This window comes from Polypterus senegalus, chromosome 10, assembly GCF_016835505.1.
Source record: "Polypterus senegalus isolate Bchr_013 chromosome 10, ASM1683550v1, whole genome shotgun sequence".
NCBI classification, from domain to species: Eukaryota; Metazoa; Chordata; class Cladistia; order Polypteriformes; family Polypteridae; genus Polypterus; species Polypterus senegalus.
Genome location: NC_053163.1, coordinates 22,030,516 through 22,174,694, shown reverse-complemented (window position 1 = coordinate 22,174,694; position 144,179 = coordinate 22,030,516). Strand labels below are relative to the sequence as shown.

The window sequence follows — 144,179 nt, the reverse complement described above, 5'->3', positions numbered from 1 at the left end:
ATCACAGACTTTATTTTAATGAGGTAGGGATGGAGAGCCTCATAACTTTATCATTTAAGTTAATGTTATTTAGAAACAGGAAGTTTTTATTGTGCATTTTCCATTCACACTCTTCATTGCAACTCATCAAATATAGTGAAGAAAACGGAGCAGAAACGGAAAAGAAAGCTTCTAGGTTGAGTTCACATATCCATCCATCCATCCATTATCCAACCCGCTATATCCTAACTACAGGGTCACGGGGGTCTGCTGGAGTCAATCCCAGCCAACATAGGGCACAAGGCAGGAAACAAGACCAGGGCAGGGCGCCAGCCCACCGCAGTAAGTTCACATATACAACAAGTAAATATTTGAAAACATTCGAGAATTAAAGCTTATAGTTTCTTTCATATTTAATAATACTATACTTAAACTATATAATCCATTATGGTGAAACTAATGTCATTTAATAACTGCTCTTGTATCAGTTGATCACTGTTTATCTTGCACAATCAAAGCAACATGGTGCTGCAGACATGCAGCTATTACTCAACCTAAGCTAAGATCTTAACAAAATCTACTTTTGCTCTTCATAACACTTGTAAAACATTAGTAGACAGGTTATCTGTCATTGTGCAGTGTACTATATTATTTTGTTGATTTTAATTAATTAATATGAAGGATTCACTGTTCCTTTACTAAATATGTAATATCAATGGAAATGTCTCAGTTAAGCCACCTCTGACCACTCCAAAGTTAAGATTTGTTAGTAGGATACAGAGTCTACTGATGCTTTGTAAGTGTTAAGAAGACCCAAAGAAGTGTTTAAGGTCTTTACAGAATAGTAAGTGAGTAACAGATATGTTTTTGCAGTATGTAAGCTAAAATGTATGTGGTTTTAAAAAATACAATTTTGCATTTGTTGTTGACTAGCATTACTTGCAAGAATGCAACGTCTGTAATTGGGTGTCTGTCGCTTCTTTCACTCTTTCTCCTTTTTACCTCCACTATTATTACAACTAGAATTCTAATTCTTTGGATTTTTAGGCTGTTGGAGTGATTGATGGAACTCAGTGAAAAGTTGAATGGTGTCCAGTATTTGGTTGGCTCTGCAAATCCTAGACATAAGCCTGTTCTGTTTTACTTGTGTGTTAAAGATTATTACAGGATTTGTTTAGTACTATCTTATCTGTTTTTGTTCCTTTTGTTTCTCTGTTTACACAGCATGGGTGCAACAATTCCTCCAATGAAGAGCAGCAGTGCAGAGCCTGAATCTCCGAAGGTAACATTTCATTAATGGACCATTTTATTTCATTTGATTGTCATCTGATTTAGCCAGGCACATATGAGGGGAAGCCCAAAAATTCCTGGAACTGTTCAATAGCACAGGAGTGGGATGTAGTGGTTGAATATGCAGTTATGTTTTAGATGTCTACAAGTGCACTTAATCAGCCTACAAAGCAGTATCTTGTTGAGTTGATAGTGTATTTCTGCTGTTTATTCTTCAGTTGTGCAGGCGACTTCTGCATTTTTTTTTTCCTCCTCCAACTCGCCAGAGATAATGATGACTGACGTACTTGATCATCAAGAGTTTCTTCCCTGTGATCAGACTGTTAACCAGTGATATTGCACTGAAGTGCTGAGATGTCTAAAGGAAAGCATTAGGGACTGCATTTCTGCACCCTGACAACGCACCTACATTTACTGTGCTGTCAGTCGTAGAGTTTTTGATCAGAAGCAATGTGGTTGTTGCTTTGCACTACCCGTTTCACCTGATCTTGCTCCCTGTGACTTCTTGTTCTTTCTGAATTTTTAAAATTGAGAAGGAAGAGAAGATTTGCTATCATGGAAGAAATCGGAAATAAAACGATGTGGCTGCGGTAACAAGAGATGAGTACAAGAAATGTCCCAGCGCTTCTCCCATTCCTGTTAAAAAGTGTACTGCATCTCAAAGAATGTATTTTGAAGGTGGCTAAATGGGAATTTCTGAAAGTTTTATAAGAGAGTTGCGTGGTTTTCGCCTTGTACCTTGAGACTAGAGAATTCTTTACACCTTTGATTACATCCAGCCTTGAGAAGGATATATTATGTTTTTCTCTGCTATAGAAAGAGGCTCCATCACACCCAGTGCCTGAACCTGAGCATGAACATGAGCCTGAGCCTGAACCCAAAGTGGAACATGAAAGTGAGGAGAGTGAAGTAGGTGAGTTTCAAACTGGCTTTTTCTTTCAGTGTGAATATAGCTTTCAGCAGTGCACTTCTTTAAAGCAGTGTTTTATTTCCTCTGTTTTTTTTTTTCCCAGAAATTGACAATGAGGGTGTAATAGAGCCTGATTTAGATGATCCTCAAGAAATGGGTGATTTTGAAAATCTGGAGGTGAGACTATGAATAGGTTAAGTTCTTTATGCTGCCTCTGTATCCTCCCCTCATGTATCCTTTGTTAATAAAAAATATTTTGCTATGTTTTTTTTATTTATTTTCCCTCCACTGCTTGCTGTGAGGTGTAGTTTAACCTTTATACTGCGGTCTCCTTGTCACTCTGTTCATCTAACATCCACCTTCAAATTTATTTTAATTGTAGGTATCTGAGGAGATGATGGACCAAGCTAATGAGAAGAAGATGGAAGCAATCAATGCAATGAGTGAAGGTAAGTTTAAACATATGCTGTTTTCTAACCGCAGTCATTAGGAGATTGAGAATACGGTTTATTTCAGTATATTTTGGATTCTGTCAGAGGCTCGGGCCAGCTGTGAATTGTTCTGTATAAAATAATCTCTGTATATTCTTACCTAAAAGGTAATTGAAACTAGTTAGTAAAAAAAATGCCTCGGTTTACAAATGAATCTAGCAGTACGTCTTAGGGTCGCAGTATGTACACCTCTCTGGAATAATCAGATGTACACGAATGAGTTTTAATTGAAATTTAACAGGGGGTAATTTTGACTCCTATCTAATTTAATGGATTGTTATTATTATTATTAGGAGAATTGATATGCTTATGTAAACCACTGTAAACATTTGAAACTTTATTCTCAACAGGTGAACTTCAGAAAGCACTGGACCTTTTTAGTGAAGCTATCAAGTTAAACCCAAGGCTGGCCATACTTTATGCAAAGAGAGCCAGGTATAAAACCTTCAAATTCCGTTATGGCCATTCAGAATTAGGTCAATGGTTTTGCACTTGCCAGACTACTGCTTCAACTGTATGTCTCTCTATTATTAAAAAAAAAAAAATCTTGGAAGGAGACGAGACATGATTGTCTCAGAGACCCTTTCATGTCCCGCAAGATGACAAGAGCTTATGCAAAGAGATTTGGAAAAGTCCTGCATGGTTATGTCGGACACATTTTTCGTAGCGAGAAAGAAACAATACGATACGTACGGACAGTTATACATTGCGTTGTCACAATGTAATTCCAAACACGGAGTCAGAATTCAATACGATATTGATGAAAAGGTAAAAGCGAAAAGAGAGAATATATGGACATAGGTGATTATGACAGAAGTACGCTGTAGCAGCTGAGCGAGCAAAGAGGAGGTTAAAAAAAAAAAAAAATGTCGTTATTGAGAAATGCTCAAACTTGCTGGTGCCAGACTGAAGGGAGCCATCTTCTGGTGACAGTCAGAAACGTTGACTCCCTCTTTCAATAGGTATGTGATTGGTTACCAGGAGCCTCACAGTTGTAAAAATAGGGCACTTTGAAATCGTGTGAATCTTTTTGAATCGCCCTGTATTGTGAGCTTGCCATTTTTTTCTGACAGCCAAATGTGCTGCCTGACAGACCCAGTGCTGTGAATACTTTAAGGGTGTGCATGAGTTCAATAACAATCGCAGACTTTTCTATTCTGTTGTGGTACAAAAATAAGAGACATCAGATACATGAGCCTCTCTTCCGTGTGAGATCCAGAACACCAGCATTCCTTTTTCCTCATAGCTGCATTTGTATGTGTTGTGCTTTCGGCTGGGCATGTCAGACTACAGGACCAGAGGTTAACGGAGTGCACAAGCAACTATCCTACTCACTAAGATTATGTAAAAATGCCGTCTGCAACTAAAAATTGCTGGAGTAGTCATGTAATGTGATAGGGCCTTTGCATGTGTTTAAAAAAAATAAATAAATAATATTTTTTTATACTTTTTTTATTCAGATAAGATGAAGTCAATGTCTGTCTGTCCTATTGAAATATATTTTTCCTTGGGTGTTCTACAGTTTACTTAAGTGTAATATAGTTGAGCACTCCTGTTCCCATGCATGGCCAAATCATGTGATTCAAAACCTACTGTTATGTGTTTCCTAGAGTAAATACAATTGGTACTTCTTCACAGATTTTTATTTTTCTCGAAACATTAGTGTGTACATCAGAATGCAGAAACCTAATGCAGCTATTCGAGATTGTGACAGAGCCATCAGCATCAATCCTGACTCTGCTCAGCCATATAAATGGAGAGGCAAAGCACACAGGTGAGAGTTTTTAGTTGTCACTTATGTTTCAGTGACACACAAAACATTATATAGAAAAAAAATTGTTTGGCTGGAAAAAATGGTTATCTTGTAGTGTATGATGGGATTTGATTTGTTACACAGGCTGCTTGGCCACTGGGAAGAAGCTGCCAAAGACTTGGCCACAGCTTGTAAGCTGGACTATGATGACGATGCCAGTGCCTTGCTGAAGGAGGTCCAGCCCAGGGTGAGCAGGTTTCAATATTGAATACTTTCCTAGTAAGGTGCAAAACTAAAATTTAAGGTTTTTTTTGGGGTTTTTTTTTTTTTTTTGCTAAAAACTGGTCATTGGTTCTAAATTAAAAAGCACAATGTGTGCTTGGTTTTTTTTATAGTGATTTTTTTAATAAATAGACAAATGCAGAAATTATGCACAAATATTAGCAGCATTGTGACAGTGTGTGTGTGTACATGTATTATTGATTAATCCATTTTGGTTTTACATGAAAGAAACAACTATATTAAGTTAGATTGATAACACTTGTGGTTTCTATTGCTATCAATTTATTTAAAAATACGCATGAAAACTGTGTAGTGTCAGTGGGGAGTAGTAACTGTTTTATTGCGTGGAAGTGCTCATAAAACATACTTTACCCTCTAAGGTTCTTTTTATATTGGTGGATACTTTAGTACTGGAAATGCCTGCATTGTTTTCCTTGATTTACATGTACACCACACAATACTTACCTGTTTGAACATTCAGTCATCACTCATTCTCGTCACAGGTGGCAGGGGAGTGTAGTAGTTGTAGGTTCTAGGAGTTCTCGTCTGTCAAGACGACTCTAGTTATCAGTAAAATCATTCTCACTGAGCAGATGTTTGAATTTTAAGGCCCCCTGTATTGGATGCATTTGCTGTTCAATGGTAATGGTCTGCTCCTCAAATTAGGTAATTATGTGGCTGCAGCTCAATGTCTATAACATGCACGGTCAAGAGGCTGCCTCGTGTCAGGTGATTGCTGAAATTGGCACCAGCTGCCGCATGACCCTGCCCTGGATAAGCATGTTAGGCAGATAGCTGGGTAGTTCAGTTGTTATTTCACCCAACATTCCAGTGTTTCTCAACCTTTTTGGGATGCCACCTTCTCCCCCAGGGCAAGTCAAGAATGATTGTCAAAGCACCACCCCCATTGTGAATTAAGCGTGATTGTCAAACCTTTGGGGGGCCTGGTCAAAGGTTGTGAACTGAACACAATCATTAAGAGTTGGAGGGAGAACAATAACTCCTGAACCACCAGCAGTAGCCACAGTTGCTACTCTGTCTGTATTATGATTGTCTATGCCAGATGCATCTCGTAAATGCGGCGAGTGCAGCAAGCACCAGCTACCAGCAGCCTTGGATACGTCAGTCAGAAAGTGGATAATAGCCATGTTCATAAAAACTAAAGGATAGATGTGAACCTTTATCACAGCTTTAGGCTTCCTCATCTGATGGCTGATTGGTCACTTGAGTGTGGGATTTTTTTGGGTTTTTTTTTTCTCTTGGCTAATTCTACAAGTGAGAATCACAAAAAAAAGTTTGGCCTTGATTGCACCGTAGGATTTTTCTGTTTTGTTAAGTTAAAACGGGCAATAATATATAAAGAGTGCTTGAATTGAGTCATGGGATCTTGGGTATCCCATGTTTTCCTTTAACGTCCCTTATGGTTTAAGTCATGCTAGCTATTAAGCAAACCAGCACTAATATTTCACAGCTGATCACTAATCAAACACTGAAGTATTTGTGTGTGTGTGGGGGGGTTCTTTATCTTATTTCTCCACCCAGGTAGACAGTATGATGTTCTTTTTGCAATTTGCACCCAGTTGGTACACAAAACCTTCAACTCCAACTCTTCAATTTCTGGTACCACCAACTCTGACTCCTCTGTTTGTCATTAGACTTGTATACACTCATTGGCCACTTTATTGGGTACACCTTGCTAGTACCAGTTTGGACCCCCTCTTGCTTTCAGAACTGCCATAAATAGATAGATATACTTTATTAATCCCCAAGGGGAAATTCACATACTCCAGCAGCAGCATAGTGATAAAAAACAATATTAAATTAAAGCGTGATAAAAATGTAGATATAACAGACAGTAACTTTTGTATAATGTTAGCGTTTACCCAGGGGGTGGGATTGAAGAGTCGCATAGTGTGGGGTCTCCTTAGTCTGTCAGTGGAGCAGGACTGTGACAGCAGTCTCTCGCTGAAGCTGCTCCTCCGTCTGGAGATGATCCTGTTCAGTGGATGCAGTGGATTCTCCATGATTGACAGGAGCCTGCTCAGTGCCCATCGCTCTGCCACGGATGTCAAACTGTCCAGCTCCGTGCCTACAATAGAGCCTGCCTTCCTTCCTCACCAGTTTTTTCAGGTGTGAGGCATCCCTCTTCTTTATGCTGCCTCCCCAGCACACCACTACGTAGAAGAGGGCGCTCGCCACAATCGTCTGATAGAACATCTGCAGCATCTTATTGAAGGACGCCAGCCTTCTAAGGAAGTATAGTCGGCTCTGTCCTCTCTTCGTGGCGTAGATTTAACAAGGTGTTGGAAACATTCCTCTTGGAATTTGGTCCATATTGACAGAATAGCATCACGCAGTTGTAGCAGATTTGATGTGAAGATGTTCTATTAGATTGAATTCTGGTGACTTTGGAGGCCATTTAAGTTCAGTAAACTCATTGTTATTTTCAAGAAATCGGTTACAAATGATTTGAGCTTTGTGACATGGCGCTTTATCCTGCTGAAAGGAGCCATCAGAAGATGAGTACACTGTGGTCATAAAGGGATGGACATGGTCAGCAACAATACTCTGGTAGGTTGTGGCATTGAAATGATGATCAGTTTGTACTAAGGGGCCCAAAGTGTGCCAAGAAAATACCCCCCACTGCATTATGCCAGCACCAGCAGCCTGAACTGTTAGAATGCAGAATGGATCCCTGCTTTCATGTTGTTAACCCCAAATTCTGACACTATCCTCCAAATGTTGCAGCAGAAATCGAGACCCATCAGACAAGACATTTTTTCCAATATTCTTTTGACCAATCTTGGTGAGCTGGGATGAATTGTAGAATCAGATGCCTTTTCTTAGCTGACAGGAGTAGCGCCTGGTGTGGTAGCCCATCTGTTTCAAGGTTTGACGTGGTGTGTGTTCAGAGATGCTCAGAGTTACTGTTGTCTTCCTATCGGCTTGAATCAGTCTGGCCATTCTCCTCTGGTATCAACCAGGCATTTTTGCCCAGAGGACTACCGCTTACTGGATATTTTCCCTTTTTTGGACCATTCTCTGTAAATCCTAGAGATGGTTGTATGTGAAAATCCTAGTAGATCAGCAGTTTCTGAAATACTCGGACCAGCCTTTCTAGCACCAACAACCATGCCACATTCAAAGTCACTTCAATCACCTTTCTTTTCCATTCTGATGCTCGGTTTGAACTTCAAGTCATCTTGACATGGTTTACATGCTACAATGCATTGAGCTGCTGCCATGTGATTGGCTGATTTAAATATTTGTGTTAACAAGCATCTGAACAGGTGTACCTAATAAAGTGGCCGGTGAGTGTATTTATCACTGCCAGCGTAAATCATGAGGCTACTTTTTAGCACTCTTAACATGGTAAAGTTCAGGTTTAAAGGCGGTAGATATGCTGTGCCTTAAAAACCCTGAGTAACATTAAACGTAAGACTTAAATGAAAAAATAAGCTGTTTCTTTATCAAAAGTAGTTTAATCGGTAGAAATGAAATTGGAAATCTTAACTCATATTACAATTAACATCTAGTCCGAGTCTTAAGTCGGTACGTTTTTAACAGGTATGACTCCAGTAACCCAATAATTTCCGACTCCCACAGGTGTCTTACCTAATATTTCCAAAGATGTCATAGCTTTTTTTGTGTAACTCTGTGATCGAAGGAGCATTAGTGTCTCTGGTGAGAACTGTCAACTCTCCCCGCATTATGATTTATTAATAGTGTTAAGATTTTCATATTTAAAGGGGAGAACACAACCTATTGATGTGACTCTTTTATAAGATGTAAATTAAATGATGGATTAATTATAACCTAGCACCTTTGTAATTTGAAGGCTCATTCATTTTACGTGCTATTTCTTGTCTCAGGCTCAGAAAATAGTTGAACACCGAAGGAAGTACGAGAGGAAGCGGGAAGAAAAGGAAATCCGTGAGAGAATGGATCGTGTGAAAAAGGCACGAGAAGAGCACGAGAGAGCACAGAGGGTCTGTATCTCAAGTGGTGTTGGTCTGACTATGTTTGGAGGTCTCGCGTTCAGAGATCATGGTTTGAGAGTTGTCGCAGAAATTTGCTTTTTTTTTTTTTTTTAAACAGTTGAGATCACCATTCAAATATTTCCAAGATAACTGTCCTTTATTATAATAAGCTTGAAGTAGCTCCGCATGGATCTGTTCTCTATGCCAGAATGTCTAAGGTTGATAGAGCGCTTTCAATTAATAAATTGATCATTTGCATAACACAGTTAAATACATTAGCTTGCACTAATCAACATATAGATACATAGAGTGTGGGTAATGGATTATACTATCTTGGTAGATCTAAAGGTCCTACAATAGTTTGGTCAAAAGTCTTTGGCAAAAATTCTTGTTATTAAAACGGAGCTTCTTATGTATAATACCACAGTTTAAAGGTTTAAATGCCATATGATGATCTCATTTCCATGGTGAGCGTGCAGGAAGTGATTAGTACAAAGGAATCTTGGTTACACAGAATTGAATACTTGGAAAAACCGGTTTCTTCAACAGTTTTTTTAATTAAGGAGGAAGAGGAAAGACGGCAAGCAAGTGGTGCACATGGAGGAGGATTCCCAGGTAAAGTTCCATCCATGTCACTTACACATGAACATTTCATTATTTGGAGTTAGAACCATTAGTCAGTTGTGGATGCTCATGTTCTTGCTGTAGGTTGGATTAATTTTATTTCAGTTGTTGGTTTTGGACCCTAAGTGTATACAAAAGCTGCACAGTGAAGACCATGGAAACACATTTGTTATGTCTAGTTGATGGTAGAAAGATGCATCACTGGAGAGTGGCGATGAGCAAACTCCACTGAATTTGCTTTATGAAATGTTTGGGAACTCCACCAAATTTGACAAAGTGCATTGAAGTCGGTGGGAAAGGAAGTACTAGTTTTAAGTAGATCACAATGGACCAGTGGTCTTTTAAGCGTCCGTTAAGTTTAAGGACCTGTCTGACAACTGTGCTGGATTGATTGTGTCCAAATATGTGACCCGAGTTGTGAGGCAGCAGTGCAAACAACTATATGCCACCCTGAATCAAATAACAAAAGATGACGGACGGAACGAAACACACAAACACAATACAGCAAATGGCCACAGACTAGCAATACGTAAAATATGTATACTGTATATAAAATACCATTGCACTCCTTAGAATCTAATCTTCATATCACTGATTTGACCTGCCATGAATTGGGTAGTACGAACTAATCCTGAAGGCATAAGCAGAACGGAGTCAACACAAACCATAAACCTTGTGAAATAATAAGAGACTTGCAGTGCATCTGGAAAGTATTCACAGCGCATCACTTTCTCCATTGTATTTTGTGTTACAGCCTTATTCCAAAATGGATTAAATTCATTTTTTTCCTCAGAATTCTACACACAACACCCCATAATGACGTGAAAAAAGCTTACTTGAGGTTTTAGCAAATTTATTAAAAATAAAAAAACAGAGAAATCACATGTACATAAGTATTCACAGCCTTTGCTCAATACTTTGTCGGTGCACCTTTGGCAGCAATTACAGCCTCAAGTCTTTTTGAATATGATGCCACAAGCTTGGCACACCTATCCTTGGCCAGTTTCCCCCATTCCTCTTTGCAGGACCTCTCAAGCTCCATCAGGTTGGATGGGAAGCGCATGTGCACAGCCATTTTAAGATCTCTCCAGAGATGTTCAATTGGATTCAAGTCTGAGCTCTGGCTGGGCCACTCAAGGACATTCACAGAGTTGTCCTGAAGCCACTCCTTTGATATCTTGGCTGTGTGCTTAGGGTCGTTGTCCTGCTGAAAGATGAACCGTCGCCCCAGTCTGAGGTCAAGAGTGCTCTGGAGCAGGTTTTCATCCAGGATGCCTCTGTACATTGCTGCAGTCATCTTTCCCTTTATCCTGACTAGTCTCCCAGTTCCTGCCGCTGAAAAACATCCCCACAGCATGATGCTGCCACCACCATGCTTCACTGTAGGGATGGTATTGGCCTGGTGATGAGCGGTCCCTGGTTTCCCCCAAATGTGACACCTGGCATTCACACCAAAGAGATCAATCTTGGTCTCATCAGACCAGAGAATATTGTTTCTCATGGTCTGAGAGTCCTTCAGGTGCCTTTTGGCAAACTCCAGGCAGGCTGTCATGTGCCTTTTACTAAGGAGTGGCTTCCATCTGACCACTCTACCATACAGGCCTGATTGTTGGATTTCTGCAGAGATGGTTGTCCTTCTGGAAGTTTCTCTCTCCACAAAGGACCTCTGGGGCTCTGACAGAATGACCATCGAGTTCTTGGTCACCTCCCTGACTAAGGCCCTTCTCCCCCGATTGCTCAGTTTAGATGGCCGGGCAGCTCTAGGAAGAGTCCTGGTGGTTTCGAACTTCTTCCACTTACAGATGATGGAGGCCACTGTGCTCATTGGGACCTTCAAAGCAACAGAAATTTTTCTGTAACCTTCCCCAGATTTGTGCCTTGAGACCATCCTGTCTCTGAGGTCTACAGACAATTCCTTTGACTTCATGCTTGGTTTGTGCTCTGACATGAACCATCAACTGTGGGACCTTATATAGACAGGTGTGTGCCTTTCCAAATCATATCCAATCAATTGAATTTACCACAGGTGGACTCCAATTAAGCTGCAGAAACATCTCAAGGATGATCGGGGGGAAACGGGACACACCTGAGCTCAATTTTGAGCTTCATGGCAAAGGCTGTGCATGCGATTTCTCAGTTTTTTTATTTTTAATAAATCTGCAAAAACCTGCAAGTATTTAACTTTTTTCACGTTGTCATTATGGGATGTTGTGTGTATAATTCTGAGGAAAAAAATGAATTTAATCCATTTTGGAATAAGGCTGTAACATAATAAAATGTGGAAAAAGTGATGCACTGTATTACTATTTTACAAGGTGTTTTCATATTTTTGTTGGAAGAAAATGAGTGAAAAGCATCTGCACAGGTAAATCGGGTGCAGCTGGCATGTCTTTGGTTTCAGATTGCTTTGCACTTTTATTCTTCAATGAAAAAGATAGAAACGTCTTACGAGAACTAAGAAGTATCTTGTTGTTATTTTATAGGGTCTCATGCTTTCTGATGTTGAGGAGGTTGGGTTTGTTTTCAGTAGGGTGCCACATCACATGGCTAATTGTGTAATCATTTGGCCTGTACCCCCTTCCCTTATATGGGCTCAGTGTGTGGCTGCTGGGGCTCAAAGATTGATTTGTGCTGCTGTGTACCAGCACTGTTGAGTTTTAGAGTACTGGAGATAATCTATTCATACTAACACACCCAGAAAGCCTGTGACACAAGGGGTCAGCATTATATACTAAAGGGGCATGCATCTGTCATTCAGTACCCTGATGTATGTCATGTAACGAGGAGCATAACGTGCTAAATGCAGTAGTGAAGGCAGTATCCACTGCCATGCATACATAAAATGCGCCCAATAGACATTTACTTTAAGTGCAAGTTCTGCGCATGGCTGCTACAGCTCCGTCATGTCACACACCATCGTGGGGAGTCTGTAGAAGTTAGTCTAAACCAGCCTCGTGGCAAATTTCCAGGAGTATATTTGCCATGAAAAATACTGTAGTGAATTTTGCCAACTTAACATTACTGGGCAATATTGGGCGACTAATATTTGGAATTCATACAGCTGAAAATGAATTTTACTAGGATATGAGGAAAATGTAAGTTTGAGTAGAGGTTGTAACTTCTTGGGGTCCTGTTAAAAATGCTGTAATTATATTTTCTCCCCAGGTGGTGCGGGTTTTCCAGGGGCTTCTCCTTTCAACATGCCAGGTCTTAATGAAATCTTCAGTGATCCAGAAGTACTAATGGCTATGAAGGTAGGCTTTTTTTTTCTTCTTCAATGACTTTAGGGGAATGGGGTTTGATTGTGGCTTTTCATTCTGAGCAATAACAACAATGTTGGTTTTTTTTTTTAGGACCCTGAAGTAATGGCTGCCTTCCAGGATGTTGCACAGAACCCAGCAAATATTTCTAAATATCAAGGCAATCCCAAAATCATGAACCTCATGAACAAATTATCTGCCAAATTTGGGGGTGCACAACCTTAGGGCTATTTTTGGGGGATGTCAAGTAGGTAATATAATGAATAAAATTCCTATATTTTCTTTAATTCTGGATACAGTTCTTGGGCTAGGCCTTTTTTTTTTTTTTTAAACAGCAAGCATACACATGCATTTACTTCCTTCCCCTCCTCTAATTCAATTAGTCTTTTACATCAGATGGCCAAAGACTTGTGCTGCTTTTGAAGAAAGAATGAATGGGTGGCCAGAAGTGTGCAAGACAGCAGAGTGTAATGAGGGAATATTTACATTTATCAAGACTGAAACTCATGAAAGTATGATCTAAATACCCGTCCACTTTGTAAGATGAGTGGCAATGAATTTGACATTGATATTAAATTCTTATTCATAAAGTTGCTCAAAAATGCTGTTACTGGATAAACTGCTTTAACAAATAAATCATTTTCCCACTGACTTCTGCCTGTTTTTTTTTTTTTTTTTTTCTTCAGTTAGATCTAGGTTTATATACCATGGTGTGAAAATGTCACTTTATTTTTTTTAATTAAGTTTAGATTTTCACTGCTAACATCTTAGGTTACACTAACATGCTAGTTCTGTACTTAGCAAGTAGACATCCTGATTTAGTGTACAGCAGTTAATACTGTTTGGTGTTTTGAGTTAATACAACATTCTTTTGGACATACACAGGAACTTATGACAGCGTTCACCTTGTCATGACTTTTGGGGTCAAGTTTCAAAATCTGAAGTGTTAGTCATTAAGAGTACTTAAACACTTTGTCATTTTGAGATAACTGAAACAGCATTTTAGACAACCTTTTGAAGTATTCATGAATGGAGTGCCATATATAACTAATTCCTTGTTGGGCTTCCTTTATGCACTACAAGCCAGAATATTTTTTTGTTGGGGTTTGACGCTAGAATGAAATTTACCAAGTAACAGTCCAACTCTACTAGATCCAAATGATAAAATCTGAAGCATGTCTGCTTATTTAACTATTTAAAGTGATTGAAAAAATTTTAATCATGTTTCATGACAGCCCACTACAGACAAAGTAAATTATTCCATCTAGATTTATATATGAAAATGGTTTAAGGAGTAAGGGAATTCTTTATTAAAATAAAAAAAAAAGTTTTTTTTAAATCAAAACCAAACATTAACCACAATGGAATCAGTATCTAATTAAATGCAGTCTATAAGCAATAAGTAACATTCATAAATAGGCTCTTCACATCTAGTGTCCATACCTGGTGGAAAAGGAAAAAAAGCATGTGTCACTTCTACAAACAGTGGTATTAAACACTTAGGTAACAAATTAAGTTCATGCATTGTTCAACATAGTGAAGTAAGAGATTGATTAAAAAAAACTTCAGATTAGAGGACTTCATTTTTTTCCACTTTTAAAAATTATTTTTTTTTTGACTTACTTCTGAAATTCCCACTCCCGATTATCCAGAGGACAGACTTGTCGAGTCTTCAGCCAGCGGGAAATACAGTGAAAATGAAATGCATGCTAAACAGTAAGAAAAAAGCAAAGTAAAAATCAAAAGGATTCTGTATTTTTTTTTTTTTTTTCCTTTATTTCGCCTTATATAATTTCTTGTATTTAGGAATTTTTTAGTTTTCGCATACCCCTTGAGGTCAGAGAGCAGGGTCAGCTATTGTACAGCACCCCTGGAGCAATTGAAAGTTAAGGGCCTTGTTCAAGAACCCAGCAGAGTAGGATTTCTTTTGGCAGTGTTTCGAACCGGCAACCTTCAGGATACCGGCACAGATCCTTAGCCTCAGAGCCACAACTCCTCCCCCCTTATATTCTTTGGGAATATAACTGGATTTAAGCACTTACATTACATACTCCCCATGCAACTGTGCACTCCTCCGAGGTAGCAGAAGCTTGATTGGCTTGACACTCAATACCTGATGACAAATTGGCAAAACAAGGCTTTTAAAACAGCTAGCATTAAACGGTTTACATTTTGAGTAAAGAGTTTCTAAAAACGTAAAAGCATAAAGAAAAATCTCTTGCTTGATAATTTTACAAACATCCACGCCTCCCTAAAAAAGCAACCGAATAAAACATTTTCAGGAAATGGGTTAGGAGCATGCATGGATAGCGGCTGACATCTCAGTACCACACTTCAATTTATGGGATTCGAACCAGCAACCGTCAAACTGCCAACACAGATCCCTAACATTTCAGGAAATAGCTTTAAATTAAGTAAAATGCCTACATTTGCTTTAATAAAACAAACTCTTAAAAACTAACGCAAGTAGAATACAGAAATGTATATATTTTACAGAATTAGTTAATTGTCTATAACATTCCATACCTAATGTAAGTCATAACTTTAATAACCCTCTAATAATTTTATTTATATTGCGCTTTACATTTAACAATCATAAAAGTACTACAAAATAAGAATAAATTAACAAAATAATCTATAGAAATAATTTAACAAAATGCCTTTCTAAAAAGATAAGTTTTTAGGTTTCGTTTAAAAGCATCAGTTGACTGTGGCTAATATTTTAGCACTTGCTGTTGTCATTACAATGGAGAAATAAAGATGGAATGAAAAAGGTGGTCTGACCTGCTTCAAAAGACTGCATAACGTAATCTTTTTAGTTAGCCAATAAAAGGTGTCATTTTGCTTGACTTGTCATTGCATCCATATAATGGCTAACACAGTACAACACTCTACTACGATAAGTAAAGTTTTCAAACAGTGATAGAATTTATAAATAACAAAAATTTTACAACTGAACCACCATTAATATTTTCTGTTTAGAATTAAAAATGTAAATCAGCTCAAACTAGTTTTATAAAAATTCAGAAAAGCAGCCATGATTTAACAGTTGAAACAATAACATTATAAAGTATGTCTGCATTAAACTCTAGAACACACAAATACCCATGGCCTTCTCTCTTTCTACACTCTTAATAAATGTTTAAAATGGAACTGCTAAGTGCTCATCATAAATACAGAATAATACTTACAAAGATCCATTATATGATTCCTACAGATGGCACAATTGTCCACAACAATATCCCAAGCCCAAAGTGCTACAGCATTCCACTGCAACAAAAAAATTAAAAATAAGTGAAACAGAAGCTCCAGACAGCACAACATATATAAACAAATTACCTTTAAAATATATTAAATTCCTTTTATTGGCATTAGTAAGAATATACAATAAAATATTCTACACTGAACTTGACACCTTCCCTGCCTTTCTCCCTAGGTAACTGACGTTTTTAATTTCACAGACATTAGAAGGGATGAACACATCATTGTGGTTATAAAAAAAAAGTTAAGTGTGATTAAACAAATTTTAAAAATAAGTTAACACAAATACAGATAGCTTTAGTACATGAATGACACAAAAATTAAGAATTTTTGCTAGAATGTTCCACAACCAAAATGAAGAATGTGTTAATTCCACACGGACATCTTCAGGAATCGATTATTTAACCCAACCGAGATGGCTACCAGAGTGAGTGTGGCCAATAATTACATTCTGTGTCGAATTCTTGACTCAAGTCCAGTTTCAGGCCTACAATCCTTTACAGCCTTATGTTTTTGAGGGAACATATGCACTGCTAAATGAAGACTAATGCAGCAAAGGCAAGGATGCCTTAAGTGAATGCACTACAGAACTGAACCAGCACTGATCAGGACACTAAACTATTCAAGTTGATTGCAAAAAGAACAAATGCCGTTGACTTACCTCCGAGTAATCAGACACCATATATTTATGTTTATTCAGTTATTCACAGGGCAGCATGGTGCCGCAGTGGGTAGCGCTGCTGCCTCGCAGTTAGGAGACCCAGGTTCGCTTCCCGGGTCCTCCCTGCGTGGAGTTTGCATGTTCTCCCCGTGTCTGCGTGGGTTTCCTCCCACAGTCCAAAGACATGTAGGTTAGGTGCAGTGGCGATCCTAAATTGTCCATAGTGTGTTCTTGGTGGGTGTGTGTGCCCTGCCCTGCTCAGGTTTGTTCCTGCCTTGTGCCCGGTGTTGGCTGGGAATGGCTCCAGCAGACCTCCGTGACACTGTGTTAGGATATAGCGGGTTGGAGAATGACTGACAGTTATTCACAATATGAATATTCATTTAAAACAATGATCAGTATTATTCATTACTTTTTTTGAATTTCTTATTTAGTCTCTTGCCTTCAAGACACTATCCCTCCACTTGTTAAAATTGAATATATGAATACTTGAAGTGCTTTATTTATGTTTTATTACATGAATATTATTCTGAGGTGAAGCTGCTGAATAAGGGTGCCAGGAGTTTAAATAAAAAACACACACCAGGAAGCAGAATATGCCTCCCATTATGTGTTAAGGAATCCGCTCTGGTTACATTTCATTGTACAAGGGGGATTCAGGCTAAAGTTAGAAAATGGGACTTATTAGGAAATGGAATGAACCTTAACAAAACTGATCATGTCATTTCTCAGTGTAGTGTCCACCCTTCAATACACTTGTGCCACACCTGCCTGAAAGTACCAGGATTCCAGCAGAAGAAAAGGTTTTGTCTTGTCCTCACAACAACTAGTGCACCAGAGTTACTGTAGGACACTACATGCAGAGGGGTACTACAGTCACTAGTTCGTTATTGTGACTTGCTGGAGAACAAAGTGAAGCCTGCTATTCAATCCAAGAGGAGAGGACTGCTGTCTCAAGGGGTACTTTTGCTGCAGGACAATGCCCGCCCGCCAACACACTGCTAAGAACACCAAGGCTTGTCTTGACGTATTGCCACATTCTCTTTATTCACCAGATTTGGCACCGTGTGATTTCCACCTTTTTGGACCACTAAAAAAAAACCATCTGGGTGGTCGTCGATTCAAGACAGACAGTGAAGAAAGCCGTGCACAAAACCTTTTATTCTGCTGGGATCCGGGCACTTCCGGGCTGGTGTGGCACAAGTGCATTGAGAAGGGTGGAGACGACATTGAGAAATGACATGTTCAGTTTTGTGAAAGTTCGTTCCATTTTCTGATCTTAGCTCGGCACCCCCACCAATTTTAGCTTTACAAAAAAATGGCTCTGTTACAAGTAGTAATCGAAACAGTTAGCAATCAATAACAAACGCTCAACATTAAATATTTCTTCTAAATGGCACCAAAAAAAAAACCAACACTTACAGATTATTATTTCCCACGTTCATCTTATAGAACATACAAGTAATTTGGACGTTTGACACTCTGATGATTACAAAGTACCATTCTTAATAATCTGTCCCTAAGAAGGGGAAACCTTTGAATCAATGCAAGAATATTGAAGTATTCCTGTTATTAATATTTCTCAGTGTATTATTAAATGTTTTACTTGTTCAGCAAACACCTTTATCCAAGTCAACTTACAACATTTAAGATACAAATGATTACATTTATTTTGTTTTTCGAATTGGAGCAACAGGCAGGTGCAATGACTTCTAGCAGGATTTGAACCACAACCACAGGGTTTGAAGTCCAAAGCCTTGACCACTACACCGCACTGTACATAACTGATGCCATACTGTTATGCCACCTATAAACTAGAGTCATCTATCCAATAACCACGTTAACAAAATGAGTATTTCTTTTAAAGATAACCTGAATGCACTGGTCATCTTCTTGCCATAAGCCTGATTTTGCCTATACAGGTTTTCTTTACCACAATCTAACTAGAACATGGATGGAATGGTACAGAATGACTGAAAGGACCCACTTTCCTTGTATAAATCAGTTATAGCACCGTGCCTCATTTTTTAAAAAACTTTTGAAAACTATGAATAAGACATGAATGCGTCAAGGTTACAATCAGTGACGTTTCGTAGAAACCTCAACACCCACCCCGGCCTCCATTTTTGCTATTCAAATGATAACTTGGTCACACGTACACCTCATTTTTCCTCAGGTCTTAATTTTGATTGGATTAGACGAGATACGAAAATGATTGGGTCGTTAAGCAAACTGATCTCACATAAACTACAAACATACATTTTTAACAAGTCTAAAAAAATGATCTGGTCCCAAAGACCACCGAGCTATAGGGGGGAGTACCTGACAACGACTGCATTTGCTGGTTTAGTTTCTCGAGTCCAAGGATAACACATAATCAGAAATGACAACTCCAGGAACGTCTTAAAAAGCAATCGGAATTCCATTCCATCGATTAAGGAAAACATGAAAATGAGGGGACTAATTACCTGCATGAACAATCAAACGTTTTATTCTTTTTCCCCCAAATAATGTTAAGGGGCGGAGTTATCATTAACGTCAATAACCTGCGACCACTGTGTTTTCCGTATCCTCCTCCCCCCCATAAAAAAATGTAAAACATGCTGAAAAAAACATAAATATGTATAGAACCTTAAGTGATATTTATCGTAAAACAATTATTTAAAGAAAAAACGAACTATATAGGCAAACCCCTGACGCTGAACCTCGATTGTAAAGCTACGTAGAATAACGCATCTTATTAAAAATGCTGGACAAAAAACGTTTCACGTAGACGACATGAGGATCGTTTTCCTTCGACACACTCGCACTCGGACTCGCCTTTTTCACTTCAAAGCGTTTCTTGCTAGCGCTGCTGTTGGCGCCGCTCGGGGTATCCACGTCCATCGCGGCCGCCATCTTGTCGTGTGAAGCCCACTTTTAGCTGCGCGCGCATAACCCCTGGGCGCGACTGTCTTAAAGGGCGGGTGCTCGACACGCGCGGATTAAGGTCGGCTTAAGCGATGACGTCACTAGAAAGCACGGACATCTTGAGAGTTGAGACCGGCTGAAGACTACAGAATGCCGCAGGTCTCCTTGGGTTGAAACTGATGTAAAATTCGCAGTTGCACCAGGGAAGCTTGAATCACACGAGCGTGAAAAATTAAATATTGTTTTACAGTAAAGCCTACTGAACGTAATTCTTAATGTTGGTGGAAATCAGGGCACCCTTGCTTCCAAATTTATGTGAGATTCCAGCATTTTAAGATTGCGGTAAATGAAATGTGCAGTGTTGCCAACTTGGCGACTTTGTTGGTGTACCTAGCGATTTTACTTTTAAGGAGCCTAGCGATATTTTCAGCGACTTGACATAAGCGACTTTATTTATTTTTTTATTTTCTCAGGTTGCTGACAGCAGCTCATGTAAAAAGCTGATCTCTCTGCAGTTGGACAGATCGCAGTTGAAAATCCCCGCAGTGTACAATGAGCTGCATTTGCTCAAGTCAGAGAGACTAACGGCCACTCATTAAATGGCAAGTGTTGCTCTACCCGAGAAATAACCATTTTTTGTCCGTAACTTGAAATGATTGAGGTAATAACGACGCTAAATTTTTCAAAAAGCGAGCGGTTCACTTCTTTCCCATTTCAGTTTCAGCAAGTGGCATCTAATCAATAACGAAAATGTGTCATACACAGGCGGCCCGTTATTTACACACTATACGTAACCGACACGTTTAAAGAAAGGACGGAACTTGTCTGGCGTTGGTTGAAGATGATCCATTCAAAGTTATATTTGAAAAAGTATTAAACAAACAAAGGAGTCAAACATAGATTTCAAATGAAGGCTGAAGCCCTGCATCGATAATGCTCTGGGGCAGGTGTCTCCATTATAACACTTTTATTGATTAGTAATCAATTTTTGCTGCTCATCAGCTTCTTTCCCCTTCATTTAAATGAACTTGCCTTTTAAGACCCAGTCCTCTGAATTGCTTTATTCTTTCTTTAAATGGCACCCAAAAAGAAGTGAGATTTGAATGAGCCAACAGATGACCAGCTTAGTCTGGGCCTCCAACCAATTTCACTTAAACCCGTTTCTTCATTAAAAGCCGATTTTTGGTGTTAAATAAACCCGTCATTTAATACCATGGCTTGTTGGTGCTCTCATTCTGCCATAGCAGACATTTCCAAAACTATTGATTTTCTTTATTGTAAGAATCAGCCTGCGGTGGGTTGGCACTCTGCCCAGGATTGGTTCCTGCCTTGTGCCCGGTGTTGGCTGGGATTGGCTCCAGCAGGCCCCCATGACCCTGTGTTCGGATTGAGCGGGTTGGAAAATGTATGGATGGATGGATGTAAGAATCAGCAAGAGTGAAAGGGAAGGCCTACAGGACGGTACTGAGACCAGATATGTTAAATGGGTTGGAGACGGTGGCATTGACCAGAAAGCAGGAGACCGAGCTGGAGGGGGCAGAGTTAAAGATGCTAAGATTTGCATTGAGTGTGACGAGAATGGATAAGATTAGAAATGAGGACATTAGAGGGTCAGCTCAAGTTGGAGAGTTGGGAGACAAAGTCAGAGAGGCAAGACATTTGGACATGTGCAGAGGAGAAATGTTGGGTATACTCTCTCTCTGTACGTTTAGCATTTGCTTGCTGCTTCCTGAGAAGCTCTTCTTTTCTCCACCCTAGCGGGCCGCTTCTTTTCTTCTTTCGTTGACATCTTTTCGCATTAAAACTAATTAAGTCAGTGTTTGTGTTGCAATTAATTAGTACGTTTTCCTTCATTTTTCACTTACCCTGGCACTTAAGTTTTCAATCTGTCTTAAGAATGATTTAAGATATGAAGAGGTAGGGGAAGTGACGGCGAAGGTGGTAGGGATGAGAATGGCGTCTGTACACATGCGCAGCCCTGCCGGTCACTGCCAAGAGTTGATTCTACTCATTCTTCTTCTTCTTTCGGCTGCTCCCGTTAGGGGTCACCACAGTGGATCATCTTCTCCCTTATCTTCCTGTCCTCTGCATCTTGCTCTGTCACACACATCACCTGCATGTCCTCTCACCACATCCATAAACCTTTTCTTAGGCCTTCCTCTTTCCTGGCAGCACTATCCTTAACATATTTTCCCAATATACTCAACATCTCTCCTCTGCACATGTCCAAACCAACACAATCTGACATCTCTGAATTTGTCTCCCATCCTTCCAACCTGAGCTGCCCTTGATTCTACAAGAAAATAAAATAAAAATATAAAGAGGAATTATCTTGGAGCTTCACCCCAAAAGCGGATAGTAGACATCACGTAGTATATGTATACGAAATTTCAGGTCAACAGTTGAAACGGTTTGTGAGCTACAGGTGATGTAAAATCCTGGACAGACAAACAAACAGCCACTGTAGCGTATTATATAAGAAGAATACTGTATGATGGACACAGGTTGCTGCCATGTGTTGGCTTGTTTTGTATGTCATTTTGTTTGGCTGCTAATTACTGGGACCTTTACTGTTTTCACTTTACATGCTTCCACTGAGATCTCTCATTAGGAAACATAATGTTAATTTTTACTCATATGCAGATGACACCCAATTATATCTTTCATTTAGATCAAATGAAGTTTCTCAGATGTTGTCTTTAATTAGTTGTGTTAGTGAATTAAAGGAGTGGATGGATGAGAACTACTTGTCTTTAAACACAGATAAAACACAGATGTTAATTGTTGGAGGGAATGATGCTGATCACAACAATATTTTGTCATCATTTAACTCTGTTGGAATTACCATTAATTTTACTGAATCAGCCTGCAATCTCGGAGTTATCTTTGACTCTAGCATGTCATTTAAAGCGGATATTACAAAGTTATCAAAATCATTTTTCTTCCATCTTAAAAATGTTGGGAAATTAAGGCGCTTTCTAAATAAATAGGATTCTGAGAAATTAATTCATGCATTTATTTCTAGTAGGATTAACTACTGCAATGCGGTGTTCACTGGATGTTCAAACTATTCTTTATACAGCCTCCAGTTAATCCAAAATGCTGCTGTAAGAATTATTACAAGAACAACAAATACGAACACATAACTCCAGGTCTTAAATCCTAACATGGGCTCCCAGTTAAGTTTAGGGCAGATTTCAAAATCCTCCTTTTAATATATAAAACATTAAATGGCTGAGGTCCGGCTTACTTTTCTGAACCTATCATGACTTACAAACCAGAGAGCACATTAAGATCTCAAGATGCCGGTCTGCTTATGATTCCAAAGATTAATAAAATAACAGTGGGAGGTCGAGCTTTTAGTTACAGGGCCCCTAAATTGTGGAATGGTCTGCCTGCTACTATAAGAGATGCCCCTTCGGTCTCAGCTTTTAAATCCAGGCTGAAGATTCATCACTTCATTTTAGTACACCAGTACACCCTGACTAGAGCTGCTGATTATCTATACAGACTGCATCTTTGTTGTTAGTCATTAGCACTAAAACATACGTAACATGAGAGTTAGAATTTGATACCAACCCTCACCTATTCTGTTTCTCTTCTTGGTACTCTAGGCCAAAAAGTTCTATCTTGGTCTCATCAGACCAGAAAATCTTATTTCTCACCATCTCAGAGTCCTTCAGGTGTCTTTTAGCAAACTCCATGCGGGCTGTCATGTGTCTTGCCTCTCCTCAGTGTGTGGAGACAACCAGGCACTGCTCATCACTTGTTCAATACAGTCCCCACAGTGAAGCATGGCGGTGGCAGCATCGTGCTGTGGGGGTGTTTTTCAGCTGCAGGGACAGGACGACTGGTTGCGATCGAGGGAAAGATGAATGCGGCCAAGTACAGGGATATCCTGGACAAAAACCTTCTCCAGAGTGCTAAGGACCTCAGACTGGGCCGAAGGTTTACCTTCCAACAAGACAATGACCCTAAGCACACAGCTAAAATAACGAAGGAGTGGCTTCACAACAACTCTGTGACTGTTCTTGAATGGCCCAGCCAGAGCCCTGACTTAAACCCAATTGAGCATCTCTGAAGAGACCTAAAAATGGCTGTCCACCATCGTTTACCATCCAACCTGACAGACCTGGAGAGGATCTGCAAGGAGGAATGGCAGAGGATCCCCAAATCCAGGTGTAAAAAACTTGTTGCATCTTTCCCAAGAAGACTCATGGCTGTATTAGCTCAAAAGGGTGCTTCTACTAAATACTGAGCAAAGGGTCTGAATACTTAGGACCATGTGATATTTCAGTTTTTCTTTTTTAATAAATCTGCAGCAATTTCAAAAATTATTTTTTTGTCTTTCAATATGGGGTGCTGTGTGTACATTAATGAGGGAAAAAATTAATTTAAATGATTTTAGCAAATGGCTGCAATATAACAAAGAGTGAAAAATTGAAGGGGGTCTGAATACTTTCCGTACCCACTGTATGTGGAAGCCTTTCAGTGCACCACCTCTGGGCTGACTGGTGGGAGTCAGGTCTGCTTCACAAGCTATTTCTGATGGCCTCCCACCACCTTGGTTATATTAATCACAATATATACAACACGTAACAATGAATTTGCTTATGTTGTGATTATGATTATTCTTTATTATTTGTTTTTCTGGAGAGCCTTATTTTTCTATTTATTTTGTGTTCCATGTCATTTTTAATGATGTTAAAAGTTTGTTATTTTTGTGTTTATGTGACACCAACACACAGTCACATGACTGACCTGTTGTTTGAATGATGTAAACATTTGTTACATATAAACAAGCTGTCTTTTCACATGGAGTTATCCCTTGATTGGATAAAGAAAATTCATGCAATTTTCAGTAGCTTAATTTAAAAGCCATTTTGGCTTTTGAGTTTGGCTTTGTTTAAAGAAAAGCTCTTTTTGGTTCTCCCCTTGAAAGTGGTGTGTGGTTTAGTTTTATCACCATGACTTTCGACCTTTGCCAGTCTGACTTTGCAATTTGTTTTAAGCTGATCATCTTCCAGTCCCACTCGTTTACACATCAACCGCGGCGTCCCCCAGTGTGCACACACACAACAGCTGTGTTTTCCCCCAAGATGTTCTCAGACCCACCCACAGGCATGCAAAATGTTTTTTTTTTAGTTCCCAGGATGTGATTTCAATGAGAAAGCAAACTTTCTGGTGGCTTTGATTGTACCGGTATTGTACCTGTGCATGGCTGAATAGTGCACAGATGTCAGCAAATACTTACACTCATATACAGGATATGCTCAGTCAGCCAATGGTGTTCCTTTAAAGTCTGCAGAATCTCAACTCTAAAACAACCTGCTGTTGCAAGTATGCAAGTACCATCTGTGCTACCAGGTCACCCGGCCACAACGTTATCTGTCTGTAATCTGTCACAGCACACCATTTGGCAAATATGTGTAACACAGTTTTGCATCTGTTGGTCAATTCTGGGTTCTTGACAGTGCCATTAAAATACCCTCCCACAGTATTGTAATGCCACTCTTGGCATCCCAAAGTCATGAAGGACAAGATAGCAGTTGTAGAGACTAGCAAGCTATTTGGCATGTCTGTGGATGATGTGACACACTATACTTCATTTCAAAGTCAAAGCGAACTTTATTGTCATCTCAACCATATACGAGTATACACATAGACGAAATTGCGAAGCTCAGGGTCCACAGTGTAACAACATGAAGTGCAAAAAATAAATTAAAAATAGAATTAAAATGAAAATTTAAAATTAAAACACAAACAAGACATTGTGCAAAGACAAAACAAAAAAAAAGTAGCAGCAATATTGACGTGTAGTTAGCAATATGAACATTGATGCAATGTATGGTATTTGCAATCTGAATACATAAATATAGTCAACAGATATGTAATACAATAAATAAATAATAGATATAGATAATACAGAAATGATCAGTGTATGATAATAGTTGTTTAAGACGTGTAAACAATTACAGGTCAGAATGTTTTACAGCAGAAGGATATCAAGAATGTCAAAATACTTAAAGGTCAGTATGAGATTTTCAGTTCTTTTCTACATGCACACTCATCTTTGCAGAAAAATGGCTTGCATGTATAAAAATTCTGTTTTTAGAGGTGGAAGATCCCAGGTGGCAGCATGGCGTTAAGGAGTCTGACAGCTTTGGAGTAAAAACTCTCCTGCACCCTGGCAGACTTGGCTTTGATGCTGCAGCTTCTTCTCTTGGATGACAGAAGCGTGAAAAGTCCATGTGAGGGGTGTAAAGAGTCCTGCACAATATTGCAAGCCTTGTGGACATTGCGTTTGTAAAATATGTCCTTTAGTGAAGGAAGAGGCACCCCAATAATGTTCTCTGCTGTCTTCACTATCCTTTGCAGGCGCTTGCGGTCGAATATGTTGCAGTTGCCATAACAGACAGTGATGCAGCTGGTCAGGACACTCTCAATGGTGCCTCTGTAGAACATGGTGAGGATGGACGGGGGAAGACTTGCTCGCTTCAGCCGCCTCAGGAAGTGTAGTCTCTGCTGGGCTTTCCTGATTAGTGATGAGGTGTTATGCGTCCACGTAAGTTCTTTAGTTATGTGCACACCAAGGAACTTGGTACTCCTAACAGTCTCCACATCTAAACCGTTGAGGTTGAGTGGGATTTTCCACGATTATCTCTTTTGTCTTGTCAACATTGAGAGATAGATTGTTGCCTTCATTGTATAGATAGATAGATAGATAGATAGATAGATAGATAGATAGATAGATAGATAGATAGATAGATAGATAGATAGATAGATAGATAGATAGATAGATAGATAGATAGATAGATAGATACTTTATTAATCCCAAGGGGAAATTCACATACATTCATATATGTATCAAATATGTGCCAGCAGTGAAATAAAATGATCCATTTGCTAAGAAGCCAAGAGGTGAAGGACTTGGACTGTAGCTTTATTGCACTAATGAGTGAGCTTCTCTTCCTAAACCACAAAAAATTGCAGTGAGCGCTAAGACAACTTCTATCCCTCATTAAATTCCTCCTCTATATAGGCTACAGCAGCATTACCTGGCTGCCCTCTACACTGAATAAGTTATGCAGACTGCCAAAACAAAGTTGTTCAATACTTCATACATTTTGACAACATTAAATGCCAACCGTGCTTTTGTCAGCAATCAGTAATGACACTTGACAATAGGCATTGTAGATTTCTGCTTCCTGCACCTCAGACATCTGGGATATTTCTTAAACATTAGTTTGTATCAGTTTTCTTTTTATTACCTGCTTTATTTAACGCCAGTTCTATAGTACAATGATCTTTTAGGGGAGAAGGTGCAATTTCTTAATTCTTGACATATGGATAAAAACAATGTGAGATTAGCCACAAATTTACTCGGAATTTGAGAGTTTTATTAGCATTGAACCAAGTGAAGAATTTAGAATCCGGGTGAAAAATTCTGAAGGCATCGGATGAAGATAATGAATCACAAAGAGACTGAATACCTGTGTTTACATTTTGTATGCTGCTGTTTAGGAGGATGTCTGTCAAAATGTAAACAAGGAGCTTCATTTAAGTCTCCTATTATAAGTGAAGCAGAAGGATATCTAATTTTTTAATTTGTTATCATTCTTTCTGTATCTTGAGAGCAAGTTCCATTTAGGGAAGAAACATTACTCATCCATCTATTATCCAACCCGCCATATCCTAACTACAGGGTCACAGGGGTGTGCTGGAGCCAATCCCAGCCAACACAGGGTGCAAGGCAGGAAACAAACCCCGGGCAGGGCGCCAGCCCACCGCAGGGCACGCACACACACAAACACACACTAGGGACAATTTAGAATCGCCAATGCACCTAACCTGCATGTCTTTGGACTGTGGGAAGAAACCGGAGCACCCGGAGGAAACCCACGCAGACCCGCTCCTAACTGCAAGGCAGCAGCGCTACCCACTGCGCCACCATGCTGCCCAAGAAACATATTTCCAAAAATATACTGATATTCTCCCTATTTTAAAACAAATACTATCCATCTTCCTTCAGTACAATAGTGTTGTTCAAGCACAGTGCCATTCAATCTACAATCAAATAAGACAGCTATCCCAGCAGCATGGTTAGTGCCATGGCAGAATAATATTTTACCTCCCCACTGACTGCGTCAAAATTTTCATCCCTTATACAAGAGTGAATCTCTTGCAAAAAATAAATATTTTTTTCCTGGCTTTATAATGAAATATTAAAGCTTTCCTTTTAGTAGCATCGCAGATCGCTCAGATATTAAGAGAAAAAAGAGAAAGATTTAAAGATAACATGTGCACTTTAAATTACATAGCTAATATATTACCGTATACTTAAAGTACCTTGAATACAAATAGATAACTAAAATATTATACTCAAACCAAACATCCAATGTATTACTTAAATGGACAGCAATGAATACATTATACATTCAAAATGTCTTCAACAGGCTGTATGAACTCTAGTCCCATTGAGGCATTCTGATGAAAGGCACAAAACAACACGGGTCTCCTTCTAATTTATTTGTTTTAAGAAATCTTTTTTTCCTTCGATATAAGCAGAGCGGCTTCTAAATCCAACTCCACTTCATTTCCCTTATTTTCTCGCTTGCCCTATTATTGTCCACAACTTGTTCCTGCTTCTTCATCTGCTTGAGCAAAATCTTCAAAAATACGAATGTGATTTTCTTTGAAAAGTGAATAAAGTTTAGCGTCTTTCCAAATTTTGTCTCGGTGGGTGTGTAAAATAAACTGAACAAACACTCTCCGTGCCTTCTTGTCAGAGTTATTTGTGCCGAGACGGTGCACAGTGTCTGTCTAATTCACCGCATTTATGGCGTACCGAGTCATTGTCCGCTTTTAGCGAATCCACTTCTTTCTGTGATAATTCCACTGTTTTATTAATTCCCAAGAATTGTTTTCCTAAATATTCAACGTAGCAGGCGATATTCCGAACTGAATATCAGTTTATTTTAACAGGGGGTTCGACAGACTCTAATTTATTAATTTTAATAATATGGGCATTCTTTAAATCTCCAACTTCAGTTAGTAAGGATGCTAGGGAAACCTCCCCCGAAGCACATGAAGAAACATTTTTTTGTTTTTAAAACACAGGGTTTCCCTTCACTTCTCTGGTGAACTCACAACTTCTGTTTCTAAAGAATCTAAAGCAGGGGTGACCACACTTTTTCGGCTTGCGAGCTACTTTTAAAATGACCAGGTCGAAATGACCTACCTACATTAAAAATTACATATAGACTACCAGGTAACGCGTCAGGTTGGTCTGCAATTCGGCAGACATCCGCCACTGGCGTCCTCTCAGTTGCGAGAGGCAGATCATAGAATGTCACATAGTTAACTGTCAAATAATGCAAAGAGTACGCGACACGTGTTTCGCCATTTTTTGGGCTCATCAGGCTTACACACTCCACTGCACCCCTCATCGGGGACCGACCCTCGGGCGTCAGACAAAAGCACTTCGATTGTGACATTGTGGGAAAAAAAAATCCTCTTCTAATTCCACATCCAGCCCATACCCTCCTCAAAGAATTTTTTTTACATCCCTTCTTTAGTCGATATAAATTGGAAGGCTAACTAGATCACAGCCGGAGTTTTGCAGTAGCTCGCGCGTTTGATCGTGGGTGCGGGATGACCAGTGTGTTAGAAGAAAAGAGATCTCAGACTGGCCGCCCTGTATGTCAATCAAGTGGCAAATGTCATAGGGAGGATATATGAAAGACTAACGTCTAAAAACATTTTTTTGTTTAATGCAACGCGATCTACCTGCATCACCTTTGCGATCTACCGGTCATCGCGATCGACGCATTGGGCACCCCTGATCTAAAGAATATCACGTTTATTAATCTGTAACTGTATGAAACGTTTTCCGATAAGCACAAACGTCTAGATCGTATTTGGCTTGTAGCATGAATCTTCTTTTTGGGTACCAAAAAAGCTGAAGTTCTAACTCAAACAATGCCACTACACCCGTTACATCAACTCCACCAGTCGGATCTGTGAAGTGGGCTGAGAACAGGATACACGCGCAAGGTAGTGGTGACGTACTTCCGGTAAGATCTCAGCACGCTCAGCCATTTCCTTTCTCCATATTGCAGCCGTGATTTTTGTTTAGTGGCGATTGTGAGAATGTCCGCGAAAAAGAAGTTTAAGCTTCAGCGTGCAGAGAGCTCTACAGCTGAACACTGTTGTGTACCTTTTTGTTCAGCTTCCAGTAAATATAACAAAGTACTTAGTTTTCATACATTCCCCACCGATGCGGAAACCCGATTTAAATGGATCGTCGCTATCCGGAGAGAGAGCTTTACAATTGGTCAACATACCCGAGTTTGTAGCCGGCATTTTAAAAAAGAGGATGTTCGCGAGCCGCGGTCTGAGACCGGGCGGCGTCTGCTGAAGAAGGGAGCGGTCCCTACGTTGTTTGAGTGGAACAATTTCTCCGTTTCACTTTCAAGACCGGAGATTTTGGAGAAGAGAACGCGACCGACGGAGGATAACGCACCGGGCAATAAGAAGGGGGACAATAAAATCGTCGAGGACTACGCTTCGGCTCCGACTGTTACATTACACAGAGTAAGTACAGATAAAGATTAGAATGTTATTTCTATAAGCAATAAATTATTGGAAGTTTTATTATAAAATGGACTGAATGAGTACAGTGATAAAACCTGTAAATTTTTATATAACAAAAAATCTATAATGCATATGCACTAAGTATTGACTTGACACCAAAATTGTAGCAAACATTAATCTCACTTTACTCATTTAAAATATCAAGGATTACAGAACGTGTGAAAATGTTTCTATGAATCCCCATTACATTCACAGATTTTTACACTCTATGTATTTATGGGATATCATACGAAATACTTGTAGGCCTAGAGCTGTGTATATACAGTACAGGAGACAATTAGATCATAGTATTATCATGTGGTTGACAGAAACTTAATTTGACGAACAGGAACCTGTCTCATGTGCTCGCCTGCACTGAACCTGCAGAGTAAATTTTCCCTTACGCTCAAACTGAGACTTTTTTGCATTTCCTCATTGATCTGTACCACTCAGTCCCAACGGTAACGTCTCCTTTCTTGGAATCCTTGTTAGACAAAAAATGTTAGGAAAATTGTAACGATTGACACAGACTCAACCAGGGGTGCCCACACTTTTTCGGCTTGCGAGCTACTTTTAAAATGACCAGGTCGAAATGACCTACCAACATTAAAAATTATATATAGCATTCGAAGTCTGAATCACAATCTGATTGTATGGGTGGTACCAGGTAACGCGTGTGGTCGGTCTGCAAGTCGGCAGATATCCGCCACGGGTGCCCTCTCATTTACGAGAAGCATATCATAGAATGTTACATAGTTAACTGTCATATAATGCAAAGAGTACGCGACACGTGTTTCGCCGTTTTTTGGGCTCGTCAGGCGTACACACTCCAGTGCACCCCTCATCGGAGATCGAACCTCGGACGTCAGACAAACACACTTAGATTGTGAAATTGTGAGAAAAAAATCCACTTCCAATTCCACATCCAGCCCATACCCTCCCCAAACAATTTTTTAAAATCCCTTTTTAGTCGATATAAATTGGAAGGCTAACTCGCGCGTTTGATCGTGCGTGCGGGACGACCAGTGTGTTAGAAGAAAAGAGATCTCAGACTGGCCGCCCTGTATGTCAATCAAGTGGCAAATGCCATAGGGAGGATATATAATAGACTAACGTTTAATTTTTTTTTTAATGCAGCACGATCTACCTGCACTACCTTGGCGATGTACCGGTCGATCGCGATTGACGTATTGTGCACCCCTGGACTAAACATTACCAGTATCACTACGTTAGCCTTGGCTAACACACAAATATGTTGATACTTAATTTATAAATGTGGACGTGGCATGAAACTAATAGTTTGAAGCCCTTTTCCTTTTTAGCTCCTGACGTTTAGCGCAGTGTTTGAATAATGCGACTTACGTCACTCGCTGTAAGTCTGTGTCTGACTTGAAGCGATCGATGTCACTAATAGTTCATTTTTATATCAGCACCGGAAGTGACGCCGCTGGATGACGTAAGATCGGGACGAGAGTGTGTATATGAGCGCGCTTCACTGTGGTGCATAAAAAGAATTGCTGGAAAATTTTATTTAATAATAATTAGGGTTGCCCGACGTCCCTTATATGTTCCATATTTGATAATTGACCTTTCAGGGTATTTAGTTCATTTTCAAATTTCTTAATAACAATATGTATTTTTACTAACTTCTTACGGTACTTAGTTGTAACTTTATAAGTTGTTATACTTTTCTCAGATTATTTTGATGAAAATAACTCAAATGTCACGAGGAAACGAGTGTTTGCTGCCTGTTGGCAACTTGTTCAGTTGCTATGGTTGGCTGAGGACAGCGACACTCTTAACGTTTTGCTTTCCAGCCGCGCTGCTGTGCATTTCTGTATCAGCATTGCGACATACAGTCAGAGGCGGATTAAGGTGGTCATGGGCCCCCTATTGCAGAGGATATAGACAGCCCCACTTACTCATAATGCTTTACCAGAAAAAAAAAATTTAATGCCACGTGTAATAGCGTACTGGAAATATTACATAGCCGAAATGCCGCCACCCAGGGAGCACCAACATAAACAAACATCCGCAGGGAAACCTTGACAGCCTTTACTATAACTAGCAACTCCACAGATAAAAGGCATTAACAGTGGATCTGCAAGTTAATAACCGCCTTTAGCTTTCTAAACCAACAGGTACAATAATGGCAGTAGTATACAGGCCACGCTATATTACTGAGGCCAAATCACACATATCAAATAAAACAAGACCCATGAAAATACAATACAGTAACTCAAAGTAATAACACAACAGCATCACAATCACACAGCAAATACACATTTTCCTACCTCTAGGTTTTCTTCCTTGTTTTCCTGAAAGAGAAGTCCACGATGAGGCTGGTAAAATCCAGTTTGTGCAAAATATCACTTTCAATGGACATCAGAGACAGGTGATTCAGTCTGTTTTGGCCCATTGTGGATTTCAGTCTGTTTTTAACTAGTCCCAGTTTTGAAAATGAAAGTTCCATGTTAGCATTCATTACAGGCAAAGGCATAAATATCCATCCATCCATTATCCAACCCGCTATATCCTAACTACAGGGTTACGGGGGTGTGCTGGAGCCAATCCCAGCCAGCACAGGGCACAAGGTAGGAAACAAACCCCAGGCTGAGCGCCAGCCCACCACAGAGCGCATACACACACACACACACACCAGGGACAATTTAGGATCGCCAATGCACCTAACCTGCATGTCTTTGGACTGTGGGAGAAAACCCATGCAGACAAGGGGAGAACATGCAATCTCCACACAGGGAGGATCTGGGAAGCGAACTCAGGTCTCCTTGGTGCGAGGCAGCAGCGCTACCCACTGAGCCACCGTACCGCCCATCATAAATATCCAGAGTCCAGAGATGTCCTTGTTTTCTTTAATAGCTTCTCTGAAATATGCAATTTCGTCCATAAAATGTTCCTCCAGATCACCAGCTTATTTCTTCTGAAGTTAAGCTGCTCCAGTTCGAAGATCTTCTTCAGAGATGGAGGGAATGTTGTTCAAAAATCCAAAACGTCTGCTCGGTGCCTTTGTAGGAGTGATACCACCGATCAAGTTCGGCAACGAGTCGGTCTGTGACAGCGATAAAAACTGTTGTTTTGATTTTGTCTCTGCCTGATCACTCACAGTCAGATTCAGTGGATTCATCTGCTTGTGTTTTCCTTTTTCTGTGCCTCAGTGTGTCCACCTTGTAGTGTTGGAACACAGTTGGTGAGATGTTCTTTGCACCACTCTCAAAGTTGTCAAAATCCTCTCACAGGACGGCTACGTAATTCCTCAATAAGCTAATGAGATCAACAGCGTTATATAAATCCAAATCAACTGCCTGCAGAGCAGTGCTGGTCTTGTAAAAGCGTTGCAGTCTGCGGTGCCACATGTTACACAAAAAGAAAATCTCTTCGCATCAAGTGTCCTGGCTTTATCCCAAGCAGTAAGGGCCTGGTTTGGGTCATCAGCTAACTTTTGCTGTGACTGGCATAGTTCTGATGCAGTGCTTTTACAGTACTAGGCTGACCCGCCTTTTAAGGCGACCGACTTTTAAGTTGACCACTTCTTAAGGCAATTCAATATGTAGATCAATTTGATATTTTATACAAACTCATTGATTTGGTTATATTGCATTTGAGCGGTATTACTTTAATACTCGTAGTTTCTGTTATTTTTGTGATGAAATTTAAACTTTTTTTCTATATGGAAGTTGCCCTTTTGAACCCCCCTGATATTTACTACGTGGTGAGGCATTTGTACTCCATCAACATTAATTATTTCCAGAGACATAATTTTGTCTATTTTTCCAGCGCATTGTGCACAAAAGCCAGGGAACGATAGGAACACCAGAACTCCGCTCACATCATGTCGCTTCGTACCGCAAGCTGCAAGTAGTAAGTCTATGATAAGCGGAATACCGCTACACTTTCCACTCACGGGATGGAAGGACAATCCCGACCGCTTTTATATAGTAAGAAAGAAGAAGAAGATATCGCACAGTCTGGAGTAGAAAATCATCTTTTACCTGGAAAAACGAAACTACAAATCCCATCGTGCATTGCAAAATGGACGGGGCGTGTGTGAAACTCCGCGCCTGCGTAGCACTCATGGGACGGAAGGACAATCCCGACCGCTTTTATATGGAAGGATTGCTAGTGTGTGTGCCGACCGTCTAGTGTCTGAAAAGCCTTTCAAAGCCTCTGTCCTGTGGATCAGCATTTTGTTGCTGACTGGATGAAGATTCAACAACCTTGAAATATCCAGTCAATTTAGGGATTTTCTTTAGCAGTTCTTGGTTACATTGTCCTTTCAATCGTTTTGCTTTTCGTTTTTGTACTCCACTATTATATTTTCTTTCAGGCATTTTGCCGATGTGCTGTCCAGTTACCCAGAATAACACAGTGCTGTGGTATGAACTCAAAACAAAATTAACTTTAACCGGGTCACATCTACCCAGTCAGCTGTTTAAAATGTTTCTTATTGGCCAGTGGGCGTCAGGGAGGCGGTTTTCTTTTATTAAATTAAAAAAATAATTAAAAATAGTTTGGCCAATCCCAGGCCCCTAGGCTGCATCCTAGGTCAGTCTGTGCATTAATCCGCACCTGCATACAGTGACTGTCCACAAAGTGTGTTGTTACTACTTGCCATGGCCCACTTTTTTTTCTAACTACCCGTATTAAATAATAATGATATTTCTCTGTTGTCTGTATTAAATAAATATTTTCAAATGATTTCACTTTTACAGAATTTTTTTGAGCTTGTTTTAAATAATTTTCAAATGGTTTTACTTTTGTTTTCCTCATAACCCATTAAAATCATTGCTTTATGTTTTTAACTTGTGTCTCTATTTTTATATAATGTATTGGTTTGGGTGTGTAGGGGGCATGTATACATTTATATATATCTTTAGTAATTTAGAGATAGATTTTAAGAGTGTCCCGTATTTCTAATTTTCTTATCTGGCAACCCTAATAATAATGGTATGGAAAAAAATGCTGCACTCAAAAATGTGAGGTGTTCTTTACAGATTGGGGGGTGCTGAATCCAAATTTAGTAACATAATTGCTCTATCAAAGGGTTTCTTAAACGTACTAGTCTGAGAACCCAATTATTAAAATTAAGGCCATACTTGGACAAAAGTAAAGGATTATTGCCATCGTGACAGCAAAGCTACACTCCGACAAATGAAGCACTTTGAGCTTGGGGGAAAGCATGTGTCAAGCAATTCATTTATTTAATGATAATGGCCATGTAATATCAAATTAGAAAATATATGCATGAAGTAATATTAAGCTGCATTTCCTAAATGGGGAAAAAGAAGCCCAAATTATGTATACACAACATTCCAAGAAAAGTCAGAATCTCCAAAAGAAGACTTGATGGTGGAATGTGCACGTATTTAGGGCAACTCAGACCCATCTGTTCAGAACATTTCGGAGAAACTGGGAAATAACGAGACCCTTGATCAAGCAGGGAAATACAGCCAAACCAGCTAAAGGATAACTTACGCATATCGTAATTCATATCACTGAGCTATTATTATAATGCGTGTGTTGACGTGACAAGCATTACACCTCAAAGGGATGAATATGATGTACAGACTCTGTTTTAGGTCCCTTTTTAGAGAGTCAATCCTGCATATTTGCACCAAAGAACTTTTTTGGTTTCTCGTTAGTTTATATCCGCTACCTTTTGCATCTTTTCAGGGAATGGCCGAAAGGCTGGGAATATCTCGGCCAAGCTTCAGCTCCATCATGCCCGCTGTGCTGGAAAACAGGAACTGACCAATGAGGCATTTATGTATGGTCTGGGTGTCCATAACATGTGTGTGCAAGAATAAAAAGGCAATTTGCAGCAGTGTCTGGTTCTGCTGATGTAATTGGAACAATTTAATGCACCCGTATTGCAATAATGGCACCTAGCGAGAATGATGCTGCTTTTGTTAACTGTCACCTTTTATATTTCAATAACATTCTAGTCATCTGTGACGGCAAGATCAAAGTAGCAAAAGTTCTTGATGATGCTTCCTTTTTTTTTTTTGAAACAAAGTAGCTTTGGCAGACGTGATGGCTTGTTGGTAAGGTTATCTGGCTGAACCTTCAGTTTATCATATGACCATGTGCCAGGTGGTAGTGGGTATCTGCTCAGATGCTGCCACCTTACTCCTTTCCCCCACTCCTAGAGGAGCTACAATGCTGAGCATGTTCTGGTGTGCTCATTTACAGAGTGCAACACATGACTCGGTGCCTCAGAAGGGAGGCTGCTCTATCAGCTGTGATTGCATATGTATGAGTTTGATTAGCATGGTCCATATATGGTTGTTTTAGGGTGACAACCAGTCAGAGTTTGAGACGCATTCATGTACACACTTTTACAAGATGATTGTGAGTGATGAAGGTACTTTGTGTAGAAACGTGCATACGTAAAGTTAATAATAATAATTCTTTGCATTTATATAGTGCTTTTCTCACTACTCAGATCGCTCAGCAATTGCAAGTTAAGGGTCCAACAGAGCAGAGTCCTTTTTGGCATTTACAGGATTCGAACCGGCAACCTTCCGATTACCAGTGCAGATCCCTAGCCTCAGAGCCACCACTCCCCCAAAGTTTCATAAATTGGATTTTTGTTGTGTGCATTTTCCTGGTTTTTTTTTAATGCTTTCAAGCTCAAAGCCATGCAGAGTTTTATAAATGAGATCCCTGAACAAGACTCTGGCCCATCACAGGAACAAATCTCACACACATCATATTTACATACAGTGACAATTTTCAATTGGCAGTTAACACAACCAACCCTTCTTGTCTTCAGTATGTCTGTTGTAATTTTCATAGATGTCATCGTTTTTCATTTTCTTCCTGAGCTTTTTCAAGTATTTCTTTTATGGTCTTATTTAAACACTTGGAGCATAGGGCTTTCTTTGCGAATATTTCTCTCTATTATAATAAAAAAATCTTGGGAGACAATACTTTTTATCCTGCAACAAGACTTGATCTTTTGAAGAGAGACACTTTCACGTCCGGCGAGGCGAGACTTTGTGCCAAGAGATTTAACCACAACTGGGGCCGGAAATAAAAGACAAAGAGTAGATGACAAAGTAGAACGTCGTAAAGAATTAAAAAACGTTGGCGCGATACACATGCAGAACAGGTTAGAGATAATAGAAGTACGAAAATTCAAAAGTCTCAGAAAAAAACTATATTAAACATTGCATTAGCGCAAACAAATGGAAATTATTACTTGGTGAAATAACAGAACAGTGAAAAGAGATTGAATATATTGTTCGGATTGAATCCTTAAGTTGGAGACTTGTAGATCGTCTAATTCATGTTGCCATCAAGGAAGAGTAGTGTTTCTTTCCAATGAAGATGCGAATCCATGAGAATTAAAAGATTTGTTGTTTGGTGAAAGTGAAATCCACATAACGCTGTCACGCTTCAGTCACAGAGTTGCATGGATACACAGGAGATTTTAGAGACAGAAACATTAACACTTCAAACAAACATAAATCTATTTCAGGAGTGAATCGAGCTCCGTGTGTAGTCGGAGGGGACATTTCTGTCTCTTAATTAAAAGAATAGAAAATCTTACTTTTCATAGGGGTGCCCCTCGAGAGTGGGACTGCAAAGAGGAGGTGTAAAAAAAAAAAACGTATATTTGTTTCCCATTGTATCACCATTTAAGAGAGGGATTCAGAGGAGCGACCACGTCTCCTTGGGGTGCGTTCAGCCTCCCTCTTCACAACGCGAGTGGCAGAGATGCAAAGTTACTGGTACATAGTGCAGGCCAGGGGTTGGGGGGTTGGCGAGCCCCCTATTTTTTTCTTTTTATTTTTTAAAGAAGATTAAAGGTAGGATTCCTGGCAGGCAAACCCAAACAACAACAACAATTATTTCTATAACACCATTTTCATTCAAAGGATGTAGCCCAAAGTGCATATTCCATACAAAAGTAAAACATTAAATTTAGATAAAAATAATAAATAATATACAAAAGATAAATAATACATACTTACATAAGAAAGATATACTGTATAACTAACAGGAATAGAGTCTCTAAAATATAGGATTATTTTTTTTTTTGGTTCTAAGTGACAGTCCAATGGTAAATTTAAGCTGGAGGGAAAAAAACAAAATCTGCAGGGATTTCCAGGCTGAAAGACTGTCCAGCCCCCACTGGGCATTCTGCCTAACGTTAATGATCTTTTCAAAAGATTGCAACATGTTAGTTTTAATTGTAATATGCTTGTTTTTACATCATTGATCATTCACATAAATTTGCTGACCCCGTTCTGCCTTTTTCCGCTGAATCTGATCGTGTCAGATGAAGCCCATCCTGCATTAAAATAGCATCTACATTAAGAAGTTTAAGCCACTTCTCCAATTGAACATGTGATGACTCGGCCAAGACAGGTGACAATTCGTCCATCTTATTTGAAATCCATCAAGCATTCCACATTATTTGGAGGCAGACCAGTTCCCAAATTGTTTCCACCATTACTTTTATCCTCTCTTTTTATAGTTTTGTCATTGGATGAGCTGCTTTTCCTGTAAGGTGTAACTGAGCACCTTTTGGCGCTTTTCCACTGCATAGTACGGCACGACACGGTTCAGTTCAGCTCACTTTTGGGGGGTTTTCCACTGGGAACAGTACCTGGTACCTGGTCCTTTTTTTAGTACCACCTCAGCCGAGGTTCCAAGCGCGCCGAACCGTTACCAAAACGTGACGTGTAAACTCTGCTGGTCACTGATTGGCCGGAGAAAATCGTCATTACTGCGTCACTGAACTTGCGACACGAGACACAACAGACCCGCTAGATTTTTAGCACAACCAGCGAAGGTTCGGACGCACCATTTTGTTTTAACCAAAAATGGCTGTTTCGTGGTCTATTGAGGAAGTACAGACGTTCCTCTCGTTGGTAGCCGAGGAGCAGATCCAGCGAGAGCTGGATGAGGCTACGCAGAATGAAAAAGTTTTTCAGGAGGTCACTAAGCTCTTGGGCGCACACGGCTACCATCGGACTTACAAACAGTTAAAAACATCCACATGCCGAGAATGAAGAACACCATTCCGTCGATATGCTCCATTGTTGTGTGTTTGTTTGTGGCGCGTTTACGATGATGTCACGGCAGTAGAGGTGGCGCAACTATAACGACACGTGAATAATCCCGCCCACTCTAAAGTGGTACTAAACTGCAGTCGAAACGCAAACCGAGCCGAACTGAGCCGAACCAAGGTGAGCTGTACTGAACCGTGCTGTGCCGTACTATGCAGTGGAAAAGCGCCATTAGGCACTAGTGATTGCAGTGCTCAATGTTCACAAGGAGAATATTTAAAAAATGTGTTCTTTAGAATCCTTTACATTTTCAAATGTAGCAGATCTTCTTGACTTATCCTGCGACGACTTCTAAGTACACAGCTTATATAAAAGCAATTTAGACCAGCGGATGCTTAGGTTTGCAATGACAGCAGCATATCCTCAGTTTAAAATCCATTTATAAATTTCTAGTGACAAGCCATATGCCAGATCACATGTAATCTTAACATTAATAGATTTGTATAACAAATTATCCAAAACTAGTACAAAGTGAGAAAACATGGAAATTAACTAAAAAGCTAATCTATGCTATGCCAAGAAATTTGAAGAATATTTGAACTTAATAATTCTTGGGTTGAATTAAAGGTCTTCAATAAATGATCTATTTGAAGAAACATTCTCTTGCCCTTAGAGAGAGTTTCCAAATAAATAAAACAAAAGTTTTTTTTGAGAAACTGTGTGTGTTTCTGTCTTCAATCAAGTATTAAAGAAGCACACTTGTAGTTGTTTCATAGTGTAAAAGTGAAGCAGACAGAAACAGGAAGGAGAGTTGGGGTCCCTGATAGGAAACCATGTTTAATCAGCAAAGGAATGATCTGATCCTTCTGCCTGAAAGATGATAGCACAGTGATTCAGGTCAACACAGTTGAGCTTTATTTAGTGTTCTGTGCTGGACTTGATGACTGACTTCCTGTTTGGGACAGGTTGATATTCCCGCTCATTTTTTCAACCCGCAGATGGCCGTTTAAAACAAGTACCCGTAAAGCACTCCCCAAGTTTGCAATGTGTCACAACAGATTAAACACTGGGAAACTTTTTCTCCTGATAGCCTGAGTCAAGATCTTTTAGATCATTGCATCATACAGATTTCGCAACAGAGGTTGCCATATTGTTTTAAGGCCTTCACAGAAATTAGTATAATTTTTGTAAGAATTACTTATGCAACCTCCATTGCGGAGGTTTATGTCCTCCATCCAACCTTAGTCACGGAGTCAATGGAGGCTCTGATCGGAGCACTTGAGAGACTGAGCAAGGAGTCCGAGTGTCTGGGCTTGCGAGTGTCCCGATAAAAACCAAGAGCCAGGTCTTTAATGAGCCCTTGGGCACAGCCATCTGCAGTGTGTCTGTTTGCGGAGAGAGTGTCGACCTTGTCGAGAGGTTTACATACCTTGGCAGTGACATTCATGTCTCTGGTGACTCTTCCTATGAAGTCAGTAGACGGACTGGGAGACCATGGGGCGGTCATGAAGTCGTTGGAAAGAGCCCTGGTGCTTCCTGTCTAGCTATATGGTTGCGAGACATGGACGCTATCCAGTGACCAAAGATGAAGGCTGGACTCCTTTGGTACTGTGTCTCTCCGGAAGAATCTTGGGTACCATTGATTTGACTTTGTGTCGAATGAGCGGTTGCTCATGGAGTCCTGAATGTGGCACAATACCTGCATTGTGAGGGAGCGTCAGTTACGGCACTACGGCCATGTGGCACGTTTTCCCGTTGTTGGGGACCCAAGTGGCTGGACCAAGCCAATGGGTTGCCCATGTAACACCTGGCTGCCGCAGATAGAGGGTCATTTCCAGAGGGTGGGATTGGACCGCGTGTCTACCTTGGGGGTTGCCAACCGGGATCCCGAGTCGTTTCGTTGTATAGTGAGTGCGGCAACGCACTGTACCAGCGTATGCTCCCCAACTTGACTTGACTTGACTTATGCAGCTTTGAAATTGCTTTGGTTGTTTTTTTTTTTGTTTTTTTTTTTGGTTGTTGTTTTTTATCCCCCCAACGTCTCCTAACTTACCATTATGAGAAAGCCCTCATATATGATATACCATCTTGATGTCTAGTTATAAAAGACGTTGACCTTTCTGGGATTTATCTTCTATTTTCTAGACCTGAAAAGCACTAATTTTTAGGCTATTTTGGACCATGTGTTGTGCAGAAAATGACATCTGTAGCAAAAATGATCAGAAGAACAATAAGTTGTGCATTCTACATCAATCGACCTCATTGGTTCACCCCTGCATGGGATACCAGGGGTCAAAATGTCTTCTTTTTGCCAAAAAAAGGGGGATTGGTAATATAGGCAGGTGGAAGTGTTGTTTAATGCTATTTTGAAGTTGATTATCAGGTATATAAGAAAAATTCTGATATCTGATTCTTTATGGGTGTTTTACAACATCAACAACATTTATTTCTATAGCACATTTTCATACAGATAATGTAGCTCAAAGTGCTTTACATGATGAAGAAAAGAGAAAAAAAAAACAATGCAAGAATTAGAATAAGACAACACTAATTAATATAGAATAAAAGTAAGGTCTGATGGCCAGGGAAGACAGAAACAAACAATAAAAAAAAACCCCAGATGGCTGGAGAGAAAAAAATAAAATCTGCAGGGGTTTCAGGCCATGAGACCGCCCAGCCCCCTAGCATAAATGCAACAGTCCTCTTCGTATTTTGGGTTCTTATGGAAGGACTTGATGATGATGGTCGACGTAGACTTCTGGCTTTTAATCCATCAATGTTAGGAACATCATGGTGCTTTGATTAGGGGGTGGTGGCGCAGGTTTAGCCCGCAAAGAGCCACTTCCAGAAGGTTAAAAGTTACACATTTTAAACATAAGCATGTGAGGTATTGTTTTAGACTATTTCAAGATCAGTGATAATGAATATAATGTTAGATTTGATTTTTAATCCTTTACTAGGAATCAAGCCCTCTATGGACCTCAGAGGGTGAATAATGACAAATTTCCATTACAGACGAGAACATTTAAACGTTTAAATCGAATCACACATTTTAATATTTCAGATATCTGACTCAACTGGTCTTATTTAATATGTCCTTCTACCTCAGGGAGTAAATCATTACGTTTCTTGTGAACACCCTGAGTTAAGGTGGCTTATACTAATTCAGATTTTTTTTTTTTTTTTTGCTAAATTCAATTCAGTTTAAGGTGGTGCAGTTTTTAGCACTGTGTGGACGCGGCCTGGACACAGAAAGGCAGACATGTTGTTAAACACCACCTCACGTTTACAATATTATCTACAAGTTTCAAAAGTGCACACACGAACCCCCACACAGTCCTGGCCACACAATGCCTTCTCTTCGGGCCGCCTCCACTCTCTCTTCTGCTTTGTCCTGCTATCACCCGACTCCAGCCCCGAATGAAGGGAGACGGCCCCTTTTATTTCACCCCGGATGGGCTTCAGGTGTTTTTCAGCACTCCTCCCTGAACAAGCCCCAGTGTGGCGGAAGTGCCGGCTGTTCTCCCGGAAGCTCTCCGGGTGTCCCTGCTCCTCTTCCCCCCAGCACTTCCTGGTGTGGCGGAAGTGCTGAGGTCCAGGGTCCACAAGGCATTGGGGTGCCCCCTGGCAGTGACCACGGGTCCCTACAGGGTTGGGCTTCCATGCCCTCTACCCGTGGCCCCCAAAGCAACCAGGATGGTGGCCCCCACGTGATCCAGGGTGGGCATGACCCTCTTCCGGTCCCTCAAGGCGTCCCGGCCGGGTCGTTGCCCCTGGCATCCCTGACAGGTGGTACAGTATTTAGCACTGTTACTTCATAATTTCAGATCATACATTTGGTTATGTCTGAGGGGATTCTGCATGCTCTCCCTGTGTGGGTTTTTCCTTTGGTTACCCCTGTTTTCTTTTCTCATTTTCCAAAACGCGTGTTAGTTAATTGTAAATTTCAAGTTGGCTTAAGTGGATGGGCGCATGAGTGTGCTCTGTGATGGAATGGCACCCTTTTCAGGGCTGTTTCCTGCATCGCTCCCTGTGCGGCAAGAAAAGCTGAGGCCCCACCATGACTGTGAATGGATCTGAATGCTTTGAGAAAGTTTTTTCATTTCTTATTTATTTTTGCTTAGCACTTTCCAGGAAGCACAGGCTCAAAATATTTGTACAGTGTACTGCTGTAATGCAGTAAGGGAAAGAATTAAATTATACTCATGTGAAGAAGTAAGTACACCCCATGGAAACTGTTGACTTTTTCAAAACATGTGAACAGGTCAACTTTAAATTTTCAGGCAAACAGTACCTACAGATAAAGGTGATATACTTGAACAAAAACACAAAGAAAATGTGACTTTTCAATCATTTATTCAACAAAACTATCAATAGGTCCAATAGTCTACTGTGGAAAAAGAGAACATCTTTGGCCTCTGAAGCTGGCATTATCCACTTTGGCAGAAGTGACCCCTTTTATATGAACATGACTGTATGCCATTTACATAACTGAACACACAAAAGGATAAACATTTGTGGAATATGACCCGGACACAGACAGGCAGGCACGTTTACATTACCCCACACACGTTTATTGAGGTCTTCCATCTCTTACAAATGCTCTCACAAACCCCAATACCCCACAGTCCAGGCCAATACCCAGTCCCTTCTCACTCTCTTCTTCAGACTGCCTCCTTCTCTCCTCCAGAGACCTTGTCCTTCTTCCACCCGACTCAAGTCATCCTCTGAAGAGAGGCGGCCCCTAAAGCATCCGGTTGTGCTCCAGGTGTGTTCCCGGCAATCTCCCACCGACACGCCCCAGTGTGGCAGAAGTGCCGACTGTATCCCCGGAAGCACTCTGGGTGTCCCTGCTTTTCTTCCCCCCAGCACTTCCAGGTGTGGCGGAAGTGCTGAGGCCCAGGGTCCTCCAGGTATTGGGGTGCCCCCCTGGCGGTAACCACCGGCCCCTACAGGGTCGAGCTTCCCAGCTCTGTACCCGTGGCCCCCAGGGCGGTCGCCCCCTCGAGGTCTGGAGGAGGCACAATCCCTCCTCCGGTCTTCTTGGTGGTCTCGGCTGGGTACCACCCCCATCCGGGTACCACACATTGCAAAACCTCAATTTCAGCTTCATCTGTATAAACAAACCATGTCCATTAACATAATTATAGTATGGAAACAAAAAAAGAGTAAAACAAAAAATACAAGTGACAATTCCTGAAGAAAATAAACCTCTGGGAGGCAAATTACAATAGACCAGGGGTCTCCAACACGTCGCTCGCAAGCCAACCCCTTTCCAAGTAGCTCGCCAAAAGGTTAATGAATCCTACATAAATTTAAAAACTTGATTAGTCAAATTAGGTGATGGCGATCTTTCCAAAAAAGATCACAATCCACAATCTGAATTGCAATCTATCTTTTCAATGTGGCATACACTTAAGAGAATATCCGGACTCAAATTCATCAAGGCCTAAGTAACACTTTATTTTAAATATCAAACAAGTTGAATTCAATTGTTCTCTCATTTGCTAGCTAAGTGGAGTTAAGGAACACGCCCTGAAGCTGGTGAGTGAGTGAGGAAGGCCCCGCCCCTCGGCCTGTGCATTGTTTCTTGGTTACGCACAAATTTATCGGTACTGCAAGAGAACTATGATACATAACGAAATGAGAGAAGCTGCAAAATCATCCGGAACGTTCAAGCAAATTATAGAAAAAAACCTGATCTAAGTAGTTCTCTCGTGAAAAGCAGACAGACATTAAGACATTGGATTTTATATATTAGTAAACCTTCAAAATAATGTGCAGTTAAAGTCCCAACAGCATTCTCAGCATTTCTGAAGCTTAGCAGAGCCAGATAAGTATACGAATCTTCACCAAGCAGCTCTGGAAATGTCTGCTTTGTTTGGGTCTCCATACCTCTGTGAGTCTGACATGAATGTCATGAGATCAAAGTTCAGAGCAAGACTGACAGACGAACATTCAAATGACTCCATAAGAGCGAACCTCAGTGGCTCCACTCCACCAGACACCTCAATGCCAGTCATCTGACTAACTAAAAAACACAAATTACATTCAACTGGACATGTGAATAAAGTGACACAGTGACATGTGACAGAATGACAAATGAATAAGTCACATCTGTGTATTTGGAATTGCATTGTTTTGTTTTGACAGCATCCATGTTTTAATTCAATAGTGTGAAATAGACTAGAAATGCATGCAGACATACAAAATGCACTTACAGGTGAACTAAATATTTTTTATGATGTTTTAATGCAAAATGTGAGTTGTGGACACTCAACATTTTGTAAATGTTCAGGCAAAACAAGCTTATTCAGTTTCTTTGGGTTGAAATAAGCTATGAGAAGAAACATTAGAAAACATGAGTAGCTCTCGGCCATTTTAATTTTATAAAAGTAGCTCTCAGGGGAAAAAAGGTTGGAGACGCCTGCAATAGACAAAGTAACATTACTTGCTCTAATGACTTCGGACCTAGTGTCCTGATATTACTGACTGAATGAAAGATTTTAGGTGTCCATCTCTGACTTTCATAAACCATTGTACTGCCCCCCGGGTGGACAAAACACAGTCTGCAGCTTTTTTATCTATGCTGTAGCCAATGACCACACACACCCCAAACTATGAGGAGTTGATGCTCATGGGTGCAAGTTTGAAGTTTTACTTTTGTTTCGGATTCACCGGGTTGGAAAATGGATGGATGGAGTATCGTTTTTCCTTTCAGCATTTGTATTCCTGTTTTACTTCAAATGTCCATCCATCCATCCATTTTCTAACCCGCTGAATCCAAATACAGGGTCACGGGAGTCTCCTCGAGCCAATCCCAGCCAACACAGGGCACAAGGCAGGAACCAATCCTGGGAACGGTGCCAACCCACCGCAGTACTTCAAATGTAATCTGTTGAAATGCAGTGAATGACTTAAAATAGTTGTAAGAGCTGTTTGCTAGTTATTAGGGCATAACCTAGGGGAGATTTGTGCAACCCCCATAAGTTGAATTGAATTGGTATATTCTAACTATTTCTAGCCTCTCTGACTATACATTATACTCGGTTAGTCACCTGCCTTGCCATGTGTAAAGCATGGGTGGGGGGGGCACATGGTTTTAAACTCATGGTTTTAAACTGAGTCTTACGTGTTCTATTGAACGTGCAGCACCGTATGTTTAAAGCGTACTGAAGAAGTAAAGCATCTTTAAGTATAAAACCAACTAAAGTTTGACAAGAAAAGTTAAGATTAGAGAAGATACATTTTTTCTAATTTTTTGCCATTTATTATTTGTGTGTAACGACCTTTTTTCTTTATTCTTGTGTGGACTATTTGCTTTGAATTTCCACTAAATCTTTTAAAATTAACTTTTGGGCTGAGAGATTTCTTTCTGCACGCGTTTTACCCGAGCTTGATCCTGCCATACACTCTTGCAGCTACAATGGTGAAAATGTAAGCAGTATAGATAGATAGATACATAGATCGATACTTTATTATTCCCAAGGGGAAATTCACATAATCCAGCAACAGCACACTGATACAAAAAACAATATTAAAGAATGATAAAAATGCAGGTAAAAACAGACAATAACTTTGAATAATGTTGTTATACTGCAGTCTAGAAGAAACTATTATGGACCCATGAATCAAGATTTGAAGTCCTTGGTTCATCACGAAAGTTGTTTGTATGCCATGGAGGTGGTAAAAGGATGATTTGTCAGTGTGTGACACCAACTGTCAAACATGGAGGAGGAAGTGTGTTGGTCTGGGGTTCTTTTTCTGGAGGCAGAGTTGGTGACTTTCACAGAGTGACTGGCTTTCAGAATAAAAGGTTTACCACAGTTTGGCTCTTATTTCAGCTAATGGTGGCCACTTTGGGTCATAAATTTGAATGAAATTATGTTCACTACATGGTTCCTTGTCTATTTTTATTTGCCATTATTTATTTGTTCTATGCCTTTATTTCATGAAACATTAAACAGTGTGCATTTCCACGCAAACTGAAAAAACGGAGGTGTTCTAAAACATTTGAACAGTAGTATAATTCTCAGAAACCTTCATACTGTATCATTAAAGAGTAAAATAGCAATTATACAGTCATATGAAAAAGTTTGGGAACCTCTCTTAATTCTTTGGATTTTTGTTTATCATTGGCTGAGCTTTCAAAGTAGCAACTTCCTTTTAATATCTGACATGCCTTATGGAGACAGTAGTATTTCAGCAGTGACATTAAGTTTATTAGATTAACAGAAAATATGCAATATGCATCATAACAAAATTAGACAGGTGCGTAAATTTGGGCACCCCAACAGAGATATGACATCAATACTTAGTTGAGCCTCCTTTTGCTCCTTTGAGCCTCTAGACACTGTCCTCCTGTAGCCTTTGATGAGTGTCTGGATTCTGGATGGAGGTATTTTTCACCATTCTTCATATAAAATCTCTCCAGTTCAGTTAAATTTGATGGCTGCCAAGCATGAACAGCCTGCTTCAAATCATCCCATAGATTTTCAATGATATTCAAGTCAGGGGGCTGTGATGGCCATTCCAGAACATTGTTCTTCTCCCTCTGCATCAATGCCTTTATAGATTTCGAACTGTGTTTTGGGTCATTGTCTTGTTGGAATATCCAACCCTTGCATAACTTCAACTTTGTGGCTGATGCTTGAACATTATCCTGAAGAATTTGTTGATATTGGGTTAAATTCATCCGACCCTCGACTTTAACGAGGGCCCCAGTCCCTGAACTAGCCACACAGCCCCAAATCAGCAAAATTACAAGGGGACCCAAATTTTTGCACAGCCAGTTTTTCTCATTTGATTTAATTTCATACAACTAAATACTGCTTCACTAAAAATCTTTGTTCAGAAAACACCGCAGTACTCTGACGTTCCTAGGAAATGATAGACATACCACTGTTATCTTTGTTTTTGAAAGTAAAAGTTATTATGCAGGCTGAGAGGGGTTCCCAAACTTTTTCATATGGCTGTACTTAAAAAATCCTTATGTTATACTAAGGATCATAAAGTTGGCTTGGGGCGGGCGCCATTTACAGCTTTGCCTAGGAAAACAACTCACACTGTTCCAGGGCGGTGCTGAGGTGACACACGTTGCACTGCTGCATTCGGGTCTCAAACCGGGTTTAGAAATTAACGCGACGCATGCGCGAGTTGCAGTACCAGCAAAAAATTCGGCGGGCGCAGTGTGCTAAAAGTTGGAACGTGACGCCAGAGTCTCCGTTTACTATATACAAGTGACAGAAAGCCGCTTTGAGGATTCTACAGAATCATTGTGCCTGCTTCGGTGTTTGATGAATGGTTCAATGTGGTGACGCAAAATGCCGACTACACACATATTGCCGATCGTAATGACACGATACATTTTAAAAGTCTCGCATACCGTCTTCTGTGCCGTTTTTTTTTTTTTTTTTTGCAACTTCACAACAGCAACATAATGCACAGCGCTATATTTAAGCCACAGAGAAGAAAAAATAAGGACATGGTGAAAACGTGTATTTTGTGATTAAAGTGGAAATTTCGGCTTTAATGTCGAAATGGCCACTTTAACCTCCTAGTTTACTTTATTATTAAAGCAGACCGTCGTAAATGTCATTCCAGTTTTTAATCGCTAGGAGCTTCTTGGACCTGACAGCAGCGGCAAGCAGCAATAGGTCACCACACAGAACACATTAAATGTATGATATTCCAACTTATTCCAAATTTAGAATCTTTTGATGTATACTTGATATCACTTTCATGATGAACTGCAATAAAGTATGTATGTTACATTTTACAGATACATTGTTAATTACACACATGGAGGTGACACGCTGGCAGAGCGGTAGCACTGCTGTCTCGCAGGGAGTCACGTCACTGGTATTCCCTGCTTGGAGTTTACGTGTCTTTCTGCTGGGTTTCCACACTGTGCCAAGGTTTCCTTCCAAAGACATGCAGATTTGGGGATTTGGTGCCGCTAAAATGTCTCCAGTGTAAATATATTTGTGTGCTTGTATTCACCTTGCGATACCCCGTCCAGGGATTGTTTCTGACTCGTGCCCAATACTTGCTGGAATGGACACATCCCTGGATTGATGGATTTGATCATTAAACACCCTTTTCAGAGATATTACGGTAAGGTGTCATCAGAATTTAATGAGTGTTCCAGGCAATTCACAACACAGTGAAGACGTAAAGTACGCGCGCAAGTATAAACAGTCAAACACTAGCGTAGCAGGCTCGTCCGCTGCGGCCATGGGTCGCGTCCCCGGCCATATGTGGTGGGTGCGGCGACTCGCTCTAAAATCAGCGCATGCTCCCAACCTCTTTCTCTCTCAAGCAGAAACACCACAGCTACTCCTTTGCATCCTGAATCTCACAAAACGTTTTCACTATAGCTTTCTTCTCTGCAGAGTAAATTGATTGTATGTAACAGAGGATAACCTTAAAGTTACATTTTAAAATACACTAAGGCCATGATTTATTTCATAAATTAAATGTATTTGTATATTGCACACTGTTAAAAAAGTAAGATGTTAAAAAAACCAAACGGCAAAGTTAACTATTAATATAAGACGATAGTCGTCACTAAATTACCAAGTCTAGAGCTCCCCTTTCTACAGAGACACCATTGAAGGCGTTTTGACCAGCTGTATCTCTGTCTTCCTTTGGAGCTGCACTTGTCTCTCTCTCTGTCTCTGCAGTGCCCTATAATGGATAGTGTACCTGCGCTGAAAAGATCAATGGAACCTTTCTGTCTTTCATTAAATACGTATTTATCAAGCATGGTATGTGCAAACCCTACAGCATTATGAAAGACCACTCCCCTACTTCCCAGCATTTATCTGTCCAATTTACACCTGGCAGGTTCTTTAGCATCCGAACCAGCTTCTGCCCCTTTGCTGTCTGGACTCTGATTTCTGTGCTGCCCCTGTCCTCTCACATATGCTCCTGGTAGTTTATTTATATGCAGTGAATCTATTACTACTGTTGTTTTTATGTATTGATAGTATAGTACTGTTTTGTTCTTTACTTGTCTTGCACATGTTCTGTATTATATGTACTGCATATGTTGCTTAGCGGTCCTGGGGATCGTTATTTCGTGGCACTTGATGCTGTAATTCTGTGTATGGATGGTATGATAATAAAGTCACTTGACTAGACATTAAATACTGAAAATGATGCGTTTCTTCCAAAACGTCAATACGCCTGCAATCAGAATTACTATGCTATTCGCAGATAAACGTTGACGATTCAAGCAGAATATCACAATGCTTTAACAAATTATCGAAATATATTCTTTAATGCAAAACGTTCTAAAAAAAGGAAAACCATACAGTGCTGATATATATTTTAAGAATTACGTATAGTACAGTAAAAAGTGCAGCATAGAATATGTCTATATTGGCAGCAACGAGAGTCTGGATCACTATCTTGCATCACAAACGAAGACATTCTCGATAACTCAAAAAAAGTAAATAAAAAAAAAAACAGCAGAATGCAAATTTAAATGTCAGGGGCTTTAAAAGTTCAACCTTTACTGTGAAATTTTTTTTGCGCAAGCCCCTTTTACTCCACCCACCAGCTGCATTTACCGCGCGAGACTACCCGCACCAGGCATTCTTGAACGCACGGGGCGGGCCGACTTCTCAATCCTCCAATCATAGAGTCTACTTTTCCGCTCCCGAACCAATGACGTCAGCGATTCGCTCGCTGAGTACATTTGCAACAAAGCGCCGATAACGCCTGCGTTTTCTCATTTTTCTTTAAATACTTTTATTGACGTATTTTTTTGTTTTACTGCCTCATGCAACCATGCCCAAGTGCATCGCCCCGGGATGCCGAAACACATCGGAAAACACTGTGGGGGTCAGCTTCTTCCGACTGCCCTTGCAGAACGAGGCCCTTCTGCGCCAGTGGTGCGATAATCTAGACATAGTATCGCCTTTGCATCCAGGACGACGGGTCTGCTCTACGCATTTTACTCCGGATTGCATCCAGTCCAACCTGTGGGCCCGGTACATGGGGACCAAGTCTAAACGCAGACTGATTATTGGTTCCGTACCAACCATACCCTTTCCCGAATCGAACCAGAGACGGGTGGCAGAACCGCAGCCAAAACCAAAGGTACGGCCCGCTACGACCGGAAGAAGGGCGCAGAACTGTTGTATAGAGTCAAAAGTGGGAGCGGGAAAGCTGGGTGATTTTAAGGGTGGTGCACTGTACACGAGATGGGTTGTGCCTCAGTGTGTTAAGCGGAAATGAGTCCATTTGTGGGCGTGCCATGTGAGTCGCTTGTTATATGGCATGGATCGATGGCTAACAGATCGGAAAATAAAACGTTTTAATTCTCGTAATGGTGAGGGAGGAACATATCCCTGTACCAAACCGCGGGGTAACAAATTGACCGCAACCGATCTTCGTGATGCCTTTGCTGTTGTTTAATTTGTATGTAACAGTTTGTATTTAAAACCACGTGTTCACTTTTTATGTGCGTTAACCTGCATTATTTGGCTGCCTTAACCTATTATAATCGGCACAGAATGTGATCCGTTCATTTCAGTCTTTATTACATGGTTTTTAAAAGTGATATTGAGTAAAAAGGTTTCATAGGAGTTACGCTAGCGTGAGGTGGCGGTATATTGGTAAGCACGTCGTCGAGATGTTTACTCAAGTATGGCAATTAGAATTATGCTTTTTTTTTTTTTGCAAGCGTTCAACGAGTGTAATGCGTACGTCGCCGAATGGAAAAAATGGCTTACCGGGCACAATGTTAACTTTTTCTTAAATCTGCGAAAAGTGTTAGGTTCCACCGAGATTTGAACTCGGATCGCTGGATTCAGAGTCCAGAGTGCTAACCATTACACCATGGAACCATATAGTGAAAACGGCTTGCGGTCTTGTTGTTGAATGTTGTATAACTAGTGTATATAGTATACTGTTTTTTCTATTGGGTATTCTCAAACTGTGAGTCCACCGGGTGTCGTGGAACGAGTTGCTTAATTTGCAAATTGTAGGAGCCGCAAGGAGTAATCTTGGTGGATGTGAGCACCTCGAGCCACTGGAATATTAGAACAAAATGTCCTTTAATCGTCTTTGTCAAGTCTTTCCTCTGTGTGGTCCCCTGACTGTGTTGTGGGGGAAAGCGCCTTTTAGTTTTTCCAGGGAGATTTAAGTCTCAATACTAAAGTTAATCGATGTGTTATTTACATTAGAAAGTGCACAAAGGCTGATACCACTCCTAAAGAATTAGTATTATAAATTTGTTTTTCTTTACTTTTAATGTATTGGAACTGGAGTGGGGACCGGAGGGATCTTAGTTTTGGCTTGGGGGGCCTTGCGATAAAAAATAATAATCGAGTAGCGCCGCTATAGGTAATTAAATAGGGTTACATAATCATAGTTTGTAATTTTACATACAAAGATTTTATATAATACACGGGATTGAACGTAACACATTACATTGCACCGACTCTACAAATGAATGCATGCCATAGATAATTAAAATTGTTGTATAATTATGGGATGTTTTTATTTTACCGTAAGCTTATGTATAATATACTGATCGGGCTTAACACGTTTAATTGCACCGACTTTCATTAAATGATGTACTGCATGTGCATACAATGTGAATGAAGACCGACTCTCCTTTGTACTAGAGTAGCAAAGTATCGTCAGGATGCGGCAGATGATCCAGTCAGAATGCAAAGCTTTATAATGAATAGTTTAGATGTCTTTTATACGCAAGCTTAATTTTTAAGATGAATTCAAATAAATGTAGTCAAATTATATTACGCCACCTTTGAGTCATTTGTAATTTAAACAGCATTGTTTATCTCATTCATGACATCGCCTAGTAATTGACACGTTTGTGGTCACCAGTAGCTTCAAAGGCTTAAACCTCTGATATATTGTCTAATCCGTATAAGATCCACCTCCAGCAACTAATCGATTATACACATGTATGAATGTGTCCAAAGACCCTCAAATTCAGTTTTCCGGTATAATCCGGATTATATCAGATTTTAGAAACGCCCCTGGCGTTCATCCTGTGATGGAATGTCGTCTCGTGCTTGCGCGGATTGGCTCCAGCTTCCCCTGGGTAAGTGGGTTACAAGATGGACGGATGGGTACGTTTGTTTAACGTTAAGGCTATTTTAATAACAGTGGATTACTGTAATTTGTCAAATTGCTTTTTGTTTTGATATTTTTATATAACACCTACACACACAATCTCCTTACAATATCTCCAGTTGGGCACTAGACCAGGTAAGTAACGAAAGCCTTAAAACTAACGTGTCTTTGCTGTAGTAAAGCACACAAAAAGCAAAACATGTCAATTGTGTTTTAGAGTTACATTAACAATAATACAAGTGAGACATTAATAATATTAGTGAACATTGTTTCTAACATTCTCGTTCGCAAATGAATACACGCTTTCGGGCAGGTTGTTTGAAATATCAATTAAGGTTAAAATGGTGCATGGATGCGAGTACCCCGAGTGTACAAATAAAATGAGAAAAATGTCCAAATGCAGTTTCTGTCATCGCGAAACGTTGAAACTATTGCAGGTAGTGATGGGGTTAGGCGTGAATACTCCACCTGAAGAACTTTGCAATGTTGATTTACGAGTATGTAGTTCACACTTTGCCGAAGATGCCTACTCGAAACCCAAGAGAAAAAGAAAACGTGTTTCTGACCTCTCTTTCCAAGAGTCAACTGCAGGGCCAGATGCCCAAATGAGTACATGCCCCTCAGGCGAAGGTGGAGGTAATGTAAGACAGGATAACGGCGGATTGTTGACAAGTAAGATAGACAGAGACGAGCTGCAGCTACAGTGGTGCTTGAAAGTTTGTGAACCCTTTAGTATTTTCTATATTTCTGCATAAATTTGACCTAAAACATCATCAGATTTTCACTCCTAAAAGTAGATAAAGAGAAACCAGTTAAACAAATGAGACAAAAATATTATACTTGGTCATTTATTTATAAAGGAAAATGATCGAATGTTACATATTTGTGAGTGGCAAAAGTATGTGAACCTTTGCTTTCAGTATCTGGTGTGACTCCCCTTTGCAGCAATAACTGTAACTAAATGTTTCTGGTAACTGTTGATCATTCCTGCACACCGCCCATTCCTCCGTACAGAATAGCTTCAACTCTGGGATGTTGGTGGGTTTCCTCACATTAACTGCTCGCTTCAGGTCCTTCCACAACATTTCGATTGGATTAAGGTCAGGACTTTGACTTGGCCATTCCAAAACATTCACTTTATTCTTCTTTAACTATTCTTTGGTAGAACAACTTGTATGCTTAGGGTTGGTGTCTTGCTGCATGACCCACCTTCTCTTGAGATGCAGTTTATGGACAGATGTCCTGACATTTTCCTTTAGAATTCTCTGATATAATTCAGAATTCATTGTTCCATCAATGAAGGCAAGCCATCCTGGCCCAGATGCAGCAAAACAGGCCCAAACCATGATACTACCACCGCCATGTTTCACAGATGGGATAAGGTTCTTATGCTGGAATGCAGTGTTTTCCTTTCTCCAAACATAACGCTTTTCATTTAAACCCAAAAGTTCTATTTTGGTCTCATCCGTCCACAAAACATTCTTCCAATAGCCTTCTGGTTTGTCCACGTGATCTTTAGCAAACTGCAGACGAGCAGCAATGTTTTTTTGGAGAGCAGTGGCTTTCTCCTTGCAACCCTGCCATGCACACCATTGTTGTTCATTGTTCTCCTGATGGTGGACTCATGAACATTAGCCAATGTGAGAGAGGCCTTCAGTTGCTTAGAAGTTATCCTGTGGTCCTTTGTGACCTCGCCGATTATTACATACCTTGCACTTGGAGTGATCTTTGTTAGTCGACCAATCCTGGGGAGGGTAACAATGGTCTTGAATTTCCTCCATTTGTACACAATCTGTCTGGCTGTGGATTGGTGGAGTCCAAACTCTTTAGATGGTTTTGTAACCTTTTCCAGCCTGATGAACATCAACAATTCTTTTTGTGAGGTCCTCAGAAATCTCCTTTGTTCGTGCCATGATACACTTCCACAAACGTGTTGTGAAGAGCAGACTTTGATAGATCCTGTTCTTTAAATAACACAGGGTGCCCACTCACACCTGATTGCCATCCCATTGGTTGAAAACATCTGAGTTGGATTTCACCTTCAAACTAACTGCTAATCCTAGAGGTTCACATACTTTTGCCACTCACAAATATTTAATATTCGATCATTTTCCTCAATAAATAAATGACCAAGTATAATATTTTTTGTCTCGTTTGTTTAACTGGTTTCTCTTTATCTACTTTTAGGACTTGGGTGAAAATTTGTTGATGTTTTAGGTCATATTTATGCAGCAATATAGAAAATTCTAAAGGGTTCACAAACTTTCAAGCACAATTGTATATATGTGCTGAGACTATTAGGGCTTAATGAGTCGGGGTGACACGCCACCCAAACGTATTTTGGTATCTGCCTTATGAAACCAGCGGTGGTCAGACGTCTGTTGAAACAGGCGATAGCACCTTATAACCCGGAATGATGCATAATGACAAACTGAAAAAAGCTGTCAGATTGGCCTTCGTAATTGATCAGGGATGGAAACTCGCCTTAACCGTGTCCGAATCGTCCGTGTCAAGTGAGTAGACAATAGCTGACATTAGTACCGCAAGTCCTCCTAAAAATTGCTGCAGATACAGGCTCAAAAATTGTCCGTCCACCTCCAGGTCGAATTAATGAGAACGTCTTTGGCTAAATGTTGGGGTAATCATCAAAACTGATGAATCGACAACAGAGTAAATTTGGCTTTTTTATTATTTATTTTATTTAATGAAGATATACAAGTTAGATGGCTGGCCCCGCCCTCCCCAACAACCCCGCGATCCGGAGATTGCTTACGCATGTTTGAGACTGTATCGTGTAGTATTTTTGTGAACTACATTAACCAGCATGCCGTGTAACGTAATTGGTTTCCGATTGGAGGAAATTAGTCGTGGCTCGGTCTGTGTTGTAGTTGCCGCCGAAGATGGATACGATGTGGGTATGCAGCGGTCGCCGTATATAAGGAAGCTCTTTGAAAAAGTTGTTGGTAAACGATACGTTAACGTTTTACAGACCGTTTTTTTTTTTCTTTTTTTTCAGTTAGTCTTTTTCCTCCTCTACAGTGCAACATCGTCAAACTGCTTTATCATAGCCCAATGTATTTGGAGATCAGCACATGATCGTGTGAACAGTTGTACGAGAATTTGTATCGCACCTTGTATTCGTGTTAGCGTGGCAATAATGAAAGTGTGAGGGCAAGAGAATGTGCCTCTTGTTTCTACCACATCTTGTAGACGGAATAGGTTGGTTTGTCGCTTACTGCGGCAAAGCCGGTGAAATAGGGGTGATCATGTGAGACTAGCCTTTTTTTCTCTAATGCCTCGCTTGTCGTCAAGATTTCATCCACATTTATATCCATCACCCACTAAGTTTTGGTCTCTGTAGCCAAAAGACTCCGATGGCCACTGTTAGACATTATTGCCTGTACCTTGTACAATTTTTGCAGAAGTTAGACCTACTCAAAACATATGTCTTCCATTAAAATTGAACCGATTCCTCCTCATTGCATTTTTGTGTTCATAAAAATTAACCATTAACGGTTTGAAATCACTGCAGTTTTCTGACCAGCGCCTACTTGTCTCACTAGTACAAGAAAACCCCCCCACATATGATATACCGTTTGATTCGCCTTGGTGGCTAGTTATGCGAGCCTTTTAGGATTAGCTCCTGTATTTAGCCATTGTAGACCTGAAAACCACTAATTTTTAGTTAATTGTTGGACTATATTTTATGCGCGAAGATACACTTTTATGATAAAGAGTAAATAGGTGCCTTCAACAGAAATTGTCAGGTGGACTTATGTTGTGCATGCCACATCATCCTTCCCCAGGAGTTCACCCCCTCATGAAATATTAGAGCTCAAAGTTACACCTTTTCACAAAAGTTTGAAAAAACAGAGATCAGCAATACAAGTATACAGACCGTCATTCTGAGCTATTTTAAAGTTGCTGATAATGAGCATATTTTTCATATTTGATTCTTTACTGGTTGTCCATGCCAAGAAGGTTAAAATGACCAATTGCAAACATTTTTTTTTACTTTTTTTTTATATTTTATTAATTTTATTACAATCCATACATAGCAATCAAGTTTTTACAAAAAAAAAGAATTATGTTAAGAACAGATCGATCCCCACCCTGAGAGAGAGCAAGCCAAACGGTGTAAGATTTAAGGCTTGTAAACATACCTAAGTTAATAAATTCTCTGTGCTTTATAAACTTATTTTAAAATATTACTGATTAGATCCTGCCATGTTTTGAAAAAAGTCTGTACGGATCCTCTAACTGAGTATCTAACGGAGTATCCGAGTATTTCATTCTTTCCAATTTCAAATAGTATAACACATCAGTTTCCCACTGACTTAAAAGAGGAGAGTTTGTGTTCTTCCAGTTTATCAGAATGAGTCTGCGTGCCAAGAGTGTCGTGAATGCAATCACAGTTTGTTTGTCCTTCTCCCTTTTATGCAAACATATGCATGTGGGGTATCTTTTTAGAGTATTTCGGAGTCAGTGATTAAGAATGTATTATTTTTGATATTAAACTATGCACCTGGCCCTTTTATGGACCTCTATCAAGATATAAAATCACAAATTTCTATTCTAATGGCAATATTTAGACTTTAAATGTTGAAATTAAAGCCCTTTTTCTTGTATAGAATCACTCCATTAACAAACCAAGGGTACTGCAGATATTTGTAACAATAGTACAGTTAAAAAAAAAATCTCAAACGGAACACAATGATTATGGGCTTCAAATATAAAATGTATACATAAGTTAATCAAACTTTGTCATACATCCATTCCATTCGTTTTCAGTAGATCCCACGCCACCTTAAATTTTTTTTATTTTCATTTGTTGCACCAGCATGCTATTTCCCATTGTTTATACAGTCTTTTTAAAATGCACCCACTTTAATAACCAACATGCTTCCCAAGTCAATTTTTATAATAGCACGGCTCTGTTAACAACAACAACAACATTTATTTATATAGCACATTTTCATACAAAAAAATGTAGCTCAAAGTGCTTTAACAAACTGAGGGTATTGCACACATTTACAATTACAGTATAGTTTAAAAAAAAATCTCAGGACAAAAGAAAAAAGACACTGTGATTATGGACTTAATTTGTACTTGCATATAAATGTAATATTTATCTTTAGATTTGTACTGAAGACTTAGTGGATTTAGAAAATATTAGGACCTCTTCATTTTTTCACATTATGCTATGTTGCAGTCTTGTTCTAAAGTAATGTAACCCCCATCCCCTAAATTGTCAAAGCAAAATCAGTGTTTTAGAAATATCATTGCAAATTTAAAAATAAATAAATAACACTGACAAGTATTTAGAACCTTACATGAAATCTGGCTCAGGGGCATCCGTACTATTGATCATCATTAATATATTTCCACTCTTTGTTTGGAGTCCACCTGTGGTCATTTCTATTGATTGGACAGAATTAAGAAAGGAACACACCTCTCTGTACAATGTCCATGAGAGCAAAAACCAAGCCAATTGCCTGCTGAGTTTAGAGACAGGATAATGTCAAGGCTACAAAAAATTCCTTCAGCATTGATCGTTCCCAAGAGTACAGTTGCCTTCATAATTCTTAAATGGAAAAGGTTTATATCGACTATAATTCTTCGTAGGGCTGTCCTCCCTATCCAACTGATCCACCCAACCGAATTGAGCAGTCAAGAAAGAAGAACCATGGTAAGAGAACCTGTCAGTGTGGGGATGGGAGAAATGTGCAGAACAACAACCATCAGTGCAACACTGTTTTAGGCTTTCTGAAAGTGTGACCACACAGAAGTCTCTCTTAACTAAAAATACACAGGGACGCCTGCTTGGAGTAGTCAAAAAGGCACCTAAAGAACCCTCAGACTGAATAAGAAGATTCTCGTGTCTGATGAAATCAAGATTAGAATCCTATCTGGGGGAAGCCAGGCACTGCTCATCACCTGTTCAAAACCATTCCAGTTTTGAAGCATTGTGGTGGCAGCATCATGCTATTTGGTTGTTTTCAGAGGTTAGGGACTGGGAGACTAGGCAGGGCTAAGGGAAAGCTGAATGGAGCAAAGTACTGAAATATCGTTAATGAAAATCTGCTCCAGAGCGCTCTGAACTTTGAATTTTATGGAAGGTTTTCCTTCCAGCAAGACAATGACCATGAACACAAAGCAAAAGCAGCATATCTGTGGCTTAGGGACAACACAGTGTCCTTGACTGGACCAGACTTGAACCATATCAAATACTTTTAAAGACACCCGGAGAAACTATCCACTGACTGTCATACATAAAATATGTAAATCCAGGTGTGTGAAGTTTATCATTTCATACTTAAAAGACTCAAGACTCTAATTGCTGCCAAAGCTGCTTCAACTAAGTACTGAGTGAAGGGTCTGAATACTTATGCCAATGTGATCTTTTAGATTTTGTGTTTTTATCATAAACTAGGGGCTTTGTCCCCTGCTCACTTCGCTCGCCAACCCCCGGGCCCGCACTATGCGCTAGCCTCTTCGTGGTTCTGCCGCTCGCATATGGGGATGCAGATGTACAATTTAAACAGATTATTTTCATGGGAATTGTTACACATGCATAATAGAACTATTTTACATTACAGCGAGTAATTAACCATATTAAAAAAGTGTAATAATAAGTAAATTGTTTCATGTTGCGTTAAGAGTTATTCGTTGCGTAATAGGATTTTGTTCCGTTTGGCTTTGAAATTAACACGCAAATACTTTTTAGATTTACACTTTTACTGTAAAAGTTCAGTAAAAACAATTTTTTTTAATTAAATTGTCAATATTGCATTGAATTTTGATTCTGTGTTTGGACTGTCATTGTGACAATGCCACATATAACTGTCCGTGATTGAATTTCGTTTCTTTCTTTCTATTAAATAAAACAACTTTTTCGAATGTTTGGCTCTGAGATTTGTTAATTATCTTTGCAAAAGCTATTCAACGGGAAACTGTTAGCATTTTAATACGAATGGCATATCAAGATCTCCTTTATTGTCCAATGTTATCCATGGAAGATGTATTACATTACCTTTCTTGGATACATTTTCTTTCAACAGTAATTCGGCCAGTTGAAGACTGTACGGTGTTAACGGTTGTAGATCCTCTACGGGATATTGCAAGTTGATGTTTTCATCTTCTGCATGATCACCACCAACTGTTTCAGCATAGTCTATTGATACTCATTTAGCTAATTTGTCATGTGATCGATCGACATTTTTGGCATTAATTCGTTTGACTTCATCGTTTCTCAGTGCTAGGATTCCCCGTGTACTCATTTTTTCTGTTGATAACTCTTTGTGATGAAATTCTTTAAGATTTGGATATGATAGAGTTTTCTTTAATTGGGAACTTAAAGTAAGGAAAACAATAACATTTATAAGAGCTGAAAGAGCAGGAACTGTGTCTGTCAAAAGCATTCACACAAATGAGAGGTGAGTGTACCGTGTGCGTGGTTGAATATGGTTGAGAGGAGTGCGTAACTTAAAAAAAAATTCTCATGGCCAAAGTCTCATCTCGTCCCAGAATTTTTTTTTCATATAATACAGAGATTTGTAAAAATTTCTAAAACCCTGTTTTCGATTTGTCATTATGGGATGTTGAGTGTTGGTTGATCAAGAAAAATGAGGCTGCAGCATAGAAAAATATAAAATATGCATTGGGCCTTAAATGCCTTGTGTGTAGCCTGTCTATTTCGACTATGAAAATGGTGTACTGTACAACATAAGTGGCAATGGCAGTGTTACCATCACACACAGCATAACTGTGAAGTCTGTTTTATACACTATTATTTGATAAAATAAAGGAATTGTGGGTTTTCTTTGGACCAAAATTCACAATGTTCATCAGACATATATGAGCACCATTTGTGAATTGTATACTAATCGAATGAAAGTGGTTTCTGTTCACAGAAGCAAATTCATTCTGTAATTGTGCCTTTATAATGTGTACGAGGTATGGCAGAAAAGTAATGAGACTGGCAACACTGCAAGCGATCTGGCAACGCTGCACTGTTGTCCTTGATAGAGCACGTGTATCAGTACCCTCCCATAGCTCAGTGCGAGTTTCAACTCCTTCCGTTAACTACGTGATTTTTGTGACTGCTATTAGCGAAGTTGTGTTTTTGGTTGTGCGTCACGCAAAATGGAACAGTGGAATTTGGAGCAACGTTGTGCCATTAAACGGCAAGTGTGACGTTTGAAAAGTTAAAACAGGCCTATGGGGAACATTCTTTATCCCGAGCTCAAGTTTTTCGCTGGCACAAATCATTTTTGGAAGGCAGAAAACACGTTGAAGATGAACACCGTTCAGGGAGGACTTCAACTTCAAAAACCAACATCGAACATGTGAACACTCTTGTGAGATCAGACCGTCGTTTAACATTAAGAATGTTGAGTGAACAATTAAATTTGAACAGATTTACCGTTCATCAAATTTTGACTGAACATTTGCACATGCGAAGGGTCTGTGCCAAAATGGTGCAGAAAAACCTCACAATTAAGCCGAAGGACAATCGAAAAAACGCATTCCTGTGGTTCCCCAGCCCCCTTATTCACCTGACCTCAGTCCGTGTGACTTTTTCCTTTTCCTAAACTGAAAAATGTCCTCAAAGGACGTCATTTCGGGACTTTAGAAAACATCCAAAAGAGTGTAACGGACGTGCTGAAGACCATACCGGTTGAAGACTTCCAGCGCTGCTACCAACAGTGGGAACAACGTCTCCATCGGTGTGTAGCTGCCCAAGGGAACTACTTTGAAGGGGATAATATTGATGTTTGAAAAAAATAAAAACTTTGGTAAATAAAAAATCAGTCTCATTACTTTTCTGCCACACCTCGTACAGTCAGTTTGTGCAGATTAGTTTTAAGACAATCGGGAATTGATGAAAATTGCCATTTGAATTTGGTCTTCTCACATTGTCTGTATCTGGGAAGCATCTTAATATACATCTTAATCTTGTACACAGAGCTTAATGTGCTGGCAGTTTCCTCCTTTTGTGGATGCATACTAGCACATCAAGCAGTGACACTGAATGTATTTAGGCGCAATCGAAGTTAGTCACACTCTCTAGAGTATCTGTATGTATTTTATAACGCATAACTAAGAGTAAGAGAAAGCAGACACAAATGGGAGTACACCAGCATTATTTAATTTGATTTAATCACTGCAAGCACTGATTACACCATCCCTTGCAGATAAAATGAGCTAGCTCAGTGATGACTGCGAGATTCTTGACCAGTCTGCTAGTTCATGCAGGAAAGCGCCTGTGGCCAAATACCCTGTGCAGTTAAAACCTGTAAAGGAAGAAGGATATTAAGATTGATTCTATAATGTAGACTTTAATTCAGCACACAGCTATATGGGGGCAGCTCTAGGAAGTTTGAATTGGCTCTTAAGCAAGTCAGTATCTTGAGCCAAAAATCTGGGGTACCTCAAGTCTGTGTTCACAGAAGTTTTGTTTCCTCTGTTCTCCTGTGGTTTGTTGTAAAGACATCACTCAGGAACATGGCCAAATGTTAGTTTATGTGGTGATTAGATTGTGATTATATGTTTTTTTTTAAGCTGTAAGTGGTTATTGGAGTATGGTGATGGGGAGGAACTAAAGGTTGATTTGAGATTTATAAAGAAGCTTGTCACGAGACCTGGTGTATTAATGGAATCTGATCCATGAATTAATTTTTTTTAACGTGTATATGCTGTTTTTGATTTTTTAGCATAAGCAAAATTTTAGTTTGGAAACCGAGCAATGATTTATACATGAGGCGTCTGATCTTGGTAGGGCTGGAAAATATACTACCATTTCAGTTAATTTTGTACTTTTTTTGAAATTGGTAGTATGTGGACGCTTCATAGTTTGGGAATTGTTGGCCAGGATTTGGACGAGAGAGTCTTAAGTTATTGGTTCTGATAGAAACCTTTGTAACTGCATTAACACCACTGAGACCAGTTATTCTATTCAATAAAGCAAGTAAATTGTGTTACCTTGTATTACATAGAACTAGCATTTCTAAAATTCAATTCAAGGTAAAAATAGCCAAAATGAAGCAAATTTCTCAAGAAGCATGTCAGTCTGTTGCTTTTTTTTGCCATTTAGTGTTTATACAAGACTAATTAAAGGTAGGCTAAAGGACTTTACCATTAGGATATTGAAGGAATGACTGCAGAAAATTGGAACTTTACAGTCGCATTGTGAATAATGAATTAAAAGGCAATCCTCTCAAGTAGTAATAGCCATTAGCAACAGTAATAATGTCTTGGCTGTATGATTACATCAATTTAATGGTATCTTGATAAGAAAGTTATCAATTTCTATCTAAAAATGAAAAGTTCTAGATGATTCCAAATGTTTGGGATGCTAGTGCATGTTATATTTGTTTAGATGAAAAGCTGTCCAAGTCCCCTTATTCTGCCGTATCTGCCCTTCCATCTAGTCTGGCATCATCAGCGAACATAATCGGCTTATTGAATATCAGCCACGGTATCTGTCAAACACAGGTGGCAATAAAATCATTTACAAATATTTGCTATCTCTTGTCCTACATGTACTTTCAGTGCCAATCCTCCGTATACACGTCTGAATCTCTCTTCACCAGCATTCCCTTTCTCAAGCACGTTCCTGTAAAGCCTGCTTCTCAGACTATTTTTTGTGATGCCTTTCTCACGTCCTTTGTATTTTCCATCTTTGAAGGCAACTCTTTCAGCGTGTGCCTTTACTCTCCTTTGTGCATTTCACACTCTCACTTCCTTTAATGTTGCGCCACCTAAGCCAAAATCACTAATCACACTAACCGATCTGATTGCTCTGAGACACTGGATGTGCAGACCATAGTGTTTTATTATAGATAGATAGATAGATAGATACTTTATTAATATTAGTAGAGATTCTTGTCCTGGTGGTTTATGTGTATTAAAAAGATCATCCGCTTCACTATTGACCCCTGCAGGACACCACTTTTAACATCGCCTAATAGAAAATGTGCAGGATAGGTGTATATGCAACCTCAAACTTGGATCTGTGTGTGAGTGAGAGTGTGCTCCGTGATGCTCTAGTTCTCTGTCCAGAGTTGGTTTCTGCCTTGTGTTTGATGCTTACAGGGAAGCCTTCAGCCCCACTGACCTTTTGCCAGATTAAGGGGGTTTACTGATGTTTGAGTAGATGGATGGTGGACATTTTTATCCAAGGCAAACTTAACATTCGTATTCAGATATTCTGTGACACTTAATTTAATCAACACAAATAAAACATTTCAATGTAGTTGCAAATGGACTGGAAATGTCTGTGTTTACGGAGAAAAACTAATTTTGTTGTGAATATTGTACGTGTGTATACATATATTTTCATGCATATATCTCTCTATTATAAGAAAAAAAAAATCCTGGAAGGAGACGATACATGATTTTCTTGGAGAGACACTTTCACGTCCCGCAAGACGAGTCCTTTTGCCAAGAGATTTAACCACTGCCACAAACAGTAGATGACGAACTAGAATGTCGTAAAGAATTCAGAAACGTTGGCGCAATTCACATGCAGAGCAGGTTAGAGATAATGGAAGTAGGAAAATTCGAAAGTCTCAAAAAAAAAGAAGGATAATAAAGATCACATTAGTGCAAGCAAATGGAAATTATTACTCGGTGAAATAAAAGAACAGTGAAAAGAGATTGAATTTATTGTTCGGATTTAATCTTTAAGTCTGAGACTTGTAGATCATCTAATTTGTGTTGCCATTGGGGCAAAAAAAAAAAAGTAGTGTTTCTTCCCAATGAAGAGGCGTATCAGCGAGAATTAAAAGATTTGTTATTTGGTGTAAGTGAAATCCTGTGAGGGAAAATTTCAAGCCCCGCGAGACAAGAGATTTGAAAAAGTCCTGCGCACATAACCATGCACACGGTTAAATCATTTCTCATTTGTGTGAATTCTATTGTAAGACACATTTCTTGTAGAGAGAAAGAAACGATATTCACTCACTGGCAGTTATAAGTTGCGTTGTTACGATGTAATTCAAAAAACGAAATCAAAATTCAATGCGATATTGACGAAAAGGTAAAAGTGAAAAGAGATTGAATATATGGACATAGGTGATATGACAGAAATATGTAGATATTGTTCAGCTCTAAACTCTAAAGTCGGAGACTTGCAGATTGTCTAATTCGTGTTGCTATCTGGGAAAAGTAGTGTTTCTTCCCAGTGAAAAGGCCTATCCGCGAGAATTAAACGATTTGTTGTTGGGAGAAAGTGAAATCCACATACGTGGTGAATGGAGATTCAAATTTGCATGGCGCGAAGCGTAGGTGGGTGGGATGGTTTTTGGCAAGCGAAGTAAGCTGGGGGCAAAGCCTCCTAGTTTTTATAGATGGAAAGAAAGGAATCGATTTTTGGAGACCTAAGAGGCAATTACATGAGTGGTGGCAGAACCTTTTTTAGTCTATGCCCAGCAATGCATGTACTGGTAACTCTACTGCTCGGGTTTTTAACAGTTTCTGACACCAGTTTGTTGTTACTTTTATTATTTTATTATTATTGCAGTCTTTCTGATTTCTAATGAATGTAATGCAATAAATAAAGTCTGTGTACATAACATTTTTATACTTTTCTATAATGCATGAGTTTTTTTGGTTTTAATTTAAGTACAATGTGTAAGTATGCCTAATGTCTTCCTAATTTAAACTCAATTTAACAAAAATGTACAGTACTGCCTGTGTTTAATTTGTATACTACCATCCCAATCCCAAAAATCTAAAAGGGCATTAACAATACAGAAGAAAAGAGACCTAATACTTCAACATCTTTACTTTGTTGTGTAATACAAAGCTGTTTGTTAATTAAGAATAACTTTTTCCATTTGTAAAAAAAAAAAAAAAAAAAAGACTTGTTCTAAGACTGGAGGGAGCTGTACCATTGACTAGACCGTAAGGTTACATAGGGAAAGGGAAAAGTATCATTTGAACCACTTATTGATGTGATCTCAGCTGTGCTGGGGGCCTGAATGATAAACATTCGTGGACCAACCCTGGAGGCATTGAGATCATGTTATTGTAGGATAAAATGTGTGTAATTTGTGTGTCAAATAACTGCCCTTTTATGTTAAAGTCTCGGTACCTTTGTCATAATCAAACTGATTGCCAATGGGTATTCTTTCTTCCTGTGAAATCCACATTATTTCTGATGTTGCTAAATCATAAATCAGCAGGTCGTCTTGACAATGTCTACATGCCTAAATGGATTGAGTTGCAGCCGTGTGATTGGCTGATTAGATATTTGCGTTAACAAGCAGTTGAACGGGTGTACCTAATAAAGTGGCCAGTGAGTGCATGGGCATTTGCCATGTAAAATCATATTTTAAAGGTAAGCATTTTGTATAAATTTAATAAAAAAATATATACAGTATATATCTTGCCCTCAATGGTGCTTTACAATAGAGGCTAAAGGGACATGAGGCACAGTGATTTTCGGTTATCATAAACCTATTTTAAAGTGCAGTAAGTGTGTATCTGCTGTACCTGGGTAGCTGCTGAAAGATATTTTGCGAGATGTTGTGCATTTGAACTGGTGTACCTAATAAAGTGGCCTGTTTGTGCAAAAATATACAATACTGTGCAAAAGTTTTAGGCAGGTGTGAAAAAATGCTGTTTCATGAAGACCGTTTCATGTCATGGCAAGATTGAGCACAGCAACAAGACACAAGGTAGTTATACTGCATCAGCACGGTCTCAAAGCAGACTGGAGTTTCAAGATGTGCTGTTCAAGCTCTTTTGAAGAAGCACAAAGAAACGGGCAACGTTGAGAATCATAGATGCAGTGGTCGGCCAAGGAAACAGTGCAGCAGATGAAAGACACATCAAGCTTATTACCCTTCGAAATCGGAAGATGTCCAGAAGTGCCATCAGCTCAGAACTGGCAGAAACCAGTGGGACCCAGGTACACCCATCTACTGTCCGGAGAAGTCTGGCCAGAAGTGGTCTTCATGGAAGAGTTGCAGCCTAAAAGCAATACCTCCGACGTGAAAACGAGGCCAAGCGACTTAAGAATGCACAAAAACATAGGATCTGGGGTGCAGAAAAATGGCAGCAGGTGCTCTGGACTGATGAGTCAAAATTTGAAATATTTGGCTGTAGCAGAAGGCAGTTTGTTCGTCGAAGGGCTGGAGAGCAGTACAATAATGAGTGTCTGCAGGCAACAGTGAAGTATGGTGGAGGTACCTTGAACGTTTAGGGCTGCATTTCTGCAAATGGAGTTGGAGATTTGGTCAGGATTAATGGTGTTCTTAAAGCTGAGAAATACAGGCAGATACTTATCCATTATGCAATACCATCAGGGAGGCATATGATTGGCCCCAAATTTATTCTGCAGCAGGACAACGACCCCAAACATACAGCCAAAGTCATTAAGAACTACAGTATCTTCAGCGTAAAGAAGAACAAGTAGTCCTGGAAGTGATGGTATGGCCCCCACAGAGCCCTAATCTCAACATCATCAAGTGTGTCTGGGATTACATGAAGAGACAGAAGGATGTGAGGAAGCCTACATCCACAGAAGATCTGTGGTTAGTTCTGCAAGATGTTTGGAACAACCTACCAGCCGAGTTCCTTCAAAAACTGTGTGCAAGTGTACCTAGAAGAATTGATGCTGTTTTGAAGGCAAAGGGTGGTCACACCAAATATTGATTTGATTTAGATTTCTCTTTTGTTCATTCACTGCATTTTGTTGATTGATGAAAATAAGTGATTAACACTTCCATTTTTGAAAGCATTCTTTGTTTACAGCATTTTTTCACACCTGCCTCAAACTTTTGCACAGTACTGTATATACAATGCTATGTAAAAAGTCTGGGAACCCCTGATGAAAATCACTACCAATTTAGAACTTGCTAAGCTTTTGAGACAGCAACTTCATTTTAACTTACATAATACCGTGTGGAAACAGCAACATTTCAGGAGTGAAATATTTTTTTATTGGACCAACAGAAGCAATTTAATGTGCATTTAAGCAAAAATAGGCAGGTGCCTAAATTGTGTCGCCCCAAAGGAATAATCCTATTGATATTTAGTAGAACTGAAACAACAGTCTGCAGACTTTTGCTGAAATAACAATCTGTAGACGCCTCCTACAGCCACCGACAAGTCCCTGAAATCAGGCTGGTGGCACTTTGGACTATTCTTCCATACAAAATGCCTCCAGTTCAGTCAGGTTTGATGGCTTCAGAGTGTGGACAACCTGCTTCAGATCAATCAATACATTTTCAATGATTTTCAGGTCTGAAGACTGGGATGACCATTCTAGCACATTGTACTTGTGCCTCTGCTTGAATTCCTTGGTAGGTTTTGAACGGTGCTTTGGATCAATGTCGTGCTGAAACATCTAACCCCTGCGTAACTTCAGCTTTGTGACTGACTTTTGAACATTCTTGTCAAGAATCTGCTGATACTGCGACGAATTAATGTGGCCCTCAAGTTTAACAATGTTTCCAGTACCTGTGTTAGCCACACCATTCCATAACATAATGGACCCTCCGCCATATTTTATAGTAGGTGGCAAATTCTCACGGAATGCTATGTGTTTTGTTGTTTTTTTTTTTTGGCTATGCATAGCGCCTCTGGTTGTGACCAAATAACTCTACCTTTTTTTGTTTCCAAAATGTTAATGGCTTGTCCAGATGTGCTTTTGCATACCTCCTGCGAACCTTCTTGTGGTGAGTACTCAGAAAAGGCTTTTTGTGCATCACCCTTCCACCGAGCTGTTCCCAGTGCAAAGTGCGCTCGACTGTGGAGCAATTTACAATGACAGCTGCAGCAGCCAGATGTTCTTGTAGCTCTCTGGAGGTGGTCAGTGGTTTGTTTGTGACCATTCTAACCAGCCTTTGGCTGTGCCTTTCAGATATTTTTCTTGGCCTACCACATCTTTCCTTCACAAGGACTGTTCCTGTGGCCTTCCATTTCCTAACTACATTTCTGACTATGGAAACAGACAATCCAAACCCTTCTCCTAATTCATGATGACAAATTATCTTAGTTTTTAGGTCAGTAGAGAGTTCTTTAGAGGTTGCCACTCTTTAAGAGAGAGCAAAGGAGAAAAACCAACTACAAATTACCGATGTTACTTCATGATTGGTTGCATCTGTCTTTGTAGTTTAAGGTGTAATGAGCTAATCAAAGCAATTTTGTGCTGCAGACTTTTGCACGTCCCATTTTTTTACATTTTATTTTATTTCATACAACTCAATAATGCTACAGTGAGAATTTTGGTCTGATAAACATCCCATTGTCAACATTTCTAAAGTAAAAACAAATTGCTGTGACCTTCTCTTATGCAGATTATGCAAATTATGCATACTATGCAAATTATCATGCAGCCTCTGAGGGGTGCCCAAAGTTGTACATAGCACTGTATATTAGAGGCAAAGGTGTGTGATATGGTTTGCATATTCGTAGCTGGAATTCCACAAAGGGAGCAAATGAGTCACATATCTTAAAATAGTTTGTTATTCCTAATCTTTTGATTCTTACCAGGAATTATCATCAGAGGAAACTGATTACACTTACATGAACCCAAGCCAATATGTGGTAAATAAGGAGGGGGGCGATAGGTGTGGTTAAGAGGGTGTTGGTCATAAGTCTTGTTTATTACTTGCTTGCTCTTCTTTTCAAGCCTGCATTTGCTGGGTTCATGTCCAAATGTCTGTTAATGGCATTTTCGTTGGATAGCAACATTTCAGCCAGTTCTCTGGCACGTTTAATATTCGCCTTGAATTTTTCTTGCACTGAGTCCCATGTCAGTTTGTGTCCGGTTGAACTTATATGTGTGTAAGTCAGAGACCATTTGATCTTTCTTCTTACTGCACTGTGATGTTCCCGTATATGTGTAGCAAGTGTTTCTCATGTTTGACTTGTGTATACCGCTGGTCATGCATGACATGGTATACTGTAAACCACGTTCTGTGTCTCTGCTGCTGATTTCTGGCTTTTAGCATTAAAAAGGTTACAAAGCTTACATAAGAGACACCAGAGAGCCCAGCAAACAGTCAACTCCCAACCTGCCCCTGCCTCCCCATCCCACCTGGCAGACACTTCCCTATCATCACAGGGTATCAGAAGGTGCAGCACATATCCTGTCCAGAGCAGGCATCAAAGTCGCGCACAGTCCTTTTTCATCAGGCGTCTTAGAATTAATCCTAGGAATTGCAGTGAAAGTCTGCCTAGGATAAGAATTTGTTCTACCCCAAAGTAGGACATGAGAAGTAGTTAGGAAGCATCCTACATGCACTATCAGTAAGAAGAGGTGGTGCACGTTGTGTATTATCTGTATCAAACATCGATCTGCCATTGTTACAAACTAAGATGCGAGTTTTATTGCAATTTCAGTTGGTCATTACATGTTCTCAGATGTCCTCTGATTGATACTAAGAGAAAAACTAATAATCAAGAATCCTGCTGTATGGTTTGTTATTTATTGCAGTTGGAAGATCCAGTACTGAATGATGGCAGCTCTTTGGACTTAGAGGACTTGCAGCTGTTTGGTGGATACAGCCCAGATCACCTGGACAACAGTGGAGAAGAAACTCAGGGGAAAAATGATAGCGAAGAAGGAACAGAGGCACAGCCTTTGTTTAGAACAGAGGTTTCAAGTGGAAAGGTTAAAGGGCTCAGAGGGTCAAATAGTGAACCTGGTAAGTGGATGTAGTTTTTGCAATTGTAAATGAATGAGCTAAAATGACATTAATGGAAGCTTCTAAAATAAGCCATAGAGAAGTCAATGTCTAGCACTAAAGTACGAGCAGTATTACCTATTACATTTACTGTTTTGCTCAGCAATGGACCATTTAAGCTAATCTATATTTACTGTATTTACGCTGATCAGATACAATGTTAAAACTCCTGCTCAGTATTGTGTGGGTTGCCAAAACAACTCTGACTCATCAAGGCATGAAGTCCACAAAACCTCTGAAGATGCCCTGGGGTATCTGGTACCAAGATGTTAACAGCAGATCCTTTTAAGTCCTATAAAATGTGAGATGGGGTGGACTACATGGACAGTCCTGTTTTCCAGCACATCTCATAGATGCTCAATCGTACTGAGATTTGGGGAATTTTGAGACCAAGTTAATACCTTGAACTCTTTGTGATGTTCCTCAAACCAGTCCTGTACATTTTTTGCAGTGTGGCAAGGATGCATTATCCTGCTGAAACAGCCCACTGCCACTGGGTAATGCTGTTGTCATGAAGGGGTGTACATAAACTGAAAAAGACTTTAGGTAGGTGGTACGTGTTCAAGTATTATCCATATGAATGCCATGATCCAATGCTTCCTGTAGCGACCCCGGCTGAATGATGGCCAACTCTCAGACTGATGGTTTATGAATGTTTATTACCGTTTCCGTGACCTTGTTTCATAAACACACCGTAAGAGCTATAAAAGGCAAAGTACACAAATAAAAAGCATGTAAATAACATAAACATTCGTAACCTTTGTTTTACATATAACCCAGAAAAATTAATACCTTGTTCACTTTTCAGCGAGGTGCTTGTTAGTTAACCACATATGTCGCCATTTAACTTTCCTATTCCCGGCAAAACAGCACAATTAAATTATGCAAACTAAAGACACTCAATAACTTGTCAAAATAAAAGTCACGCAAACGCTGTAATTCAAGCCCTGCTGAAGCATCATGTGTTCTTTACACTTCCCAAGCATCATACTGCCTCCACTGGCTTGCCTCCTTCCCATAGTGCAATGTGCTACCATCGCTTACCCAGGTAAATGATATCCACACACCTTGCCGTCCATGTGATCTAAATGAAAATATGATTCTCCAGACCAGGCCCCTTTCTTCCATTTCTCCATGATCCAATTTTGACACTTGCATGACCATTGTAGAAGTTTAGGCTGCAGACAGGGTTTAGCACGGCCATTGTGTCCGGTCTGTAGATGCACAGCCCCATACTCGGCAAGCTGAAGTGCACTGTGTGTTCTCATGACCAGCATTACGTTTTTTAGCAATTTGTGCTACAGTAATTCTTCTGTAGGGTTGGACCAGATAGGCACCCAAGCCTCATTGTTATGAAGACTAGTCTATGATCCTATCACTGGTTGTTCTTCATTGGACCACTTTTGGTCGGCACTAATCACTGCATAAGATCTGCCCTTTAAGTAAGGCTCCTAAGTCAGAGTCTCTCAGATCCTTATGCTTGACCTTTTTTCCTGCTTCCAACACATCACCTTCAAGAACTGACTGTTCACTTGCTGCCTAATACTGTATATCCCACCTCTTGACAGGTGCCATTGTAACAAGATAATCAATGTTATTCAGTCTTTTTAATATTGTGATGTAATGAGCACTACAAAATTAGCACACGTTTGTATTTTCACAAGACAATGTACTGCAAATAGTTGTCAAGATGGCAGTACGTAACAATTGTGGAAGCAATTTCCAGGTTGGAAAGTAGTGTGTTTGACTGTTAAGGTGAAATAAATTTTGTTTGTTTTTTTTTTTTTCTTTATTCTCAATAGAGATAAAGCACAATAATGTGATCTGCTTCTATTATTTGACAGGATATTTTCTTCTTAAGATGTTGACCAGTAAAGCCAGACATTCAGAACAAGGCAGATGTGTTATCGTCAAGTCAGTCTGTTAATTCGCCATACCTCCTGCTGCTTCTTCCATATTACTTTCTGCAGTTGACAACACAATCCAGATTCTAGCTGCCAAATTTACTAGACCAAAGTACCACTCTAACAATAAAATATGTCTCTAGAATTTAAAGTTAATTCAAGCAGCAGATTACCTCTAAATATGTATACCTCTAATCTATTGCATCACCAGCATCATGGACTCATCCTACGTTCGTGTCCCTTGCTTTTTAGAAATCAGATAAGTTAGGAAAGTTCAAGCAACTTTGAATGGGGCAAAGTAATTGGAGAAAAATGAAGGCCAGTCATTAAAGTGGGGTCTTGTTCAAAAAGCGGACGCCATCTCCTTCTTGTTGTTTGTTTTAGACTGGCCTACCCCTACTACAAACCTGAACTTAAGGTTTGTGGGAGTAAGGCCTGATACACCAAGGTCCCTAATCTTAAAAATTTAGAGTAGGTGCCTGATCTTAAAATGGTGTAAGGGTGCCTTATCTTAAAAACAAGTGGTGTTTTTGGCGTCCACTTTCTGGAGCCATTAAAGTGCACAGTACAAAAGAACCCTGATAACTTGAGTTAACTTCAACTTTGCAGTATTACCCCTAATATATACAGTATATGATTTGTGACATACTCTTCTGATCTATTGTGGATGTATGCAGTGCTGAATTCAGTAACTTCATGAACTTTCTGCATTACTTGAGTGGACGTTTACAGAAAAACAGACAATACCAACATTGAGGAAGGAATCGGTGGTTTTCACTTGGCTTGCGTGACCACGATCAAACAAGTCTCTTTGTATCCTGTGATCGTGTCTGTTTGAACTGTTCACATCTCTCACTCTGCACATCACTGGATTCACATTTCTTTCCAATAAAATGAAAGGGATTACTTGAATATTTATTTGCTTTCTAATTGTTGCTAATCTTTACAGTTTATATTGATAACCTGATTATAATATATTGCCAACTGGTGCAAGGAATGAACAAATCCTGGTTGGAACTAATCGATGACAGGATATACTCATGAATACAGTATGCCAAGTAAGAGCAACCAGTTAACATTTGGGAGGTGGAATGAAAAGCACAGAAGTTGCAGAACATAAAAATTCCTCAAAAAATTCAGAATTTTAACCAAGATAGCAACACTAACCACTACACTGCCATGCTGTTCTCATATTATTACTGTTAATATAAATAACAATAATCTCCTTCTGATGAGGAAAGGGAAGCCTGGACTGTTAAACTCGGCATGTTGCCTCCTCAGTCCTCTCCAAAAAAAAAAAAAAATACAAAGTGATGTGATGATCTAATAGAAATTACATGCTTGTAGTAAAATAGTGTGTTTACTGCATATGAATTTAAATATACTGCTCAAAAGAATTAAAGGAACACTTTTTAATCAGAGTATAGCATAAAGTCAATGAAACTTATGGGATATCAATCTGGTCAGTTAAGTAGCAGAGGGGGTTTCACTACTGGTAGCATGAGGCGATACCTGCACCCTACAGAGGTTGCACAGGTAGTCCAACTTCTCCAGGATGGCACATCAATACGTGTCATTGCCAGAAGGTTTGCTGTGTCTCCCTGCACAGTCTCAAGGGCATGGAGGAGATTCTAGGAGACAAGCAGTTACTCTAGGAGAGCTGGAGAGGGCCATAGAAGGTCCATAACCCATCAGCAGGACCAGTATCTGCTCCTTTGGGCAAGGAGGAACAGGATGAGCACTGCCAGAGCCCTACAAAATGACCTCCAGCAGGCCCCTGGTGTGAATGTCTCTGACCAAACAACCAGAAAGACTTCATGAGGGTGACCCAAAGGCCCCATGTCCTCTAATGGGCCCTGAGCTCACTGCCCAGCAGCATGCAGCTCGATTGGCATTCACCATAGAATACCAGAATTGGCAGATGCACCACTGGTGCCCTGTGCTTTTTACAGATGAGAGCAGGTTCACCCTGAGCACGTGACAGAAGTGAAAGGGTCTGGAGAAGCCATGGAGAACATTATGCTGCCTGTAACATCATTCAGCATGAGCAGTTTGGTGGTGGGTTAATGATTGTCTGGGGAGGCATATCCATGGAGGGTCACACAGACCGCTACAGGCTTGACAAAGGCACCTTGGCTGCCATTAGGTATCAGGATGAAATCCTTGGACCCATTGTCAGACCCTATGCTGGTACAGTGGCTCCTGGTGCACGACAATTCCTGGCCTCATGTGGTGAGAGTATGCAGGCAGTTCCTGGAGGATGAAGGAATTGATACCATTGACTGGCCACCACACTTTCCTGACCTAAATCCAATAGAACACCTCTGGGACATTATGTTTTGGTCCATCCAATGCCACCAGGTTGCACCTCAGACTGTCCAGGAGCTCAGTGATGCCCTGGTCCAGATCTGGGAGGAGATCCCCCACAACACCATCTGTCATCATTAGAAGCATGCACCGATGTTGTCAGGCATGTATACAAGAACACAGGGGCCATACAAAGTGCTGCGTACAATTTTGAGTTGCTGCAATTAAATTTTGGCAAAATGGACTAGCCTGCCACATAATTTTTTCACTCTGATTTTTGGGGCATCTTTGAATTCAGGGCTCTGTAGGTTGATCATTTTCATTTCCATCAAACGATGTGGCATCCTTTTGTTCCTAACACATTACCCAGTCTATATCAGTATAGATATCCAGGAGGATTTTTTTTTTCCCATTGAGATCTAATGTGTTTTCAAAGTGTTCCTTTAATTTTTTTGAGCAGTTTATATTATCAACCCGGAGAAAAATTTCAATGTAGGTTTACAAGATGCCTTTCCTTTTTGCTAAATGAATTCTGTTCCATTGTAACCGTCTGTTCGTTCTCCAGAAAATGTGTGTTCTCATTGTGTGACTGCAGTTATGCAGTCGATGTTTTGATCTAATAAATGGTGACACCACTAAAGTAGCTTCAGTCTTGATGTGGCACCTGACATCCTTTTATATTATACTTGTTAAAACACTACTATCAATATATTAGATAATCACCATAACTGAGTTTTTCCTATACCAAATCTTTATTAAGTAAATATGCAAATTCAAGTCACAGTACGTCAAATAAAACTATGAAACCATCAATACATTATAAAAATATCCATCTCACAGTGGCCAGTCCACCCAAAAGCCCTAAACAGAAGAAGTTAATCAAGAAGGAGAGAAGACAGAGCTGCACATTGGAGAAACTATGTGGACATTACATAAATATCCCATCAAAGCGAGGCCAGTAATAGATGTGTATTTAAGCAGTGTGGCCATGTAAAAGAACTGTTCGTTATGTGCATAAAAATCTTCATTAGCAGAATGACACAAGGAGAATATGGCAAACCAAAGTAACATTTAGAGACCCCTCAAAATTACTCTGAGATATCCTAAAATTCATTTTTACCTATTCAGATACCTGAAACTCATTTCAAGAAATCTTAAATTAAGCTCCCTAATATGTTAGCACACCTACAATACATTTTCATATTTTTGAAATACATTTCAAAATATCCAAAGAACATTTTAAAATATGTCCAACTGATATCTTATGCATTTCAATTGCAGTTTATTTCAAAATGTATCAAAATCACCTCCTGTAAGAATTCAGCATCACTTAGGTGGAAGTTAATCTGCAGTATCAAAAAAGGAAGCTGTTTTGCGACATCGGAAAAGACATTTAAAATATCTTTTTATATTGTAGATATCTGAAGATTAAATTCATATATTCTTTTACAACTTTAAAGGTATCTTAAAGTGTATTTCAGATATCATGAAATCACTAGGCTGACCCGCCTTTTAAGGCGACCACTTCTTAAGGCAATTCAATATGTAGATCAATTTGATATTTTATACAAACTCCTTAATTTGGTTATATTGCATTTGAGCGGTATTACTTTAATACTCGTAGTTTCTGTTATTTTTGTGATGAAATTTAAACTACACGATATTTACTACGCGGTGAGGCATTTGTACTCCATCAACATTAATTATTTCCAGAGACATAATTTTGTCTATTTTTCCAGCGCATCGCGCACAAAAGCAAGGGAACGATGGGAGCACCAGAACTCTGCTCACATGTCGCTTCGTACCGCAAGCTGCAAGTAGTAAGTCTGTGATAAGCGGAATACCGCTACGCTTTCCACTCACGGGACGGAAGGACAATCCTGACCGCTTTTATATAGTAAGAAAGAAGAAGAAGAAGATATCGCACAGTCTGGAGTATAAAATCATCTTTTACCTGGAAAAACGAAACTACAAATCCCATCGTGCATTGCAAAATGGACGGGGCGTGTGTGAAACTCCACGCCTGCGTTGCACTCACGGGACGGAAGGACAATCCCGACCGCTTTTATATAAAAGGATATTTGATGTGTCTTAGAAAATTAAATAAACATGGAGGCAAAATCCAGTATCTGAATTTTGAGTAAATATAAAGTTAGCTGAAATGCATCTTAAGATCTCTTGATTACATTTCAACAAATACCATCCAGACTATTCTGAGAAATTTGAATCTAAAGTATCTCAAAAAGCCTTCCCAGATATCTTAAAATATTACTCCTACCAATTCAGTATCTTAAAACGGCAGGAAGTCATGTTACGTTTCAGATATCTCTATATGTGCACACATTTATTTAAACATGTTTTTGAGATGTATCAAAATGCAAAGGGAGTTATTTTAAGAAATATTGAAAAATATTTCAGCTACCCATTTCAGATATCTCATTTGAATAGGATTTATATGAAAATGCAATAAAGATTTCTTAAAATATAAGTATTATTAGATATAATTCATTTGAAGATATAGTTGTATAAAAATGCATTTCAGGAGATGTTAACATGTATTTTAATACACCAGTAATGGTGCGCTGCATGATAATGTGCCGTGAATACACTTGAGTTGAGCATTCCTAGTTTTCATCCTCTTTCTCTGTACGTTTAGCATTCGTGTGCTCAGAGGTTGATGCGTTTGCTGTTTCCTGAGCAGTTCTTCTTTTCTTCACCCTAACGGCCCGCTTCTTCTCTTTTTTCATCGGCATCTTTTCACGTCAAAACTAAGTCAGTGTTGTGTTGCAATTACTTAGTATGTTTTATTTAATTTTTCACTTAAGCTGGCACTTAAATCTTCAATCTACCTAAAGAATGATTTAAGATATGAAGAGGTAGGGGAAGTAACAGTGAAGGTGGTAGGGATGAGAACGGCGCCCATACGCCTGCTGGATGCTCCTGAAAGTTGATTCTCCAATAAAATAAAACAAAAATAAAAAGAGGAATAACGTTGGAGGTCAATCATCCTGAAAGCGGATAGTAGACGTCACGTAGTGTATTTGTACCAAAGTTCAGGTCAATAAGTCAAACGGTTTGAGAGCTCCATGTGATTTAAAATCCTGGACAGACAAACGAACAGCCATGATAGCGTATTATAGAAGGAGATTTCTAAATGTTAATTCAGCTTTGTATTAAAAGAACTGTGATATTAGAAAATAAGATCCTAATGAAGTTTAGTTTGTACATGAACAGCCCCAGTGAAATCACAGGGTCCTTAATATAATCACTGAAAAATAACGTAGCATGTCAGACCCGTGTTTATGTTCCAAGTAAAGTAATCTTTACTAATTAGCTCTCATCATTGATAGTTGAAAGTGTAAGCACATAGTGCGGCATTTTGAACTGGGTGAATTTGTCTAATGATTTATGTGACGTAGATAAATGGATCCACATTTGAAAAAGCACAACATGATTATAACAGTTTGTACTTTTAGGCTTATAATTATAGTCATTTGAATTTTCCTTTCACTTGACTTCCCAAAAGTGGAGCTTGAGTTCTTGGAATATGCCCAGACCCTTGTCACTTCCTGCCTCTTTGTCAAATTGTAATCCATGTAGCGATAGGTTTTATTTATTTGTTTATATTTCTTTTCTCACACTACATTTGTTGTATATTTTTTAATATTTCTGATTCTATTTACTGATTAGATTCAATGTGTAGACTGAAGGATGTGTTTTCGTTACATTGTAACTTTTCAAAGGTATAATAAAGTCAGTAAAACATAAGTGTTAAAGTGTATTCTTGCTTTGTCTTTCTTTAGCTGTGTGTGAGATGTGTGGCGTTGTGGGAACCAAGGACACCTTCTTCTCCAAAACAAAGAGGTTTTGCAACGTTTCTTGCTCAAGAAGTTACTCCTCCAACTCAAAGAAGGCAAGCATCTTGGCCAGACTGCAGGTACGTAGAGCACGTGAGTGAAGACAGAAGACGTTACAATTATCAAGAAACAATTTTGCTTATGAATAGGAAAGATTTTTAGAGTGATGACCAATAGTAGAGGAGTTTTGTGGAGCTTGGTGGTGGTTTTCATTTTCTGAGAGAGAAAATGTGTTGTGCTTTTTTTTGGTTAATGAGATTATATATATATATATATATATATATATATATATATATATATATATATATATACTGCTCAAAAAATTAAAGGAACACTTTTAATGAGAGTATAGCATCAAGTCAATGAAATTTATGGGATATTAATCTGGTCAGTTAAGTAGCAGAGGGGTTGTTAATCAGTTTCAGCTGCTTTGGTGTTAATGAAATTAACAACAGATGCCCTAGAGGGGCAACAATGAGATGACCCCAAAACAGGAATGGTTTAACAGGTGGAGGCCACTGACATTTTTCCCTCCTCATCTTTTCTGACTGTTTCTTCACTAGTTTCACATTTGGCTACAGTCAGTGTCACTACTGGTAGCATGAGGCATACCTGGACCCTACAGAGGTTGCACAGGTAGTCCAACTTCTCCAGGATGGCACATCAATACGTGTCATTGCCAGAAGGTTTGCTGTGTCTCCTGGACAGTCTCAAGGGCATGGAGGAGATTCCAGGAGACAAGCAGTTACTGTAGAAGAGCTGGAGAGGGCCATAGAAGGTCCATAACCCATCAGCAGGACCAGTATCTGCTCCTTTGGGCAAGGAGGAACAGGATGAGCACTGCCAGAGCCCTACAAAATGACCTCCAGCAGGCCACTGGTGTGAATGTCTCTGACCAAACAACCAGAAAGACTTCATGAGGGTGACCCAAGGGCCCCATGTCCTCTAATGGGCCCTGAGCTCACTGCCCAGCAGCATGCAGCTCGATTGGCATTCGCCATAGAATACCAGAATTGGCAGATGCACCACTGGTGCCCTGTGCTTTTTACAGATGAGAGCAGGTTCACCCTGAGCACGTGACAGAAGTGAAAGGGTCTGGAGAAGCCATGGAGAACATTATGCTGCCTGTAACATCATTCAGCATGAGCAGTTTGGTGGTGGGTTAATGATTGTCTGGGGAGGCATATCCATGGAGGGTCACACAGACCGCTACAGGCTTGACAAAGGCACCTTGGCTGCCATTAGGTATCAGGATGAAATCCTTGGACCCATTGTCAGACCCTATGCTGGTACAGTGGCTCCTGGTGCACGACAATTCCTGGCCTCATGTGGTGAGAGTATGCAGGCAGTTCCTGGAGGATGAAGGAATTGATACCATTGACTGGCCACCACACTTTCCTGACCTAAATCCAATAGAACACCTCTGGGACATTATGTTTTGGTCCATCCAATGCCACCAGGTTGCACCTCAGACTGTCCAGGAGCTCAGTGATGCCCTGGTCCAGATCTGGGAGGAGATCCCCCACAACACTATCTGTCATCTCATTAGAAGCATGCACCGATGTTGTCAGGCATGTATACAAGAACACAGGGGCCATACAAAGTGCTGCGTACAATTTTGAGTTGCTGCAATTAAATTTTGGCAAAATGGACTAGCCTGCCACATAATTTTTTCACTCTGATTTTTGGGGCGTCTTTGAATTCAGGGCTCTGTAGGTTGATCATTTTCATTTCCATCAAACGATGTGGCATCCTTTCGTTCCTAACACATTACCCAGTCTATATCAGCATAGATATCCAGGAGGATTTCTTTTTCCCATTGAGATCTGATGTGTTTTCAAAGTGTTCCTTTAATTTTTTTGAGCAGTTTATATTAAAAGCTTTATTTTCTAGCTTTGTCTTTATATACTGGTTTGAATTTATTTCTTTGCTTGAAAAAATGTAAAAAAAAATTCCTGTTTAAATTGTAAGTGCATCTTTTCACCGTTTTTGAAGTCACTGTTTGTTCTCACAAGAAAGTGCATCTTCTGCTTATTTGGGGGGCAGTTCTTAATCACTAAATACCAGCAGATTACACAAGGTGGTCAGTTTGGGGTAAAGACAAGTAGTGGGAGTCCAACCTGTGTGGCAGGTGTGCTGTTTTGTGTTTTTGTAACTGGCATGACTTTTTAACCAGCTTCCATCTGTGCCTCCTTGTTCTAGTTGAACAACCTGTCCGCTATACTTATTCCCTTCATAATTTTTGTACATTTTAGTTATCCACCCATTATCCAACCCGCTATATCCTAACTACAGGGTCATGGGGGTCTGCTGGAGCCAATCCCAGCCAACACAGGGCACAAGGCAGGAAGCAATCCTGGGCAGGGTGCCAATCCACCGCAGGACACACACAAACACACCCACACACCAAGCACACACTAGGGCCAATTTAGAATCGCCAATCCACCTAACCTGCATGTCTTTGGACTGTGGGAGGAAACCCACACGGACACGGGGAGAACATGCAAACTCCACGCAGGGAGGACCTGGGAAGCCAACCTGGGTCTTCAAACTGCGAGGCAGCAGCATTACCACTGTGTCGCCCCACTTTAGTTATGTCACTTCTTAATCTGTCTGCTTAAACTGGAAGGATTTAAACTCAATAATGTTTCCTCATACCCTCATTGCAAGAATAATATCTTAAGTATATCTTTTTTTTTTGGAATATGTTGACTAAATCTGCACACAATATTCCAGATGAGACATAAGACGTTCACTGGTCACTTAAGAGCAGCTTTCATTAATTTGTACTTGATGCAATGTGCTGTGTATTCCAACATCCTATCAGAGGGTCTTAATTGCTGCTTTTTAGTGCCTGGCTGTGGACAGTAACAAGTCCCCTCTGTTTTGTAAGTTCTTTTTATAAGGTGTATTTTTTTCAGTTTCACGTTTTCCATTTGTATATTTGCATCTAATTACTTTTTATGCGTAACATTTTCCATTTATTGACATTCAACTTCCTCTGTTATGGAAGTTCATCACCATAAACCTTTGCTTTTTGTAGTTTGTGTCAGTTCTTCACACATCTTCCAATGTACAGGGTGGGCCATTTATATGGATACACCTTAATAAAATGGGAAGGTTGGTGATATTAACTTCCTGTTTGTGGCACATTAGTATATGTGAGGGGGGAAACTTTTCAAGATTGGTGGTGGCCATTTGGAAGTTGGCCATTTTGGATCCAACTTTTTTTTTTACAATAGGAAGAGGGTCATGTGACACATCAAACTTATTGGGAATTTCACAAGAAAAACAATGGTGTGCTTGGTTTTAACGTAACTTTATTCTTTCATGAGTTATTTACAAGTTTCTGACCACTTATAAAATGTGTTCAATGTGCTGCCCATTGTGTTGGATTGTCAATGCAACCCTCTTCTCCCACTCTTCACACACTGATAGCAACACCGCAGGAGAAATGCTAGCACAGGCTTCCAGTATCCGTAGTTTCAGGTGCTGCACATCTCGTATCTTCACAGCATAGACAATTGCCTTCAGATGACCCCAAAGATAAAAGTCTAAGGGGGTCAGATCGGGAGACCTTGGGGCCATTCAACTGGCCCACGATGACCAATCTACTTTCCAGGAAACTGTTAATCTAGGAATGCTTGGACCTGACACCCATAATGTGGTGGTGCACCATCTTGCTGGAAAAACTCAGGGAACGTGCCAGCTTCAGTGCATAAAGAGGGAAACACATCATCATGTAGCAATTTCGCATATCCAGTGGCCTTGAGGTTTCCATTGATGAAGAATGGCCCCACTATCTTTGTACCCCATATACCACACCATACCATCAATTTTTTGTTCCAACAGTCTTGGAGGGATCTATCCAATGTGGGTTAGTGTCAGACCAATAGCGGTGGTTTTGTTTGTTAACTTCACCATTCACATAAAAGTTTGCCTCATCACTGAACAAAATCTTCTGCGTAAACTGAGGGTCCTGTTCCAATTTTTGTTTTGCCCATTCTGCAAATTCAGTGCGCCGATCTGGGTCATCCTCGTTGAGATGCTGCAGTAGCTGGAGTTTGTAAGGGTGCCATTTGTGAGTAGCTAATATCCGCCGAAGGGATGTTCGACTAATGCCACTCTCCAGTGACATGCGGAGTGCTACGCTGTGGGCTCTTGCTGAATGAAGCTAGGACAGCCACTGATGTTTCTTCATTAGTGACAGTTTTCATGCGTCCACATTTTGGCAAATCCAACACTGAACCAGTTTCACGAAACTTAGCAAGCAGTTTGCTAACTGTAGCATGGGAGATGGGTGGTCTCGTAGAGTGTCTTGCATTGAAATCTGCTGCAATGACCCGGTTACTGCGTTCACCAGACATCAACACAATTTCTATCCGCTCCTCACGTGTTAACCTCTGCGACATGTCAATGGCTGTAAACAAAGAGAAACTTGTAAATAACTCATGAAAGAATAAAGTTACGTTAAAACCAAGCACACCATTGTTTTTCTTGTGAAATTCCCAATAAGTTTGATGTGTCACATGACCCTCTTCCTATTGAAAAAACAAAAGTTGGATCCAAAATGGCCAACTTCCAAATGGCCACCATGGTCACCACCCAACTTGAAAAGTTTCCCCCCTCACATATACTAATGTGCCACAAACAGGAAGTTAATATCACCAACCATTCCCATTTTATTAAGGTGTATCCATATAAATGGCCCACCCTGTACTTTTGATCATGAGCCCCCCATTTAAGATGAATAGTTTTTGTATGCTTTCTTCTGATCAAATACTTCTGTTGCTCCCTCATAGTATTCTAGTGGAACACTATCTCCATCTTATTCTTTATTTAATAATCATAATTGACTGCAATTGACACATGTTGCTCAATGTCATCTTTAATATCTGCTTCCTTATTTTACACATGATACTAATTAGGCATATGGCTTGGGTTAGCCTGATCATATACACTCACCTAAAGGATTATTAGGAACACCTGTTCAATTTCTCATTAATGCAATTATCTAATCAACCAATCACATGGCAGTTGCTTCAATGCATTTAGGGGTGTGGTCTTGGTCAAGACAATCTCCTGAACTCCAAACTGAATGTCAGAATGGGAAAGAAAGGTGATTTAAGCAATTCTGAGCGTGGCATGGTTGTTGGTGCCAGACGGGCCGGTCTGAGTATTTCACAATCTGCACAACCATTTCTAGGGTTTACAAAGAATGGTGTGAAAAGGGAAAAACATTCAGTATGCGGCAGTCCTGTGGGCGAAAATGCCTTGTTGATGCTAGAGGTCAGAGGAGAATGGGCCGACTGATTCAAGCTGATAGAAGAGCAACTTTGACTGAAATTACCACTCGTTACAACCGAGGTATGCAGCAAAGCATTTGTGAAGCCACAACACGCACAACCTTGAGGCGGATGGGCTACAACAGCAGAAGACCCCACCGCGTACCACTCATCTCCACTACAAATAGGAAAAAGAGGCTACAATTTGCACAAGCACACCAAAATTGGACAGTTGAAGACTTGAATAATGTTGCCTGGTCTGATGAGTCTCGATTTCTGCTGAGACATTCAAATGGTAGAGTCAGAATTTGGCATAGACAGAATGAGAACATGGATCCATCATGCCTTGTTACCACTGTGCAGGCTGGTGGTGGTGGTGTAATGGTGTGGGGGATGTTTTCTTGGCACACTTTAGGCCCTTTAGTGCCAATTGGGCATCGTTTAAATGCCACGGGCTACCTGAGCATTGTTTCTGACCATGTCCATCCCTTCATGACCACCATGTACCCATCCTCTGATGGCTACTCTCAGCAGGATAATGCACCATGTCACAAAGCTCGAATCATTTCAAATTGGTTTCTTGAACATGACAATGAGTTCACTGTACTAAAATGGCCCCCACAGTCACCAGATCTCAACCCAATAGAGCATCTCTGGGATGTGGTGGAACGGGAGCTTCGTGCCCTGGTTGTGCATCCCACAAATCTTCATCAACTGCAAGATGCTATCCTATCAATATGGGCCAACATTTCTAAAGAATGCTTTCAGCACCTTGTTGAATCAATGCCACGTAGAATTAAGGCAGTTCTGAAGGCGAAAGGGGGTCAAACACCGTATTAGTATGGTCTTCCTAATAATCCTTTAGGTGAGTGTATAATAGGATAGCATTTTCAGGTTGGATTTGTATATTTGATCACTCATATTTTTATTTTCCACTGTGTGCAATTCATTTTTTTTTTGCAGCTTTTTGTAATCCTTAGCTGCATTTTTGTTTCTGCAGTCTCCAAATTTACAAAGCTCCTGTTTCATTGTCTCAGTAGTTACTGGGAGGCTGTTGACTTATTCATGCATGGATAATTCAGAAGAAAATCTGAATTAAGAGCATTTTGTGTTTCCTTCAGTTTGCCCTTACTGTTCGTAATAGACTTCACATCATCCTTGGCCATTCTTCTACTTCTAAAATAATAAAAGAGCCTTTAAGAGTTGATGTTTGCATTCTCGATAATATACCCCTCTAACTGCCTTTAGCATTTCGAATTTCCTTTTTAAGTGTTGCTGTTATGTGCTCATAAGCCTTGCGGTTGACACTGTAGTTGTTTGTCATGAGCACATTACACAGCTGCATTTTCTTTTGCTATATCTTTCTTAGCTGCTTACTCCTCCACTACCAAGCTCTCCTAAATTTACTCTGACTTCTCAGTTTTGGATTGAACTTGTCCAGCATTGAATATAATATAGCTTTAAAATTCTCTACTGCTTGTGGTCTACCCTTTCCATACTTGGAAAGGTTGTTCAAGTTTATCTCTTCTAGACTTCACTGAATTTGCTGAACATTTACAATAAAAAAATAATCGGTTTTAGGTGTGTACAACTTTTTTTAAATGACTATATCATGATAACTCAGTCCTAAAGGTTCAATTACCTCTATCCCCTTCCTTCAATCCTGGTATTACAGAATATTCCGTATGGACAAGATGCTTGTCCCACTGGCTACTTTGATTTTCCCTTCCACATCCCAAAAATGTACAAGTAAGGTTAAAGTAAGGTTTCTCAGTGTGACTGAAGGTTTTTTGAATGAGTGGACCTTGTAGCTCAGTGTTCTAGGCTGGTTCCTGGCTTGTGCCCAGTGTAGTCAAGATAGAATCTTCACCCCACAAACAAAAGCGCCATAAATTGGTTTACAGGTAATTGAAAATATGTTATGATTTTATGTGAGAGGAACCCCATGTTCTTGTGAACCACACTCTTGGCCTGCAGTCTTGATTTTTCTCATTATACTGTTTTTGGATAATGTGCTAATAATCTTTACATTTGCATTTTCTAAATCATTACAGTCTTTACATTGATCACTACCAGGTTTTAACTCAAATAATTAATACTAGATAAAGGGAATCCATATTTTGATAATTCATATTTTATTTATATTGTGCCTTTCATAACATGAACGTGACGTTGAAAATTCTTTGTAATGAAGAATGAGCTACTTCAATTCTCTATAGAAAATAGTAAAGTAACCTTTTTTCCTAGTTGATCAGGTTGTTCATCTCACTTATAAAAGTTGGAAGACAGTTTGGAAATCTCCAAATGATTCATCTTAATGTGTTCATGACCAGTTAATTAAAACTTTATGTAAGTTACATTTACAGCCAAAAGGTATTCTTAAGCCATTTAAGATTAGACAGTTCATCTTTAAGTGAAACTCAGATTTTGAAAAGCACACCAGGTACATGGTGGTCAGCAGGAAAAAGGTGGATTGTCTTCTCTCTGAGAGGGAGGCGAGTTACTGCCACAAGTGGAGGAGTTTAAGTACAGTAATCCCTCGTTTATCGCGGGAGATAGGTTCCAAGGCCGGCCGCAATAACTGAATTTCCGCAAAATAGGGACACCATATTTGTTTAATTATTTAACGTGTATTTGAACGTTTTTAAACCCTCCCTGTACTGTTTACAGCCCACCCTTTACTCTATTAATAACAGGGACAACTGTTAAGCAATATGAAATCGGTAGATAAGTTTACAGTTACTGTATAGCGAAGTACACGTACCTATATATGACGTGATGAATATGCTGTGCAGTAAAAATGATGACGATGAAGGTGATGATGACTTTTACTGCGCAGCCGATGACTGCATTTTACGTCTCTTCAGACGGCAGTGCCATTTCCTGGGGCACCTCTTCCACGGTTTCCGAAGGTGTATCCGTAGTAGTAGTAGGAACTGGCTCTTTTTTGTGAGGCTGCAAAAACATTGTGATCGTCAGTTGCTGCCGCTGCTTCTTTTTCCGGTCGAAGAGCAGCTTGTAGGCGGTCATGACGTCGTCGACCTTGTTGCAAAATTGGACCGATCGAACCATATCGTCGTCCCATTCCTGTGACCGCTCTTGCAAATCCTTAGCTAGTCTGCAGCCACAGCCGCGAACATTCTCCCTTCCTTAAACATATCCAGAAGTTTCACCTTCTCAGCGATCGTCATTATTCTTCGTTGGCATTTAGGCTCAGCACCAGCCTTGGAAGAAGGAGCACGTTTGGGAGCCATTGCAGGGGGTGAAAATTGAAGCGAAGTTCAACACAAAGAAATCACAAAAAAAAATCACACACCGTACAGTGTAAATAAGACAAGGGGAGGTGCTGTGGGCAAAGCACCAATCACGGGCCCTATTAGAAAGCGGGAAGCTGTGATTTGTCGTCTCCCTCCCATGTACCAATCACAACCCGTGTTACAACACACTTAGTCACCGAACTTGTTTTGTTGTTCTTAGACTAGGAAATACTACTACTATATTTAAAAAGCTGCGAAGTCGTGAATCTGTGAAAAGTGAACTGCGAAGTAGCGAGGGATTACTGTACTTCAGGGCCTTTTTCATGAGTGGGAGGAAAAGGGATGGTGAGATGAACAGATAGATCAGGGCAGTGAGCGTGGTTATGCGGTCACTATACTTATCCATGGTGGTGAAGAAGAAGCTGAGTCAGAAGGTGAAGCTCTCAATTACCAGTTTATCTATAGTAAGTCCCTATCCTCACCTATGGTCATGAGCTCTGAGTAATTACCAAAAGCATGACATTGTGGGTACAAGTGGGCGAAATGAGTTTTCTCTGCAGGGTGGCTGGGCTCTCCCTTAGAGACAGGGCAAGAAGCTAAGACATCCTGGTGAGGCTCAGAGTTAGATACACTGACCCTTTGCATCGAATGGAGCCAACTGAGGTGGTTTGGGCAGAAATGAATGTGTCCCGGATACCTCCCTGTAGATGTTTTATGGGCATGACCAGCTGGGAGGAGACCCAGAACTCACTGGGAGAATTATATCTCCCAGGTGGACTAGGAACTCCTTGGAATCCCACAGTATGAGTTGGCAAGTGTGGCTAGGGAAAGGGACACATGGGGACTCATTGTTGAGACTGTTGCCCCCAAGACAAAGTTTCAGATATGCGATGGAAAATTAATGAATGAATACCAGGTATAACATGAGCAAACTGTACAGACATAAGATCAAACTGTTTTTAACAAATGTATTTCACGGGTTTGTCTACTTTAATTAGGTGAAAAGTTGCTTTATCCCCACATTGTTTTTGTCACAGGGCAAGCCACCAACCAAGAAGGCCAAAGTGCTTCAGAAAACTACTTGGCCCTCAAAACCTGGAACCTTAGCAAATTCACAGAGAGCTGTGCAGCAACAGGAAAGCACAAGGATTAGTCATGCAGGTAAGTTATAAGCTTCCATATGTACTGGCATCCCTTAGTACATTTTTTGAAGCTGGATTTATCTCAGTAGTTAAGCAAAGATCTCCAAGAATTTAATATAACAGTTTTAACAGAATAGTAGTGCTGTTTCCTATTTTAAAAAAAAAATTGAAATATTCCTTTATGTTTATAGTGTAAACTTGAATCACATGACTATGATTTGTAGGCCCTTATACACCCAAGCACACTGTACCCATAGAAAATACAGCACAAAAATAACATTGTTAAAAAATGACCTATTGGCTTTAATTTTTAGACTTCATTAAGAGTCTTCTTTTTAGAGAACTATAAACTGCAATTTTGAGAATGTAAATACTTGTGAGGTATATCAGATTTGTTTTAACAATATAGAACTAAATTATTATCATGGGGGAAAAAGTAAAAATGCCAAATGCACACGTTTTTTTTGCATTTTTAAATGCAGTTAAAAGGTTGTCGGCATGGTACAGGAACGAAGTTTTAAATTTACATGAGTTTTTTTGCCATCTGGTGGTAGATCTCCTGTAATACAGTCTTTGAAATTTTCTCTCTTTTTTTTTTTTTCCTGTGATGGAGCACATCCTTTAGCACAAATTGTAGCATTAGAATGTCTATCAGTGTAGCAGCTTTTAGTTACCCAATTGACTTTAAATGTATGGATATCTGAAATTTCTCTTGTTTCTCTGTGAACTCCACTGGCTGATGTGGAAATTATTATAATACAAATTTTTTTCTGGTATGTTACAAAAATACAAATAGAGAACTGCAACACACAAATTCTAAACAGTGCATCATTTATACACACATACAGTCAAATGAAAAAGTCTGCAAGCCCCTCTTAATTCTTTGGATTGAGCTTTCAAAGTAGCAACTTCCTTGTAATATATGACATGTCTTATATAGAAACAGTAGTATTTCAGCAGTGACATTAAGTTTATTAGATTAACAGAAAATATGCAATATGCATCATAACAGAATTAGACAGGTGCGTAAATGTGGGCACCCCAACAGAGATATGACATCAATACTTAGTTGAGCCTCAATTTGCTCCTTTGAGCCTCTAGACGCTGTCCTCCTGTAGCCTTTGATGAGTGTCTGGATTCTGGATGGAGGTATTTTTCACCATTCTTCATACAAAATCTCTCCAGTTCAGTTAAATTTGATGGCTGCCAAGCATGGACAGCCCGCTTCAAATCATCCAATAGATTTTCAATGATATTAAAGTCAGGGGACTGTGACGGCCATTCCAGAACATTGTACTTCTCCCTCTGCATGAATAACTTTGTAGATTTCCAACTGTGTTTTGGGTCATTGTCTTGTTGGAATATCCGACCCCTGCGTAACTTCAGCTTTGTGACTGATGCTTGAACATTATCCTGAAGAATTTGTTGATATTGGGTTGAATTCATCTGACCTTCGACTTTAACAAAGGCTCAGTCCCTGAACTAGCCACACAGCCCCACATCATGATGGAACCTCCACCAAATTTGACAGTAGGTAGCAGGTGTTTTTCTTGAAATGCGGTGGTGTTCTTCCACCATACAAAGCACTTTTTGTTCTGACCAGATAACTCCATTTTTGTCTCATCAGTCCAAAGCACTTTGTTCCAAATTGAATCTGGCTTGTCAAAATGAGCATTGGCATACAACAAGCGACTCTGTTTGTGGCGTGAGTGCAGAAATGGCTTCTTTCTCATCACCCTGCCATACTGATGTTCTTTGTACAAATTGCACTGAATTGTAGAACGATGTACAGATACACCATCTGCAGCAAGATGTTCTCGCAGGTCTTTGGAGGTGATCTGTGGGTTGTCTGTAGCCATTCTCACAATCCTGTGCATATGCCGCTCCTTTATTTTTCTTGGCCTGCCAGACCTGCTGGGTTTAAAAGCAACTGTGCCTGTGGCCTTCCATTTCCTGATTCCATTCCTTACGGTTGAAACAGACAGTTTAAACCTCTGAGATCGCTTTTTGTAGCCTTCCCCTAAACCAGGAGACGCAACAATCTTTGTTTTCAGATCTTTTGAGAGTTGCTTTGAGGAACCCATGCTGTCTGTCACTCTTCAGAGGAGAGTCAAAGGGAAGCACAACTTGCAATTGACCACCTTGACTACATTTTCTCATGATTGGACACACCCATCTACTTTATGAAGTTCAAGGCTTAATGAGCTAATCCAACCAATTTGGTGTTGCAAGTAATCAGCTTTGAGCAGTGACAGGCATTCAAATCAGCACAATTACAAGGGTACTCAAATTTTTACCAGTTTTTCACATCTGATTTAATTTCATACAACTAAATACTGCTTCACTAAAAATCTTTGTTCTGAAAACACCGCAGTACTCTGATGTTCCTAGGAAATGAAAGACACACCACTGTTATCTTTTTTGTTGAAAGGAGAGTCAATTATTAAGCAGGCTGATAGGGGTTCCCAATCTTTTTCTTATGACTGTATTATGCATTAATAAAGTAATAAATGTAAAAATCTATGTACCTCTATATTGAGTTACAAAGGAAAAAAAAATATGCTCTATACTAAGAAAATTAATCTAATGGAACATGTGGCCAGCTGATATCAGAGGAGAGGAAAATCCAGAAAAATATAAAACTCAGGGAGTTCATAGTCATACTTTTTACTTTTTAAATCTGTTGCTGTTTACTCTCGGTAACCTTACTGTGCAGCTTGATGACAACAGCAGAAATGTAGGGAGAAGAAGATGGCTACTGTCTTACAGAATTGAGTCGGCCTTCTTTGTAACCGGTTTGTGATGCAGCTCAGTGACAGAGGTCTGCTGAAAACCCATCATTTTACTTCTAGATTTTACAATGTTGTTAAGATGGTGTATATTTTTATGGCTGAGGTTGCCAAACCAACAAATAAAAACAACAGTAACAGCAGACTCAATAAAGAACTTCTAAAAAAAAATTGCCATTAAAGTTTTTCCACTTTAAAACAAGCACTTGAGTTTTCTAAGAAACAAAAAGGTGTCTACCCCTTCCTACAAATTTGTTCAATGTCAAGATCAACATTTAATCTGTTATGAGGCCTTGTCCTCAGATATTTGTGGTGCTCTAACATCTCCACCGTCTGTCCTTTAATTAAAGTTGCGGCAGTGGATTGAGAGGAGCACCTGAGATCTACAACCATATCTTTTGACTTATAAACCTGCAACTGTCCTGAAATATTTGGTATTTACATTTAAAAGTAAAGATTGCGCCATTAGACAATGCTGAATTTCTTTTTGCAGCAATTAAAAAGAACAACTTGTGTGTGTTTATGTACGGGGTGTGGGCAAAAGTAGGTTTACAGTTGCGAGCACACAGAAACACAGTTTATTCTTGTATTACTATTTATTTATTAATTATTGTATTTTATATTTGTTGGTTTCTTATTTGTCATCGTCTTGTCATTGTTATTATTGTTAAAGTGTGCCTGAGTGTAGCCATCATAACCTGTACATCTTTTTACATACAGGGTATGAACTGCAAACCTACTTTAGCCCATCTCTGTGTGTGTATATGTATATACAGTGTGTATGTGTATATATAATATATTTGTGTGTGTGTATATATATATATATATATATATATATATATATATATATATATATATATATATATATATATATATATATATTCTAATTTTAGTTCTGTACATTACCACAATGAATTTTAAATGAAACAACTCAGATGCCGTTGAAGTGCAGACTTTCAGCTTTAATTCAGTGGGGTGAACAAAAAGATGTGAGGCAACTAAAGCATTTTTTGAACACAATCCCGTCATTTCAGGGGCTCAAAAGTAATTGGACAATTGACTCAAAGGCTATTTCATGGGCAGGTGTGTTCAAGTCCGTCGTTATGTCTTATCGATTAAGCAGATAAAAGGCCTGGAGTTGACCTGAGGTGTGGTGCTTGCATGTGGGAGATTTTGCTGTGAACAGACAACATGCGGTCAAAGGAGCTCTCCATGCAGGTGACAGAAGCCATCCTTAAGCTGCGAAAACAGAAAAAACCCATCTGAGAAATTGCTACAATATTACGAGTGGCAAGATCTACAGTTTGGTACATCCTGAGAAAGAAAGCAAGCACTGGTGAACTCAGCAACGCAAAAAGACCTGGACGTCCACGGAAGACAACAGTGGTGGATAAACGCAGAATCATTTCCATGGTGAAGAGAAACCCCTTGACAACAGCCCACCAAGTGAACAACACTCTCCAGGGCTTGGTCGGCGTATCGATATCCAAGTCTACCATAAAGAGAAGACTGCATGAAAGTAGATACAGAGGGTGCACTGCAAGGTGTAAGCCATTCATAAGCCTCAAGAATAGAAAGGCTAGATTGGACTTTGCTAAAGAACATCTAAAAAAGCCAGCACAGTTCTGGAAAAACATTCTCTGGACAGATGAAACCAAGATCAACCTCTACCAGAATGATGGCAAGAAAGAAGTATGGAGAAGGCGTGGAACAGCTCATTATCCAAAACATAGCACATCATCTGTAAAACACGATGGAGTCAGTGTGATGGCTTGGGTGTGCATGGCTGCCAGTGGCACTGGGACACTAGTGCTTATTTATGATGTGACACAGGACAGAAGCAGCCAAATGAATTCTGAGGTGTTCAGAGACATACTGTCTGCTCAAATCCAGCTAAATGCAGTCAAACTGATTGGGCGGCGTTTCATGATACAGATGGACAATGACCCAAAACATACAGCCAAAGCAACCCAGGAGTTTAGTAAAGCAAAGAAGTGGAAAGTTCTTGAATGGCCAAGTCATTTACCTGATGTTAACCCAATTGAGCAGGCATTTCACTTGTTGAAGACTAAACTTCGGACAGAAAGGCCCACAAACAAAAAGCAACTGAAAGCCGCTGCAGTAAAGGCCTGGCAGAGCATCTGGTGATGTCCAGGAGTTCAAGACTTCAGGCTGTCATGGCCAGCAAAGGGTTTTCAACCAAATATTAGAAATGAACATTTTATTTCAGTTATTTAATTTGTCCAATGACTTTTGAGCCACTGAAATGACGGGATTGTGTTCAAAAAATTAAAGCTGAAAGTCTGCACTTCAACTGCATCTGAGTTGTTTCATTTAAAATTCACTGTGGTAATGTACAGAACCAAAATTATTATGGACCTAACTGTATATGTATATATGTATATATATGTATGTATATATGTGTATATATTAAATATATATATATATATATTAAATATATATATATATATATATATATATATATATATTACATACATATCTCTCTATCTATACTAATAAAAGGCAAAGCCCTGACTGACTGACTCATCACAAATTCTCCAATTTCCCGTGTAGGTAGAAGGCTGAAATTTGGCAGGCTCATTCCTTACAGCTTACTTACAAAAGTTGGGCAGGTTTCATTCCCAAATTCTAAGCGTAATGGTCATAACTGGAAGCTATTTTTCTCCATTTGCTGTAATGGAGTTGAGCTGGATGGCCGTGGGGGGCGGAGTTTCGTGTGACATCATCACGCCTCTTACGTAATCACATGAACTGACTATCAACGCAGTACGTAGAAAACCAGGAAGAGCTCCAAAAAGCGCTAAAGAAAACATGCATTATATAATTGAGAAGGCAGCGAAACAATAAGCGAGCGACTGACATTTATAACCATATTCATGAGTGCTGCTACTTCGGAAACAAAGCACGGTGTAAACTTAAAGTTTAAATTAAGTTCATAGACAGGCTGCTGCTGGTTTTTGTCATGCCCACGGTAATGCGGGATACAAGTTTAATGAGAGGACGCAGGATATAAACGAGAGTTTTGATCACTTTGTAACTAAGTTAAAATTGCAGGTGAAGGGCTGTGCTTATGCAAATTCCGAGAGACTGTGTTTGTGGGGGATTGACCGTTAAGGCGGGTGGGGGAGTCACGTCATCATCACCCCTCCCATTTACCTCATTTTGCTCTGAGCTGAGCTTCGCGGCTAACGCCGTCTTCCTGGGCAACTTCGTCACACTGCCACCAAATACTCACAGAAAAATCCACAAGTTAATACACACCCTGACTCTAGAGTTTCTCCACACTCAATGTATTCCTCGCGTCCTCTTTATACCCTTTGATCTTCCATTTCAATTCAGATGCCTCCAATTTCCAGTAAGGCTCTGCTGCGCGATGACAAGTAATAAGTCTCAGGGACACACCCTACCAAAGGTTGATTGATTTCAGGCAAGATTGCTTTTCTCCTGGACAACTATACTTGCATTCTCAAAAGTGACCTCGCGCAGCTTCGTCATATTACAACTGGAGTGCAGCCAGAAACTTTTAAGTGCCGGGTCTTACTTAACATTAAATTAAGCCGTGGACATCGCAACATCACACAAGAGAGCAGCTCACGTGAACTTACTGAACGCAGTACGAGTGATTACTTCCATGCATCAAACCTGTTCAAAAAACGCATTACACAATTGACAAGGTGATGGCTTTATATGGCGTTCGATTATAAAGCAGCGAAGAGGCTGTGTGAAGGCAACTACACAAAAAAACAGCAGAGCGCCACACTTTGAATGTATTCCTGGCATCACCGTTATACCCCCTGATCTCCCATTTCAATTGAAATGCCTCAAATTTCCAGTAAGGCTCTGCTTCGTGATGACAATTAATAAGTCTCAGGGACACACCCTACAAAAGGTTGCCATTGATTTGAGGCAACATTGCTTTCCTCCTGGACAAAACTATACGTTGCATCCTCAAAAGTTATATATATATATATATATATATATATATATATATATATATACTGCTCACAAAAATTAAAGGAACACTTTAAAGAAACACATTAGATACATCAGATCTCAATATGAAGTTGAATATCTATACAAATAACGACAGGGCAATGTCTTAGGAACAAAAGGATGCCAAGTCTTTTAATGGAAATAAAAGTTTTCTGCCTACAGGTAGACACCCTAAAATCAGAGTGAAATGAAGATGTGGCAGGCTAGTCCATTTTTTCAAAAACTTAATTTCTGCTACTCAAAATGCTTTTCAGTATCTTGTGTGGCCCCACGAGCTTGTATGCATGCTTGACAACGTCGGGCATGCTCCTAATGAGACGACGGATGGTGTCTTGTGGCATTTCCTCCCAGATCTGTATGAGGGCATCCCTGAGCTGTTGTACAGTCTGAGGAGCAACCTGGGCGCCTAATGGACCGAAACATAATGTCCCACAGATGTTCTATTGGGTTTAAGTCAGGGGATCGTGAAGGCCATTCAATTGTTTCAATTCCTTCATCCTCCAGGTACTGCCTGCATACTCTTGCCACATGAGGCCGGGCATTGTCGTGCATTAGGAGGAAACCAGGACCTACTGCACCAGCGTAGGGTCTGACAATGGGTCCAAGGATTTCATCCTGATACCTAATGGCAGTCAAGATGCCGTTGTCTAGCCTGTAGAGGTCTGTAAGTCGCTCCATGGATATGCCTCCAAGATCATCACTGACCCACCACCAAACCAGTCATGCTAAACGATGTTACAGGCAGCATAATATTCTCCACGGCTTCTCCTGACCCTTTCATGTCTTTCACATACTGTATACTCAGGGTGAACCTGCTCTCATCTGTGAAAAGCACAGGACGCCAGTGGTGGACCTGCCAATTCTGGTATTCTATGGCAAATGCCAATTGAGCTCCCCGGTGCTGTGCAGTGAGCACAGGGCGCAGTAGACATTTGGGCCCTCAGGCAACCCTCATGAAGTCTGTTTCTGATTGTTTGGTCAGAGACATTCACACCAGTGGCCTGCTGGAGGTCATTTTGTAGGGCTCTGGCAGTGCTCATCCTGTTCCTCCTTGCCCAAAGGAGCAGATACTGGTCCTGCTGATGGGTTATGGACCTTCTATGGCCTCTCCAGCTCTCCTAGAGTAACTGCTTGTCTCCTAGAATCTCCTCCATGCCCTTGAGACTGTGCAGGGAGACACAGCAAACCTTCTGGCAATGACACGTATTGATGTGCCATCCTGGAGAAGTTGGACTACCTGTGCAACCTCTGTAGGGTCCAGGTATCGCCTCATGCTACCAGTAGTGACACTGACTGTAGCCAAATGCAAAACTAGTGAAGAAACAGTCAGAAAAGATGAGGAGGGAAAAATGTCAGTGGCCTCCACCTGTTAAACCATTCCTGTTTTGGGGGTCATCTCATTGTTGCACTTCTAGTGCATCTGTTGTTAATTTCATTAACACCACAGCAGCTGAAACTGATTAACAACCCCCTCTGCTACTTAACTGACCAGATTAATATCCCATAAATTTCATTGACTTTATGCTATACTCTGATTAAAAAGTGTTCCTTTAATTCTTTTGAGCAGTATATATATATGTGTGTAAATATGTATAAATATATACACACCCTAGCGCAACATGAGAGGCTTCGCCTTTAGCGCTGACGTCTAATGTTCGATTCGCGAGAGTGGTGCAGTGAGTCATCAGGCAGTTGGATTTAGTCTTTAAATTTCTATGGTGAAGAAAAATTTATGCAATGATGATTATATTTAACTTTCATTCCTACTAAATATATTTCTGTTGACCAAATAAAAATTACTTATATTTAAAATTTAAATAGAACTTGAACAAATACGATAGTTCATAATACCCACGCAGCACTAAGTGCACGTAAGATTAGGAGTCATCTGTTTTAACAAGCAGCGTACTGCACTGATACGAAATAGCCTGCCCATTTAATTATTTAGGAATGGATAGATAAATTAAGATTTTGTACAAATAATCAATTAAGATTTTGTACAAATAATGTTTTTAATTTTTCTTCCTCAATGGATTCTGGCACCCCCAGCAACAGCTGCTCGCACCCCAAAGGAGATATATATATAGCCAGCAACACTCATGACAATGACAAAACAATTACATTGTCAATCATGTTACGTTATTATTAAAATGTTTCCTTTTCTTTTTCATTACTTCTTTAACACACTACTTCTCCGCTGCAAAGCGCGGGTGTTTTGCTATATATATATAAAGGAGAGTTGGGATCCGAGAGACTGTGTTTGTGTGTATGTGGAGGGATGGAGAGTTAAGGCGGTGGGTGGAGTCACGTGATCATTCTCCCCTCCCATTCACTTCATTTCATTCACTTCAATTCGCTCCGAGCTGAGCTCCGCTGCTGACGCGGTGTTGTCGTACTTTTTCCTTAGTGTTTAGTCCTTACTCCTTTACTGATTTACTGTTTAGTACACGCGGTACTTACACAGTCACTTATAAAAGGGGCGATGACTCGGTGGAGGAAATGGGTATTGAAACTACCTTGGAAGACGTGCAATCAACGAGGCGATTAAACGCATCTCAAGAGAGGTTTTCTTGGTTGGAAAAAAAGCGCTTGGCTGCCAAAACCAGGCGATTAAACGAATCTGAAGAAGAAAGGATTTCTAGATTGCAAAAGGCACGATCGGCTGACAAAACCAGGCGGTTAAAGGAATCTCAAGAACAAAGGACTTCTAGGTTGGAAAAAAAACGATTGGCTGCCAAAACCAAGCGATTCAACGAATCCCAAGAACGAAGGACTTCTACGTTGTCAAAACAAGTCCGATGTAGGTACATAATTATTCCAACTACAGCGACTGTAGCGAAGCGCACGAGGTCTGCTAATATATATATGTGTGTGTGTGTGTATATATATATATATATATATATATATATATATATATATATATATATATATGTATATATATATATATATGTATATATATATGTATATGTGTGTGTGTGTGTGTGTGTGTATGTATGTGTGTATGTATATATATATATATAATATTTAAAACACCTGTTGAACACACAAGATTCCCCTCAAGGATACGGTTTAATTTCCTCACAAGATTAACAAATGTTAATGTATTGTTGCAACCAAGTTATTCTTCTGTTCTTTTTTTAGCTAGTGAACTAAATTGGCAACACCATGGGCTTCATGTAGAACGCCTTGCGTAGAATTCACATTAAAACATGCTATACGGACAAAACAAGAAATGTACTTACATACAAAAAATTCAGATGCTTAAAACTGTGGGTAAGCATAGTTTTACGCACTTTCCCTTTATAAACTCCAATCAATGTTAATTTTAATGCACATGTTCGAGTCTACAGCCCAACCTGGACTCCACCCAGAATTTCAAATATTTGAATATGCTTATCTGTATAAATAGCCCCTTCCATTCAGTGTTTTGTTAAGACAATGGCAAAAGCACATGTAAAAAAGAATTTTCAGTGAATGTGAAATGGAGGTCCTTGAAGTGGAGACAAGGAAAAACATACTCTTTGGTGGCTTCAGCAGTAGTATAAGTAACAAAAGTAAACTGATTTAGTGGCACAGCGTGGCGGAGGCACTCAAAAGTACAAGTTCATAAAGTCACACAGTGCCCAAAATATAAAAAAAGTGATCAAGTATCAAAGTCGACGTGAAAAGGCAAATCCCAGCCCACTGTCTGAATGTGAACATCACTGGAGGTGGAAGTGGAATTCCTGGGCTCGCACTGTTTGAGCAGCAAGTTGCTGCAATTATTGGCGAGGCACTTAATCGTCATTTTACCAGTGGATGAGGGGGAGTTTTTTTCACTTGCCATTATCCATACTCATGTAAATAAATTTGCATGTTTAATAAGACAAACAAGCAGGCAGCAGATGTGGTATTACTGTCTGTTCTGTTTCAGTCAATATTACAAAGGGTGATGCCCGTGCCAGGGAGGTTACTCCACACGGTGATGGTGCTGCTGTCTCGAGTCCATCTTCGGGCACTGGCTACACATTCACACCTGCCTAGAACTGCTGGGTTTAACCATCGGACAGCGTTCTGGAAACAAAAAATTCAGCAGTGAATTCTGTAAGAGATGTGGAGAAAGTAATTAAGGAAAATAAATGCTGTATTATGTGATTTTGACCACAAACTAAATGAATTTGTTAAAAAAAAAAAAAAAAAGTTACATCTGATTTCTTGTTTTTACATTCTGCTAATTACAAATAAAGTTGTAACGTTGCCCAATTTGGTTGATTATTGGGTGGATTAGGGTGAGATTCGTCATACCGGATCACTTCTTGTATGTGTAAGCCATGATTGTGTGCCTCATTATGCTACATGCTTGCGCCATGCGACACACTCCACCAGTCTTATCCAGGCAGTGCCAATGATCCCTAAGCTGCCCTATAGTACATTCTGCCACTGCCCAAGCCCGATAGTAGAGGTTGTTATAATAATAATAATGATAATAATTCATTACATTTATATAGCGCTTTTCTCAGTACTCAAATCGCTATCCACACAGGGAGGTAATGTCGCTCTTGTTCAGGCTGTGGTTTGGAGAGCGGGGTGAGAAGCCACATATTCAGCAGGTCACCAACCATGTTAGATTGTTACATCATACAGATAACTTAGTTTTGACCAAAGAGGTAATACTAAATTTCTTACTGAGAAGCGAGCCATCACAAACAACACCGTTTTCAAGTTTGTCCCCAGCACCACTATTTCTCAGAATGAATGAATCATGTACTGAGCCAGGCCATCTGGCCACAACATTAATGAGACGCATTTTCGAATCACAGTTAATTTGCACATTAATAAAGTGGGAATGCTTTCTATCTGCATAAGCAAATTCATTCTCTGAAGACTCCTTCATTGCAATGTGCGCGCAGTCAACCGTTGCAATTACATTTGGAAAAACCAGACGCTGCTGCAAATTGCGCTTTGATGTTTGCCTGTTCAGTGTGAGGAAATCTTATATATTTCAATGACAAGCAGGTAATCCCATCCCATACAGCTGTGCCTCCTGTTTACAATACCGAGCAAAAACGTGCAAATGCATGCATGGCGTGAGGCTGCCATGAAAAGGTGCGTAGGTTTACACCAAGTTTTTATACATCTTGATGTGAGCGTGGAGACGGGCATACGCGACATTTCTCTGCGTATACACCGTTTATACATGAGGCACCTGGTCTAATACGATTAAAGAGGAATCAGAAATTGTATAATTTAGAATAGACATTTTAGATGTGCAGTAATTACAATTCTTTATATGTAATTAATACTTATTCGTGTATGTAGGGTCAGGAAACACACTGCCAAGTTAAACGGGAATTAAAAAAAACATTTTGTGAGGACATTGGTTTCTTTGTGAATATAAAAATTCTAAATCACACCCACTTTTTTGTACTTTATAGTTAGGTCAGATAATAGCCTTTTGAATAAGGTAAATGAGCCTGTGGATGTGTAAATTAGTGATATATTTGTGCTCAATTATTCTTTTAGCATCTAATATTAACACATTAGTGAATGTAAAAATCAGCTAGACTTTTTTTTTGTTGTTTTGGGGATTTGTAATTCATTAAGGGTGGCACGGTGGCGCAGTGGGTAGTGCTGCCTCGCAGTTAGGAGACCTGGGGGTTCGCTTCCCGGGTCCTCCCTGTGTGGAGTTTGCATGTTCTCTCCGTGTCTGCGTGGGTTTCCTCCCACAGTCCCAAGACAAGCAGCTTATGTGCATTGGCGATCCGAAATTGTCCCTAGTGTGTGTGCCCTGCGGTGGGCTGGCACCCTGTCCGGGGTTTGTTTCCTGCCTTGTGCCCTGTGTTGGCTGGGATTGGCTCCAGCAGACCCCGTGACCCTATAGTTAGGATATAGCGGGTTGGATAATGGATGGCTGGATGTAATTCATTAATAATTTCTCCATTTGGCTCCTTTATTAGTGTTTTATGATTTGATGGAAAGGAAGACCATCCACTATGACTTTGAGTAGTAGAAAACTATCATATGTCCATCAGCACTTATTAATGACACTATATGCATGCCCACCTTAGTTTTTAGGTGGTTCTTAACTCTAAATGCAATGCTAAAATGGTAGTGCTAGAACATTGTATATTTGGCCAATAATTAAGAAAAGAAATGAAAGCTAATGGGGTATTTACTAGGCAGAGAATATGAAGTCTCTGAAACAATTGATTATTTTTTATACTTGTAAGCTTTAAAAGGGAGAACACTGAAAATATTACATCGGCCATTTGTTTTACCCGCTACTGCATTGTGCCATGTTTCCTAAAATGCCATATATACAACTGCAGATTAATTTAGCTAGAATTACATCAAAAGTGCACTACATATACTCCAGCTGATGCTTCTGTACATTCTAGTAATATAATTGTGGAAAGCTGTTTTAACATTTAGTGCCTTACTTTGACTTGTAGTCAGGTTGTGATGAATCATAAATTATGTTTTAGGTTGGTAAAATATCATTTTGACCAGTTATTTCAGTTTGAGAGAAAATGTGCTCATTAACATATGCAAATGAAGGATTTTACCCATTGACCTCAATGGAGCTTTAAATTAAAGGCAAATAAAGGAATATTTTGACTCTTGGAAATATTGAATTATAGATATTTTAAGTTGTGCCTTCACACTATACAGTCATATGAAAGTTTGGGAACCTCTCTTAATTCTTTGGATTTTTGTTTCTCATTGGCTCAGCTTTCAAAGTAGCAACTTCCTTGTAATATCTGACCTGCCTTATGGAAACAGTAGTAGGTCAGCAGTGACATTAAGTTTATTGGAATAACAGAAAATATGCAATATGCATCATAACAGAATTAGACAGGTGCGTAAATGTGGGCACCCCAACAGAGATATGACATCAATACTTAGTTGAGCCTCTTTTTTGCTCCTTTGAGCCTCTAGACGCTGTCCTCCTGTAGCCTTTGATGAGTGTCTGGATTCTGGATGGAGGTATTTCTGACCATTCTTCATACAAAATCTCTCCAGTTCAGTTCAATTTGATGGCTGCCGAGTATGGACAGCCCGCTTCAAATCATCCCATAGATTTTCAATAATATTCAAGTCAGGGGATTTTGACGGCCATTCCAGAACATTGTTCTTCTCCCTCTGCATGAATGCCTTTATAGATATCGAACTGTGTTTTGGGTCAGTGTCTTGTTGGAATATCCAATCCCTGCGCAACTTCAACTTTGTGGCTGATGCTTGAACATTATCCTGAAGAATTAGTTGATGTTGTGTTGAATTCATCCGACCCTCAACTTTAACGAGGGCCCCAGTCCCTGAACTAGCCACACAGCCCCACAGCATGATGGGACCTCCACCAAATTTGACAGTAGGTAGCAGGTGTTTTTCTTGGAATGCGGTGTTCTTCTTCCACCATGCAAAGCACTTTTTGTTCTGACCAAATAACTCCATTTTTGTCTCATCAGTCCAAAGCACTTTGTTCTAAAGTGAATCTGGCTCGTCTAAATGAGCATTGGCATACAACAAGCGACTCTGTTTGTGGCGTGAGTGCAGAAAGGGCATCTTCTCATCCCCCTGCCATACTGATGTTCTTTGTGTAAATTGCACTGAATTGTAGAACAATGTACAGATACACCATCTGCAGCAAGATGTTCTTGCAGGTCTTTGGAGATGATCTGTGGGTTGTCTGTAACCATTCTCACAATCCTGCTCATATGCCGCTCCTGGATTTTTCTTGTCCTGCCAGACCTGCTGGGTTTAACAGCAGCTGTGCCTGTGGCCTTCTATTTTCTGATTCCATTCCTTACAGTTGAAACAGACAGTTTAAACCTCTGAGATCGCTTTTTGTAGCCTTTCCCCTAAACCAGGAGACTCAACAATCTTTGTTTTCTGATCTTTTGAGAGTTGCTTTGAGGATCCCATGCTGTCTGTCACTCTTCAGAGGAGAGTCAAAGGGAAGCGCAACTTGCAATTGACCACCCTAAATACCATTTCTCATGATTGGACACCCCTGTCTATGAAGCTCAAGGCTTAACAAACTAATCCAACCAGTATGGTGTTGCAAGTAATCAGCATTGAGCAGTGACAGGATCAGCAAAATGACAAGGGGACCCACATTTTTGCACAGCCAGTTTTTCACATTTGATTTAATTTCATAAAACTAAATACTGCTTCACTAAAAATCTTTGTTCAGAAAACACCGCAGTACTCAGATGTTCCTAGCAAATGAAAGACACACCACTGTTATCTTTTTTGTTGAAAGGAGAGTCAATTATTATGCAGGCTGACTGTATTACCAAGACCATGATGAAGAAAGCAAAAAAGTTTGTCATTGATTTCTGAGGGAAATGACAGAAGTAGCCTCACCTAATCAAATAAATGAAATGCATGATTGATTTTTTTATATTTGTGTATTGCAGTGTGCTTTATTTAATTATTTTTATTTTTGATAATGCTTAAAATTAACTGGTGCTTGAATAATTCACATTAAGAATTTCAAGTGAATAATCTCATCAGTTATACAATTGATTTGAATTTTGGTTGATTGTTTTGCAGTATTGTAATACTTGATATATGTACTTTGAGATAAAGCATTCATTTGAATAGAAATATGACGTAAATGTTTAAAATCCATATCTGGAGAGTAGATGAATTCAGTAAAAATAAAATATGCAAAATGTACTTTAGTCTAGAAGCAATGAGCAAAATGGTGAGGAATTTCATTGCTATAGTGTAACACTCGGCTGAAGTACAAAAACAGCTTATCCGTTATTTTCAGCAAGCATACCACATTTCTCCTAGAAGTGGTGCTGTCACCAACTGTTATAAAAGACACTTTACCAAGAAAACATAAGAGCTGAATAGTTGCATATGTTCATGATAATGCACAATACATTGTGGCTGCTAGTGTTGATCACTAATTTATAGGAATACTCCACCCAAAAATATTTTTTATGTTACTTACCCTATGTAGTTTATAGTGATTGATGAGAAAATCATTAATCTTTTAATGCAGTATGAGAGACAAACATTTATAACATAACAGGACCCCATAGTGGCCAGTGCCATAGAACGGCAAACAATGTGAAAAACGTCCATCAAAAGAAGGATGCTTGCGATATTCATGTTATTATCCAGTTGTATGCTTAAAGTGCAATACACTTGCATTTTTTTTCCAAAAAATGATTAATAGTTAAGAACAGAAAATTCAGCATACAACATAAACAGAAAAGGCATTCCCATAATAGTGTGCTTTTGAGTTGAAGATCTGCCTCTTGCCTGCATTCACTGCTTAAGACTGTGCAGACTGTCGTTCCTTTCTTACACCTTTGAATACCGCAGCCTGCCACTTTAATTATTTAAGTGAGTGGTAAAGTGCAACTTCAGCCTTTAAGATCTAAACATTGTTGAGCAGCATTTAGGGATTTTAGTCGTGGAACAATATAATTATCTGCAGAACATCATAGCTATCCTGTATTTGAACAGCTGCTCTGACACTACTTTAACATTTGACACATAGAATTCAGGAAGACCCTGGAAGTACACCAGCTACACTTTTCTCTATTTCCTGTGTATGTGTTAATTATTTGTATTGTTAAATTGTAATCTTATTAGCGCTATATATTGTTGAATCTGCTCTATACAATGACTGAATTGGATTGGAGCTCTGTTCATTGGTAATTGAGCAGTTTATTATATGGCTGGTGTGGTCATCAAAGGAAACCGAGTAATTGTGTGACAAGTGTTGGTGAGCACCTCTGTCAAGGTGACAATTATGAAATTAACATAAAAACTAAATTATATTAGCCATAAATTGATATTTGAATCCAAAAAGAGATAACATGAACTTCAGTATTTTACAAATGCCCAGGTAAACATTTGGTGTACTCCTGGCAGTACCAGCATTTCTCCATTATTTGGCACAGCTTACTGGCAGTGATTGAGTACTGGCACTTCCCTCTCTATCCTCCAGGGGGATCCTATCTAACGTACGCACCTCATCGCCATCAAACCTCCAAGGGGGGCCCTGCTAATTTCCAACCATCTAGTTTTCTGATGTATAGTATACATCTCATTGCGATTGAAACTACAATGACGATTCATCCTACAAATTCCGCTGCCCAGCACGATGTAGAAATCGTGTAAAATTGGAATGCCTCAGGATAAGAGTCACAAAGCCAACAAAAGTAGAGTATACTGGCACAGACTCATTTCCACTTCATGCACTGCAGGCTGTACTCTTTATATGTAATACTAGCAAAATACCCGCGCTTCGCAGCGGAGACGTAGTGTGTTAAAGAAGTTATGATAAAGAAAAGGAATCATTTTAAAAATAACGTAACTTGATTGTCAATGTAATTGTTTTGTGACTGTTATGAGTGTAACTGTCATCAAGGGTTTGATTATCATTATTTCTTTCAATCAGGTTCGTATTTGGAGGATGTGTTGTGTTCAAGTTATATTCCGTGTTTGTCAACCATTGTAAAGATAACAGGTTTCTGTGATGTTGTGATGTCCATGGCTTTAATTAATGTTAGTTCAGACCCGGCACTTAAAAGTTTCTCTCGCACTTTTGCTGAGTTTGTGCCAAACACTATTCTCTCCCTGACCATCTCATCTTCGTTTGCATAAGCACAGTCGTTCACCAGCAATTTTAACTCCTTTACAACAATTTTAACTCCGTTACAAAGTGATGAAAAGTCTCGTTTATACCCTGCTTCTTCTCATTAAACTCGTATCTCGCGAGTATCGTATTCGTCGTAGGCATGACAAACGCCAGCGGCAGCCTGTCTGAATTTAATTTAAACTTAAGGTTTACATCGTGCCTTATTTCCGTAGTAGCTGCACTTATGAATATGCTTGTATGCGTCACTCGCTTCATATTCTTTTCCTGTCTTCTCAGTTGTGTAATGCGTTTTTTGAACAGGTTTCATTCATCGAAGTGTTCACTACCCAAATCGGTACTCGTGAATCTAAGATGTTTAACAGGCATTCCCCGTATTAAGTTGTTGATTTACCTGCGAATATTTAGTGGCAGCTTGTCTATGAACGTAATTTAAACTTAAGCTTTACACCTTGCTTTCCTATTTATTTGTGTACAAAGGCTTCTTCAGCGTCAGAGGGTGTTTCGTTTCCTACTGCATCAATAAACAGCTCGTCTTCCTCTTTATCTGAGACATCACACACTGCATGCACGGGTTTACCTTTCCCAGTCCTGCAAAGTCAGTTCACGTGAGCCGCTCGGAGTACATGCATTGAAGGTTCTCAGCTGTGCTTGTGCTATCTCTTGCGATGTCCACGGCTTTATTTAATGTTAGCTCATTCTCATCTTCTCATTAAACTTGTATCTCACAAATATCGTATTCGTCGCAGGCGTGACAAATGCCAGCGGCAGCGTGTCTATGAACTTAATTTAAGCTTATGGTTTACACCATGCTTTGTTTCCGCAGTAGCTGCACTTATGAATATGCTTGTATGCGTCACTCGCTTCATATTCTTTTGCTGCCTTCTCAATTGTGTAATGCGTTTTTTGTTCAGCACTCTTTGGAGCTCTTTCTTGTTCTCTGCGTACTGCGTTCACAGTCAGTTCACGTGAGCCACTCGGAGTACATGCATCGAAGGTTCTCAGCTGTGCTTGTGCTATCTCGTGTGATCTTCCGATGTCCACGGCTTTATTTAATGTTAGCACTTAAAAGTTTCTCTCGCACTTTTGCTGAGTTTGTGCCAAACACTAGTCTATCCCTGACCACTCATCTTCGTTTGCATAAGCACAGTCCTTCACCTGCGAATATTTAGCGGCAGCGTGTCTATTGGATTGCTGCCGACGGACGGCCTTATATGGGCAGGCACTCACGTGGGAGGCGTGGCGATGAGGGACGCAACTCCGCCTCACACGGCGACCGAGCTGCAGGCTATGGCCGTATATATGTACGTAAGTAGGTTCCAGTTATGACCATTACGTGTAGAATTTCAGAATGAAATATGCCTAACATTTATAAGTAAGCTGTAAGGAATGAGCCTGCCAAATTTCAGCCTTCAACCTACACGGGAAGTTGGAGAATTGGTGATGAGTGAGTCAGTCAGTGAGGGCTTTGCCTTTTATTAGTATAAATAATGACTACTATTTTAATTGTAAAAATAAATATTTTTTTGCAAGGCATTTTATGATGTAGAGTAGGATACATTACAGTGCCCCCGGGTTAAAGAAAATAATTGTTGATGCTAAAGTATGAAAAATAAAGAGTAAAACAATGAGATTTAATTTTGCTTTTTCTTCAATATATAAAGTGTGTGGTGAGGTGAGTTGATGAATCAATTATTGCAAACGTTGTCTGAAGTCATTACCAACACTTTGTAACAGAGAGTTTCTTGTTGATCTGCAGTCCTTGCACCGAGTTTTGACTGGGGAGCTTACCTGAAAGTGAATGGCAGCAGTGCCGCCCCAGTGAGCAGTTTTCAACACGTGAGTACAGACTTTGGCAAGCAGAGTAAAAATGAATTTTAAACTCCTGATTGTTCCATCAAAATGAATAACCTCCATTATGTAGTATTATAATTAAAAGCGGGACAAGTGTGTGCTCATTATGAATCATCTTTCCATAGGTTCCTCTCTGTGACCAATGGGAGGATGTGTGTGTGGGAGTAAAAGTGGAGTTACTAAACAATGATGCTGTTCTGCCCAGCAAAGTATACTGGATTGCACACATCGTTCAACTGGCTGGTATGCGTCTCATTTCTCTTCCTGTCGGTGTTTTGTTTAACTTTTATGTCGTGAGTCCTTTTAAGGAATTGTTCACTTTGTGTTTTTAAGCTTATTTGATTTCTGTACAGTTTTTAAAGTGCTTTTTGCCTTTTTCTTATCCACTCTACTGTTCTGTGTTTGTTTTAAATCAGGGTACAGGGCGCTAATGCGATATGAGGGTTTCGAAAATGATGATACTCATGACTTCTGGTGCAACTTGGGTACCACAGAAATCCACCCAATTGGCTGGTGTGCAGTGAATGGAAAGCTTCTGGTGCCACCACAGAGTGAGTATGAATGGAACGTGTGCCACAGTGGTGGTGTCTGCTAGATGAACTTACCCTGCTATCATGTAGTGATGCCTACCCTTTCCATTCAGTAACATGTTTTTCCCCCCAACTCAGTCGATACATTTATTATTTGTCTTAATTTTAATGAAGGTTTGCATGAGAAAATTGATGACTGGAAAGCATATTTGACGAAGAGATTAGTGGGAGCAAAGACCTTGCCTGTGGATTTTTATGTTAAGGTATCTGCTTCCTAATTTGGATTAATTTTTAAGAATGTTGTCTTACTGTTTTTCAGTGCAAAGTGTTCATATTCTGATTTATGTTCACAAACCTTTTGCAAGAAACACTCAACTTATCTATCGATTTACTTTTTTTTTTTTTTTTTTTTCTTTTCACCAGATGGCCGAGAGTATGAAGTATCCTTTCCGGCAGGGAATGCGTGTCGAGGTGGTGGACAAAGATCAGCTGTCTTGTACTCGTTCGGCCATCGTGGACACTGTAATTGGAGGTCGCCTGCGCCTTCTGTATGAAGATGGGAATACTGAGAGCGAATTCTGGTGCCACATGTCAAGCCCAATTCTTCATCCTGTGGGCTGGTCCCAGCAAGTGGGCCATAAGATGAGAAAATATGGTAAGATTAATAAAGGAGATTGCAAAGGTCCAAAATACAGAAAGGATTTGTGTCCAGAATGTGCTCCGATCAGTTGAGGAGACAAGATCATTTCTACAGTGAGCAGCATATTGATAAGGACATGTATACATTTCGCGAGGAATGCTTCAGATTTAGTTCCTTGTATTTTTTTCGAGTTCTGGACATAGCCCAGATGTTTTTGCTGTGGTAAGCTAAAATTATTAGTTGATGGAAGTTCTATTGACATTTTGGCATACTGGTATTTCCAAAAACATTGTCTATTTTGACTAGAAAAAGTCAAGGGAAAAACCCCCTTATCCTTTTTAATCTATCAGTAAGATATCTAAACCACACTCTTTGAGGTCCCCACCTCTCCACTTGGTACATAAGTCTTAAGAGAGCAGGAAGCTTCAACAAAATACCCTAAATATTCACTCAAAAACTATTTTATACGATCATCCATTTATTTACTTAACTTGCCCAGTCCAATTTCAGGTTTGCAGGGAGATGGAGTCAGTTCCGGCAGTACTGAAACAAATCCTGGATATGGGGTTAGTCGACTACAGACCATGCTCACGTAGAGCTCCACGGTCACTAATACCAACTGTGAAAAGAGAACGAACACAGAGAAGTGTATTGGGACACCTTGCGGCCAACCCCATAAAATGAAATAAGATGAAAAAATATGTGATAATGATGTTAATATTGAGTCATTCTGATGTAAGTTCAGGCTGACTGCAGATGATTTTGCTTCCTTGATTTATTTGGGATTCTGGGAGGAAGAGGTGGGCCCAGTTGGCCTGGTCAGAGAAGTGACGTGATTCTGCAGAGGAAGAACAAGAGAGATCGTTATTATGCAGTGCCACCTCAAGTCTCAGTGGAGAAATAAAGTCACTCAAGCCCTTAAGCCGCTTCTCAAGTGATGCATTTGACACAAGATAATTAATAGGCGACAGTTAACTTGCCGAGTCCATATTTTTGACATAGTAGGAAAACTACATCAGTGTAATTTATACAAACTAACCACATACTGGATGGATCCAGAATTCAAGCCCAGTCTTTTAAAGCTGTGTGACAGTAGTGTTAATGCTCTTTGCTGTCATACAACCACAGACACATTTTCAGGATCTCTTTCTGTCAACTAATGTAGGTAACAGCTTCTCCAGTCTAACACTCCTCATACCTGTTACAGCTTGGATCAGTCAGGAAAAAGTAAGCAGGGAAATTGGCAGATAGGTAAACTTGCTTCAGATTTATCAAGTTTCATGAGACATGGTCTGAAATGACTGATGCACCGATCTGAATTTTATATCTTCTCCACTTATTCTTTTTTTATTTCCTCCCCACAGGTAATAAATCAAATACTGGAAGCAACCCTGTCGCCCGAAAGGTTTACTGTGATGCTTCTTCCACACTTTTCAAAAAGGTGAGTCTCTGACACACAGTATTATGGCTCCTGTGTTTCCTAAAGGCTGCAGTGAATAAACTACTGCTTTCCTGCTCTACCTGCCTCACTTTACCGATAATACAGTAGTCGTCTTCTCAGTAGGCATTTTGTCTGCACCCTATTACTGTGTTCAAGCCCATGGCATTCAACTCTTAATCACAATTCATTTATCATTTTTGCACGTTTAGGCTCGCATTGTGTATACAGAAGGTGGATTCTTTGAAGTTGGGATGAAGCTAGAAGCAATTGATCCCTTAAATCTGGGCAATATTTGTGTTGCCACAGTGCAAAAGGTAAATAGGAGCGGAGAATTGCTAGATGTTCACTGTGGTCTGCCACACTACTGTAGCCTCTGCATAAAGTTGCAGGAAGGTCATGGTTTGTCTGTTCTTGAAAATTTCCAGTAGCTCTTCAGAGTGCTTGTGATGAATGTTGCCTGCCTGTTATTCCATATGCCAACCCTTCACCTCTTGGATTCGAATCTGAATTGAAAGCAATCTAGTGGTAAACATTTCCTGTGCTTAGTTTTGAGAAATTCGTGTATCAATGCACAATAAACGAAGATTAAAGGTCACACCAGAATCGCATGTTTACAGTGGCTCTGGTTAACATAATCTGTAATATTGTATTTACATATTTGTATATTTTTAAGTCTTTTTCAATTTTCATTTTGATTGTCTTTCTCTTTATCAGGTCCTGTTGGATGGGTACTTGATGATTGGTTTGGATATTACCGAGACACCTGACAGCAATAACTGGTTCTGCTTCCATGCTTCCTCACATGCTATCTTTCCTGCTGGCTTCTGTGACCGCAATGAAATTACCCTCACTTTACCATTTGGTATGAAATCCCCGTTTCTTCTTCCTATTTTTTTGGACTGAGCAAATACGTAGTGACCGTTCTCCAGTATCTCGATGTACCTGACTAGATTAAGTTACTTAGGTATTGTTTCTCCTACTTTTTTTGGGATATGCATTATTTAAGTGAAGGTAAAAATGGCCTACATGTGTTGGTGATCATATACAGGCTGTTCATTGATTTGCTGAAAGGGAGGTCATGATTTCCCTGTAAAAGTTAATGACATCCCTGCAGCATTTCTTCAGGACACCATCGCTCTTGCTTTTCTTTCTTTCTTAGGCCTTCAATTTAGGGCGATTCCTGCTGAAGAACTTTAAATTGGGGTAGCACCAAATGCTAAATAGTAATAACGTTTACTTCGGTTACAGCCGAGATGTTCACTTTCATTAGATTTAAAATCCATTGGTTGTTGTTTATTATTAGCATGTAATTTCTTGGAATTAAATCAGATTATAGTAGTTTTAGGGTTACACAGTGTTTCAGTTCATTGGTCGCTCTGAATCAACCCCATGTCAGTAAGTTTTGCTGTATACATGAGTGTACTCTCCTGTGAACTAGCATTGTGTCCAGGAATGGTTTCTGCTTCCTTTTGTGTGCTGCCAGAATAGTCACAATTAAATTCTTATTTCTAGTTGAGCCTGCTATCACAAACACAAATTACATGTAGCACAGCAATAATACAAATAGCTTAAAATATATTATCCAGCAGTAGCAGAGTAAAGGTAATCCTGTGTTTTTTCTTAATGTGGTTTTAGTGTTGTGAGACTAGAGTCACCTGAGATATATAACTCAAGAAGCCAGTAGAATCAAAGGTTCTTGGAGAATAACCTGTATGAAGGTTTTCAGCAGTTATTTGAATGACACCGATTTAATTTTAATTTAGTTCTGTTAGCCTGTAATCTTCAGTGCAATGAAAACCATCTGTTGCTAGTGCAACTGGTGCAGAAATATGGCGTAGCAGTGCTGTACATACGTGCTAGAACAATGTAGCAATCACAAAATATTAAACACAGAAGAATAATTTACAGTTCCAAATTAAAAATCAATAAATATTAGATCCAAACATGAAACATTTTACCAGCCTGAGATATATATATAGAAGAGAGAGTCTGTCATACAGTTTGCATATTTGCAGCTGGAGATCCACAAAGGGGGAAAATGAATCACGTATCATAAGTAGTTTTTATTCCTGAGCTTTCAGCCCCGACCAGGGGTCTTCATCAGAGGATAATGCTTGGACTTACAAGAATCAAAGGCAATATATAGCAGAAATTATGGGGGTGTGTGTAAAGTTTCATTTATTATGAACATGTTCCTCTTAAGTTTGCATATGCTGGATTTATGTCCAAATGTCAACATCACAATGTTGTCAGAAGGAAGGACTCGCGATCACTGATCTGTACACATACTAAATCAACAGGACATACATTTAATTTCGGACAATGTTCACGTAAAATTTAAGGCCAGTACTGAAAGTGCCAGAAAGCTGGTCGAACTTTGGCTATCAAATGAGAACGCCATCAACAGACACTTGGACATAAATCCAGCATATGCAGACTTAAGAAGAGCTTATTCATAATAAACAAGACTTTACACCCAATAACCCCCACCACCACCACCACACGGACTTAGCCACCTCCCCCACACACCCCCTCCACATAATTTTTTGTTAAATATTTGCATGTGATTCTTGTAAGTCTAAGCATTATCCTCTGATGAAGACCCCTGGTAGGGGCTAAAAGCTCAGGAATAAAAACTACTTTATGATACGTGATTCATTTTTTCCCCCCTTTGTGGATCTCCAGCTGTATGTGTGTGTGTATGTATATATGTGTGTGTATATATATATATATATATATATATATATATATATATATATATATATATAGTGTGTGTATATATATATGTGTATATATATATATATATATATATGTGTGTGTGTGTGTATGTATCTATGTGTGTATATGTGTATCTATATATATATATATATATATACAGAAATAATGTGTGTGTGTGTGTATCTAGATATACAGATATATATATATATATATATATATATATATATATATATATATATATATAATTAGATCCAAACATTTACCAGCCTTATATATATAAAAAATAAAATGTGAGTAAACGCATGACTGATGGACAGGCCTTAGCAAACTACTGGGTTTGAACCTTCATTTTGATTTTATTCAATAGACTGATGGCCTGATACATTCTGGAAATTCAATAATTTTTAGGTCACTGCAAACCTGGTATCTGTGAACAGCTGTGGCCGTGATTTTAAAACTGAGTGATTACCCCCATGATGACAGACAGAAAAAGAAAATAAGTGATATCTGTTAAGCATCCAGTGCATTGTGGAAGGTAATCAAGTGACGAAGAGCCAAAAACAATATGAAGATAAGAAGATGAAGGTAGAGTGGTCCTGTATATGAATTTTTTGATGGTGGCAGACTGACCTGTTCTGTGTTTATGGCAAAGTGAATGCAAAAACAAAAAAAAAAACACCATAATGACACAAAGAAAAAGAAGAGCGTTAACACCAGAAGAGCATCAAGCCCATTATGGTGGTTAAGCGACAACAAGCAAGAAAGAATAAGATGACAAGACACTGAAACACATTGACAAGCAAGAAGTTATCCTGGATGCAGAACACAACTGAGCAGCAGACAAACAGGATGAATCAGAGACCTGGAAGAAGACCCCACAGACAGAAATACCTGGTGACATTTGAGAAGATTGTGTAATTGTTGTAAATTCTGGCAATTTGAAACCATTAATTTTACATCCTTTCGTTTCATGTTCTTTTGAAGACCACTACCTAGCAAAGTTAAATCAGCAATGTGATTCATGTCAGGCAGTATTTTGTCATGTTGAAATTAAAAAATAAAAATAAATAAAAAGTGTTGCCAGAATAGAAATGTTCTCGCTCTTGAAGAGTCATTAGAAGGACTAAAGTACGTTAAGACTCCTAGAGGATTTGAAAGAAGTAACTATTTAGAAAGCATAAGAAGTTTCTACATCTGCTTCTCTTTAACATGGTTTTTCTTTGCATCTTATTTTAGAATTGTACTTGTGTGTGTGTTTCACCACTAAGATAGTAAAACTGAATCTTTAAGATGAAATGACTTGCAATGTGGTTTGCTTATGTAATGGAGCCCTAGGTAAGTTAACACGACGTGGAGGTTAAAACTGTTTGCTAAGATGGTCAGTGAATGCTGTAATATCGCCTATTGGATTGAAGGCTGATAAACTGTCTGTTGGTGGGGTGTGTCGATTTTTCCCCAATGGAGACTGCGTTCTTAAGCCGTCTCTAGTCATATATATCCTGTATGAACGGGGAGTGCTGTAAAGTGATGAACTGGACCATTGTACCCACTTGTTGCTGGGTTTAGCAGTCTGCCACAGTATAGTTGCCATTGATGACCACGATGGATTTGGTTTGTATGATTTCCAATGTACATCTGTAGAGTGTACTGAGCATTCTGGGGGACACTTGATTGTCTTCACCCTTCACAAAAAAAGAAGGCATTGATGAGCCATCTTAGCAACATACTTGGTGTTGAGAGATTCTCAGTGATGTGGACTCCTACTTGGTCTTTCCTCAGCCACTCCATAAATTTCACCAGGCAGATAATCCTTCTAAAATCTGATGAGGTCTACAGTTAGTTTCTTAACTGTGCAACACTGTTGTCATTGTATCAGACTTGTAAGATGTGCTCCAACATCTTTCTGCTCAAGAACCAGTCTTAAACAAAGGATGTGTTTTATTGACTACATTGATGCCAGTTTGGTGCCATCTGTTTACATCTTGTGATTGCAGCCATGCTTGTTTCTTTTCCTTTAATTTAAAAGTTGCAGTCAAGCCAGTGTTAGGAGTTTTTGAGAAGGGAATCCTCAACTGTCCTTTTCGCCCTTGGGTAAAATATAATACAAGCGGCAGAGCGTTAACACAACCGAAACCCAAATTACTGATGAGAGCTCGGTAAGACTGAATTTTGAAATTAATTTATCAAGGTCATCTCCAATCACACCAAAATATGTGGGTTTACTCCAGGCTGCTTTTTGTTAAATCATACAACATCCAAGAGAGATTACGGCATGGAGTTAGCCTCGGCCGCATGAATGCACTGTGATTTCAGCCATTCCTTGGTGGGGCCCGTCTGAATCCTGTGCAGCATTTGCAGTAGCCCTTCATCACACGTCTGAGCTACAGGTGTTGTGTTGTTTGAATTACCTGATCGAGATACTTAATGTGCTTTAAGGGGCCTGTGCCAAAGTATGTCTGAACCGTTGCATTCATGGAGTTATTTTCTTCATTGTCTTTTGTTGGGTTTCTTTTTCCAGGTTATGACAAGATCTCCTTTTCTTGGTCGCAGTATCTCAAAAACACGGGCAGCAGAGCAGCTCCACCGCGCCTGTTTAACACGGTAAGTAAAGTGGCTCCTGCTCCCATCTCTCTAATTGTCTCTGGAGATCTTTGCCTTATGTAACCGTAATTGTTTCAGCGTGAATTTTGTGGCTGTCTAATTCCCCTCCAGTTCAACTCTTTATGATTTTTATTCATTGCCCCAGATGATGACCTTGTAATTGTTCTTTTCATTGTACATCACAATCTTCTTGTGCTGCAGGACCGTCCTAACCATGGGTTCAAACCTGGCATGAAACTGGAGGCAGTGGACCTCATGGAACCACGGCTGATCTGTGTGGCCACAGTTTGCTGGACTGTCGGACGGTTGCTGCGTATCCATTTTGATGGCTGGGATGACGACTATGATCAGTGGGTAGATTATGAGTCCCCTGACATCTATCCAGTGGGCTGGTGTGAACTTATAGGCTTGCAGCTACAGCCTCCATTATCTGCAGGTGAGGATAATTGTGAAACCTCCTCATTGTACTTTGCCAAGCATTATAATAAGGCTTTAGATATTTTATCTGAGGCCCCGTGTATAAAACTTGCTTACACTTGGAAATGTGCAGAAGCCATTTCGTATGTAAAAGTCGGGGATTTGTAAAACCCAAACTTGGCATGGAAATTGACTTAAAGTTATGTCAAGTTTCAACCATCCACAAGTCTTTTGCAGACTTTTTTTTTTATGCTGGCATTTTAGTGAGTACAGGCGGCAGGACAATGAAATCTTATTTAATTGCACATTTTAGCGACTTGTCAGTCCATTCATCATCCCATCCATTTTCTAAACCTGGTTGTTCTAAACTTGTAACAGAACAGGTATGGTGTGATTTTTTTAAACGCGATGGTTTCTGTAATGTAGGCTCCAATTCAAACAGCTCCGAAGAGAACGGCTCTAGAATGTCTAGATCGGCTTATACAGCAGTCATCCTCACGAAAAGGACACGGGACACTAGTGTTTCAATCGCTGCAGTGCTGACTACTTAGGTCTGTTGTGCCGACAGGAGCATCTTTTGGGTGTGTAAGGGTGTACTTACACTGGCAATTTGTTTCGTGCCTGAGCACATTTGTCTGCATGTAACCCACCAAGGTCTAGTTCTGGTGGAAAAGGTGAGCTGAGCATGATTCAGTAGCATTCGGGAACAGTGTGATCGCTCCACGTGCCTGAGCACGGAAAACAGACATGACATCAATGATGGAACAAGTCAGATTATCCAATTCTCATTTCATTCAATACCATTTGAATTAACAACAGGTTTTTATTCTCACCTTACACATGAACATGAATCGTACTTGGCAAGAAAAGCTGCAAATTCCTCCTTTAACATCACTGCACCACAATTAACCGCAAAATGCTGTGCTGCACACTCAATAAATCTGTAAGAAGGTAGAGCGTTATCCTACCTTACACTACTCCAAAATAAGTGAAATCATTTTGACATGCGTGCGGTCACTCCGTGCTTGGATCTTGTTTTGGCTTTATGCAAAGTAAAATGGTGATGACGAAAGTTTGTCCAGGCCCAGAACATTAAGCTCAGTGTTTGGTTGCAATCGCACTTGGACACAATATGGGAGAAACGTGCCTAGTGTGTGAGTCCACCCTAAGGGCTCATTTATACTTCACGCTCAGAACGTGTACGCGCCCGCATCATGGCTGCCACGCGTTCCCAGCGTTCATTTCACGCGTCCTCTGAGCAGGTCCTCAGAAGTTAACGCAACGCGTGCGCGAGTTGCAGTACCAGCAAAAAGTCGGGGGGCGCAGTGTCCTAAAAGTCGGAACGTGACGTCAGAGTCTCTGTTTACTATCTACATGTGACAGCAAGCCTCTATGGAGATCATTCGGGGATCGATGTGCGCACTTTGCTGTTTGATGAATGGCTCAAATACAGCGCTATACATTATGTTGCCGATGTGAAGTTGCAAAAAAAAAAAATAGACGGCACAAAAGATGGTATGTGAGACTTTTAAAATGTATCGTGTCATTTATATATGTCTTTTTTATTTTTGAATTTTTGCAACTTAACAACAGCAACATAATGTATAGCATTATATTTGAGCCACTGAGAAAAAAAATAAAGGACACGGTGAAAACGTGTACTTTGTGATTAAAGTGGAAATTTCGGCTTTAATCTCGAATTGTCCACTTTAACCTCGTAGTTTACTTTATCATTAAAGCAGACGGTCATAAACGTCATCCCAGTTTTTAATCGCTATGAGCTTCTTGGACCTGACAGCAGGTAAAGTAAAACAATAAAAAATAGATGGCACAAAAGATGGTATGTGAGACTTATAACATGTATAGTGTCATTACGATCGGGAATATGCGACGCTTGAATATAAAAGCACCACGAATGCATCTGTATGTCGGCATTTTGCTTCAGCAGCGAAAAGCAGCACTAGATCGCCAAACAGAACAAATTAAATGTATGATATTCCAACTCTCTGCACATTTAGAATCTTTAGATTTATACTTGATATCACTTTCATGATGAAATGCATTAAAATGTGTATGTTACATTTTACATATAGTTTCGTATAAATAATGAATACTGTTAATAAATACACACGTGGGGGAATAATTACACACATGGCGGTGTCACGGTGGCGGAGCGATAGCACTGCTGTCTCACAGGGAGTTATGTTGCTTGTATTCCACACTGAGCTCCGGTTTCCTTCCAAAGATATGCAGATTTGGGGATTTGGTGCCGCTAAAATGACGCTAGTGTATGTGAGTGCCTGTATTCACCTTGCGATGAGCTGAGGCCTCGTCAAGGGACTGTTTCTCACTCGTGCCCAATGCTTCCTGGAATGGACACATACATCCCTGGATTTATGGATTTAATCAATAAACATCCTTTTCAGAGATATTGCGGTAAGGTGTTATCGGAATTTAATAGGTGTTTTAGGCAATTCACAACACAGAGAAGCCGAACATGTTCTCACCGCGATAATATCTCGCGCTGCCACCTGGTGGATTCCTCCAGATTTACGTAAAGTACGCGCAAGTATAAACACTACAACGCTTGCATAGCAGGAGCGTCCACTGCAGCATGCGTCGCGTCGCGTGAAGTATAACTCCGGCCTAAGACAACAAGCTGAAACAGCCTCTCTCATGCTAAACCTGAAATTGTGAAGTAACCTGTAACTGAAATTCTACAGAGCATTTCTCAGTCCTGTTTAAGGACTGGTGACTTGCATGTGAAAGTTGCTTCGGACTGGACAGGTCATAGTATCTGTTGATCCATTAATCCTTCCTTAATTGTGCTTAAGCGGGGCAGGGGGAGCTGGAGTCTGTCATAGTGAGCAATGGGCGCAGGCAGGAACAGACTCTGGGCAGGGTGTGCCAACACATCGCAGGGTGAACACACACTTACATACGTACACATCAGGAGATGGTTTAGCATCACCAGTTCACCCATCTCTTTGAAAACCAGAGCACGCCAACACAGACCCAAACATCACGCAGGGACAAGAACTCCAGACTCCTTATTACAAGGCCATAGTGCAGCAACTGTGTCCCTGTTCACTTAATTCATTGATTAACATACTGTAATTTATATCAACGTAGGAAAAAATAAAAACGCCCTTTATTTGAGACGTACTTTAGTGACACAGTGCGTCCGTTGGGGTGGAGGGGAGCAGGTCCACCAGCCACTCCATAAACTCAATCAAATGCCAGTAATAACTCAAGTTTACATTTAGTGAAGTTTAATTTTCTGTGTTCTCCTATGGTGTGAAAGTAAAGGTGTCACTTGGGAACATTGCCATAAATATTCAAAACAGGATTTTGTTTTATGCCAATACATAGTTAGTGGAGGGAGGGGATGGAGAGTAGCAAACTGCGTATGCCTGAGCGCATAGTTATAAGCTGATTTGAGATTTATAAAGGAATTTAGGGTGCTACCTGATATGTACAGTAGATACAGTTTTAAAAAATCGTTTTCTTTTTTTTAGTACACACACTGTTTTTGCCTTTCTAGTGTAAGCAGTGTTTTACTATGGAATCTATCCAAGGTTTTATACATGAGGCCCATTGAGCTATGGCTACTTCTTTTGTCAACCCAATTTCTCCACCTGAAGCAAGTCCTTGGTTAAAACCGTTTAATTTTTCAGAGAAGTGTATACATTGCTGTTATTATTATTATTGTACATGCTGGTATCGCATATTTTTTTTTGTTTTATGATTTGAGGTCAAAGAACTGAGCTATTAGAATTGAGAGAGGTGGAGGTGACTTTTTTTTTTTTACTTTTCTGTTCATATTTCTTTTCATATGTAATTGCTATAATTTGTTTCCCTTTATGTACTGCAGTATAAACTCACAAATGCACTTCACATGTTTTTCCCCCTCCCCATTTGTGAGGTTTATATTAATAAATAAATGATACAACTGAACTTTTAAAAATAGAGTGGCTAGCACGTGGTTAGCATTACCGCCCCACAAGTCTCGGAAGGCACCAGATTTCCTCTTTCATCCCAGAGATGCCCATGTTACGTTAATCAGCGTCTGTAAATTGTACCACTGGCTGTGTGTGACACTGCTCTTTTTACCTGCGTTGTATCCACTGCTGGGAGTTACATAAATAGGTAAGGTTTAGGTTACGAAAATAAATAAATAAACAAACAAACAAACAAACTGCATTTCCAGAAATGTCTGGCCTCTAATTCTTAAGACTGCCTTAATGTTTTGGTCATAGACTCTCAGTACCTGTTCAGTTTTTGTGTCCTGTTGTATTCTCTTCAAATAACAGAGTACAACAAAACTGCTCCGAATAAAGCTGACTGACAGACACGTAGTCTTCAATTGGGTCAGGTGGGTTAGGGTTAGGGTTAGGGTTAGCATGCAAGACGCTCAATAGAACATTCACAATTAGTGAGCCTAAATGTAACTGATGATGCTCTTTACTTATAAATTGAGTGAGGGACAAGAATGACTTATAGATTTCATCTTGAAAGATTACATTTATTTTGATTTTTATCCAATATTTTCTACACAGGAACAGAATTGCTGAAAACATTAGTAGCCAATTACTTCAGTTTACACATCAACAGTTACCATAAGTACACTTGCTCCATGTAAGAACTGTGGTCATGGTTTTCTGTCTGAAAAATCCCTTTGACCACAGTCATTACAGTAAATGCATTTTTCAACACTTTCTGAAACTGCAGCGTGAGTCGAGCCCTCTGCCCATATTTAGTATCTTATGGGAATCGGCTATTTCTGTCTTTCTGTAGCTGTTCATGCCTCATTAATTTATTATCAGAAATACTGAAAGATAATCTTCACGATAAACTTGCCCTTTGTGCTAAATGCATTTTTTGGCTAACAGTCTTTGAAAATGAAAACGATCACTGCTGGCAATTGTGCATTAACAGTTGTCATTTGATATATTAGCCACTGATTAAAAATAATAATAATAATAATAGTTAATACCATTTATCATATAGTGCTTTTCTAACCTACTCAAAGCGCAGTGGGGAGTCCCTTCAGCTTTTGCCAATGTGCATCATTTTCCAGGACGATGTGACAGCAGCCATTGTTACACCAGTGTGCTCCCCACACACATTATTTATTGTATGTTAAAGGGGTGAGCGAGACAGCCAGTTAGAGACACGGGATGAGTAGAGGGCAGGAATTTTGAGGTCGTGATGGTCACTTTAGCCAGGAAACACCCTACTGTTTGTCAAAGCTGCCCAAGGATCGTTTATGACTACAGAGAATCAAAATGTCAGTTTTATGTCTCACCCGAAGGACAGTGCCAATTTGTATAGCACAATGTCCTTGTCACTGCATTATGCCCAGACCACAGGGTAGGTGCCCCCGGTGACCTCAACAAGCACCTCTTCCAGACCCGACCCAACCTTATCCTAAAAGAGAAACCGGACAAAGTGAAAATCCTCTGTCATGTGAGAGCTTCTTGGTGCTTGGATAATTTGAAGTGTCCCCAGAAAAGAAACTTAATATTGTGATTGTATAAATAAAAATGCAGTGTGTTTGTGTGAAGTTGCTTAAATCTGGATTTGAGCACTCTGCAGGGGCTTGAATTGAAAGTATTACAAAATAGTTCCTATAATGCCAAAAGAAAAGAAACAAAAAAGAGATTATCAGCTATTTCTTTTTTTTTTTTTATATAAATGTTCTCAGTTTTGTGTGTTTATTTTCATAATGTTGTCTGAAATAAAGCAAGACTTAGAAGTGTGTGTTTTTTTGCGGTCTGCTTTTCTCTGCTACTTTTGAGTGTTAATTGTGCCACCTAGTGGTCAGACTAGTATTGAATGTTTGTTGCAGAGAATCCCCAACTACTTAGTTAGCCTTAAACTCTGTATGTATGTTAGTATTCTGTTATAAAAGTATTAGCTCCTGTTTTGATTTTGGCCCTTTTTCATGCAGAGGAGCACCTAAACAAGCCAAAACAGGAGCAGAAGAAAAAGAAGCCATTGGGAAAAAGAAGTAAGATGGGTTTGGGTAACTTGTTTCTTACTAGCTGTTAGGTTTCAGTCTTGTTCTCTTTCCTGCCATCACTATAAAGTTGCTAGGGTAAGTAAAATATTAAAATACCATATTTGTTTGGGGTATTCCCTTAAGTCCTGTGCAGAATTTCATTAGCTCTCTTTGTTGACTCTTTACTGGTGTGCAGACATTACATAGACTTCCTGAAGTATCTGTGGACTCACACACACACACACACACACACACACACTGTATTTTGTTTGCGTCACTAATTGGTATCCTCCTTTCTTTGAATTCAAATGTTGGTGATTACATTTAGCTCTCACTTTGGTGATCTCTATCAATATACTTCTAGGAGAACCTATTAATATCATTCTTTTTTAATGAACAGCACATCATACAGGTCTGGTGGACACTGGTAAGGGTATTCTATTGACACGCACAATCATTGTGAGACAAAAGGGTGAAATTGTATTCAGGACTGTGCAGAGATCAAAACCAGGAAAGTCAAAAATGAATTGAAATAACAAAACCAAAGGGCAGGAGCAATTTTTTTGGAACCGGAATCAAATCCAAGATCACAAATAATGAAGAACGCTTATGTTAGGGCTAGTTTAATTTACAATTGTCAAGAAAAAACCCCACTAAGTATACCTACTGAGTATTACTGAAACTGCCATACACCGACATGTTTATACCAGAAGATCCTGATAGTTGCGGCTCCTGCAATGACAACATAAATGAGAATATGACAACGTGTAGCCAACATCTTCTCAAGTAAATAAACAAAACAAGACAGTGATAGAAAAAACAACACCCTTAAAGCAAATACTAAAGTAAAAATTCAAAATAGAAATGAAATCTCCACACACAAAATCTCTAAATAAGACAAAAATATACATGTGAATGTGGTTTAGTCCTATCCTACGGAAACCGAGAGAGGACGTGCAATATTGTAATTTTTTGAAGTTGTGTCCTCGTGATAACGGAATAATTTTATCAAGATCTCGATAAAACAAAAGATGTTGATTTCTCGAAATTATGAAATAATTGTATCTAACGTTTAATGTTTAGCTTATTGAAGCCACGTCCTGTTTGAATTGGCAGAAGAGCAAAACTGTATTGATCAGTGCGTCATATTTTTGTTCAATTAAAGGCTGACGCAGGCTGAAATATCTTTATGCCTTAGTTTAGAAAATAATAACGTTGGTGTCCGTCATTTAAGAAGATGGTTAGCAAGGCGTCAGCTCAGTAGGTGTCGCAATCTAAGCGAGCCTGATGCCAGGAGCAAAGTTTTGTTTTCTCGAGATCACGGTAAAATTATTCCGTTATCTCAAGAAAACAAATTTTCGTTTTCCCGACATCTTGATAAAATTAGTCTGTTGTCTCGAGGAGACAATTTAAAAAAATAACGATATTGCACATCCTCTCTCGGCTTCTGTAGGCACTGGAACTAAGATTTACCATATTGAGTTCTGCTATGTGAATTTCCCCTTGTGATTAATAAAGTATCTATCTATCTATCTATCTATCTGCTTCTATTCTTTTAATCTTGGGGAAAAGTTTCTGGTTTTAGTGCAACCAACTAACACGTGCAATATATCAGGGACTGCACTTGCCTGCACACACTAAACCAGGATAAGGTCAGTAACCTGATTAAGACAGAAACTTAGTTTCGTAAAAACCTCAATTTTACACATGCAAGTACTCTTCTGGAGTTCTCGTTTGGCCAAATGCTCCCGACGTCATTAAAATCCACAGAAAAGAGTTAAGTGTCCTTATCGGCCACCACGAATCTGAAAACAAGCATGAAGCCTGTGATCATTTTCTTGTATTTTATAAATATGTTTAGTCCTTCATGTGCTGTGAAGTAAATAACGCCCATCCCCTTTTTTACGTCCTCGACGTTGAGCACCGAAGATTCTCAGTATGAACACTGGCTGCTATATCACCTGATCACACTTTTTCAACATATCAACCGCAAATAGCCGGATAAAAACTAAACTGATGCTTTATTAACATGTTTCTATTATCGGATTGCATGCAGCACGCTCTTTTCTGCTTGGCTGTGCAGTTGATTCCTGCAAAGGACCAGCGTGTGCCAATAGTGTGCTTCTTGTCTTACACTCAGAGCATCTGGGAATAAAATAATGGAGGTATTTTTATTTCAGTAAATTTAGTTTTGTGTTGGGTTACTCATTCCTCAATCTGACCGCTTAACCCAACGTATTACCCTACTGCTCATCTTACCTCTGTACTTTCAGCTCATCAACATAAAATTTAGTGATTTCTGAAATGAAGAAGCAAGATGTCAAATCGCTGTGGCGAAGTTTAAAAATTGGCCATAGTAACACAGTAACCTTGATCCAGCATAGCGTCCATCAAAGTCAGCATCGATGACGTAACAAGGCCGTACTGATTGTATTTCGAATCAAAAAATGTCCCTTTCTCTGAGTAGCGAGCCGAATTCCAAATGTATCCTATTTTAGATTCGCAAAGCTCATAAAACTTCATGCAAAATCTAGCTCATTTTGAAGCGATGTACTGAGTCCATGACAGTCTGCCCTTATAAGCCATAAGACTTTCATCGATGCTGACGTCACACTCCGGAATATAAATTTTCTGAAATTTTGCTACAATGGCCTGCTATGTCTCCCAGATTTTCTTCAGTTTGGGTACTGGATGAATATTCTCATCAAAGTCTTCATTGTTGGTAAAGTGCAGATATTTTACAGTTGGTGAAAACCTGCACTCGGGTGTAATTTCTCCAAACAATGGCAGCACTGACCGCACTTTAAAACCTGAGTGATTCTCGGTTGTAACACTTACGCAAGACGCATCTGTACAGTTGTCTGAGTGACACTCGGAACTAACGCTTTTAGCACGATTTTTGCAGGCCGAGTAACACTCGAATCTAAAGCTAAGGAGGCTACGTCTGTTCATGTGTCACTCAACAGCCCTAATTAAAAAAATGATCTTATATTCTTAATAATAAAAGCTTTGGAAATAAGTTTAACTTGTTTTTCCCTCTTCTATCAGAGAGAAAGCTCTTACGGAAGAAGTTAGCATCACTTATTGCAAAGAACAGGCCTCCTCGACGACCAAAAGTAGAACCTTCAATCCTACCAAACCCTGAAGAACAGCAGGTGCCATTAGTATTAAAGTCGGAAGAAAAAGGTTGGTTTCTAGTCTGTACTTTTCATGGAACAGAATTCTTTGTTTTTTTATTTGTATTTTTACTTCAATGATGCATTACTCAGAAGCATTGATCTTCTTACCCTTATTTTGCAAATTCAGGGAGAGACCAGTATGACAGCAAAAGCTGGTTTTGTCTTTTAATATGTTTGTATATGGGATTTTGTATATTTAGGTGAGGACATTTGCGAAATTCCATCGTGTAGCATCTTGTTAAGTGAAGTGCTGTCTTGTTGTGTACTAAAGATTCTGCATTTCTCTCCTGTAGCCGTCTTTGTTGATTCCAAAGAGAATGAAGAGCTCTCGGGGACAGGAGACTCTCGGGATGTCACACAGTTGGTTATCAAGACAGAGCTCAATGAGTGAGACGAAAACAGTCGGGATTTTTTGTTTGTCCCCCACAATGTGAAGTAAATAGACTATGTTTATTGATTTATTATTATTATTTTTTTTTTTTTTTTGTTTAAACCTCCATGAGGTTAACAAAGAAAGAAGATTGGATGCAAGGCATCACTTTAGCCAGACTAAGTGAGCCATTAATGGCAACATAACCTGCTTGCCTATACCCTCGTTTTCAGAGGTTGTCAAATGATTTATAATATATTTATATATATTTTTTAGAGATAATACAAAAGAGTACACAGACTTTGATAAGATTTCTACCAGGAAGTTTGAATTGTCCTGTTTGTATTTATAGATGTCAAGTTGTTAGTATGTGATCCTGCAAAAGATTTAAAGTGGGCAGTGGTGGGGATTACAAGTGGTAATAAGATTCTAAAGTAATATAACGCATAGGCCAAAATGTTTTCAATTACTTGTGAATAAATAAAGTTGATTGTGACCTTACATTAAAAAAAAAATCAATGGTCTTCTATTGGTTTATATACAAACTTAGTTTGCACTTTAGATTGCTTAGAGGAAACATGACTGATTCAACATCCCACCACCCCACAGGGCTGTTATCCCCACGTCACTTTTATTAAACTGCCTGCCAGGAATTTGCCAGTAGAGTGGAGCTGTAGAAGTGACCCACAGTAGATACCGTACATGAACTGAGACTCTCCTGCCATTGTTTTTGCAGCTTTCTCACATTTTGCTGCTGGTGGTGTCAAAAGCAAGGGAAGCAAATTGTGGCAGACACAGACCAAAGATCTCACCTCCTGTCTGATTTTGCTGCCTTTGCAGACAGAAACATAAAATATGTAGAGCCAGAATTAAAATTGGAAAAATAAGGAATACACTGTTGGAAACAAGTGCTTGCAATTCAGACTTGTAAAGACATCTCAGAAATGATATTTATGAGCTATCATTTCAACATTTTTAAGTATGGCAAGACAGGACTTGTGTCAGATTTGCTTGTTGCATTTTTTCTACTTATATTTAAAAACTTGAATTAAAAAAATTAAAAAAAAAAAAAAAAGCCTCATAAACATGCAATTGTGAATGCGTCTTTGGCCTGATAGATTTATGTGAATGTGAGGAGCCCTCCAATTAGGCGGCCCAAATTCCCACATCACAGTTTTATTTGAAAGAAAAATAAAGTTAATATTAAATTTTAAAATAGTAAAAATCAAATAAGCCATTGTTTAAGCGTCAGAAGTAATAGTAATATCATGAATGGTGCAAAGCCTGACTGATGAAATACAAGCTAAAACAAATTGACAGCTATGTACAACTGTCAAGTAAAAAAACAGATGTGCTCTCTCTCTCTCTCTCTTTATAATATATATATATATATATATATATATATATATATATATATATATAGTCGATTCCTGTTAATCGGACCACATCGGGACGCGATCATTTTGGTCCTAATAACCGGCTGGTCTGATTACACGAACATGCCCTACACATGTGCAACCAAGACGGGATGTGCTATAAGTAACATATTAAAATGTCATTATGACTTTGATTGTGCTGCACACACGTATGGCGAACATACAAACAAGAACTACGTACATGTACATGTACGGTTGCTTACAACTTTGTTTATTGAAAAAGAAATCTACAAATTTTTTTAAACGATCTACACGACACTCAGCATGCAAAGCACAATAAAAAAAGGTTACATTACCAAATTCCAGTCAACATTTGAAGAACTCGTCTAGTGTGATCTCACTGCACTTGTTTACGCTCGACTTCATGTCGCCAGCTACTGGGCGGTCCGTTTTAGGAAAGAAAGAGCAGGCATGTTCACCCCGACTGGTTTGCACTTGGTACAAATTTTCTGACTTCCTGACCTTTGATAAAAGCATAAATTCTCCTAGGAAGCCCAGGGATCCTCCCGATGTCGCTGACCTGCTTTACATCCGCTTTCCGCAGGCGACTTGTGGCTTCTTTTTCTTATTCTCTGTCACGTTCTTTGATCCGATTAAACGGAATTTTGGTCCAAATAAGCGAAGGCTTATGTAATATGATCTGTTTCGGTTCTTTAGGATTCGGTCCAAATAAACGGCTGGTCCGATTAACCAGAATCGACTGTGTGTGTGTATGTATGTATGTATATATATATATATGTGTGTATATATATATATATATATATATATATATATATATATATATATATATATATATATATATATATATATATATATATATATATATATATATATATATATAAATGTGTAAAATGCATTAATCAGTAATGATTTCTACTGTTGTCAGGACATTAGAATCATATTTCTGAATACTATATTAAAAAAACAAAAGGCAAGCTGCCTCAGTTTTTGTTCAGATAGACTACCTTGAAATATTTTATGAAATCTCGTTTCCTACAGTATGTTGTTTCTTGATAATGGTCCAAACATACCAGTAAAGTTGCCACCTGTCTCATATAATACAGGATCACGTTGTGATTCATCCCATATTTTCATACACATCGTTTCATATACCCGTATACAGGGTGGCGCAGGGAAATGGGAAGTTTCAGAACTTGGTGTTGGCAGTTGTTTGGGACCAATGCCATCTCGCTTAGACCTCCTTGCCATTAGTTATAATGGAGCAGTGGAATGGTTCGCTGTGAAAGGCTTTTATAAGAATGGTGATCGTATGACTGCTGCGCAAAGGGAATTTGGTCATCATTACCAGTTAAGATGTCCTGATTGTGTCTCATCTGCTCATCCGATTACAACATGGCTGTGCAATTTCGAAGAAATGGGTTCAGCCTTAAAAAAAGAAGTCCCCAGGTGGAGCCACTTCACATATTGCCTGACAATGGATGGCATCTATTCGACGATTGTTTGGGCGGCGCATCATTTCACACAACGGTGACATTCCATGGCCTCCGAGATCCAAAGATCTCACAGTTTGTGATTTTTTTTTTTTTCTGTGGTGACACCTTAAAAGCCAAGTGTACCGCATACGACCTGTGATTATTGCTGAACTAAAAAGGAGGATTGAAGAGGAAATTACTGGCATTCTTCTTGACACGTCATGTCCAGCAATGCAGAATTTCCACAACAGGCCGTCAGAATGTGTACGGAGAAATGGACAACACCTTCACGAGGTTTTCTTCAAAACATAAAATTAATATTGAATGAATATTGATTGCCATCATTAATTGCATATCCTGTACGTTTCATCATTAAATGTATTTTGCATTGAACATGAATTGAAAATTTCCTGTTTCCCTGCTCCGTCCTGTACATATATACACATTACACTAGCTCTTTAAAGTGCACAGAATAATATACAGGGGGTCCTCGGGTTACAACGTTTCGAGTTTACAACGCTCACTCCCATAAAAACTTAAAAAAACTGAGACATGAGAAGGAATAAAGGTAAGGACTTTTTTACTCTCATTTTTTCTGTTACTACAGTACAGTATATTTAGGTCCTTTTCTTTTTTTTCAGGCTTAGATTTTGTGTTTTTATGTTCTAGATCATGATCTTGCAAATGTGTTAAGATAGGTAAGTTACTTAGGCTAGAGTGTGTTTCGACGTACACCAAAATTCGGGTTACATCACTGTTGTAGGAACGGAACTGTGTCGTAACCCGAGGACTCCCTGTAGTAACAATTAAAATCATATACCGCGTACACAAGCAGAGTGAATGAATTTCATTTTTGTGTTGTGCTGCCATTGCAGACAGAAAGGCGCTGCATGCCAAGTGAGACTATGCGTCCGCATCATCCTTACTGTTGTGCTGCTTTCACATATCGATGGCGGAAAAAAAAAGTCACACCATGCCGTATAGCAGAACACCCAGAGTAACACGATACACAGAGTGTAAAGATTACCGTTGTGATGTCTGCTAATACAAGACTATCTGTGAAACGAAAGCTTGTTGAGTTATTGGTCTGAGTGGGAGACAGAATGTCAGTGGGTCAGCCCAGTCCCTGGCGATGTGATACGCTTGCCGATACGCTTTTTCTGTCAACCATGGCGGAGAAACGGCACGGTGCAGATGCTAGCCTTGTCCAAGCAGCTAAAGAGTAGATGACACAGAGTACCGTCACTCGATTCCCCCAATGCAGACATGGTATGTTGTTGTTTAATTACTTGTATGTTATCCACTGCAGACTACATGATAGCCACCATTAGCCCACAATCTACTGTAACCAGTGAAGTGAGGTAATAATTAGTGGAAATTGATCATGCTAATGTTAACATCCATTTGGGCAGAAGGTTAAGATAGACTTATTTTCTAATTTATAAATGATACAATCAATGTGCAGATGAAAAGACTTAAAACTGTCAGATACATATTTACAATGTTTTGTTTTTTTTATAATCTATCCTTTGCTATTTAAAAGTAAATCTATACACATTATCAGTTTAATTAATGACTTCTCCTCTACAGGTAACAACAGCGAAGTTGACTTGTGTGCCTCACAACATACGAGTTACTGAAGTGCTGATTGTGCACACAAGATAAACCAGGATTTTATGTTTGTTTTTATTTAATATTGAATTGCGTAATTATTTGTGTTTCTGGTATGTTGTCCTGCAGCATTGAGGCTCAAACCATTCATACTGGATTTCACAAATATTACAGCAACTGCCGGGTGTTTGGTGGTGGCTGGACGTTGCTTCTGTTGCACAGAACTGCTCGATAAACTGGAATGATTTGATAATGCCCATGCCAATGGATTATTTAGAACTGTTTTGTATGAGAAATGATTTCTGTTTTATAGAAAAATACTAATATGCTTGAAGGAAACCTTAGAAATTGCAATTAAGTTTGATTGCATATTTTAATCCTACAATTAAATGTTTTAATTCAACAACAGCCCTACTATTTATCTTTTAAAATCTGAATCTACAAATGCCAACTGTTGATAATTCAAGAATAGATGGACAGACAGAAATGTATTTGTCCCTGGGAGAAATTTGGCTTTTTACATTATTATTAATGAATGATTGAATTCTTTAAAACTATTGTTTGAACAAATTGGACCCTGACAATACACTTTATTTTCTATTCTGTGCTTGGCCACTGAAAATTGGACCTTGTCTCGTTATGCTTTTACACTTAAGAATTACCTGAATGTTTGGATTATTTGTTTAAAGTGTAAAAGCTGCAGCATTGTAGTCGAGGGTATTTCTTGGCTCTGCCCTCTTTGGCTGTCATCTGTAATGTAAAACTAATACCATAATGTGTGTAGGGTTTCATAAGCTGTTAAGTTACACAAGCATGCCGCACTGTTGGCCCCCATGTATAATGGCAGCTGTGTGAGCTTAAACATGATTTTAGTTTTATGAATTTTGGATGATGGCAAAGAGCTTTATTAAGAACAGTTTAACAACTGGTGAGAATAAGAAGAAGAGAAAGTGCTACGTCAGAGACAGAGGTACAGCAGAGAAAGACGCACCATTCTGAAAGTCAAAGAGTGCAAGTCGTGCATCCTGCTGAATCTAAAGGCTGCCCTGGACAACATCCCTTTTTGGACATTGCTGCTAGTTTTCAGTAAGTGTTCTAAGACAATATCCGGACTTTGCAATATTTTCTTGTACTACTGTTGTTCTGTTTTAATAAGCACTACTTTGCTTTTAAATTTATATACTTTTTTTATCTAGAGGTATTGAAGTAATGAAATAAATAACTGGGCACCTTGGGCCTCATGCATAACGCCGTGCATAGAACTCGCACTATAACATGATGTAAGCATAAAAGCGGAAATGTACTTATGCACAAAAAATCCAGATGCATAAATCTGTGCGTTCGCCAACTTCCATGTCCTTCCGCTCCATAAATCCCAGTCAGCTTGGCAATTAATGCACGTGCACACGCCTGCTGTCCCGCCCCAACTCCTCCCAGAATTACGCTTTTTTGAATATGCAAATCAATAAAAAATAGCCCTTAACCTCCGTGTTCTGTGAAAAGACAATGGCAAAAGTACGAGAGGAAAATAGGAGAATTTCAGCGAATACCAAGTGGAGGCAAAAAAAAAACGTACAATTTGTTGGTTTAAAGAGTGGTACAAACAAGTAAAGGAAGCTGATCGAGTGACATAGCGTGGTGGAGAAACTCGAAAGCTCAAGTTCACAAAGTCGCACAGTGCCCGAAATAAAAAAGAAGTTGTCAGATAGCAAAGTCATTGTGAAAAGGCGAGTCATAGCCCATCTGAGTGTCCTATGAAAGCTTATTAGGGTACAAAGAGGAAAAAAAAGGCACACATATATGCTAAAAAAAAATCTTGGGAGGGAGAGGAGACATGCCAGCAGATGATCCGACCACATCTCCTTAGCGTACGTTCAGCCGCCCCTCCTTCACGACGCGAGCAGCGTTATACGTCCTGTGAGAAAGAGATGTAACCACGCCCGGGACCAGAAATAAAGGACAAGTATTGTTTTTACAAAAGTTTTAAAGTAAAAGTGAAAATAATGCATATGTAACAATTCCCATGAAAATAACAAACTCTTTAAGTTGTATATCCAGTAAACCAAACCTGGGGGTGGGCAAGTGAAGCGAGCAGGGGGTGCAGCCCCCTAATGTATATATAATATGGGCTAATGTAGGCTATAATGTAGTCTACAGTAGATAACATAAGTATGAAGTATGTAAGAATGTGCATTTGAAATTGTGAAGTAATGTGACTGGAACCTTTCAAAACCTTTAAATATGAAACATTCAAACTGTAATTATGCGCACACAATTGTACGATGAATGTAACAGCATCCCGGGGTTTCTGATTCTTATGCCGGTGCCCTAAACCAAAGGCTGGACATTCTGTAGCCGAGTCTCTGTCCCAGGCTAATGTGGGTGAGGAACATTGAGGTTGCTCTTCTGTCTTTTCCATTCTCATAAGAGATGGCAGTGCAGCGTTTGTTATGCAAGGTTTAAAATGATAAAATATCACAGTGCTCTACAGTAACTTTTTTCTTCCTTTATTAGGCTTCTGTGGGTGATAAGAATTATTTTATTTTAACACTTCATTGCAGGCTAATTCTTCCTTCTTCCTTGCTAAAAAAAAAAAAAAATACATGACACAAGAAATGTAACACCAAAATTTCTTCACAAGATTTCGAATGTATAAAGGTGTAAATGTATGCAGAACTGTAATAACGAATACTTGTTAAAAATATCTCAGAATTTCAAAACCTAATAGACAACATGGATTAGATAAAGACCTGTCATGCTCATGATTTTATTCTTCATGTCCCTTAAATTAGACTTAAACTTTAAAGCAATTTCCATTTTCTTTGAACCAAAGCCTTCTCAGTTGCTGGATTGAAAGCGAAGAGGTGGTTAGCCTTGAACTAAAGGTTTCTGTGTTTTGGAGTCCATCAAGAAATGTACAGATCTGGGGTTTCCACATTTCTATTGGAATGTAGCAAGAATTTTTGTCTAATATTTCATTCTTTTTTTCTTCGTGATTAAGGATTTTATAGTCATAACAATTTTCAGTTTTATTCTCAAGTGATCCGGTTATTTACTGTTGAGTGTGCCTGAGTGGCTGTCACTAATGTCGCAGCAGTTGGTGTTCCTCTTCTTATTAATTGTCAACATTAGGATGAACTTAAGAAAGCATTTAAAGTTACTGCAAAGGTATCCATTTCTAAAATGCAACTCTCAATCTTTTCCTCTTACTGTGCTTTTCAACTTGTCAATATGGGGTAAGAAAAAAAGAAAAGTCGACCTTAGTAGACAGTGAGATCAGTTTGAGCAGGAGTGTCACTCGAGGGCTGCAGTCACTGCAGGGTTTCATTCCAGACACTTTATTCAGTTATAATCAAACAGTAATGTCAGTGAAATCTATTTTATTTTTTTGCCTTAATTTTAATTAAGTTGCTTTTAGGATTTAGGACCCTTAATTGTCTTTGAGATGAGAAAAAAGTCAACAGATGACTAGCTACCTTAATTCTATTTGCACCTGTGTGTCTATCATACAACGTTTCAGTTAAAGTATATGAAAAGGAAAAAGGTGAAGGTTTAAGAAATACCCAAAACTTTTTGGAGGTGCTCTCAAAATGAAGTGCAACAGAATGAGAACAATAAGATGTATATCCACACTACTAGTCTCTCTATTATAAAAGAAAATCTTGCGACGAGACAAATGCCAAGAGATTTCTTCAAGTCCCGCTCTTCCTCCCAACCATTTCCGGTTCACGGCCCACACCTGCGGTCCTCTCACCTCTCATTTATGTGAATGCTTTTGTCAGACACACTTCCTGCACTCGCAGCTCTTCTGAATTTTTACATTTTTCTCACTTTAAGTTCTCAATAAAAGAAGTCTTATTATGTCCAAATCTTTTTGAAGAATTTTATCCCGAAGGGCTATCAACAGAAGAAATTAGTACACGGGCAACCCTAGAACTGAGAAACGAAGTCAAATGAATTAACACAAAGATTGTCGATCAGTTAGGTGGCAAAATGGTTAAGTGCGTATCAATAGACTGTGCTGAAACAGCTGGTGGTGATGGTGCCGAAGATGAAAACATCAACTTCCCATTTCCTGAAGAATATCTACAACCGTTAACACTGTCCGGTCTTCCACCGGTCGAATTACTGTTGAAAGAAGGATGTATCGTAATGTCATTGCGTAATTTATGTCTGAGTGATGAGCTATGCAATGAGACAAGATTAGTTGTATTCAAAGTTGATTGAACAATTACACACCAAAGGAGATTTTGATATGCCTTTTGTATTAAAACGTTTACAGTTTCCCGTTAGAATAGCTTTTGTTATGTCAATTAATAAATCACAGGGACAAACATTTGAAAAAGTCGGTTTATTTATTAGAGAGAGAGAAACACGATATCCACTCGCGGGCAGTTTTACGTTGTGTTGTCACGATGTAACTCCAAACACAGAATCGCAATTCAAAGCAATATTGATGAAAAGGTCATTCCAAATATTGTTTTTGCTGAAGTTTTACAGTAAAAGTGTAAGTTTAAAAAGTATTTGCATGTTAATTTCAAAGCCAAACAGAATGAAAATGAATAACACAACATGAAGCATAATTTTATTTCAATTTATTACGTTTTACTATTTTTTTACTACAGTGGGATGCAAAAGTTTGGGCAACCTTGTTAATAGTCATTATTTTCCTGTATAAATCGTTGGGTGTTACGATAAAAAATGTCAGTTAAATATATCATATAGGAGACACACACAGTGATATTTGAGAAGTGAAATGAAGTTTATTGGATTTACTGAAAGTGTGCAATAATTGTTCAAACAAAATCAGGCAGGTGCATAAATTTGGGCACCACAAAAAAGAAATGAAATCAATATTTTGTAGATCCGCCTTTTGCAGAAATTACAGCCTCTAAACGCTTCCTGTAGGTTCCAATGAGAGTCTGGATTGTGGTTGAAGGTATTTTGGACCATTCCTCTTTACAAAACATCTCTAGTTCATTCAGGTTTGATGGCTTCTGAGCATGGACAGCTCTCTTTAACTCACACCACAGATTTTCAATTATATTCAGGTCTGGGGACTGAGATGGCCATTCCAGAACGTTGTACTTGTTCCTCTGCATGAATGCCTTAGTGGATTTTGAGCAGTGTTTCGGGTCGTTGTCTTGTTGAAAGATCCAGCCCGCGCAGCTTCAGCTTTGTCACTGATTCCTGGACATTGGTCTCCAGAATCTGCTGATACTGAGTGGAATCCATGCGTCCCTCAACTTTGACAAGATTCCCAGTCCCTGCACTGGCCACACAGCCCCACAGCATGATGGAACCACCACCATATTTTACTGTAGGTAGCAGGTGTTTTTCTTGGAATGCTGTGTTCTTTTTCCTCCATGCATAACGCCCTTGTTATGCCCAAATAACTCAATTTTAGTTTCATCAGTCCACAGCACCTTATTCCAAAATGAAGCTGGCTTGTCCAAATGTGCTTGAGCAGACCTCAAGCGGCTCTGTTTGTGCTTCCTCTGCATCACTCTGCATACAGCATCTCCTTGTGTAAAGTCGCCAATGGTTGAACGATGCCCAGTGACTCCATCTGCTGCAAGATGATGTTGTAGGTCTTTGGTGCTCGTCTGTGGGTTGACTCTGACTGTTCTTACCATTCGTCACTTCTGTCTATCCGAAATCTTTCTTGGTCTGCCACTTCAGCCTTAACTTGAACTGAGCCTGTGGTCTTCCATTTCCTCAATATGTTCCTAACTGTGGAAACAGACAGCTTAAATCTCTGGGACAGCTTTCTGTATCCTTCCCCTAAACCATGATGGTGAACAATCTTCGTCTTCAGGTCATTTGAGAGTTGTTTTGTGATCCCCATGTTGCTACTCTTCAGAGAAAATTAAAGGAGGGGGGAAACTTACAATTGACCCCCTTAAATACTCTCATTTCTAATTATAGGATTCACCTGTGTATGTAGGTCAGGGGTCACTGAGCTTACCAAGCCAATTTGAGTTCCAATAATTAGTTCTAAAAGTTTTGGAATCAATAAAATGACAACGATGCCCAAATTTATGCACCTGCCTGATTTTGTTTGAACAATTATTGCACACTTTCTGTAAACCCAATAAACTTCATTTCACTTCTCAAATATCACTGTGTGTGTCTCCTATATGATATGTTTAACTGACATTTTTATCGTAACAACCAACGATTTATACAGGAAAATAATGACTATTAACAAGGTTGCCCAAACTTTTGCATCCCACTGTATGGTTATTTACTCGCTGTAATGTAAAATAGTTCTATTGTGCATAAATAACAATTTCCAAGAAAATTAACAATCTGTTTAAATTGTACATCCGCTTCCCCATACGTGAGCGAGCGGCAGAGCCGTGAAGTGGCTTAGGGCGTAGGGCCCACCCGGGGGTTGGCGAGCGAAACAAACAGGGGGCAGAGCTCCCTAGTTTTCATTTAAAATCGGTGTTTTCAAACAAAAATGATCTCCGTCCATACTAGCGTTTTCAAATTGTTTGCGAAAGTATCACTGCCCACACTAAAATGACCAAAACCACATATGGTGTAGATGTTCACCAACACTTGGCCGGATGAGGACGTGTCCTCCATGCCAGACATTTAACGCTTTCACGGTGGTGAAAATGAAAAACCAAAAACCAGACTGATCTAACTGGAGTGACAACGAGGTGCAATTGTTATTCAGAGTAACACGAGTAAAAGTGAAGCAGTGAAGATGTAGTGGGCAAGATCCAATCAGCAAAGGGCCGCATAATAAGCACGAACCAATCAGAATGCGATACGAAGTGCAACTGTGAGCTGGTGTTCTCAGAAATATTCGGCTCTGAGGAAAGTTTTCAGAGTTTAAAAGTGCAGGGATAATGTGGACAAAAGGCAAACCTGGAGACTACTGTCTGGCTTTTTAAACAAAAATGTAGCGCTGTGGACGCAGCTTAAAGCGACTTGGAGTTGTGAGGCGTGTCAGACTTGGTGATCTCAGTTTCCGGACCGTGTCAGTTTAAATTACTGGCCACGTTTACTGAAAGCGTGCCGACCTTCCAGCACATTCATGTTTGCCTGTTTTCATGATAGTGTGCTGTCGCTGCATGAAGGGTTAACTGTTGCCTCATTCTCCGCGCCTTTTGTTTTCCCCATTCTGCCGTGGTACACAAAACCATCAGACAGATGAGCTTTTATTCCATTTGTGAGATTCAGAAACCTGTGTTTCTTATCCCTCCTCATTGCTGCATTTGGGCTCGTTTATACTTCACGCTCAGAACGCATATGCGCCCGCATCATGGCTGCCACGCATTCCCAGCATTCATTTCACACGTCCTCTGAGCAGGTCCTCGGAAATTAACGCGACGCATGCGTGAGTTGCAGTACCGGCAAAAAGTCGGGGGGCGCAGTGTGCTAAAAGTCAGAGTCTCTGGTTACTGTCTACCTGTGACAGAAAGGCGCTTTGCGGATCCTACAAGAACGATGTGTGCACTTCGATGTCTGCTGAATGGTTTGATGTGGTGAAGTAAAATGTCGACATACAGATAGATGCATTCGTGGTGATTTTATATTCAAGCGTTGCGTGTTCCTGATCGTAATGACACGATACATTTTAAAAGTCTCACACACCGTCTTCTGGGCTGTCTTTTTTTCTGGGGCTTCCTCCTGACCTGACGGCAATTGATCACCACACAGAACACATGACATGTCTGATATTCCAACTCTCTGCACATTTAGAATCGTTAGATTTATACTTGATATCGCTTTCATGATGAAATGCATTAAAGTATGTATGTTACATTTTACAGATAAATTAATTTCGTTTAAATAATGAATACTCTTAATAATTACTCACATGGAGGTGACACGGTGGCAGAGCGGTAGCACTGCTGTCTCGCAGGGAGTCACGTCCCTGGTATTCCCTGCTTGGAGTTTTCATCTTTTCCTGCTGGTTTTCCACAGTGAGCTCCGGTTTCCTTCCAAAGACATGCAGATTTCGTGTCACTTAAATGACGGCAGTGTATTTGTGTGCTTGTATTCACTTTGCAATGAGCCGATTCCCGTCCAGGGATTGTTTCTGCCTCATGCCCAATACTTGCTGTAATGGACACATCCCTGGATTGATGGATTTGATCGTTAAACATCCTTTTCAGAGATATTGCGGTAAGGTGTCATCAGAATTTAATGGCTGTTTCAGGCCATTCACAACACAGCAAAGCCGAACCTGTTCTCACCGTGATGATATCTCGCACTGCCACCTGGTGGATTCCTCCAGATTTACGTGAAGTCTGCACGCATGTATAGCAGGAGTGTCCGCTGGAGCATGCGTCGCGTGAAGAATAACCCCGACCTTATATGCATCATAACTCCGGATTAGCGTTCATTGGTTGTCAGCTCCGATACACACAGAGCCCACCCCAGACAAAATCAATCACAAAGACTCACAGACTAGTTGGAGTGAGTCGATAGGCATGTCAGATTACGTGACTGTGCCTCCGACTCATTACGACTATGTAAATAGAAGCCATGACTGAAAATCGCTGCAAAAGCCTTGAGGTGCCATACAATGACAAAACATTGAAGAACGGAGTCTTAAATTACAATCTGGTTGGACTGGTGTCTGCTCCAGCCTCAGGCATGATGATCGCTGGCAGGACCAGCCCTGCCCTTTATGAGCAGGTTACGTAAATGAGTACGGAATTGGTTGGACAATAAATGGCGGCTTCTGGGAATTAATTTATCTGGTCTTCTGTTGAGTTGTTTATGGTTATGGTTTCTAAATCTTAAAATGACCGCACAAGTTGTCTGTTCCATTAATATCAGCAATTGGTTTACTAATTAAGAAAGCGTTAGAATAGTCAGACTTGGAGCCACTGTGGCCCTCGTGGATTTGAACTTGATACCTCCCCGCGTACCCTCGAGGTAAAACAGCTGTTCGTCAATTTGGAACAAAAACCAAAAGCTGCTCAAGTTGGGAGTCACTGGGACGTTCATACAGCAGACCAGCAAATTCTAAAAAGGTTTAACTCGGTGTGGCGTAACAGAACTGCTCAAATCCTTACAGTAAATTGAACTGTCCAGCTCTAATCATTGGCCTCCATTACCTTAAATATGATTAAGTAGATAGAATAAAACTTCAACAGGCCATTTCTTTACAGGCTTAAAATACAACCCCGAATCAGGAAAAGTTGGGATGGTATGGAAAATGCAAGTAATTAAAACGAAATGCAGTGATTCCTAAATTTCCTTTGACTTTTATTTCATTGCAGGCAGTGAGAGCCCAAGATATTTCCTGTTTTTCTCTGGTCATCTTCGTTTCATTTGTTAATGTCCATCCATTCCTGCATTTCAGATCTGCAACACATTCATTGGGACGTTCAAGCTTTCGCCACTTTATAAAGTTGCCATTCCTTCTCACCACACTTTAAAAGACATTTCAGCACTGAAGGGCGTTGAAGCATTTCAGGTGTTATTTTGTCCCGTTCCTCCAGCAAACCCGTCATAAGGTCTGCTCCACTATGGAGTTGCCATTGTCATGTTTTTCGTTTCAAATTTCTCCACACATTATTTTTCGGGGGACAGGTCAGGACCGCAGGCAGGCTAGTCCACTACCCGGACCCTGTTCTTTTGCTGGCTTGCCTCTGTCATGTGTGCACCATGTGGTTTTGCATTGTCTTGTTGAAAAATGCATGGACATCAGTGGAAAAAGAGGGCAGCATACGTTGCTCTAAAATCTCCATGTACTTTTCTGCATTAGTGCTGCGATCACAGAAGTTCACGTGACATTCACACCACCCCATACTATGACAGACCCTGGCTTTTGGATGTGTTGCTGATGAGAGTCTGCGTGGTCCTTTTCATCTTTGGGCCGGAGCACACGGTCTTCGTTTCTTCTAAGAAAAAAACATCTGGAATGCTGATTCGTCTGACGACCATGCACGTTTCTGCTGTGCGATAGTCCATCCCCAGAGGCCTCCGAGTCCAGAGAAGTCGACGGCACTTAAGTGACATTTGTGAGTGTGACTCCATATTGTAGTTTGCCGAAGTAATCCCTTGGCCATGTGGCTTTATCAGCCATTAATGAGATCATGGGTGTTCAGCTTAGGCTTGCACCCTTACCCTTAACACACTGAAATTCCTCCAAATTCTTGGAATCGTCTAATGATATCATGCACTGTTTTGTTTTTAGACAGTTCAATCACTTTTCTCACCCACTTGTTGAGAAACCGGAGATCCTCTGCCCATCTTTGCTCCTCACAGACTCCGCTTTTTGTGGATGCTGCATTTGTACCAAGTCACCTGTTTGCATCACATCAGTATTTGATTATTTTACCTCATTACTGCCCATAATTCCCCAAGTTTTCTCAGAATGTGCTGCAGGCCTGAAATGCAAATGAAAACAAATGAAATAAAGTTGACCAGACACAATATGAAATATCTTGGGCTCATACCGTCTGCAATGAAATAAGTAAATTATAGAACCACATTTTTTTTTTTTTAATTTGCATTTGACATACTGTCCTAACATTTTCTGGTTTACGGTAGTGCAGCACAGGGCCTTTAGCTATGTCGCTGCCTTTCAGTATGGAACTGCTCTTAAAGTGATTTCATCGATGGAAAGTAAAAATACAAGCATTAGAAAGGGCGTCTACACTGGCATTGTCAGCACTTTGGGTTTTACTCCTCTGAACCAAACCTAAGCTGACATGCCGGAAATTCACTGTGTAGGGCAGGCAGTGCAGTTGGCCTTTCAGCTGGAAGAGCCCTGAGCAGTGATTTCCAAGTGGAGTGCACTTTTAATTGCATGTGTCGTTACTTTTAAGTGCCTGACATGATCCCACTGTGCCACCGTATCTTTCCAAAACAACCGAAGTGACTGAAATTTGAGTAAACTGCTGCTGTTTTGTACCGTAGTGCGTATAATGTGGTAATCACAGACCCACCTCATCCAACACAAGACTGAATAAAAACTGTACGTTGCTTGTTATGGTAACTTTTCAAAGCAACAGGGATTGGAGTGTGTGTGTGTAATCTCTGAATTCACTGAGAAAATGTTTAATCTTTTCCACTTGTAGCAATGAGGCTCTAATACTAGCATTTATAATTTGCTGTCTCTCTCTCATATAGATAGCTATCTATCCATATCTATAAAAATGCTAAGAGTTGTATCTCTCGACATCATTACTTGTGAACCACTGTGGCTAGAACCCTATCTTGGTCTCGATCAAAAACTCACGACATGATATGCGCTAGTGGGTAGTGGCAACCTTCATATTATTATCGGGGATCACAGCTTTCTTATGGCAAACTGTTGAAGAGGGTGACATTGGCAGAAATTAAAAGAACAAAGCGACATCTGCTGAATGCGACGTGCACTGCACAAGGAAGAACAGCAGCGCCATCTGCTGAGTATCAAGTACTGGAAACAACACACACACACGCGCACCAAATACCTGCGCAGACCGACCTGTGCTGCTGTCCTTACACTACACGGATGGTTTATATACGGTCATGGCGTGCAAAGGAACTCCAGCGATACTCCATGATATGAAAGGCAAGAGCAACAACAATCGACAAATGTTTGTCAGCGTAGGAGGAGATCTTTTGCCGATACATTCTTACGTTAATGTCTGTTAGGGTGCACTACTTATTAGATGGGTGCTGTGCTCAGTGTGGGGTAGCACCCAACGTGTGTCGAGAATGATCTTGGTCAGCGTTCTCCACAGTGCCCTTCATAGCGTTTGGGACATTTTGTCCTCGATTTATCCCTCTGCTCCACAGTTTATTCATGCCTGCATTGCTTGATTTGTAATTTTAAAATGCACGTTGTTGACTTTTATTTAAGGGGCTTTGTGTACATTTCAGTCACACTTTGTAATTTTAAACCGTGGAGCAGAGGGGTCCATTAATGTAAATGTTATGGCGGGAGCTGCATATGCACCACCTTTATTTGAGCACCCGAGGTCCGTGTGTTTTCGTAAGTAAGTAGGGCTGGGCAAGATGGCAATAAAAATAAATATACTTAAACACAAAAAATGACTTTCAAGTATTCTTGAAGGTGGGAAAAAAAAGGTTGTCCACATTTTGAAAACTGAATAGAAGTACTTCCTAGAAATATAAAAACACATTTTAATTACAATGAGAAAATGTCTTTCTGTGCAGATTTCTCTAATTTTTTTGTGATTTATTTTCTTTGTGGCCTCTGTATTCCTTTCACACCACTTTACTGTACAGGGACCTTACCTTAAGCGCTGCAGTTTTCTTTCCTGTCCCTTAGACAGACATGTCTTCTGCTGCTATCACACGTCCGCTTTCTTTTTCACTTTTTTTCCCTTTGAACCGTTTTGGTTGCAAGGCTTTGTTCGTCTGTTACAGGCCTCTGGAGGAGTCACTTCCTTCACGGGTGCTCTGATGTCCCTCCAAGTTCTCGTTACGCACGGCCGACTCGCTCTTAACCACTGCTGTAGCCTGGTCACCGTTTCAGGGTAATAAAAATGGAGAGTTCTGGCGTATTCTTCCCCCCTGGCCACATACAAGGCACCAAACGTAATCACGCTGACTTATACTCACCTAAAGGATTATTAGGAACACCTGTTCAATTTCTCATTAATGCAATTATCTAATCAACCAATCACATGGCAGTTGCTTCAATGCATTTACGGGTGTGGTCCTGGTCAAGACAATCTCCTGAACTCCAAACTGAATGTCAGAATGGGAAAGAAAGGTGATTTAAGCAATTTTAAGCGTGGCATGGTTGTTGGTGCCAGATGAGCCAGTCTGAGTATTTCACAATATGCTCAGTTACTGGGATTTTCACGCACAACCATTCCTAGGGTTTACAAAGAATGGTGTGAAAAGGGAAAAACATCCAGTATGCGGCAGTCCTGTGGGCGAAAATGCCTTGTTGATGCTAGAGGTCAGAGGAGAATGGGCCGACTGATTCAAGCTGATAGAAGAGCAACTTTGACTGAAAAACCACTCGTTACAACCGAGGTATGCAGCAAAGCATTTGTGAAGCCACAACACGCACAACCTTGAGGCGGATGGGCTACAACAGCAGAAGACCCCACCGGGTACCACTCATCTCCACTACAAATAGGAAAAAGGCTACAATTTGCACAAGTTCACCAAAATTGGACAGTTGAAGACTGGAAAATGTTGCCTGGTCTGATGAGTCTCGATTTCTGTTGAGACATTCAAATGGTAGAGTCAGAATTTGGCGTAAACAGAATGAGAACATGGATCCATCATGCCTTGTTACCACTGTGCAGGCTGGTGGTGGTGGTGGTGTAATGGTGTGGGGGATGTTTTCTTGGCACACTTTAGGCCCCTTACTGCCAATTGGGCATCGTTTAAATGCCACAGGCTACCTGAGCATTGTTTCTGACCATGTCCATCCCTTCATGACCACCATGTACCCATCCTCTGATGGCTACTTCCAGCAGGATAATGCACCATGTCACAAAGCTTGAATCATTTCAAATTGGTTTCTTGAACATGACAATGAGTTCACTGTACTAAAATGGCCCCCACAGTCACCAGATCTCAACCCAATAGAGCATCTTTGGGATGTGGTGGAACGGGAGCTTCGTGCCCTGGATGTGCATCCCACAAATCTCCATCAACTGCAAGATGCTATCCTATCAATATGGGCCAACATTTCTAAAGAATGCTTTCAGCACCTTGTTGAATCAATGCCACGTAGAATTAAGGCAGTTCTGAAGGCGAAAGGGGGTCAAACACAGTATTAGTCTGGTGGTCCTAATAATCCTTTAGGCGAGTGTGTATATATATATATAACACAGGGGGAGCCCAACTTGTGTGCTGCATGCCGAAGCAGAGAGAAGAACACGCCAAAACTGGGGACTGACTTCATTGTCATCTCTTGCTTCATCACACTCCTTCCATTGTACG

At 39.7% G+C, this 144,179-nt stretch overlaps 3 protein-coding genes and 1 non-coding gene across 7 annotated transcripts in view; 2 read left to right on the top strand and 2 right to left on the bottom strand.

Annotated features, from left to right (window-relative positions):
• st13 (ST13 Hsp70 interacting protein) overlaps positions 1-13,220 on the top strand; it is a 25,767-nt gene extending 12,547 nt beyond the window's left edge. Inside the window, exons 2-12 of the mRNA XM_039765501.1 lie at positions 1,204-1,261; positions 2,086-2,182; positions 2,283-2,356; positions 2,562-2,628; positions 3,021-3,105; positions 4,334-4,444; positions 4,568-4,670; positions 8,578-8,694; positions 9,249-9,300; positions 12,475-12,563; positions 12,663-13,220. Of these exons, the coding sequence (XP_039621435.1) occupies positions 1,204-1,261; positions 2,086-2,182; positions 2,283-2,356; positions 2,562-2,628; positions 3,021-3,105; positions 4,334-4,444; positions 4,568-4,670; positions 8,578-8,694; positions 9,249-9,300; positions 12,475-12,563; positions 12,663-12,794 (985 nt within the window). The 3' untranslated portion in view covers positions 12,795-13,220. The remainder of the gene's footprint in view (positions 1-1,203; positions 1,262-2,085; positions 2,183-2,282; positions 2,357-2,561; positions 2,629-3,020; positions 3,106-4,333; positions 4,445-4,567; positions 4,671-8,577; positions 8,695-9,248; positions 9,301-12,474; positions 12,564-12,662) is intronic.
• A 527-nt stretch (positions 13,221-13,747) lies between these two features.
• Positions 13,748-19,433, bottom strand: rbx1 (ring-box 1, E3 ubiquitin protein ligase). The gene is made up of 5 exons (XM_039765502.1): positions 19,312-19,433; positions 15,761-15,839; positions 14,612-14,682; positions 14,193-14,278; positions 13,748-14,012 (listed from the first exon to the last, which is right to left on the bottom strand). Exons 1-5 carry the CDS (start codon positions 19,387-19,389, stop codon positions 14,000-14,002), a joined length of 327 nt encoding a protein of 108 aa, XP_039621436.1. The 5' UTR covers positions 19,390-19,433; the 3' UTR covers positions 13,748-13,999.
• Positions 19,434-50,747: 31,314 nt separating this feature from the next.
• On the top strand, positions 50,748-130,702 carry LOC120536921 (lethal(3)malignant brain tumor-like protein 2). 4 transcript variants are annotated; one of them, XM_039765496.1, is made up of 18 exons: positions 50,748-51,182; positions 70,642-70,852; positions 78,906-79,039; positions 88,539-88,662; positions 107,809-107,888; positions 108,029-108,146; positions 108,320-108,454; positions 108,608-108,696; positions 108,857-109,088; positions 110,438-110,514; positions 110,724-110,828; positions 111,229-111,376; positions 115,751-115,833; positions 116,035-116,269; positions 122,204-122,263; positions 125,303-125,440; positions 125,727-125,868; positions 130,263-130,702. In XM_039765496.1, exons 1-17 carry the CDS (start codon positions 50,871-50,873, stop codon positions 125,822-125,824), a joined length of 2,379 nt encoding a protein of 792 aa, XP_039621430.1. In that variant the 5' UTR covers positions 50,748-50,870; the 3' UTR covers positions 125,825-125,868; positions 130,263-130,702. The 4 variants fall into 4 exon arrangements, with proteins under 4 accessions (XP_039621430.1, XP_039621429.1, XP_039621432.1 ...); XM_039765495.1 differs by lacking the exon at positions 130,263-130,702 and having other exon boundaries at positions 125,727-126,318; XM_039765498.1 differs by lacking the exons at positions 50,748-51,182; positions 130,263-130,702 and adding an exon at positions 51,364-51,414 and having other exon boundaries at positions 125,727-126,318.
• Positions 51,860-51,931, bottom strand: trnaq-cug. Its single transcript has one exon. It is a non-coding gene; the product is annotated as a tRNA-Gln (tRNA).
• Positions 130,703-144,179: the final 13,477 nt, after the last annotated feature.

Excerpts from the sequence above, each read along its gene's own strand:
- LOC120536921 (XM_039765496.1), top strand. The coding sequence starts at position 50,871 with ATGCCCAAGTGCATCGCCCCGGGATGCCGAAACACATCGGAAAACACT. Across the intron at positions 110,829-111,228 it reads GTGTTGCCACAGTGCAAAAG|GTCCTGTTGGATGGGTACTT; the intron begins GTAAATAGGAGC and ends TCTCTTTATCAG. Across the intron at positions 115,834-116,034 it reads CACCGCGCCTGTTTAACACG|GACCGTCCTAACCATGGGTT; the intron begins GTAAGTAAAGTG and ends CTTGTGCTGCAG.
- rbx1 (XM_039765502.1), bottom strand. The coding sequence starts at position 19,389 with ATGGCGGCCGCGATGGACGTGGATACCCCGAGCGGCGCCAACAGCAGC. Across the intron at positions 15,840-19,311 it reads AACGCTTTGAAGTGAAAAAG|TGGAATGCTGTAGCACTTTG; the intron begins GCGAGTCCGAGT and ends TTTTTGTTGCAG. Across the intron at positions 14,683-15,760 it reads GAATCATATAATGGATCTTT|GTATTGAGTGTCAAGCCAAT; the intron begins GTAAGTATTATT and ends ATTTGTCATCAG.